The following is a 121,896-nucleotide window of genomic DNA, read 5'->3' on the forward strand; positions in this document are numbered from 1 at the left end:
TGCTCAGATCTGGTTACCTCTTTGCGGGAAAGATGTGAAGGCTTTAGAGAGAGTCCAGAAAAGATTTATGAGTTACAGGGGTGGATCAGAGAGAATGGGACAGTTTTCTTTGGAGAAGAGAAGGCTGAGGGAGATTTGATAGAAGTATATAAACTGATGAGGGGTTTGGACAGAGGCGAGAGTTGGGGGGGCTCTTCCCATTGATGGAGGGGCCAAGGACTAAAGGTCATGGGCATAAAATAAAGGGAAGAGAGATACAAAAAAAACTCTTTTACACAACACGTGGTTGGAACCTGAAGCACACTGCCTGCAGGTATGGTGGAGATAGGTTCCATTGTGACCCTCAAGAAGTAATTGGATAAATATATGGTGAGGAAGAAATTGGAAGGTGGCAGAGAAGGGGCTGGGAGTGGAACTGGTGGGTTGCTCTGGTAGGGAGCCATCATGGATACAATCAGCTAAATGGCCTTCTATGCTGTATCCATACTGTGTTTAGAACAGTTTGTAGAAGCACTTCCATAGACATACATCTGTTTTTGGTTATTTCGGCTTAAAGCCCAATAACATGTGTATTACTGAGCTTTGCCCCATTTGATACACATGGATGGATCTGCTCAAGTTCACCCAGTCTTTAGTGATGCCTCTAAGGGACCTGGTGTGTGCACCAAAGACTGTTTCAGTCATGGATCTCCCACAGTACTGAGCCCAAGACATGGGGCACTGCTGATCACCCATCGCGTATCTTTAAAACCTTTTCTGTGATTAGAAATAGTAGGACTTAGTAATGAAATATCTTCTATTAATCGAATAACCAAACTTCTATGATGTATTTGTCGGCAGAATCAAACATAGTAAGTTTTTGTGCTATGACAATGCCATAACATAATCTATTAATTGGCTTCAATTATATTGAACTGTAATCAGTCAGTCTCCAGTTCTTTTCCAGTTTAGCTATCATCATTAAAGTTGCCTCTCAGGACAAGACATTGAATAGCTGGTCCACTGGGCGGAGTTTACTGCTACCATATGGTTAATACTTGTTCTAGGGTCTGAGGTAGAAATACACTGTCAACACTTGTTGCTGCCTCAGTAAAGCAGCCAACATCATCAAAGACCCCTCCCACCCTGGACGTTCTCTCTTCTCCCCCCTCCCATCAGGCAGAGGATACAAAAGCCTGAAAGCAAGTACCACCAGGCTCAAGGACAGCTTCTACCTTCTATAGCTTCAACCATAGCACCATTGCCACTCATGTGGCCCCCTGGAGTAAAGCACCATTTCAATGTTTGATGGGCTTCCCCACCAGACTCAGCCCCTCAGTGTCCAGTGGTGGCAGGACCCTAGACTGTGGTCCTTCCCCACAGAGCCTTTGCATTGGTTGCACCAAGCTGCAGTGCATCCCTCAGCACGTACCCCTGCGCATGTTTCCGGTTGGAAAGCAATGCAGTGCTTGTGGGAGCTGGAGAATGATGGAGAACCAACAGACAGGAACAAGCGAGGGAACAACCCTGCCTACCGACCTCCAGATCTGGGAGACTGGGAGCAGCGCAGAGACGGTCGACCCCCAGCTCCGGGAGACCGGGAGCAGCACTGCATCCGATGCAACCCAGCACCAGGAGAGGAAAGATTCTGGACCACCAGTGAAAGGAACAAGGGCACAGGTGGATCCCCCCCAGCAGCACCACCAGCCTCGCCACAAGGGACTCCACACCCAGGGGGAGACCACTCCCAATATCTGAGCCCAGAATCGGTGAGGCAGTTCACCAAAGATGTGGGCATGAGGGTCCAGGACAAATGAAAATGGACTGTGTAACTGAAACTGAACTCCAGAAGAGCCATGGAGATAAAACTGGCATCTCTAAACATGCGCAGTGCGAAGAGCACCGCTCGATGTGTTAACGCCTTGCAGTTCCTCGCCAAGGTAAAGGCAGATGTGACTTTCTTACAAGAGTGCAGGCTGCCACACCTCCGCAACTATCGGAAGTGGTCACAATGGTGGTCCCACGGACTGTCGGTATGGTCAGGGGGCAATGATTGTCACGCTTCCGGCCTGGGGATTCTGAAGCAGGAATGCAATTTCTCAATCACCGGGGTCAGAGAAGTGGTAGGGAGGCGGCTCCTCGTGGCAGATGTGATGTATCGGAACACTCCACTCCGGCTAATTAATGTGTACACCTCACCTGTGCGGAGCGAGCAGCTGGCCATCCTCCAACAGCTCCCACCGCTACTGGCAACGTCCCGGCCGGTCGTTCTGGCCAGTGACTTCAACTGCATCATCAACGCGGCTGGACGATCTGGCAGTGCCGACAGCAGACTGGATGGCACCTCCAGACTCCTGATGGAAACGGTAAAGGATGCCAAGTTGCGCGACGCCTTCAGCACCCCTGCAGGCAGAGCACAGCCGCAATGCACCTGGTCGAGTTCGGACGGCTCAGCCCGGTCCCGGATCGACTTCCTGTTTGTCGGAGCCAATCACGGTCAGATCCACCGACGTCACCCCGGTGTTCTTCTCTGACCACCGTTTCCTTCGGGCCTCCTGTCACCTACAGGACGACCAGAAGGCAGGCAGGGGGACGTGGAAGTTGAGTGTCAAGCTGCTGACCCCAGAGAGCATGGAGGAACTAAAGAGGGATTACACAGGTTGGAGAACCATGACACCCCTCTTTGACTCCCCTGTGCACTGGTGGGAAGTGACAAAGGAGAACATCAAGAGGTTCTTCATCTGCAGAGGGGTCCAGAAAGCAAGACAGAGTCAGAGGGAACTGTGCCAACTCCAGACAGACTTGCAGCAACTACTCTTTCTGCAGTCGAGGGGGGTAGATGTGAGGGAGGAACTCCGAGAGACAAAGAGCCGGCAAGCCCAGCTCCACGCCTCCGAATCCTCCAAGATTATCTTCCAATCCATGGAGCAGGATGAGACATGCTCACGTTTCTTCTTCCAAAAGGTGCACAGGGGGAGCTCTGTGATCCACAGCCTTAAGGAAGAGGACGGCTCAGTAGCATCCTCGCAGACAGACATATTAAGGATCTGCAGATCCTTCTATGCCAGTCTGTATGACAAAAAGGCCACAGACAGCACTGCCTCCCAGAACTTCCTGTCCTCTATCACGGAAGTCTTAGATGACAGCAAGCGGGAGAGTCTGGACCAACCACTGACCCTGGAGGAGCAGACTGGCTCCGTCCGTTCCTTTGATTCAAATAAAACTTCTGGAAGTGACGGCTTACCGGTGGAGTTGTACCCGACTCTGTGGGACTGGATGGGCCCAGACCTGCTGGAAGTGTACAATGCTATGCTTTGGTCTGGCAGTATGTCAGATTCTATGAGGAAGGGCACCATTACCCTCATCTACAAGCAGAAGGGGGAGAGGGCGGACATCAGAAATTGGAGACCCATCTCACTGTTGAATGTGGACTATAAGATCCTGTCCAAGGCCATCGCCAACAGGGTCAAGTGTGCTCTGGGACAGGTGATCCACCAGGACCAAACCTGTGCTGTACCTGGCAGGAAGATCTTTGACAGCCTCGTGCTACTCAGGGATACCATCACCTACGTGCAGGACAGAGGGGTGAACACCTGCCTGGTCAGCTTGGACCAGGAGAAGGCCTTTGACAGGGTATCACACACGTACATGCTGGACGTGCTCTCCAAAATGGGCTTTGGGGAGGGAATCAGGAACTGGATCCAACTGCTCTACACAGACATCTGTAGCACAGTCCAAATCAATGGGTGGGAAACAGACAGCTTCCCCATCAAGTCTGGAGTCAGGCAGGGCTGCCTCTCTCCCCTGTCTTGTTCATGTGCTGTATAGAACCCTTTGCCAAAGCCATCAGGAAGGATGAGAGCATCAGAGGGGTGATGTTGCCAGGCAGTGAGGTCACCCAGGTGAAAACGTCGCCATCTTCTGCTCGGACCCAAGGTCAGTTCACAGATTGACCAGCATCTGTGACCAGTTTGAGTTGGCATCAGGGGCCAGAGTCAATCGCGCGAAGAGTGAGGCCATGCTCTTCGGCAACTGGCCCCACCGATCCATCGTCCCCTTCACCGTCAGGCCTGACTATCTGAAGGTGCTGGGGATCTGGTTCGGAGAGGCTGGGGCGTGCAACAAAAATTGGTGGGAGCGGATTGGGAAGGTGAAGCAGAAACTGGGACTGTGGGAACGGCGCTCCCTATCGATAACTGGAAAGAACTTGGTCATCAGGTGTGAGGTGCTCTCAGGGCTGCTGTACTTGGCGCAGGTGTGGCCTGTTCCTCGCTCCTCTAGCTTGGGAATCACCCGCACCATCTTCCGGTTCATCTGGGGATCCAAGATGGAGCGGGTCCGACGGGCCACCATGCACAAGTCTCTGGACAATGGGGGTAAAGGTGTCCCCAGTGTCACCCTCCTCCTGATGACCACCTTCGTCTGTGGCTGAATCAGGCTGTGCGTGGAACCCAAGTACATGGGCACCAAGTGTCACTACGTGCCGAGGTTCTACCTGTCCCTGCTGTTGCAAAGAATAGGCCTGGCCCCATGGCCACACGGCGTCCCAGTCAGCTGGACGCTGCCGCGCTACCTGTCCTTCATGAAAAAGTTCTTCCAGACCAATACCTTTGACCACAAGTCCATCAGGCAGTGGTCAGCATAGAACACCCTTCAGGTACTGCAGGAGAAGGACTCAATGGATACTGTGGGGTGGTTCACTGGTCTGGACAATGTCTCATTGCCAGAACTCACCAACAAGCACCAAGACCTCGCTTGGCTGGCGGTGAGAGGGGCCCTCCCACTCAGATCCTTCCTGTATGGTTGGAACCTCACTCCCAGCGCACGCTGCCCCCGGGAGGACTGCGCTGGGGACGAGACGGTGGCCCACCTCTTTGTGGGCTGTGGGTTTGCAAGGAGGGTGTGGCAAAAGTTGCAAGGGTCCTTGTCATGGTTCATCCCCAGCAGCAGCGTAACAGAGGATTCTCTGATCTGCAGGCTGTTCCCAGGGACACACACAGAGACGGACATCAACTGCTGCTGGAATGTTATCAACTCGGCGAAAGACGCTCTTTGGTCTGCCCGAAACTTGTTGGTCTTCCAGCACTGTGAGATGTCCATAGGGGAATGCTGCTGGCTGGCACATTCCAGGCTGCAGGAGTACGTGCTGAGGGACGCACTGAAGCTGGGTGCAGCCAACACAAAGCCTCGGTGGGGAAGGACTTCAGTTTAGGGTTCTTCTGCCACTGGAGAGGGAGGGGAGGGGTCAGGCAAGAAAGCCCCTAAATATTGTAAATACGGGACCGGGTAGCTTCCAGGGAGCCACACGTGTGGAATCGGTGCGGGTTTTTTATATATATATAAAAAGGTAACACTAATGAATGATCCGTACAAGAATGTAAAGGTTTGCACTGTTTTGTAATTGTATATAGTTTTTCTTTTATTATGAATAAAGTTTATTTTGAATAAAAAATATAAATGTTAATGTGATTTTAAATCTAGCTCTGTACAGCTCTGTAAAAGACTCTGCAGTCAATATTCAGAGCCAATATTCACTGAACTGTCTGATCATTTCATTGGTTAATTTCGGGAACAGTTAGGACAGATGTCGGCAACTGCATTCCTTCATCCCAACACTTGAGAAATATTTAATTGGCTGCAAATTGCTTTGGAACATATTGAGGTTGCAAAAGGTGCCATATAAATGCATGTTTTTGTGCATTTATTTCCGAGTTTCTTCATACTTGTTTCTCTAATGTACTTATCACTCACTACAAACTTTGCAATGATAACAAATGCCATTTCTGGCTGTGGTACCTGGTATTCCTGTGGGTGGTACAGGCTGAGAGTCAAGATATGAGGAGGTAAGTTCAGTGGGGCAAGAGCAGGCAGAAACAGTGGGCCTACCAGGGCAGGGTAAGAGATAAGCAGGAAGAACAGGGTTGGGGCACTATCTGTTTGGAGGCTGTGGAGGGGAGATCTCCTGATGTGATGAGATCTGTGACAATGCAGGAGATGGTAACCTATTGCTCACTGGTGGGGTCATGATCCAGTGGAAAGTACAAAACCTGTGGGTCTTGCTTCACTTGCAGTGTTTGTTTAAAGACACTTAAATCACACAAAGCCTTTTACTATTTCTGGCTACTTGACAAAATTCAGTTTAAAAAAATCTAAGGATCTTTTCATTCTAACGTCCTTGTTACAAACTAACTATTTAGTGCAAATGGATGTCTATTAACTGGACCTAGTTCAACTAACAGTTTTTAACGTTTTATGTAACTGCAAACAGATTTTTTTAAGTTAGTCAATCATGGGATGTGGGTGTCGTTGGCAATGACCCTGAACTTATTATGATCGGCCAATAAAAAGTCAAGCACATTGGTGGGGTCTGGAGTCACATATTTCATACTTTCATATTTCCTTACAACATAGAAGGAGGCTTTTTGGCCCATCAAGCCTATCCTGGCTCACAAGACAATCCTCGTCCCCGCTAATTTTTGCAGTGACCCATTCTCCCCACATTCCCATCAATTCCCTCCAGATTCAGCCACCTACATACACTGGAGACAAGTTACAGTGATCCATTAACCTACCAATCTACTGGAGTAGGTAAGGAGGCAGATTTCCTTCCATGAAGTTCCCCAGTGAACCAGGTGGGTTTTTATAACAATCCAGTAGTTCCACAGTTACTGTTACGGAGACCAGCCTTAACTCCAGATTTATTTAATTGCTTGAACTTAAATCCCTCAGCTACCATGGCGAGATTCGAACATGCCTTCTCTGGATCAGAACTCTGGCTGCAAGTACTGCAGCTTAACCCTGGGCTTGGTTATACAATTGTGAGGCATTTTGTTTTCAAAGTCCAGGGAGAAGTTTGGTGGAAAACAAAGTTATGACTATTGACTGGTGCGTAGTGACCTTTTTTTTAGTGAGGCAAACGTTATCTGTTGGGTCTTTCAAGCTAACAGCTGTCCTCTCTGGCACAACACACAAAATGCTGGAGGAACTCAGCGGGTCAGGCAGCATCTATGGAGGGAAATGGACAGTCGACGTTTCGGGTTGAGACCCTTCATCGGGACTGGAAGGAAAGAGGGGAGACGGCCGGTATAAAAAGGTGAGGGGAAGGGGTGGAGCAAGAGCTGGCGGGTGATAGGTGGATTCTGGTGGGAGGGGGAAGGTAGGCAGGTGGGGAAGGAGGAGATTGGGAATGATGTAAGAAACTAGGAGGTGACAAGGGCTGAAGAAGATGGAATCTGATAGGAGAGGACAGTAGACCATGGAATAAAGGGAAGGGAGGAGGGGAACCGGAGGGAGGAATGTGTGGGTGATGGGTAGATGGAGAGGTTGGGGGAGGGGAAAGAGAAGAGGTGATGGGGCTGGTGGGATAAGAGAAAACAATGGGGGGATAAAAGAGGGTGGTAACCAGAAGTTAGAGAAATCGATGTTCATGCCATCAGGCTGTAGACTACCAAAGTGGAATATGAGGTGCAGTTCTTAGTCTCGCCTCAACTTGGCAGTAGAGGAGGCCGTGGACAGACATGTCGGTGTGGGAATGGGAAGTGGAATTAAAATGGCTGGCCACTGGGAGATCCCAGCTGGTATGGCAGACGGAGCGAAGGTGCTCAACGAAGCGATTCCCCCAATCTGCGTCGGATCTCACTGATGTAATAAATGCACCGGATGCAATAAATGACAGCAATGGATTCACACGTGGAGGACTGCCTCGGGTGGAAGGACTGTTTAGGGCCCTGAATGGTGGTGAGGTTGGAGGTGTAGGGGCAGGTGTAACTTTGTTTGACTTCATCTTACTGCTGCACTGTTGTTTTGCCAGGGGTTTTCAGTCATTCAATTTAACACGGTAGCTCTAATGACTGCAACTTCCTCAATTTATTTTCTAAGTGGATGGGAACTCAAATTAAAATCCAAAGCTACATTCAGGCCAGGTTGAAGCACATGGAATTGCTGCATTGTCAGAGCTTCTCTCCCCTTCATAGGAGATTAACACTACAAAAAGAAATTATCTGATCATTCATCACAGTGCTGATTGTGAAGCTTGCAAAAAAATGCAAGGTAAATTAGCTGTACTTTATAGCATTGTGTAATGGGTATTTCAATAAGAATAAATGCTACATAGACATGTCTTTCTTTATTGAACTTTGGCTTAAGAACAATGGAGATACAAGAGACTGCAGATGCTGGAATCAGGAGCAACCAACTATCTGCTGGAGGAATAGATGCAGGTTTTCAACCTGAAACATCGACAATTCCTTTCCCCCCACAGATGCTGCTCAACCTGCTGAGTTCCTTCAGCAGATCATTTGTTGCTTTGGTTTAAGAACAGTTTGGAGTTGTTTCAGTGGATGCTCAAAATGAACACAATAGGGAAGGACAACATGTCCTGGTGAGACCACTATTTTGCAGATCTATTCATTTTGAGGTAATCTGGTTGTTTCTGAGACTAATTTGAATAAATTGGAATAAGTAAATTACTGAAAAGTCTGAAATTTGGAAGCAGCAATTTGGAATTCACCTAAAGATTATTAAACATCATTTCAATAGCGAACAATGGAATTTCCAGTTACCAGTTAGGTTCAAAATTGCCACACTATCCAAATCCATTCCCAGGTCTGGAGGTGGGGTCTTACCAAGGTGCAGTACCACTGCTTGCCACAAGATGGAAATAGCAACCAACGTTTAGTTTTAAGGGTTCAAAACTGTCACAAATGAACTCTGAAAGCTGCAGGACTATACTTAAGACCAACACAGACAGATAGATGTTTCCAGTATTACTGATTATAAAAATATTCCATACATTTCAATCTTTGGCATCAGCTGTGAAATTCCCCACTGTAAATTCAAATTCTCTTTTAAAACATGTAGCCGTTATTTAAAAGATTAGGAACTCAAACTCACCCATTTAGAAATTAGTCTTGTACATAGAATGGAACGTGCTGACATTTTATCAGATATATTAGGAAAACTTGGTTGTATTTTCGCACTGCATTAGCTTTGCACAGAGAGATTCTGCAGCTTTAAGCATTATACATAATTCATTCTAACTAATTTCTCATTGAGCATATTTTAGCATTACTACACAGCACTTCAAAGTATAAGTTACTCATTGGGAAACAACTCTGGAAATTCCCACATCAGGATGTGATTCTGTGTAAACACAGATTCGTTCACATTTTTAACCATCTTTCCCTAAGTTACTCTAATTCCGCCACAGAGTGTTTGATGTCTTCACCAAGTTTCTGGGAACAATATTTACACTAACAAAGCCACAGAGATTGTTGAGGTTACAGTGGGGAACCAAAACTTCCTCAATATTTGCTGAACTCCGGCATGGGAATGTGAAGAGAGGTGGGGGAGTTATATACCCATTGGGAAGAGAAATCTGCAGTAATAAGGCAGCAGTGAATGCCTGATCTGAAAACATTCACACCTCTGTAGATATAGAACATTGAACTGTACAACACAGGAAGAGGCCCTTCAGCCCACGATGTTGTGCCAAACTAATTAAACTAGTAATTAAATGCCGAACTAAACTAATCTTTTCTGCCAACACAATGTCCATATCCCTCCATTCTCTGCACATTCATGTGCCTGTCTAAGAACCTCCTAAAATGCCTCTATTGTATTTGCCTCCACCACCATCCTTGGCAGTGCATTCCAGGTACCCACCACCCTCCGTGTAAAAAACTTGTCCTGCACATCTCCTTTGAACTTATCCCCTTTCATCTTAAATCATGCCCTCTAGTATTAGATGTTTTGACCCTGGGAAAAAGATACCGGCTGTCAACTCTATACCCCTCATAATCTTATAAACTTCTGTCAGGTCTCCCCTCAGCCTCTGCCACACCAGAGAAAATAACTCAAGTTTGTCCAACCTCTCCTTATAGCACCTGCCCTCTAATCCAGGCAGCATTCTGATAAACCTCTTCTGCAACCTCTCCAAAGCCTCCACATCATTCTTGTAATGAGGGTCCAAAATTGAATGCAATACTCCAGTTGCAGCCTAACTAGAGTTTTATAAAGCTGCAACATAACTCCCTGACTCTTTAACTCAATGCCTCGACTAATAAAGTCAAGCATACCATACACCTTCTTTACCACCCTATCAACCTGTGCAGCCACTTTCAGGGAGCTATGGACTAGGACCCCAAGATCCTTCTGTACATCAATGATGTTAAGGGTCTTGCCATTAACTGTGTAGTGTTCCTTTACATTTGATCTCCAACATGCAACACCTCAGATTTGGCCAAATTAAACTTCAACTTTTCACTTGCTAGTTTTCAGTGGATCAAAATAGTTCTAAATATTCGGCAAAGTGTTCCTGATGAACATTTTAAGTTGTCAGCAACTGGCAAAACTGTGGACAGAGACTAGCTTTCAAGGATTTTGAAATCATGGTCAACAAGTCTGTTATTTCCCAAATGCATCTCTTGTAATTTTGACCCGCAGCCAGCAGTATGTTTTCATTATGTTTAAAACATTGTCTTGCTATTATTTTAAACTATTGTAATTGTTTCTGGGGACATCTGAATGGTCATGAACTCAAAAGCAGTCCTTACTTGTTGCAGAACTGCATTCAAAAGATAGAGAAACAAAGGACTGCAGATGCTGGAATCTAGATGAAAAACACGATGATGCTGGAGGAACTCAGCAGGCCAGGCAGCATCCGTGGAGAAAAGCAGACGATCAACGTTTTGGGTCAGGACCCTTCTTCAGGACTTCTGTCAGGGTTGGTGTGGAGGGAGTGGAGAGCAGAGCATTCAGAAGGGGTAAGGTTGGAGTGGGTGAGGGAGCATATTGGGCTTCTCCTTTTCCTATCTTCAATCGTTTGACCACCTGTTTTTCTCCACGGATGCTGCCTGGCCTGCTGAGTTCCTCCAGCATCATCGTGTTTTGCATTCAAAAGATAATTACTACATTTTCTCTTCACTATTTCTATATTTCTACATGGGTCTTATTTTAAACATGAGCTGCATGATCAGATTTTACACCTTTTAAGCCAATTATTAAATCACAAATGGGATCAGCTTAGATGGACATCTTGGTCAGTATGGAAGGGTTGGGCTGAAGGGCTTTTTTCCGTGCTGTATTACTATATGACTCTATGACATATGATAAAACTTATGGACAGTGGGACATCTAGCAGAACCACTGCCTCACATCCCAAAGACATGTGGGTTGGTAGGCCCACTGTAACTTGCCCCTAGTTTGTCGGTGAGGGGTAGAAACTGGGGAGAGTTGATGGGACTGTGGGGAGAATAAAAAGAGGTTAGTGTAAATGGGTGGTTGGTGGTTGGTGCAGACTCAATGGGCCAAAGGGCCTGTTTCCATGCTGTGTCACGCAATGACTCTGTAGTTACCTGGACAGAAATATAATATAAAAACTACTACAGGCAGTCCCCAGGTTACGACAGGGTTCTGTTCCCGAGAACTCTTCGAAATCCGAACTGGTCATAAGTCGGAAATGAACAGAACTAGTGTGTGGGAGAGGATCACAGGAACAACCGCTGTGACAGGTGAGCGAGCAGGCACGGGGAGAGCAGCCGCCAGCTGGCCTCACTGACTCAGTGAGTGAGCGAGTGAGTCCGCCCAGCGCTCCCGGCTCTGCTCGGCTCCACCCAGCCCTCCTATAGTCGTGGCTGAGGGGAGACAGAGGGTAGAGGAGAGAGAAGGCACACAGAAGACGCCCGCAACCCCTTAGCAAATCCATCCCCATCCAACCCACCAGCTTCCCAAACACTCGCTCGTATGTACAAGATATCCATAAGTTGAGTGTTCATAACCCGGGGAGGACCTGTACCTGTTTTCATTTAGAATATTAATACATGACTTTTCAATGGACTTGAAATCTGTCTCTGAATATGTTACCGAAATGTGTATCAAGGCCTCCACTTCCACCAAGACTGGCTTCTTTTGATTTCCCATTTCCCTTCCATTTGCCAGGTGCGTGTGTGCTCCTCTCTCGTCCCTTTCTAACTCCAAGATTCAACATCTCGGATGCTTGCCTGCAGAATAAATTCCCTGCAAAGCCTGTCAACACTTCCTGCTGACAAAAGGGATTACAGATGGAATCTGGAACACAAAGCAAAATGCTGAAAGAACTCAGCAGGTCAAGCAGCATCAGTGGAGGGAAAAGGTATAAGTCAGATGCAGAGAGCTGGAATGCATTGCCTGATAGGGTGGGTGGAGGCAAATTCATTGGGGGCTTTTAAGAGGGGCTTGGATGGGCACATGAATGAGAGGAAAATAGAGGGATATGGGCATTCTGTAGGTAGGAGGGATTAACTATGTCAGCACAACATTGTGGGCTGAAGGGCCTGTTCTGTGCTGTATTGTTCTATGTTCTATGTGTACTTCAGACTGTTGCCTGTGGAACTGATAGTCACACCAAGTTAACAGAGGCTCCAAGCTGCACAGGGCTTCTGATGAAGTCTGCCAGTCCAGATGAAGGGTCTCAACCCGAAACGTCAACTGTTCATTTCACTCCACAGATTCCTCCAGCATTTTGTGTGTTAGAACATAGAACGTAGAACAATTACAGCACAATTCAGGCCCTTCGGCCCACAAAGCTGTGCCGAACATGTCCCTACCCTAGAAATTACTAGGCTTACCCATAGCCCTCTATTTTACTCAGCTCCATATACCGATCTAACAGTTTCTTGAAAGACCCTATCGTATCAGCCTCCACCACCATTTCCGGCAGCCCATTCCACGCACTCACCACTCTCTGAGTAAAAAACTTACCCCTGACATCTCCTCTATATCTACTCCCCAGCACCTTAAACCTATGTCCTCTTGTGGCCACCAATTCAGCCCTGGGGAAAATCCTTTGACTATCTACCCGATCAATACCTCTCATCATCTTATACACCTCTATCAGGTCCCCCCTCATCCTCCGTCTCTCCAAGGAGAAAAGGCCGAGTTCTCTCAACCTGCTTTCATAAGGCATGCTCCGCATTCCAGGCAGCATCCTTGTAAATCTCCTCTGCACCCTCTTTATGGCTTCCACATCTTTCCTGTAGTGAGGCGACCAGAACTGAGCACAGTACTCCAAGTGGGGTCTGACCAGGGACCTATATAGCTGCAACAATACCTCTCAGCTCCTAAATTCAATTCCCCGATTGATGAAGGACAATACACCATACGCCTTCTTAACCACAGTGTCCTATGGACTCAGACCCCAAGATCCCTCTGATCCTCCACACTGCCAAGAGTCCTACCATTAAGACTATATTCCGCCAACATATTTGACCTACCAAAATGAACCACTTCACACATCTGGGTTGAACTGCATCTGCCACTTCTCAGCTCAACTCTGCATCCTATCTATATCCCTCTGTAACCTCTGACAGTCCTCTAAACTATCCACAACACCCCCAACCTTCGTGTCATCCGCAAACTTACTAACCCACCCCTCCACTTCCTCATCCAGGTCATTTATGAAAATCACAAATAGTAAGGGTGTCAGTACAGATCCCTGAGGTACACCACTGGTCACTGACCTCCACTCAGAATACGACCCCTCAATAACCACTCTTTGCCTTCTATGGCCAGCCAGTTCTGGATCCACACTGCAATGTCCCCTTGGATCCCATGTCTCCTCACCTTCTCCATAAGCCTTGTATGGGGTACCTTATCAAACGCCTTGCTGAAATCCATATACACTACATCTACTACTCTCCCTTCATCGATGTACTTAGTCACATCCTCAAAAAATTCAAACAGGCTCGTAAGGCAGGACCTGCCCTTAACAAAGCCATGCTGACTATTCCTAATCATATTATACCTCTCCAAATGTTCATAAATCCTGCCTCTCAGGATCTTCTCCATCAGTTTACCAACCACTGAGATAAGACTTACCAGTCTATAATTTCCTGGGCTATCCCTACTCCCCTTCTTGAATAAGGGAACAACATCCGCAACCCTCCAATCTTCCGGAACCTCTCGCATCTTCATGGACGACACAAAGATCATCGTCAGAGGTTCTGCAATCTCCTCCCTCGCCTCCCACAGCAACCTGGGGTACATCTCATCCAGATTTCCAGTATCTGCAGCCTCTCTTGCGTCTCAAGGATTCTGAAGACATCTAAAGTATAGAAAATAAACTCAGTGACTCTACAGTGGCATTTGCAAAATAATTCTTTTCAAAATTTGCATCAGCCTTTTCAGATTAATCTTCAGCAGATGAATACTAAATGCTATAAATAAAACTCTTCTACAATTTATTGACCATGACCAAAATGTTTTCTCTATTAAGTGTTTATGGTTTTACTAAAGCTCAGGCATCTGTTAACAATACCAGAAGGAAGCTTAGAAGTTGCCCAAACCCCATACAAGACCGTAATAGACACAAGATGAATTTCAAGGCTGTCACCCCTCACATAACCTATCCACTTCCATCCTACATTTTCATTTCTGTTGAGTGTTTATATGTTGGTAGATATCCTGTTCGGCTCCAAAGGCTTCCTCATTCTGTAACCCATAACACAACAGACTTAGGACTTTATTCCTTGGAATGTAGGAGATTAAGGGGTGACCTTATAGAGGTGTATAAAATTATGAGGGCTATAGATAGGGTCTTTTTACCAGGGAAAGGGAACTAAAAACTAGAGGGCACAGGTTTAAGGTGAGAGGGGAGAGATTTAAAAGGGACCTGAGGAGCAAATTCTTCTCACAGAGGGTTGTGCGTATATGGAACGAGCTGCCAGAGAAAGCAGTTGAGGCAGGTATAATAACAACATTTAAAAGACCTCTGGATAAGTACATGGATAGGAAAGGTTTCGAGGGACATGAGCCAAATGCGGGCAAATGGGTCTAGCTTGGTGGGCACTGTTGTCGGCATAGACGAGTTGGGCCAAAGGTCCTGTTTCCGTGCTGTATAACTATGACTCAAGGGAGATTAATGCAGTAATCATCCTCTCTATCAGAATTTTGCTTCAGTTGGGAGAATAATTGGGAATAATAATTCAGCTGGGAGAAAAACTGAAGGGCCTGTTTCCATGCTGTATTACCCTATGACTCTATTACTCTATTTCACCAACCAACCAATGTAATCCAGCTAAGGGAGAGGCCATTTAAGACTGAGATGAGGAGAAATTTCTCTGGTCAGAGGGTAGTGAACCTTTGGAATTCTCCACACTGGAAGACAGCAGAGCCACAGTTGTTGGCTGGTTTCTGGGCATTAAAGGAATCAAGGAATATTGGGATGGTGCTGGAAAATGGTACTGAGGTATTGGTATTGGAATTGGTTTATTATTGTCACATGTACCGAGATACAGTGAAAAGCTTTTGTTCGTGTGCCATCAAGCCAGATCATTCCATGAATAAGTATATCGAGGTGGTAAAAAGAAAACAATTGGGTTTGAATATAGGCATAGCTTCAAATTAAATCAAATTTTACACCATCTACATCCCTGACACCTTAGAAACTTGCAAATAAAATCTGATATGTAAACTTAACAATGTATGAAACCCATGGAATTCTTACCAACATGGATTTTTGCTAAAACGCTTCATCAATCCAGTTTGTGCAGGAGTTTGGCTGAAATTCCAAATTATCTCCTGATTTCTGTCAGATCTTGTTAGTTTTGCCTTAGGAAAGAGTGTTGGAAGTTGTTTCAGATTCCCTCTCTCGGAAAGGACATATGTGTGCCTGTCAAATCTTTTTGTTTAGACAACACCAAGGCCATTCTTTCCATGAAGGAGGCACCTTCCACAAGTTGTCCTGGTGGACATTATCAACACATCCCGTCTCAATCAGAAACATTCCACCAAATTTCTTCCTGTGCTAAGGAAAAATTATTTTCCAGAATGCCTGTATAATCTCATACTCTGCAGTTATATTCTTTTATTTTAAAAGCCCAGGAAAATTCAAGAACCTTTAAGCACCAATCACCTTTATCAATACTCATTCTTCTACTTCTCCATTTTGTTCCTATATAGATATTGATCCACGTTACAGGAAAAGTGTAGGAAATGTGGAGAAGTGTGGGGAGGGCAGCCAATTGGTGGCTAGAGGGGAAATCAAAGACATATGACCAAGCCACTTCAACAACCAATATCAATGAAGGATGCTCTCACCTGCTGTAATCATTTGTTTTCCTTTATGGGGTTTCATTCTAATGGATGGGAGATTGCTGCCTTTGCTTGTTCTGTTGTACTGCAGACTAACGCCCTCTTAAAGAGGGTTAGTTTCAAACTCTCCCTCCTCCACACTGAATAGTTGGACAGATGTAAAATTATTGACATCCCCATTCTGGTGATGCTGCCACGTTCTCGGACTCTTAACTCTACCTCTCTTGGTTATTCTACTTTAGCATTTCTTTCTGCGCTACTTCAGATTCCACTACAATCTTCTGCTGTTTTGCGCGCATCATATTTATTATTATCATGTACACTGTTTACTCCGCAAGCTCCATGCGAGCAAACAATTTCATTGCACCCTGGTGTACATGATAATAAACTAATCTAATCTAAACAAGAAGTGGAAAAAAGATGAAAACTTCCTTTTCATTCAGTGATTTGTTTCAGTTTGTGGTTTGGTGTGTGAGGGGCCGATAGATGCAAATGTAACTCTCAAAAGGGAATTCGATCTCTACACAATAAAGGGAAAAGTCTAGGAGGTGTTTTGGGAAAGGAGTGGTGAGTTGGAACAAGTAGAACAGTTCTTCCAAAGGGTTGGCAAGGTCTTGATGGGCAAAACAGTCTCCTCCCCAACTGTCTGCATTGTGGAATCGGTGGTGGAGACTGTCAACAGCTTTAAAGTTCTGGGGGTTAACGTACTGGATGACCTGTCCTGCGCCCAACACATAGATGGAATCACAAGGAAGGCGCAACAGCATCTTTACTTTCTTAGAAGGTTAAGGAGGTTCAGCTTGTCACCAAACACCCTAACAAACTTATACAGATGTACTGTTGAAAGTATCCTGACTGGTTGCATCATGGTCTGGTACGGCAATTCAAATACACAGGTATGTGAGAAGCCACAGAGAGTAGTGGATTCAGCACAATACATCACGGGCACATCCCTCACCGCCATTGGCAGTATCTACACGAGGTGCTGCCTCAAGAAGGCAACATCCATCATCAAAGATCCCCACCATCCGGGCCAAGCCATCTTCTCGCAGCTACCTACGGGCAGGAGGTACAGAAGCCTGAAGTCCCACACCACCAGGTTCAGGAACAGTTACTTTCCTTCAACCATTCAGTTCTTGAACCAACCAGCACAACCCTAATCACTGGAGTTTAGCAACACTATGACCACTTTGATCATTTTGCACTAAAATTGACTTTTTTTTTGTTTTAATTGTGTTCTTTCTTGTAAAAATTGTATATAATTCATGTTAATTTATGTTTTTCTCGTGAATGCTGCTTATCTGATGCTATGTGCCTGTGATGTTGCTACAAGTAAGTTTTTCATTGCACCTGTGCATACATGTACTTGCGCACATGACAATAAACTTGACCTTGACTTTGTTTTGTTTGTTTGTCCTGAGGATGGCCACTTACTGCTGGGGAAGCATAATTGAGAGAGTTACCTGGCAGATTCTTCTAGTGACTGAGGCATTGAAATCAGGAGGTCCCAGGGCTCTATGCCGAGCTATGTGAGGTCAGCAATTATGATAGTTGTTAGTCTCAGCACCCTGGGTTAGGAGAAGAAGTTCAACCAACATTCCCATTGCTCATTATGCTGGATCCATGTTGAATTGTCATGTGTGGGCACATCAGACATGGGCAGAATCGACACCTCGAGTTTGGATTATGTAGTGCTGTGGTTATCGACGCTGGATGATCCAAGATCGATCTCACCCGGAGAAAATCACATTGGTGATCATTACCTGGTGAAATCATGCCAATCATGATATTGGACCAGGGACTTCCTGCTGAGATCCATGTTAGCACGCCTAGCATTTTCTCAGTGCCAGACATACACCCAGTGACATCAACCAACGAGAGAAGAGCTTCTCCCTGCATCACCGTGTGGATTCCATCCATCTAGAGGCACAACCCTCCCCACTATCGAGGACATCTTCAAGAGGCAGTGCCTCAAGAAGGTGGCATCCATCATAAAGGACCCTCACTACCCAGGAAATGCCCTCTTGGAGGCACAATCTTCACTGCATATCATCTTCAGGCAAATTACACGGAGCAGCATCAACCAATATACATTGGCCTTTTTGACCTTTCAAAGGCCTTTGGCTCCATTAATTGGAAGTGAGTGTGGAGAGTCCAACTCAAATTTAGTGGCCCTTAAAAATTTCACTTTATATCTGCTGCATAGTTACCTGTGAGCCACGATCTTAGCTAATGGTTCATGAACCTTAGTGCAGACTGCTGTCAAAGCAAGTTATTAAGGTTGGAGTGACCTTGGTTCTGGAGTGGAGGTATGCAGATGGCATTGGAATACACTTGGAGGCCAAGCTCCAAGTAAATCACTGACTTGTTCACTGATGTGTACAAGAGAATGGGCCTAACATGAAGCATTTGTGAAACAGAGATCCTCTACCAACCTGCCCCAGTTGTACGACGTCTGTGTATTTGGCCCTACATAGTACATGTTCTTTGGCTGGTTATTGTGGAGGGGACACATGCTCCCATCTTCCCTCTTACAACTACATCCCCCACCCAACCACATTTATTATAAAGATGTTTGGAACTGGGGCAACAGAACTAGCACATTTATCCCAAAGTAAGAGAATGATTGCAATATTGCAAGATAAAAGGTGAATGCATAAAACCCCACCCTACTGTAAGAAGTATAGTCAAGTCAAGTTTATTGTCATGTACACAAGTATGGTAAGGTACAGTACAATGAAGAACTTGCCTGCAACAGCATCACAGACATGTAAGTACAGACAACACACAGAACATAATTATACATACATTATACCTAAAATTATATCACAGAGTGGAAACAAAAGACTATGCAAAAGCAAGACATTAGTGTAAAAAAGAAACAAAAACACAATCAGACACAAGTCCATGGTAGTGCAAGAGGTGGTCCATAGTGTTCCGTTGCTGAGGTAGGGTTAGGGTTGTGCAGGTCGGTTCAAGAACTGATGGTTATGGGAAAGTAGCTGTTCCTGAACGTGATGATGTGGGACTTCAGGCTTCTGTACCTCCTGCCTGACTGTAGCAGTGAGAAGAGAGCATGACCCAGATGGCGGGGATTCTTGATGACAGATGCCGCCTTCTTGAGCGATCTCCTCCAATAGATGCTGTTGATGGTGGGGAGGGCTGTGAATACCTTGTGAATAATAGTCTACAGTATCAATGTCATTTTGTCAGGATTACTTGGCTCCATATTCAAATAGGACCTTGATCCAAAGATGGACAAAACAGCTGGATTCCAATGTTAAGGGAAAGTGACTGCCCTTGACATTTGACCTGGTTTGACATCAGATAGCCCTGGTAAAACCAAAATCAATGAAAATTTAGGAGAAAGTCTCTCCTACAGTTAATGGGGGTTCTCAGAGCGAGGGATTCAGCGATGGTAATGCTATTGAGAGTGGGTGAAGACAAATGGTTGTGGTTGTTGGAGACCAATCAACTCAGCCCCAGAGGCAACACTGCAGGAATTCCTTGAGATTATTTCCTCGGCCCAACCATCTTCAGTTGCTTCATCCGTAATCTTCCTTCCAACATTGGGGATGTTCAATTCCATTCACAACTCAAGAAGTAACCCCTCCACAGCTGCAGGAAGACCTAGACAATATTCAGACATGAGTTGATATGTAGCAAATAATATGTATGTCACACAAGTGACAGGTAAAAAGAAGACAGTCCCCTTCAGATGAAGGGTCTCGACCTGAAACGTCGACTGTCCATTTCCCTTCATAGATGCTGCCTGACCTGCTGAGTCTATCCAGCTTTTTATGTGTGCTCCAGATTTCCAGCATCTGCTGTCTTTTGTGTATCCAAAAGGATACAGCCTAACCACCTACACTCGGTGACATTCTGATGGCCTAGTCCCCAACCATCAATATTGCAGAAGTCCCCATTAACCAGAAACTCAACTGGCCCCAGACACCACTACAGTGGTTAAAAGTGGTTGAAGGCTGGGTTTCCTATTACAAGTGATTCACTTCCTGATAACACAAAGCCTTTCCACTACCTACAAGCCAGGAAAATGTTTTGGAACAACCCTCACAAAAAGCTGGAGGAACTCAGCAGGTCAGGCAGCATCTATGTTTTGATTTGTATGTTTTGGAAAGTGTTTTGGGATACTCTCCACTTAGCGAGAGGAGTGGACTTGAAGCAAAACTAAAGAAACACCATCCAAGACAAAATAGCCCGCTTGTTTAGCACCCGAAACGTTCACGCGTCTTTCGCTTTATACATGCACTCTGGCTTGTTTAGCGAAGCCCATTAAAAGTGCGGTGCTGCATTTCTTCCCGGCTTTGAAAGCACCGATCTGAATCGTACAAAGAATAAGTTGTCTAGTCAATGTGTTTTCCGTGGAACATTTCTGACCATGCCCTTTAATTATTTCAACTGTGCTGTGTTTCTGTACAGAAGGAGCAGCGGGAGTCACTGTGAAACTGCTCGGGGCAGCGAGCCTGCTGTTTGTTACTGGTGATGTGTGTCATTTCCTCTCCGTCATACGGAATCCCCCGTGTGTGTGTGTGTGTTTTATATACCTACAGGGCTTTCCCCGGCTGTAGATTTCACTTCAACGGAAGCTTTGATGTCAGAGAACAAGATCACTTCTCTTTCGGAGCACAATAAACTGGTAACTTCAGCCACTTAAAGTGAAAAGAAAAGCTATTGGAATTCTAAAGGAAACACCTCAGCTTCACCGGTTCCTCTTTATTTGACTTAAAGCAGATTAAAAGATCCGCCTGGCCACCACTTCCAGAGGAAATAACTATTAAAGTGTTATAAACCATGCTGAAATAGATATAAGGTTAGGTAGCATCTGTGCCGACAGAAAAAGAGTTAACGTTGTAGATCGATGAGCTTCCATCAGATAATATAGAACTTTCCACAGATGCTGCCTGACCTGCTGAGTATTTCCAACAATTCACACAAAATGCTGGAGGAAATCAGCAGGTCAGGCAGCATCTGTGGAGGGAAATAATCTATGGAAGAGTGGCTCCAGATTCCAACATCTGCAGAACATCTTGTGTATCTGTATTTCCAGCATTTGCTGTTTTTTTATCCAGATTTCCTGCATCTGCAAGGGCTTTTCGCGCGCAGAAACTGTTATAATTCTCAAATATGTAATCCAGCTAGATTTTAAATCGGAATTCGACAACAGAGACTCAAGAGACTGCAGGTGCTGTAATCTAGAGCAAAGAAAAAGAAACTGCTGGGGGAACTCAACGGATCAGGCAGTATCTGTGGAGACAAATGGCCAGTCGACGTTTCGGATGGAGACCCTGCCAGTTAAAGATCGTGAAAGGGGACACAAAATGGATCTTAACTCGACAAACGGAACCGTGCCCGCGAGGGTCAGATTAGCGAACCATTAGAACCATTTTGGATGCACGGGAACTATACTTGCAGCTGTGCTAATAACTGCCACAGCGCATTATCTAATTTCCCAGAAATGAGCAATACACAACGCGCTGGAGGAACTCAGCGGGTCAGGCAGCATCTACTGGGGGGAAATGGACAGTTGACGTTTCGGGCGGAGACCCTGCATCTGGATTGAAAGATTGAGGGGAGATAGCCCATATAAAAAGGAGTGGAGCAAGAGCTGGCAGGTGATATGTGGATCCAGGTGAAGCGGGAGGCCAGTGAGGGAAGGGGAGGAGTGGGAATGATATCAAAAGCAGGGAGGTGATAGGTGGAAGTGATAAAGGGCTGGACTCCTGAGTTCCTCCAGCGCTTTGTATGTTGCTCCAGATTCCAGCATATTGTGTCAACAGAAATGAGGACCGGTCCCTGACGCGAAACCGTGACTGGCTTCTCTCTCCACAGATGCTGCTCGACTGCCTGAGTTCTTCCAGCTTTTCAGTGTTTGCTTCAGATTCCAGCAGTTGCAATTTGCTTGCCGTTGCGCAAGATATCACATTCTTTAAACATTTTTAAATAAGCACTTAGACCTGAAACACAAGAAATTCTGCGGATGCTGGAATCTGGAACAACACAGACAAACTACTGGAGGAACTCAGTAAGTCCCCGAAACGCCGACTGTTTATTTCCCTCTATAGATGCTGCCTGACCTGCTGAGTTCCTCCAGCATTTCGTGTGTGTTACTCAGACCAGAAACTTTCTTTCTACAAAACAAGTTGCAGCCGGATTCGTCACAGTAACCCCTGTGCGTATCAAAATCTTCACATATTTGAAAATAAGAACAGTTTTTTAAAAAAAAGTTGCAACTGGATTCATTACAGCAGACCCGTTGCTTTAAAACTACATCCCCCTCCCTCCCCTGTTTTGGCAACTAAACTTCTCAAGCGAGTGGAGACATGTGTCATTTCTTTTCGGGGCGGGGCACGTGGTCGGTATCAACAGTTCACTGCACAGCAAGATCCCAAGCTGGGATGAGAGATTGGACACAGACGGAGAGGGTGGGGATTAAGATTGCCTCCACAACACACACACACACATACAGAGGGGAGGTGGCTGCTTGTATCGTATGCAAATGCAGGCGTTGACGTTGAGGTCACGTGGCCGGGCGCGGGGCTGTCTCCCCGATGTTGCTACATTCCGCGCTGCGATTCATTGTAACTAGGAGAAGCGCTACAATGTATCCAGGTAGGAAACTTTGGCTGGTCGCCGGCGCGGCGCAAGAGGGGAGGGAGGGCGAGCTGGCGCCTGTACCCGCGCTCCGACCACCTCCTCCCCTTCCCGGGGCCGGGGCCACAGGCAGCGCGGGAGCCGACTGAAACATGTCTCCGGCTGGCCGCCTCGTAACATGGCGTCCGCGGCGCCCCGCTCCCGGCTCCCTCACACGCTGCCCGCCCTCGGCCCCTGTCACGCCGGCCTCTGTTTCTTCAGAAGTCCGGGCGGGGAGGGACGGGGGGGGGGGGGAAGTGTTTGTAATCTTTTGGCTGTGCCAGGGGAGAGAGGGAAGGAAGGGGGTGTGGGTGAGTGTTTGCCGTATTGTGGGGGCAGGAAATGCGCGGTCTCGCCGGGAGTCGGGGCTACTTGGGAGAGTGAGGGGGTTGGTGGGGTGTATGGGTGGGGGTGCAAAGGGGAAGGAAAGGCTGAAGGGGGAAGGTGAATGGTGGTGGGGGAAGGTGCAAGTGAGTGCTAGGGGAAAGGGTGGTGGTGGGGTCAGTAAAGGGTGATGGGAAGGGAGAGGGGTTGTGGGGGAAGTGGGTGGGAGAGGGGTTGGTGGGTGAAAGATGAATGGGTGGGGAGTAAGGGATGGTGGGTGAAGGAGCCAGATGAGTGCTTGGGAGAGAGGTCATAGGGTGGGAAAAGGTTGGTGGGGTGTGAGCAAGGGGTGGTGGTCTACGGTTGCATGCGAAATGGGGTATGGATTGTGAGTGAAAGGGGTTGGGAATGGTGGAAGTTGGATTTTTACTTCCTCTACCTAAACTTGGCCATTTAATGCCCAAACAACTTGCCTGTTAATCCATGGATGAGCCAAAGGCCACGATTGGTCAGCCCCAGTGTGTGCTGATGGGAGTAGCTGGGTTTAAGAGTGCAGGGCTTTTGTTCACTTACTATGTGAAATTTAAGTTTCCCAAAATGCCAGCTTGCTGTACCTCTGCCCTTTGCCCCAAGGGGATGGAGAAACAAACAGTTCTACCCCTTTTCCACCTTGCACACAACCTCCCAAGTGGGTCTTAACTTGCCTTGCCTTCCTGGGACTATCCCCAGCTCACAACAGTCACATTCTGTGACTGAAATTGTTCCACACTTACGGATTTGTTTGTGGACACACTGTTCCCTCCTTGCCCATCACTCCTCTGAAATTGACATCTTTGGTAATACTTCTCTTAAACTTTGAAACCATTGAATCCTGAATGTGAATAAGAGGTGGTGGATTCGTATACAATTGCTACATTTAAGAGACATTAAGACTGACACTTGAATAGGAAAGTCATAGAAGGATTCATGTAGGTGGGTTAAAAAAGTTTGCATGACATGGTGGGCCGAAGGGTCTGTTTCTGTGCTGTATGATTCTATAACTCTAAGGATGCATGTGTGTCCTTGAACACAAGAAGTTGTCATGTCTCTAACCTTGCTGTGAGGTTCTTTAAAGCCAGTCTGGTGAAAAATTGGAAACAAGGAAAGTGTTTAGTTTCAACTCTGAACTCACCAATATAGTCTCTAAAACACTGAGAGTTGTTCATAAACCTATTAGGTCTAAAGGGAGCCATTGGTTAGCCTGGTAATGTGTGAATTGTTTATCTCTGAATAAGTAAAAACTTCCAAATCATGAATATTATGTGAATGCTGTCTGACACTTAGTATGCTTTATTCCATTCACTTGATCATAGGCTGAGAGTAACTCAAGTTATGGAATAAAAACTGCACAAACAAAAAAAAAATGAGATTTAATTGTATTTATACAAATGAATAGCTTGTATCAGATCATTCTACCCTCCCCGCCTCTCAACTTCTGCAGAGCAAATCTTTACGAAACTTGTATAAACACTCCATGTTTTGACCTTGCATTGACTGCAGATATATCAATGTGAAATTTGGTGTTTTCTGGGACATTTTAAGTTGCAGTTCTGCCAAATTTAAGGGATAAGGAAAAAGTATTATGTTTTTACAGAAGAACATTTGGGGAAAAAATGTTTTTTTTTCCTTAGCTGAGTTTGCAAAGGTCTTGTCACCAGTATGGGGAGCTGCAGTTGCATATTCCCAGTCTGTGTCATTTCATCACTGGGACTGATGAAATACACTGATGTCCACAGTCTTCATTCCTGAGCATTAGTTGAAGGCAAAGGCTATTTTCAGTTGTAACAAAAGCAAAAATCAAAATGCTGGAAATGCTCAGCAGATCTGGCAACACCTGTGGAAAGAGAAATAGAGTTCATATTTTGGGTCCAAGACCCTTCATCAGATCTTTTTTCCCTTATTCAGATAAAGAGTCTTTGACCTGGAATGTTAACTGCGTTTCTTTCTCTACAGATGCTACCTGACCCACTGAGTGTTTCCAGCATTTTCTGTTTTTATTTCCAGCATCTGCAGTTTTGATTTCCATTCTACCTTCAGCAGTGTTAAACATTTAGTTTGCAATGTATCTCCTGCTGATATTGAATATCCTGCTGATGTTTTGTCTGAAATGTACTTCCGTATGTTTTATCTAGTTGATACTTTTGCAAAGAGACTGAATTGAAGTTAAAGGATATCAAAAGATTAGAAGATATTAACAACATTTAAAAGGTACATGGATAAGAAAGGCTTAGAGAGATATGGGCCAAACGCAGGCAAATGGGACATAGTTAGATGGGAATTGTGGTTAGCATGGTCCATTTGGGCTGAAGGGCTTGTTTCCGTGCTCTATGACAATTGAGCACAATTCCAACATTATGTTCCATATTTGGGTTCTTGAGTTAAAAAAGTGATTAAATCTTTGGGTGAAAAGGTTATGAGTTATACATTTAAGAATCATTTAGACAGACTCTTAAATAGGCAGAGTATTGAAGGATATGGTCCTAATGGGGCAAATGGGATTAGTATAGATGGGCAAGAAAAGTTGCATCCTACTAAAGAGGGCTGCTTGGGCTGTCATTAGGAAGGGAGAAACTCAATCCGATACAAGTTTAAATAATGTCTCGTATCTGTTTTGTAAAGCTGAATTATCATAAAATCCTAAAAAGCTGTATCACGCCACCTGTTCACAGGTGGTGTGATATAGCTGAGTATTCTCCCTTGTGTCATGGTGCAGGGTCTTGACCCAAAACGAGGACCATCTCTTTGCCTTTACGGATGCTGCACAACCCACTGAGTTCTTCCTGCAGATTTTATTGTTTACTCCAAATTCCAGTGTCTGCAGATTCCTGTCTCAATGCTCATTTATAATGTCTGGGTAGAATGCACAAAGATGTAGGAAAGTACAGTTTTAACAAATATTAAATGTTGTGCAACAATTGCTTGATTTTACTGTTCTCGTATTTTAAATGGAGTAGCTAAATGTGAACAAGTGTTATTGCGAGCAGTAATATTGCATTGCATGCAGCTTTCTGCATGTCCAAGCATGCATTCACTTCTGATTAGACTAACTGATTCTTAGTGTGCTCCCTTTTGGATATGAGGTTATAAAGTATGAGAGATGCCTAAACCTGTGTTTGCAGGGTTCTCTGTTCTCCAATTATCTCATACAGGTGGTATTGGATTACCAATTAAATTTGTGTTGGCTTTGCATTCAACTTGAGGAAAGTTCCGACTAAATAGATGTTTATCTTAGTTTTATGAACACTACCTTGAGATTTTTATAAATCGCTCCAAATGCATAGGCTAAGAATTTTGACCATGTATTTACATGAATTTGTAACTGTACGGTGTGGAGTTCTTGTGCAGGCTGTGACCGGAATAAATGTGAAGCCTTCTGCTTCAGAACAACTTGGATATATCTTCTATTTGCATATTTTGCAATCTACAGGCTCCATATTTAGTGTTTTGTATATCATTTAATATTGCACACTTCTGCTGTAGGGAAATTTTGTAGTAAGTAGTTGTCAGAACTTTAGTTAAGGTGGGGTTTACGGTGTACTGATTTGAGGGTTGTTGAGACTGCCAGATGGAATGAAGCCAGAGGACAACATGAGATTGTCAGGTATGATGGATCCAGAGGCCTGGACAGAGAGCCAGACAGAAGAGTTCGAATCCTACCATGGCAGTTAACAAATCTGGAATAAAACTACTGGATAGTTTTTTAAAAACACATTTTGTTCACTAGTAATCTTCAGGGGAGGAAATCTGCCATCCTATTAGGCCTGGTCTGTGTGCGACTCTAGACCCACCAATTAACTGCCTCCTTGGATCAACGGCAATAAAGAAGGTGGTATATTTGGCATTGCAAGTGACATTCCACATCCTGTGATGAATCAGCAAAATCTGAGTATGGTGTGCTTTTTTTTGCATTTTCCTGACCCACAGTTTGAGTTTTGAAACTGTAACTAATTACTCTTCCAAAAGTAATAAAGGTAATCATCTTTCTTACAACTGTCGTGGCTTTGAACTTTATGTGCTGTTTTGTTTCACTGGCTGGTGAATAACACTTCCTGCTATAAATATAGTGACTGCTCAGAAACGATCAGGGTTTTGATGTCATTGATTTGCAAAATGTGGAAATCCGAGTTCAAAGTCAAGTTTATGTTCATATGCACAAATACATGTATGCATAGGTGCAATGAAAAACTTATTTGCAGCAGCATAGCATCATATAAGCAGCATTCACAAGGAAAACATAAACATAAATTAACAAACTTTTACAAGAAAGAACACAATTAGAATAAAACACAAAGTCCATTTTAGTGCAAAGTGGTCATAGTGTTGCTAAACTGAAGTGTTTAGGATTGTGTCACTTAGTTCAAAAACTGAGTGGTTGAAATGAAGTAGCTGTTCTTGAACCTGGTGGTGTGGGAATTCAGGCTTCTGTACCTCCTGCCTGATGGTAGCTGTAAGAAGATGGCATGCCCTGGATGGTGGAGATCTGTAACAAAAATATTTTAAAGTTCATTCCTTGTTCTTCCCTGATTCAGCAGCAAGAGGTATTTGCAAACAAAGGAGGCACAATATAAGTGTTAAAGGTTATAGAAACTAAAAAAGCAATAAAATACAGAAAAGAAGAAGAATACTTAACAAAATACAGAAGAAAGCAAAATAATAATTATCAAACAATCAATGAATCGATCTACATCATGCTGGAGGGAACCTCAGGTGTCTGACAGCCTTTCACGCACCTTCTCTCTGTCTCTTGGCACTGGTTGTGACCCAGCCTAAAGGAAGATTCTGATTTGCACAAAGAGAAGGTGCCCCATTTATACCCTTCAAAAACTTAAAACTTTTACCCCAGTATTTTTCCATTCCCTAGTGGTACCAGCTTGTACCACCTTATCATTCACGACCTTCGGCCTAGGCACATAACTTAGAAACAGAGACAGCAGGTCTGCAAAGAAGAAAACATTCTTCACCCGTATCTAATCTCAAGGATGTGCGTCCATGCACATCTTCAAGGTATTACCACATTCCAAGCTGACACCATTTTGTCTTGCAACCACCATTTTGTTACACATTACTGCACATACTCAGGAGGAATCAGAAATGACTTTTGGCTAATTTAACTCTTTCCTTACACTCTACCCCTTGATTCCTCAGTATATCATAACAAAAAGAAAAGAATAAAGCACTACAAATACAAATAGATTATCATATAAATGTTAAACAGTGGGTTTATTATAATGCAGCTTCCATATGGGTAAAATATCAGATGATATAGGGGAGGCCTGGGTGCTGCAGTCACCTAACCTCTCGCTTAAGGTAGTAAGCTAAAATAAATTGTTGTACAAGTGCAATTAATATTACAATTACAGCAAGATGCAGCAAGATCCTAAGCCAGGGATGTATCTGGATGTTTGTCTCCCAGTTCCAAAACTTATCCCAAAAATCTGCGTTATGCAATACTTCTCTTGCCTTATCAGCATGAGTTTTAATTATTTTAGTGTGTTCAGTCCATTTTGTTTTTGCCATGAACTCCATACAGCGGTGTTCTGATGTATGGATACCTGTAACTCAAATAGCAGCCTGGGTAAATGAGGGGCCGGGGCAGGGCCTGAGCCACTGCTTCCTCGGCAGCCTTGAACACCTGATGTTGCTCTGGACCCCATTCAAAAGCTGCCTTTTTCCTAGTTACTGTGTGTGGAGGTCGTAGCAGGACAGTTAGGTGTGGTATGTGCCACTTCCAGTAGCCCAATAGCCCCACAAACCTTTGTCTCCTGCTTATTGGTGGGGGTAGCCATTTCAGCTATCTTGTTTCGTACTTTATCCAGGATTACTCGATGTCCTGAGACCTGCTGGATGCCCAGAAACTGGACTGTCTGGCTCGGCCCCTGTATTTTCTGTGGATTAACCACCCATCGTCTGTCCCTCGTGGCTTACCAGCACGTCCAGGGCTTCAGCTACCGCCCTTCGGTGGATCCTCTTAGTAAGATGTTGTCGATATAGTGGGCTACCTGTATATCAGGCGAGAGAGTACATATATTGAGGTCCCGCGCTATCAGTCCGTGACATGGTAGGACTATGTACGTACCCTGGTGAAGGTATACTGCCTGCCTTCCCACGTAAAGGCAAGTTGATCCTGTGACTGTGGTGACAGGAATGGAAAAGAATGCAGTGGACAGAGCTATTGCAATGTACCACTTCTTGTCTCCCTATGACATTCTTTCCACTAAAGTCACTTGGTCCAGGACAGCAGCAGTTAACGGAGGGGTGTGTTTATTTAGCTGGCGATAATTGACTGTCATCCTTCCAGCTGCCATCTGATTTCCTTAATGACCAAACAGGACTGTTATACTCTGAGGTTGTATGCCTGATCACACCTTGATTTAATAACATCACTATGGTGTCTGAGACCTCAGTGTCCTCCCGGTATTCAATACTGCTTCACGCAGACCACGGCACTAGGTGGCGGTATCATAAGGGGCTCCCACTTTGCTAATCCCACTAAAACTGTTGTCGTTAAAATGCCAAATGTGAATTTTCCCAATTTAGTCTGCACTGCTTGTCCCTGTAGCACGTTCATCCCAATTACGTTTTCAGGTAACACAACTATCAGGCTTCCATCGGCGGTCCCTCCCCAATAGCTAATCGAAATGTTGTTTCCTGTGCCCTTGCTATAGATCACCCCCTCAACCCCTTGATCTGCACCAAGGGCCCCCAGTGCCGGTCAGGGTTTCCACCTATAACTGAGTGTTCAGCACCCATGTCTAACAGAGTGTTAACCCTTTGCTTGTTCCCATCTCTGCACCATAAAGTGATGGTCATATAAGGTCTCTGGTCCCCCGGTGGAGAGGCTTTATTATTCTGACTGCCCGAGGACCCTGACCACACCCCTATGCACAAGTTGGGGGGGGGGTGCTGGGCCACTCTGGAACAGCCCCTGTGCTCCTGTTGTCAGCCCATCTTTCCATCACTTTCTCCACCTCAGCCCTGGTCATAAATTGTCCCTCTGCGGGAGGGGCACTGGGCTCAACTTTCTTATTGTCACAGTGATGCTTCCGCAAGGCATATGTGGTTCCTGTGGGAATACCATCAACCTTTGACTTTTCCACTCCTGCCTTCAGCAGGGCCAGAGACCTCTCTCTGTGGGTTAGTTACTGCCTGTGTTATTTTTACTGCCTCCCGTACCTCACTTTGACCGTAAAGCCCTGAGTTTCGTTTTCCCCTCATCAATCTGCCTCAGTCCCTCCATCTTTTCAAGTGCCTCCCCAAAGGGCTGTCCACTTGCAGTGCTAAGAGACCCAACAGGACCCCCTTTCATTGTGCAGGCGAATGTTGAACTAACCTGTTCACGTGACCCTGATTCAATATCTCATCATCCGGGCCATCCCACCCCAATCTATGGTAAATGGCCATATCCATAACTACAGATCGAAGTGTGATGATTCCCTCGTCTATGGTGTGCCAAGGTGCGCCCTGTTGTCCCCAGTCTACCACAGAGGGATAAACCCTCAATACTGCACGTCGGACTTGGGCAAACAAGTCCATAGGCTCATCATTCTCATTTCGCTTCTGATTATTAATACTGCTATGTATAGGTCATTGGTCTCCTCTATGGTCAGAGGCACCGTGGCAGCACCTGTATCCCACAACTGAACTAACCATGAGGCGAGATACTTTCCAGTCTTTTGTGCATATTTATCCCGCATGGCCTCCTTTTCCTCGACCTTCCACGCCCTGGTCACACTTTGCTCTTGTGTTGTCTGCCCGCCTCCTGGGGTTGTTGTAGTCTTATGACTGTGGACCATTACCAGGTGGGTCTGTACTATCAGGTTCTCGAGTGTAAAACCCTGCTCATACCTCAGTGTGAGATCCTCAGGGCCATCACCATGCTGAGTGTCGGGGTCATACCATATATTGCCATCCCATCTGTCGGGGTCCCAACCCTTGGCCATTAACGTCCTGATTCTGATGGGATCCTGATCCATCAGCCTTGCCCAGTCTTCCCGGCGTGTGTTTTGATCAGTTTACATGCTCGGGTGGTTTGCTGGACTTTGGCTTTGTCAGCCCGTTCGTGGGCTGACTTTGCCGATTCAGTTAAGGAGGCATTTTGCTGTTCTAGGGTTACCACTTTCTCAGTGGGGGTGGCCACTCGTTGGTCTGCTGTCTGTCGCGAGTCATGCTCCTTTTTCAAGGTGCACAGCAAGATCCAATAAGCTGCACCCTTCTGTTTGGGGAAACCCTAACTTATTTAACAGAGTGGCCACTATACCCAGGATGTCACCACTACTGCTTTCCATCTCTGCTCTCCAACACATGGGAGAGCAACATGCAGACAATATGTTGACCACTGCTTCAAAACCATGGGTGTCATCTATCCACCCTGGTACCCTAAACTGTCCCGCCTGCAGATACATCCTGTTGTTTGTGAAGTCCTGCTGACTACGCCAATTTTGCAACAAAAATACTTTAAAGTTCGTTCCTTGTTCTTGATTCAGCTGCAGGAGGTATTCGCAACATGGGAGGCACAATACACGTGTTGAAGGTTATAGAAACTACTTCATTGGAGCTATATAAAGAATAAAATACAGAAAGGAAGAAGAATACTTAAAATTCAGAAGGAGGCAAAATAATACTTATCAAACAATCAATGAACCAATCTATATAATGCCGGCAGGATCCTCAGGTGTTCGAAATCTTTCATGCAGCCTTCTCTCTGTCTCTGAGCACTGTCACGACCCAGCCTAAGGGAAGATTCCAATTTGCACAAAGACGTGCCCTTTTATACCTTTCAAAAACTTAACATAACTTTTACCCCAGTACTTTTCCATTCCCTAGTAGTACCAGCCTATACCACCTTATCAATCGTGACCTTTAGCCTAGGCATATAACTTAGAAACAGAGACAGCGGGTCTGCAAAGAAGAAAACATTCTTCACCCATATCTAATCTCAAGGATGTGCGTCCATGCACAACTTCAAGATATTACCACATTCCAAGCTGACACCATTTTGTCTTGCAACCACCATTTTGTGTTACACATTACTGCACGTACTAAGTAGGAATCAGAAACAACTTTTGGCTAATTTAACTCTTTCCTTAAAGGATCTCTGGTGGATGTTACCTTCTTGAGGCAGTGCCTCGTGTAGATACTACCAATGGTGGGGAGGGATGTGCTTGTGATGTATTGGGCAGAGTCTACTACTCTCTGCAACTTCTCACATACCTGCCCATTCAAATTGCCTTACCAGACCATGATGCAACCAGTCAGGATACTTTCAACAGTACATTTGTATAAGTTTGTTAGGGTGTTTGGTGACAAACCGTATCTCCTTAACCTTCTAAGAAAGTAAAGATGCTGTTGCGCCTTCCTTGTGATTGCATCTATATGTTGGGCGCAGGACAGGTCATCCAATACGTAAACACCCAGAACTTTAAAGCTGTTGACAGTCTCCACTGCTAATCCCACAATGCAGACAGTTGGGGAGGAGACCGTTCAGCCCATCAAGACCTTGCTGACACTTTGGAAGAGCTGTTCTACTTGTTCCAACTCGCCACTCCTTTCCCATAACACCACCTAGACTTTTCCCTTTTTTGAGTAGAGATTGAATTCCTTTTTGAGAGTTACATTTGCTTCTATCACCCCCCCCCCCCCCCACACACACACCAAACCACAAACTGAAACAAATCACTGAATGAAAAGGAAGTTTTTGTAGAGACTCACCGTCCGGGCAGGCGAACCGACTCGGCAGTCAGGTCGTGCGGCGTCGGAGCGACGAGGCCCAAGATGGCGGCGGGCCTTCATCTTCCCCGAGCGACAGGGAGAACCCGTGCGCGGGAAAGACTTGATGACATAGCATATACGTCATTGCCGGTTGCATTGGGCGGGAACAGTCTCCCTTAAAAGGCCCGCGCAAGGCGGGAAAATAAACCAATTCTTGTTTGGCAATCCTTCGACTAGTGTCTTGTTTCATTTCGCAGTAGCAACCGCTACATTTTCATCTTTTTTCCACTTCTTGTTTAGATTAGATTAGCTTATTGTCATGTACACCAGGGTGCAATGAAATTGTTTGCTCGCAGAGTAAACAATGTACATGGTAATATTAAATACAATGACGTGCGCAAAACAACAGAAGATTGTAATGGAATCTGAAGTAGTGCAGAAAGAAATGGGCAGAGTCCACTACTCTCTGTAGCTTCTTGCTTTTCTGCACATTTGAATTGCCGTCCAAGGCTTGGAATGGGTTTAATCTTTGTTGCTGCCCTAACCAACTCCTATGAGCCCAATCCCAGTGTTTACCTTGGGATAAAATAGGGCAAGACAAAGAGTTAATTTTCCACATAAGCTTGTTCTTTTTCTTCTCTCCAAACCTCTGAATATCCCCCTGTAGATTTGGTTTTGTTCCTCTTATTGGGAATTAGAAAGAAATGTTCTTTGCCCATCCCCCTATTTTGTAAAACTGCTTCAGAGCTGCAGACATCAATGTGCTTTTGGTCTTGAAATATTGTCTATTTCATCATACGTCGCATTGTTGTTACAAGTGCGAGAAAGAGAATGAGCAGCTGTGACAATTTGAATGTAATTTTACTGTCATTGAAGTCTAAAATATGTTAATTAGTGGAGAGGAGACATGAGACTGCAGATGTTGGGATCTGGAGCAAAAGATGAAATTGCTGGAAGAACTCAGCAATTCAGGTGGCATCTGTGGATGCAAAGGGACAGTTGATGTTTCAGGTCAAGACCCTGCACCAGGATTGAGAGAGTGGAGGGAAAATGTCCAGTATGTAGAAGTGAGAGGAGGGGGTGAGACTGAGGTTGGAAGGTGATTGGTGGAACCGGATTTTGGTGGAACCAGATAAGGGAGAGACATTTTTCTGTTAGCTATATTAATGACATTATTCATTTAAATTTTGATTAGTTCAAGGTTGAAATTTGTCGTCTTTTATGCTGGCATTTATAAAGTATTTTTATATACGACGGGACTTGAGTATAGAAATGTTTGTGATTTTTATATTAAAAAATGATGAGTTTTCAGCACTTTCATGTGTGAAAATAAGCTTTAATTGCATTCTCCCTTTAACAGTTTAGCTGTTGGTTTGACCAGGTCTACTGCATCTGAGTTGAGTTTTTTTTACATTTGGCTCAACCGATATTGGGGACAGCTAACGAGCTCTTGTTTCTCTCAAATATCTGTCACCCAACGCTAAAATTGGCAGTTTCCTCATTTAGTTTTACCTGATCAGCTCATAGGTTTCACAGCTTTTGAGTTCTCAGCCTTTCAAAAGGTTCTGTACAACCGAAAACTCAGTTCCTGTTTCAAAACTCCAACCCAAATCTTGCAAATGGTGGTTCAGGGTTAAATTTTGCAGTCAGTTTGTACCAGTCAGACTATTATTAATTCTCAAAACTGTACACTGATTGTGGGAGCATCACTGTTTATATACGTGTATTTACATCGGTCGAAGCTGTACTCCTAATTGATCTGACATCTTTCAGCTACTTAAAATATCAGCTTTTTCAGAATTGGCAAATATCCCGATAAATATTCAGGTTCGCTGCTATTAAAACTAAACATTAAGACTAATTAATTAAAAAGGTGTGTACTTGGTTGTGTGGGTTTAGTTTCAAATTACTGTTCATCTATTGTTGCCTTGACAACAGTCACACTAAAGCTTCAGTCCTGGTGCTCCTGTTTTTCTATGTTACACAAAACACTTCTCACAGTTAACCAATATCATGCTTTCTGGACAGTACTCTGGGGTTGTGTTTATAATATTGGGCCAATGGCACAAGTTGAACCCTTCCATCACTCAATAATTTGTTGCACTATAAAGGTTTTTATTGGCTTAATTCTGCTTCAGTAAAGTATCTTAAGTTGGTTTTATCTTTTTGCATTTCAAATGTTATGTTTGCAACTTCATGATGTCTGGAACTCTTCCGATATCAATCGTAGGTGGTCTATTTTTGTTTAGAAACAAGAAATGTAAAATAGATTTTTATTTTGCAGAAATAGTGTAAACACTAATCGGGTCATTTAGGGCACTTCCTATTGGTGTTTAATGGGATTGTATTCAACATTTGCTGATGATGGCTGTTTATGAGTAAGGCAATAATATGTCACCTACATATTGAACTTATTTAGTAAGTGGGTGTCTTTTATGGCTCTGGTAAGAATATATGGGTTTGAAAATTAAGCCATTTATTTTCCTCCCCTGCCACTTGGGGTAGGAATTCTATGACTTGGCCTTCGACTTAATAAGATGGCATTATCCAGCTGTAAATAGGCTTATCCGGAAGTTCATTGGATCATGAGTCCATTCGGGTAGCCCCCAGAGGTCAACCAGAGCGCAATTGTTTCTCTGCTGCATGAGGATGGTTTGCTAATCTGCAACAAAACCAGAAAATGCTGGAAATACTCAGCAGGTCAGGCAGCATCTATGGGGAGAGAAACAGAGTTAGCACTTAGTCTGAGACCTGAATTGGTATTAATAAGGGGAGGTTGGACACACTTGGGTTGTTTTCTCTGGAGCGTCGGAGGCTGAGGGGAGATCTGATAGAAGTTTATAAAAAGTATGAGGCGTAGAGTAGACGGTCATAATTATTTTCTCAGGGTAGAAATGTTAAACACTAGAGGGCATGCATTTGTGAAGGGAAGTTTCAAAGGAAATGCACAGGACAAGTTATTTTTAAAACACAGTGGTGGGTGCCTGGAATGTGTTGCTGGGGATGGTGGTGGAGGCAGATATAATAGAGGTGTTTTAGAGGCTCTTGGGTTCAACACCATATCGTGGGCTGAAGGGCCTATTCCTGTGCTGTTTTGTTCTATGTTCCAGTCTACCAGTCTGTTTTTCTCACCTCCCCCCCCCCCTTCTCCCCACCCCCCAAACCAAGGTCAGAAAGTGGAGGAAAAGTGACTGATTTCCTCTGTTGCAGGGGTGAAACAATGGATAGTTACAGTATTTTCAGATAAATTTGGGAAGCAACAATCTTCTCTGGCTTTGCATTTGTCTTTCAAAAAGAAAACTACTCTAGATGATGGAAATCTGAAATAAAACATGCTGGGAATACTCGGGACCAGCAACAACTGTGAACAGTTACGAGTTCTGCAAAAGGTCATCGACCTGCAACGTTAACTCTGTTTCTGTCTCTGCAGGTGCTGTCCAACCTGTTGTGTATTTCCAGCATTTTCTGATTTATAAATGATCTGAATAATTATGGATATAATTAATCTGATAATAGGAGCTGGCAGACTTTTGCAGGATAGCATCCACTTTGGGCTTAAAACTGTCAGTCACAATCTCCAGCAAGAGGGTACTGGTCATTTTCTTTTATTCTTCTATGGGATGAGGACACTGCTGGCAAGACCATCCTAACTGCCCTTATAATGTAACAGAGATGCATGTTATTGATCTGCTACAGTCCTTTCAGGGAGGGTGGTGTTTAGTGTTCTAGAGTTTAGACACTGATAAAGGAGCAACATTGGATTCCCAAGTCAGAATGGTATGCAACTTGGAGGGGAGTCTACAGGTCACCTATACCTGCTGCCCTTGTTCTCCTAGGTGGTAGAGGTCATGGGTATGAGAGGAGCTGTTGCAGTCCAATGCATCTTGTACCACAGCAACCACCTTCTCCCTCTATCTTTATCAACACAGTTATCGTTGGGTCCTTGAGAACCTTCCTCATGATATTTCTCACGGCTAGAGATGAGCAGCAGTGGTGTGAGATGCTGATTACCTCCTAGGTCTCATATCATCACCAGTTGTATATGTCCTGTTGCATTCAGCATTCACCAGGTGATCACCTCTTTGTGGAAAATCCAAACACATTGGGTGACTGCTTTGCACAACACCTCCATTCAATCCAAAGACGTGACCCTGAGTTTCCAGTCACCTATCAGTTTAATTCTTCGTCCCCCTCCCACTCTGACCTCCCTGTCTCTGGCCTCATTAACTGTTCTAACAAAGCCCAACATAAGCTCATCCTCCTTAGAACGTAGAACAGTACAGCATGGGAACAGACCCTTCGACCCATGATGTTAATGCTGACCACGATGCCAAATTAAACTCATCCCACCTGCCTGCATATGGTCTACATCCCTCCATTCCCTGCCTGTTTGTGTGTCTCTTAAACATTGCTGTTGTGTCTGCTTCCACCACCTCCCAAGGCAGTGCGTTCCAGGCACCTACCACTCTGTGTCTTTTTTTAAAAAAAACTTGGCCTGCACATCTCCTTTAAACTTTCGACCTCTCACCTTAAACCTATGTTCTCTATTATTTGACATTTCCATCCTGGGGGAAAAGATTCTGACTTCTACCCAATTTTATGCCTCTCATAATTTTATAAACTTCTGTCAGGTCTTCCCCTCAGCCAACGACATTCCAGGCAAAACAACCCAAGTTTGTCCAATCTCTCTTTATAGCTAATATTCTCCAATCCAGGCAACATCCTGATGAACCTCTTCTGTATCCTTTCCAAAGCCTCCGCGTCCTTCCGGTATTGAGGCAACCAGGACTGTACACAATACTCTAAATGTGGCCTAACCAAATTTTTATACAGCTGCAACATGACTTCCTGGCTTTTATACGCAATGCCCCAACCAATGAAGGCAAATATGTTGTATGCCCTCTTTACCATCCTATCCATTTGTGTTGCCCCTTTCTATGAATTACATCCTTCTGGGATTGTTATAGCCTTCAGGACTCTATGTTGAATTCAACAATTTTAAACAATTGTCTGCTCCAGCCTTGCATCTCACGTTTTCAGTACTTGTTTACTTTGATACTTTAGATTTCATTTGTCGATATCATACCTTTACCATGTCTCTCAGCTGGCACCACAAATACCATTCAATCTCTTTTGCTCTTCACCCTGTCATAGACCTCCCCTTTAGTTCTGTCCATCCCACCCATTTTCTATGTTTCAATTTTCTTTTGCCAGTTCTGATAAGTTGGCAAACTACCATTTAACTCTGTTTTTCTCTCTGCCTGACCTGATGATTATTTCCAGTATTTTCACTTCCTACTGCAGATGTTGAAAATCTAAAATATTCTGCCTTTGCCTTTCCTTCAGTCAGTGACCACCATTGCATCTCCTTGTATGAAGGAGTGCATCATCACAGTACTATATCAAATGGAAGAGAAAGCATATCGGCAACTGGGGGTTGACAGTCAAAATGTGCCCTTTGTTGCAAAGGACAAATGATTACACTAAATTGTACCAGATTGTCCAGTACAGAGAGACTAAAAATGAGCTGTTCTTATTGCATGTTGAAAATACCGTCTCTTGCACCTTGTAATGTGACATCATAAACCCTCCTTTTAAAGGAATCTGAATTAGATTCTCCATGAACTTCTGCAACAGATGTCCTTCTAAAGCAGATCATGTTATTGCATGTAAATTCCTTATCAAGATGTGGGGCATGTTGTCACTAGATGTTCATAGCAATGACTGGCGAAATAAATTTTCCATTATGAATGCATTGTAGAGGATTAATAATTTAGATGAACTGAGAAATGATGTTTGTCTAATATGTTATAAATGGTTCTGTTAAGAAGGCAGTTAACCTTTTTGTGTTACATATTAAATTAAGTATTAGTACTTTTTATTATAAATATACCTTGGGTCATCAAAAAGTAATTGGCCATTTCAATTAGATTTAACAGTTTAAAGAAATGGTTGTAATCAAGTTGTAACTAGGCTGCAGTCTATAGAGATTTGTAGAAATCCTTCCACTGAAGTTAATTTAAGAGAGAAGTTCTGACAGTGGAAAACCATTAAAATATTTAAATGAAAGAAACTTAACATGTGCAACTACCTTCACTCTGAATTGGGCAAAAAGCAATTCTCTTAATCATTTTTCAGTGTGTTTCTTCCCCCTCTTCCATTCTCTGATTTTTCCACCCCCCCCCCCAGTGACTTGGAGTCCTCTTTTGCCATGCATTCCCCATGTGATTTGAGTTCCACACTAGTCTCTGGAGCTTAGAAGATTGAGAAGTGATCCCAATGAGATCATCAACTGTATTTGTGTTTTCAGGTGAACCTGCCGTGATGAGGAAATTAATTGCACAGTGAAGGTTTAAACATTGCAAAGTTATTAATCCATCCTTTAAGAATTTTTAATTGAGAATTAAATTTGTTTTGAGGGATATTATTGTATTTATGTTTATTGACTCTTTTTAAAAATCCAGGGGAAAAGTACAATATATATCACCAGCAGGCAAAGAGTAAAGGAGCATGAAGCCATGTTTGAATTTTGTAAACAAAAATCAGAAGAAAACTTGCTGGAAATCTGAAATAATCTGTATCTCATTTCTGATGCATACAGCTGTTGGTTCGGACATTGAATCAAAACTGGCCAACTCATCACCCAGTAAGATTACCCTCTTTGACCAAGCTTTTGATCATCTATCCCTTTATTTGACTTAATATATGACTCCTCTGATTTTGGTATCAAATTCTGACCGATAGCACCCCTCTTCTACAGGTGCCAGATAAACACAAGTTGTTCTTTTGAACCTTCTTTGCAATCCCTCTAAGACGAGCATATCTTTGGGTAGGAAGACCAAAAGGGTCTGAAATATTCCAGGTGTGAACTTGATAAAATCCTGTACCACAGCAATAAGATTGACTTCATGTTCCAACCCTGTTGTAGTAAAGCCAAATGCACTATTGGCCTTCCTATTAAGTAAAATAAACATCTCCTTTCCCATTCCTTCTATCGGATTGGATAATTTTATGGCAAACAACAAAATGCCGGACGAACTCAGCAGGTCCGGCAGCTTCTGTGGAGGGAAATGGACAGTCAATGTTTCTGGCCAAGACCCTTCACCCGGACCAATCCAGTCAAGATGAAAGGTCTCGACCTGAAACATCAACAGCTAAATCTTTCCTGGACCGTCTCTAATGCTTTCATGTCCTTCACATAATGAGGCAACCAGAACTGAACACAATATTCTGGTTGTAACCAGTCCAGTGTTTCAGAAAGCATGTAAGTTTGAGATTAAGAGGACCCCAGCCAGAGGGTCTTCCTGTTGTACTATCATTTACAAAACAAGTAGGGTGGTGCAGCTAGTAGAACCACTGCCTCACAGCTCCAGCGACCTAGATTCAATCCGACCTTCACTGCTGTCTGTGTGGAGTTTGCACGTTCTCCCTGTAACTGCATGGTTTTCTTCCAGGTGCTCTGGTTTCCTCCCACATCCCAAAGACACGTGGCAGACTAGGTTAATTGGCCACTGTAAATTGCCCCTAATGTGTAGGTGAGTGGAAGAATCTGGAAGGAATTGAGCACAATGTGGGAAAATAAAACGGATTAGTGTAAAATTAGTGCAAATGGGTGTTTGATGGTCAGTACGTATTAAGTGGTGTAAAGGGCATTTATCTGTGCTGTATAACTCCATAACTGACTGACTGTTGTGTGTCTGCTACCTTGGCTTATTTAAGACACTGCTATGTTGGTGGGATACTAATCAGTAATTTAACCCAATTACATTAAATCAATGAGGAATAATTTGGTTATTTTTGAGATACTGTGGTTATTGTATACAAGAATTTTTTGCATATGACATGTTCACACATGCTGTGAATTTGTAGCTTAGGGGACTTTTACCTTGACTAAATATTTTCACTTTGCAAATACCTGTATTCTTTGTTGCATACAGTCCATCCCACTGTTACTAGCACCCAACCTATGGACACCCCTACATACAAACAAGCTCCCGTAATATTAAATTCAAAAGTCCATGCATATGTCTGTTCCTATGAACAGCAGAACTAGTTTCCCCTCTCTCTCCACCTTTAGTAATTGTTCTTATCAGTACAGTGTGCCTTTGATGCCATTCATTACAATACTGTGGAGATCTGGTTACCACATTGAGTGATTTTTGTGCATTTTCCGACTTGTGGACAAAACTGACTTATGGATGTCTGTAAAAATTGAATCCTTTCATTACCAGGGGACAGCCTTTACTGGAATTGGAGGTCCTTTGAAGCATATGGTAAATCTCTGAATGATATCATACTACTGCCAGACACTGTCTACTGACAGATCTGACAACTTTGTTGTCCTTTCCGTGGATGGGATATTTTGTTTATTATCTTCAATGTCATTTTTAAGCAGCACAAATAAAAAATAGCTGAAACACTGAGCCAAGATTTGTTACTGTTGGGCAACTGATGATTAGAAGAACCTCAATCTGTACAGTAATGAACTGTCTCTTCCTTGTGAGATGTTTAATTGGTGGCTTTATTAAAGCTGTCACGAATGAAAATAGTTACTAGGTCTACACTGATTAACAATTCATTATGCAATTTAAATTTCTCTTTCAAGCCAGTTATATTCCTGCCTGTTTTCCTTTCCTTGGGACAAAACAGGAGTTGATTATCAAGAGAAAATGTGTATCAGGAGTAGGCCACTGGCCCTTCGGTCCTGCTCTCCCATTCAGCAAAGTTAAGCTGATCTTCTACCTCAGCTGCTTTCCTGCACAATCCCCGATTTCCTGCACAATCCCCGATTTCCTGCTTACCCTTTATATTCAGCAATTTATTGACTTCCATTTTGAATGAACTCAAGGATTGAGCTTCCTCAGCCCTCCATGGTAGGGAGTTCCAAAAATTCACTGCTCTTTGCATGAAGAAATTTGTCCTTGTCTCAGTCCTAAATGGCTTGCTAATTCTGAAATTGTGAGCCCTGATTCTAGGCTCCTTGGCCATCCTCCTTGCATCTGGCCTAAGGACGCCCTGTAAGAATTGTGTAAGTTTCAAAGAGATCTCCTTTCATTCTTCTAAATTCTAGCAAATACAGGCCTTTTGAATCCCTCATGCAGCAAACCTGCCATCCCTGGAACCAGTCTAGTGAAACTCCCTCCGAAGCATGTACACTATTTTAAGGAGACCACTGAAAGTGTGCAGAATGGTCCAGATGCAGTCTCACCAAGGCCCTGTATCATAACAAGATCATTAATGTCTCATTGAATTCAGTCTGATGGGATCAGTTGATTTCCTCACAAAGCAAGACCACTCTCCTTGGTCTCCCATACAAAGACTGACCAGACCTGAATCAATTTAGCTGGGTGCTTCAGTAAGTATGATGCAAATGGTGGTCCACTGTTGTCCATCATCTACCACAATATCTCCTCAGTGTGAAATTTATTTGGTAATGTACCTGTGAATAATCTTGGAACATTTTTGCCATATTAAGGTGTTATATACATGCAAGTTGTTGTTGGTCAACATGATCCAAATTAACCCTAAAATGTTGATTAATATTTAATCTATAAAATTGCACTTTGGCCAATTGTAGTCCAAAGACAATAGTCAATCCTTCCTACACCCAACAACAGTTAGAAACATCTGAAGCAGAGTCATAAATGCAAGATTTTTACCTCTTAAAGCATTTTTAAATGTTGAAACTGTACATTCCAACCAGAATTGCTTGGAGATGCAACTGGACAATTGTTGTACTGAATTGAAAATGCTAGTCCCTATTTCTTTTTTTCCCCTTACCGACTCCCCAGACTTACCCAGCCAGACTCCTGCTTCTGATTTAGCCCCCATCCCTGCCCACCAACCCTCCAAAGTTGCCCCCTGCCTTGGGCACAAAGTGAAAATTTCCATGAAGATCTAATAACCCACTGCTGTTCCCATCTACCATGCTCATTGAGGTCTGGACGAACATGTTTTTGATTTTCTTCAGTTTGGTCACCTCTTTTGTGTTGGTTTCTTCATCTGTAATGTTTAAAATGAAGAATTAGTAAATCGTTTACAAGCTGACTTGAGTAATGGGGAGAGATACAGAAACAGACCCTTCAGCCCACTGAGTCTGTGCCAACCTTCAACCACCCATTTACACTAATCCTACATTAATCCCATTTTTTAAAATTCTCATCAACTCCCTCCAGATTCTACTCACCTGCAATTTACAGTGGCCAATTAACCTACCAATCCACATGTCTTTGTACTACAGTAGGGAACCAGAAGAAACCCACACAGTCACAAGGAGAATGTGAAAATGCCACACAGACAGTGCCTGAGGTCAGGATTGAACTTGAATCTTTGGAGCCATGGTGCCCTAAGCACACGAGAGAATGTGATATGCTTGTGATCAATATTAATCACTTTTCATTGTGCATGCTAAATGGTTCAGGTTAATCTAGATTAAATTTACTTGAAATAGAATCTTTTTAAAATGTTCTCCCTAATTTTCTCCCCCCCCCCCCCCCTTCCTTCTGAAATAACTGGGGTATAGTTAGAACACAGAACAGTACAGCACAGGAACAGGCCCTTTGGCCCACCATGTCTCTGTCGACCATGATTTGAACTAATCTCATCTGCGTGCACATGGTCCCTTTTCCTCCAGTCCCTTCCTGTCATTATGCCTGCCTAAATGCCTCTTAAATGTTGCTATCGTTTCTGTTTTCACCACTTCCCCTGGAAGCGCATTTCCAGGTACCTACCACTGTCTGTGTATTTTTTGAAAAAAACTTGCCTCATAAATCTCCCTTAAACTTCCCCCCCTCACTTTAAATTTATGGCCACTAATATTTGACATTTGCACCCTGAGGGGGAAAAAAGACTATGGCTATCTGCTTTATCTATGCCTCTCATAATTTTATGTACTTAAAGTTAGAGTTTTAAGTATAGAGTTCCTTGGGTCCAGTCAGTAGCTTGTCCATACTTGACCTCGTGCATGTGCCTGCCTTGAGTTAGGAAGCTAATCAACCAAGATTGATTTAACTTGAGGACAGGCCCTCAGTTAGCTACCCTTTTCCCTTATTCGCATGTTAAGGCTGCCTGTAAACCCTGGTGAGATCACCTATACTATGCAGGTTGGGAATTGACTACGGAACATGGAGACTTCACACTCATCAACTGTCAGAAGATGCTTTGCTTTGTCAGCACTATCTGCACCTTTAATATTGAATGCATTAGCCCATCTTATTACTATATGATGAGGCATGGCTTAGATTAAGCATGAATTCCAGAAGACTTCAGTCATGAGTTCTGCACATTAGCAGTGGTGCTACAGATAACCATTTTTCCAACACCAAATTGCTCCTACATTTTGTAACAGCCATATAGTTTACAGTCCATCCCCAGGTAATGAACAGGTTCTGATTTTACAGGCGTCCTTAATTCAATTTTGTCCATAATTATGATAACAATACCTTCACAGAATTATAATAAATGGCTTCAAAAGCATATAACAGAAGATATCTTTATTAGTCATATGTAGATCGAAACACACAGTGAAATGCATCTTTTTGCGTTGAGTTTTCTGGGGGCAGCCTGCAAGTGTTGCCATGCTTCGGGCGCCAACATAGCACGCCCACAACTTCCTAACCTGTAGGTCTTTGGAATGTGGGAGGAAACCGGAACACCTGGAGGAAATCCATGCAGACACGGGAAGAACGTACAAACTCCTTACAGACAGTGGCCGGATTTGAATCCGGGTTGCTGGCACCGTAAAGCATTACGCTAACCGCTACACTACCATGCTTGCCCAGTAAAACTGATGAGAAAGGAACAATTACTAAAAGTGGAGAGAGAGAGGAAACTAGTTCTACTGTTCGTAGGAATGAATGTATGTACTTTTGAATTTAGTAGTATTATGGGAGCTAGTTGGTACATACTGGTATCCATCTATAAGTCAGGAGTTCATAACCAAACAACAGCCCGTACCTGTGTTTTGCATAAAAGATCTTTATAATTCATTTCCACATCACACACAAAAAAATTATCAATTCATCTCTATGCCTTGAGTTGGCATAATTTAGCTGAATCTGGGAAATGTTTTATTTTCTTTGGTCTTCAACTGGTCTTTCATCCTTTTTGTAGGAGCAAGAGACAGGCAAGAACTCCTTGCAGTGCAAGCCTCACACTTTCCCTGATCATTGTCTATCCTCTGCAGGTTGTTCCCAGGTTATGGCAGGGTTCCATTCTTGTGAACCGTTCATAACCTGAACAGTTCACAAGTCAAGTGTGGCCGTCAACCAAGTTCCCACATGGCAGAAGATGCTTTCAACCTTGTGCCAGTCTCTCTCATGCTTGTTCATATGTGCGGGCTGTACATAAATCGGGAGTTTGAAAGTGGGGTAGGACCAGCAGGTGACACACAACCCACAGGGCCAGTAATCCCATCGAGCTGACTGGTATTTCAGGATCGCCATAGAAAACATAAGTGGTGCCAAAGTAAAGCGCTAAAACTAATGCCAAAGCTAGTGCAACTATTTGGCTAAGTCTTTGGTTTTGTCTGCACACTCAATTGAAGCAGAGGGCTTTAATTTTTATTTTTGTGCTTGGGAACACCAAACCCACAGATTCTTATTTCCCCCAAGCCCCGTCCCTTAGCAGAGCATGCCTGATGATGGCAAAATTATTGAGTCAAACATCTTAGTTGGATTTCTATTACCTATTTAAAAAAATTAACCAGCCAATTTGCTGCCAATGGGTAGCTATTCAGAAATTATTGGGTGTTAAGCCTTTGGAGGTAATAACATTCAAGGCTATTTACTGATTTATAGTTTTCAGAATGGTTGAATTTGGCGATTCAATTCCTAAAATATTGGTTTAAAAATCCCACAAGTTTTTGTAATAAAGACAGACCTTGGTTTATCCAGTCATCATAAAATGGAGGCTCTGCAAGTTATCAGTGTTCTTTGTTGTGTTTACATTTAACAACGTAAGAAAAATGTTGCAGTTACCCATTCTCTCTTCTGTGAACAAGCTGCACTTTTATTTGACTTTTCCCAGTCATTGACCTGAAACTTTAACTGAAACATTAATGGAGAGAGAGAGAAATGATGTTTCACTAAGCTGGTTTTTAGTTGACCTCTGCTTGCAAAAAAATATCTGTATCAGATGTGTTCCTGAACCTTGGACCTGATCCAACAGTAGGAATCTTTTATGCCTCAAGTTGGTCGCAATACAGTACAGGCAAGGCCACACTTCTTACCCAGTCTTTTTTGCCAAGGTGGTAGTGGGCTTTTTCGAATGCGGTGATGATGGTGATGCTCTCATGTTGATGATAGGTAGGGAATTATTGTCTTCTGCCAAAGCGGGAGCACCAATGGGTCTCTAAATGCGGGGAAAGTGATGGAGGTTCCACAACATTACCACTGTAGTTCTCTCTGTGTTGTGAATCATAAGGAAAGAAGATGCTGCCAATATAACTGAGTTGCAGCAGGGTGTCAAGTAGACTGTCCATTTCTAACTACAGTGTGGTGAAAGGGTGGATGTTAAGTTTAATGGCAGGGTTGCCAGTCATGAGTGCTGTTGTTCATCCTGCCTGTTGTGACTACACCCTTTCAGTCAAGTATTCTGGTCCTGAGTCTTCTGGATAGTGAAGAAGTTCTGAGGAATCAGGGAAGTGCATCAAAGACCTAGCCTCTGCCCTGAGTTCTGCCTTCTACATGGCTAGGCCAGTAGCAACCTCTGGATGTTGGATGAGGTATATACCAACAGTGGCAACGTTCAGTGCTCAAAGCAGATGGCTGGATTTGGAGTAAAGGATAATGATTAACAGATGCTTGGGTAGCAGCATGGATTTCACCATTTTTTTGGACACGTCTATGTTTTCTGGAAATGCTGCAGTCCATTATATGTTGTCAAAGCTAAAGGAGTTAAAAGTTGGAGTCATCAACCAACAACCCTGCTTCTGACCTTGCAGCAGAAGGATGGTCATTGGTGAAGCAGCTGAACCTGGTTATTCAAGGGCACAGGGTCAGAGAGAGAGCATGGAAACAGGCCCTTCGGTCCATTGAGTTTGCACTTGCCATCAACCATCCACATTAATGCCATTTTTATTTTTCCTATATCCTCTTCAAACCACCCCCCCCCCCACCCCCCAAGATTCTACCACTCACTTGCACAGTAAGGGCAATTAATGTATTAAACTGCATTGGAGGCTATTAACTTACCAACTTGTATGTCTTTGGGATATTGGTGGAAACCAGAGCACCCAGAGGAAACCCATGTCATCACAGTGAAAATGTGTAGATTCCACACAGACAGCACCCAAGGTCAGGATCAACCCTGGGTATCTGGTGCTGTGAAGCAGCAGCTCCACCAGCTGTGCCACTTTAATGTTTTCAACTTACTTGAACTTGCACACTTATCTGAATGTCTTCAACTGCACTGTCCTTGAGATGTGGTGACTGACATCCAAAACAAAATCCTAACCATCCTCCTTTGCATCAAGTATGACCCTAGGGTGATCTTACTGGCCAGTGTTACTGGGTTCCTTGGTGCTATACGTGCCCACTACTGCCTTGATTAATTAACTCCATCTAATCAAAGGTATCTACAGCCACAATAAATTACCTTTTAAAAATAATTAATGTAATAAATAGTAGCAGTGAATGAGATCACCCACTCTTAGAGGATGGTGTGTTGTAAATGTCAGGCATAATCAGCTCCCAACATTTATATATTTGCAGGGCATTAAAGATGCCAAAATTGTGTCTTTTAGATGTAGTTCTGATCCTGGTCGGCAGCACTTTCACCAAATCTAAGGCAATTGAGATCAGAATGAAAATCATAGTTATTTAAAATCATAAGGCAACCTTACTGCTCAAAATTCTGATATTTTTAAACTGCCTGGGTATTGCAATGTTTGTTCTCATTTATCTTAATTAATTTGCTGAAATGGGAAACTTGAGTTCTGGAAACTAAGTGGAAGTTTTCAAAACAAAAAGGGCAAGTTTGGACTTTTGAACGGAGCCTTTTTATAGAAACAAAAGATAGTTGCTTATTATGCATTGAAAATGAGCAGGCAGAACACTGCAGTGTGTTCAGGTCAATCTGCTCTCAGCTGTAAGCTTCAAGTTCAGACCCCTTTGACAGCTCCGTTTTAATCGCGGATGTCGACTGAGACATCAAGAGAAATGTGACTGTGGTTGTGTACCAGTGTTCTTAATCTGTTTGTTTTGAGCAGAAACTGCAGTTCTACTGCAGAAGAATTTTCAGAGTTTTGAATGTTTGCTTTTGGAAGCAATCCAAAACTGGTTTATGCTTGAGTTTTTTCTGTGAAGTATGTAGTGTGTGCATCTTGGAAACATATTTGAGGTGCTGTTTTGCTGCTTTGCCATTAAATGAAGCAAGTTCTCTGTGACTGGTTACTAAGCTATCATAGGATGGGGGAAGGAGAAACTGCCTGCCAAAGGCAATGCTTTGTATGCAATTTAAGTGAGAGGAGTAATATTTGTGGAAGGTAATCCCAGAAACGTTGGGACTATCATACTGAAGGAAAACTAGTTTTTCCAGATTTGTGAAGTTAATGTGCTAATGTGCCTCAAACTGGATTAAAATACAGAACACATGGCTGCAACACTTGGGGTAATGTTTCCACTTCTGGCATCTGTGCATGCAATTTAGTATTAAGGGCAGTCCAGTGGTTAAAGCTACTGCTCCACATCCAGCAGCCTGGATTCAATTCTGATCTCTGGTTCTGTCTGTGTGGAATTTTACATTCTCCTTGTGCCCATGTGTTTCCTCAAATGTTCCAGTTTCCTCCCACATCCCAGAGATGTGCTGATTGGCAGGTTATTTGACTACTGTAACCTGCCCCCCAGTGTAGGTGGATGGTGGGAGAATCGCAGGAGATTGATGGTCATGTGCGAGAGAATAGGTTACGGGGAGATGTGGAGGAATAGGAGTGCTCCGAGAGTTGGCATAGATTTGATGGGCTGAATGGCCTCCTAGGTCTTAAGGAAAATTAGGAGTATCCCTGTGTCTATTGCCATGGGACAACTAATCCTGTACGAGACCCATCATGACTACAGGATGAAATGGATGTAGCTTTTCCTGTCTAGTTGTTTATCCCACTGCACCATCTTACCATGACTCTTTGGAAGTTTGGTTGCACCCACTCTGGGTGTCGCTGAAGCAAATTTCAATCACCGCAGCATGTGCATTTTAAAATCTGCAGTAAAGGTGAAATGTACCACAGTGATAGGGAGTGTGGGAGGTTAACTTTTCCAAGGACTGAGTATATAAGTTGGAACATAGAACAAAGAGCATTACAGCACAGTACAGGCCCTTCAGCCCACAATGTTGTGCTGACATCTTATCCTGCTCAAAGATCTATCTAACCCTTCCCTCCGACATAGCCCTCCATTTTTCTATCATTCATATGCCTACCTAAGAGTCTCTTAAATGTCCCCAAGTTATTTGCCTCTACCGCCTCTACCACCTCTACCGGCAGTGCATTCCACACACCCATCACTGTGTTTAGAAACAAAAATCTTGCCTCTGACATTCCCCCCCCCCCCCCCACAACCCCCCTCCCATATCTTCCTCCAATCACCTTAAAATTATGCCCCCTTGTGTTGGCCATTGTCGCCCTGGGGAAAAGTCTCTGACTGTCCACTCGATCTGTTGCCTCTTATCTTGTATGCCTCTTATCTTGTTCACCTCTATCAAGTTGCCTCTCATCCTCCTTTGCTCCAAAGAGAAAAGCCCTAGCTCACTCAACCTATCCTCATAAGACATGCTCTCCAATCCAGGCAGCACCCTGGTAAATCTCCTCTGCACCCTCTCTAAAGCTTCCACATCCTTCCTATAATGAGGTGACCAGAACTGAACTCCAAGTGCGATCTAACCAGAGTTTTATAGAGCTGCAACATCACCTTGCGGCTCTTGAACTTAATACCCTGACTAATGAAGGCCAACACACCATACACCTTCTTAACAACCTGATCAACCTGCACAGCAACCTTGAGGGATCTATGGATGTGGACCCCAAGATCCCTCTTCTTCACACTGCTAAGAGTCCAGCCATTAACCTTGTATTCTGCCTTCAGATTCAATCTTCTAAAGTGTATTACTTCACACTTTTCCAGGTTGAACTCCATCTGCCACTTCTCAGACCAGCTCTGCATCCTATCAATGTCCTGTTGTAACCTACAGCAACCTTCTACACTATCCACAACACCACCAGCCTTCGTGTCATCTGCAAACTTACTAACCCACCCTTCCACATCTTCATCCAAGTCATTTATAAAAAATCACAAAGAGCAGGGGTCCCAGAACAGGTCCCTGCAGAACACCACTGGTCATCGACCTGCAGGCAGAATACTCTCCATCTACAACCACCCGCTGTCTTCTATGGACGAGCTAGTTCTTAATCCACACAGCCAAGTTTCACTGGATCCTATGGCTCCTGACTTTCTGAATGAGCCTTCCATAAGGAACCTTTTAAATGCCTTGCTAAAATCCATGTACACCACATCCACTGCTCTACCTTCACCAATGTGCTTTGTCACATCCTCAAAGAATTCAATCAGGCTCGTGAGGCACCACCTGCCCCTCACAAAGCCATGCTGACTGTTCCTAATCAGCTTATGCTTCTCCAAATGCTCATAAATCCTGTCTCTAAGAATCTTCTCCAGTAATTTGCCCACCACTGAAGCAAGACTCACTGGCCTGTAATTCCCTACTCCCTTTCTTGAACAATGTTACAATTGTACAGAACGTGAGATAGGACGCCCCTGAAGTATTGTGTGCAGTTCTGGTTATCAAACTATAGGAAGGACTTGACTTAGCTAGAGAGGGTGCAGAAAAGATGTTGCCTGGGTTGGAAGGCTTGAGTATCAGCAGCGATTGTTTAGGCCAGTTCTGTTTTCTCTGGAGCAAAGGAGCATGAGGCGTGATGCAGTAGTGGTATATAAAATTATTAGAGGTACAGATAGGGTAGGGAGAGTCTGTATGCTATGTAGGCATGTCTAAAGCTGGACGGCATAGGTAAGAGGGAGGACGTTTAAAGGTGATCTGAGGAGTACATTTTTCACACAGTAGTTGGTATCTGGGATGAGCTGCCAGTGGAGGCAAGAACAGTAACAGCATTTAAGAGACAACTGGACAGGTACTTGAATGAGCAAGGGATAGAGGGATATGGAATTAATGCAGACATGTGGGATTAGTATAAAGAGGTCTGATGGTCAGCATAGACATGGTGGGCCAAAGGTCCTGATTCTATTGCTGTACACTTCTATGACTAACCACAGCCATCTTTGAAATCACTGTATGGTGACACATCCTTAATTTTAAAGACCAGACTGCTAGGAGATGTGAGCAGTTATTACTGTGCCCCTTCGAGTGAAAGCTTGTACATTATTTATTGTTGGGGGAGGCAGAGAGCAGCAGGAAATTGACTACCAGTGTTTGTAGGCATTTGGAGTGAGTAGTGTGGAGGAGGATTGTAGTTTCTAATACAAGTCATAGGATTGCTTTTCTAAACCACGTGACTGTCTGGTACTAGCTGCTTTTCTTAAAATGTGCCATTTCTTCATTAAATTAGAACAAAAAGTTTTCTTTAATCTTCCATTGCGTCAAGTTTAGAGGTTTACAGTAGCTGTAAAACTGGGTAGTTTAAAAGGGATCAGAAAATGAAGTTCGCACATCACATCCTGTGTTAACTGTGGAAATTTTAATTGCTTCTAGCTTTTGAACATTTTTTTCTGTATTTGGGATATGGTGTTGCTGGCAAGGCCAGCCTTTGATCTTTTGAGGAGGTAATGGTGAGTTGCTCTCAATGACTGCAGTACTTCTGGTGAAGGTGTTCCCATGAAATTTTGGGGAGAGAGTTCCAGGGTTTAGACCCAGCAGTGATGAAGGAAGGGTGATATATTTCCAAGTCAGGATGCTGCATGTCGTTGGTGGTGGAGGTTGCAGGTTTAGAGAAGCTTGGGTGAGGCACTGCAATGCATCTTGGAGACAGCACCCACTGCAGTGCCAGTGGTGAAGGGAATGCATGTTTAGGGTGGCAGGTGAGGTGTCGATCAACCATGCTGCTATGTCCTTGATGGTGTTGAGTTTGAGGATCACTGGAGCTGCCCTTGTCGAGACAAATGGGAGAGTATTCCATCACACTCATTACTTGTGCTTTATAGATTGTTCTACGTTGATGTTTTAGCTGGTTAAAAATAGATACTTACAAATTGTACCCATAATTTCAGGGAAGTATGATGAATATTCGGTTACGAGAGGAATAGGTATGCAAGATATTCTGGGTAGTTTGATGTCTTGCAGTTTGGTAATTGGTTTGTTATTGTCGCATGTACCGAGATGTAATGAGAAGCTTTTGTTTGCGTGCCATCCATACAGATCATTCCATACACAAGTACATCAAGGTAGTACAAAAGGAAAACAATAACAATGCAGAATATAGTGTTACAAAGAAAGTGCAGGTAGACAGAGAAAGTGCAAGGGCCATGACAAGGTAAATTGAGAGATCAAGAGTTCATCTTTAACATGTAAGTGGTCCGTTCAAGAATCTGGTATCAATGGGATAGAAGTTGTTCTCGAGTCTGGTGATATGAGTTCTCAAGCTTTTGTATCTTTTGCCCAACAAGAGAGTGACTGGGGTGGGAGGGGTCCTTGATTACGTTGTCTGCTTTCCCCAAGGCAGCGGGAAGTGTAGACGGAGTCAATGGAGGAGAGGCTGGTTTTCGTGATGGAACTCAGCTGTTCTTAGAACTCTCTGCAATTTCTTGCGGATTTGCGCAGAGCAGTTGCTGTACCAAGCTGTGATGCATCTGGATAGGATGCTATCTGGATAGGGGTGGTACTGCTACATCGTTCCAGTGACCCGGGTTTGATCCTGACCTCGAGCACTGTCTGTGTGGAGTTTGTACGTTCTCCCTGTGGCTGCATGGGTTTTTCCCCAGGTGCTCCGGTTTCCTCCCATGTCCCAAAGACGTGCAGGTTGGTCGGATAGTTGACCACTGTGAATCTCCCTTTGTGTAGTGAGTGGCAGGGGAATGAGGGAGGGATTGATGGTCAGGAGAGCTGGGATTCACTTGATGGGCCAAAAGGCCTACTGTGTCATGATGAAAGATGAGAAGTAAGGCAGTTTTCATGATGTGACAGGCTGTAAATAGTATCTTTCCACTGTAAAACCAGAAGATACAATCCTCCTCCCCACAGCTGATAACATCCGATTTTCAAACTTTTTCGGTTTGGCAGATTTTTATGGTATGCCTCTGTTTGAAGCTTCCGGGAATGCTAAAGCAATCCAGAGTGATGCTGCCAGTGGTCATTTACTTTTTTTCCCCCAAACTTCTAACAATTGCCCAAAAGAGCACAAGTCTGAGGGGAGGGGGCACAACTGAAATCTTTTGGTTGGGGGGGTGGGGGGTGGGGGGGGTGTGGGGAAGAGGAGAGAATGCCGGAAACACTAATGTCATGCAGCATCTGGGGAGGCAGAAACAGAGCTAATGTTTCTGGTTGATCACCCTTCATCTGTTCCAACTCCGAAGCTTCAGAGTATTTCTAGCGAATTCAGTTTTTATCCCAATAAAATAATTTGCCTTTTGTTTCTTCTCCCACATCCCTATTCCCTGATTTATTTTATTCTCCCCAAATCCTTGCCTGATTGCTAGTCAGATTTGCACAGGATACAACATTATTGCCAAAATATCAAATAAAGCAGCTGGTAGGTTCTAAACAACTTTCTGCTCAACTTCCTCTTTCTTTTTAAAAAAAATCTGATGCATCAAGCTGTTCTCCCTGGCTGAATGGCCCCCAGGTCACAGGAAAATGTGGAAAAAATTTTTGTTCCAAATTTTCCTGTCACTTGGGGGCCATTCAGTCCATCGATTTTATGCCAGCTCTCTGGGCATTCTATCAGCCTTATTTGCCTGTAACTCTGAGGCAAGATGACCTCCTGACCTCACAATCTACCTCGTTATGGTATTGCATCTTATTGTCTGCCTGCACTGTACTTTCTCTTTAACTGTAGCACTATATTCTGCATTCTGCTGTTGTTTTTCCTTTATAATACCTCAATGTATCTATGTTTTGAAATGATTGGTATGGATAGCTTGTAAACCAGAGGTTTTCACTCTCTCTCTCTACATGTGGCAATAATAAAACAATTCCAATTCACTCTCTCACATGATGACACCACCCACCCCTCCATTCTCCTGCGACCCACCTTCGTTAGGGGTAATAGTATCTGATTAAGCTGCCAAGTAACACTTCCTTGGGAGGTGGGAGGAAAGTGGAGCACCCCATGAAATCACGGGGAGAACAGATGGCACCTGAGGATCAAAACTGGGTTGCTGGAGCTGTGAGGCAGCAGCACTAACTGCTGCACCACTGTCACTACCAAGTTGATACTGTGCTCTCTGCCACTACCAGTCTATTATTTTGACATCATTAATCTCTGTAAAGAGGATGAGAAAACACTTAGAGTCAATCAAGACACACGATTGATTGGATATTGGAGAATAAATGAATTTGGAATGGATTTGTTAAATAATGTAAGGCTTCCCTGCAGGAGCAAAGGGTGGATGTGGATAGTTTGCAGATGTGATGAAGCTTAAAGTGACGAGAAGGATGATGACAAACCTCAGGAGGTCACGAGTACATTGGTAAAACGGTCAAGTGTGGCAATTTAGCACCGTGGAGTGATGATTTTGATAGGAAGAATGAGGGAAGGTATTATAAACAAAACTGTTCCATCTTACAGAGGTGTGGGAAGAGAAGTTGTATGTTTAGGGGTCTTTTCTAGGTTAAAGCAGTATCCTTCAAAAGTAACGCACAAAACGCTGGAGGAACTCAGCAGGTCAGGCAGCATCTATGGAGAGAAATAGACAGTCGACCTTTCGGGTTGAGACCTTTCATCAGTCCAGATGGAGGGTCTTCACGCGAAAAGTTGACTGTCCATTTCCCGCTATAGATGCTGCTGAGTTCCTCCAACATTTTGTATGTTGCTCCAGATTCCAGCATCTGCAGTCTCTTGTGTACCCTTCAAAAGTACTTCATTGGCTATACATTGGGTCTTCCAAAAGGTGCTATAGAAAGGAAATGTTTCCTTCCATTGAAAATGACTGGACAATTTGGTAACTATTGGAAATATATGGATTGTTTTTTTTAATTAGTAAAGGAAAAGCATACAAAAAGCAGGGAAATTGTCCTTGATGTTTGTAAAACACTGGTTGGACCTCAGCTGGAGTAATTTGTTGACTTCTGGGCATTGAACTTTAGGAAGGATTTCCAGATCTGAGAGAGGGGTACAGAGAAGATCTACTGAAACAGTGCCAGATGTTAAGGGTCAGGAAACACCTGATAGTATTCTCCTTGACACAGAAAAGGATGAAGGGACTTAATAATTTTAAAAGCCTTTATCTATGGTTTGGTAGGGTAGATGAGGCAGAGCAGTTTCCAGTTGTTATACCTTTGGAGTAACATCTCCAAAGAATGTTGATCACAAATAGTAAAAAGAACTTTTGCATGGAAACTTTATTTAAAAAGGAAACTAAGTTGTTGTGATTCTACTGCCTGGGAGGTTGCTGGATGGCGATTTGTTAGGAGCTTGTAATTTTACAATTATAATTGTAAGTTTACAGGAAAGGAAAATGTTTATTGGCATATAAGAATAAAGTGAGGGAGTGGGACTGTTTAACTCTCTCTCTGCTGGAGTCTCTGAGCAGCTAGAGAACAGTTGGTAAAAGATCATCTGGAGAGAGCTAATCAGCTAGTTTACACCAACTCAATAGCACTTGACTAATCAAAGTCCTAGAACCAACACTATGGGCCTAATGGGCTGCTGTAAGATTTTATGATTCAAGAGTACAAGCCAATACAGCTTTGAATCAGCCAGTTTAATAATGACCAACAGAAGGTGGGAAGCTCTGATAACCCCTGAATGTAATGATCCCAAAAGATGGATCATTAAAACTTTTCTGTTACATTTACCACTACACTCCCCTTTCCAGTGGCACTGATTTCAAGTTAAGTAATAGTTCTGGCCATCAGATGATGCTGCTAACTGCAGTCCTTCATTTGTAGAGTTGAGATTTCCAATAATATACTATATTGTAGGCAAACTGAGTGAAGACTAACTCTGTTCGCTTGCCAGCAATTATCAGAGCCATCTTCTTCTTGTGTTCTGTTCCAGTGCTGCTACACCACCCTTGTATTACCAAAATGCAGATCAGCAGTAGGCTTGTGATGCTCGTAAGTTATCAGATCTGCATTTCAGTACAATGTTGAATGTTGAACGTTGCCCATGAAGACCCCGCCATCTTCCACCTGCAGCTTTGTCTCAATGTGGGGTGTTTTGTTTCATAAAGGACAGAATTATATTGATTTTTTTTGTTGTATCACACAGATTGGTTCACTTCATTGCTTGCTCACCACACCAATCCCTCTCTTCATTTGTAAGCTTAACCCTAACCCTTGTCCCTGGGCAGGCTAAAACAAGGAGTGTCTGCAAACTGTGCTACAGCAAGGAGCAACATAGCTAGTCGTCTTGTCTTCTGTGCCAGCATAAGGTAGTTGGCCTGAATCCTAAGTAACCCCTTAGTGTAGGTAAGTGGCACAAGGATCGAAGGAGTGTTTATGGGCCTGTAGGAGAGAATAAACTACAGAGAAACAGCAAAATAGAGTAGGTATAGGAATGATGGGATTGTGCTGCTAGGAGCTGGCATGGACCAAATAGCTTCCCATGTCATAATAAGCAAGTTAAACACCAGTTTTATAGTAAAGACAGCACCACAAGATGGTTCAAGTTTATTGTTGTCATAGGCATACATAGGGTATAGATGCTATGAAAATTAGCTTTTTGCAGCAGCAGTACATGATGAGACGAGGACAAACATGTTAACATAAATTAATATATTATACATAATTTACACCTGTGCAAAAGAAAACAAATGACACTAGTGCAAGGTTGAAGGAGAAAACATATATTGTCTGAGATAGAATTAGGGCTTTTCAGGTTGGTTCAAGAACCTGATGGCAGTGGGGAAGAAGCAGTTGTTGAACTTTAAGGTGTGGGCCCCTGTACCTCCTGCCTAATGGCAGCATCGAGAAGAGAGTATGGCCTAGATGATGGAAGTCCCTGATGATGGATGTTGCCCTCCTGAGACGACATCTCTTGTAGATGACCTCACTGGTGGGGGGAAGCTGTACCTATGATGGAACTGGCTGAGCCCACTACTCTGTAGCCTCTTGTGTTCCTATGCATTGGAGTTCCCATACCAGGCCGTGATGGAACCTGTCAGATGGTTTAATAATATCTGCAGCTTTATCTCATCTTGTTTCTTTTTATATATACCCAATTATGTTTTAACACTTAATCTGGTTCATTTCAGCCTTTAGCCTCACCTCAGCCCCCCTCATCCTTCTTAAACTACCTCTGGCAGCTATGCCATCTTTCTTCCACCTTCATGGGTTTATCTAACCTCCCTCAAGTGCTCCTACACTGGTTGCCTCCACTACCCTGTTTAAGTAGCAAGTTGCTCATTCTCCGAGTTGGGGTTCAGCAGAATTCTGGAGCTCCTGATTTTTGGGTATTTGACCCCTCATGCCTGGTCCACCATTCAATAAGATCATGGCTGATCTTTTATCGCAGCTCCTCCTGCACTGATCCTGTGTTCCTTGATTCCTTTAACGTCTAAAATTCTATCAGACTCTGAGTTGAAACACTGAGCCTCTGCAGCCTCCTTGAGTGCAGAATTCTGTGGAAGAAAATGATTAATGATTATACTTTTGACTCTCAGTTCTGGCCTCTCCCACCCCTACAACTGAAAATATCTTCATCTGCAATGTGAAAGTCTTTCATAATTTCGGAACTTTACTGGCTTGAACATCAGCACTATCTTTTCAAGTGAAAACAATCCCAACTTCCCATTGGGTTTCCCCATGCTGCCATATCCTTTCTGCTCTGACTCGCTGAATGAACCTCAGTACTTGAACACACATCCACCAGCCTTCTCTGCTTTCATTTCGTTCTTGGCTTTAACTTTTTCAATTTCCTTTCAAATGTTGAAAGCTGAGTTGCAATCGTAATACAAAATGTTCAATACTTCCAGGCAGCCTATGAATAATGAACTGGAGTACCTGTGTAGAAAAGCAGAGAAATTTTGTTTATTAACTTGAAGAGCAGGCTCTTGTAAGCTTCTAGTACCTGCTAATATTTAAGTCTTCTATGTGTATTAGTGTCAGGAAAAGAATGATAGACATTCTATTGTCCTGCCACCCACCTTCATCATGTGGTTATTTACAGCAGAGTATTAATCTGCTGACCAGCACATCTTTGGGATGTGGGAGGAAACCAGAGAAGCTGATGGAAATCCATTGGAGGGGAGAACATGCAAACTCCATGCAGGCAACACTTGACCAGTATAGAATCTGGGTCACTGGGGCTGGGAGGTAGTAATGCTTATTGCTGTCCTGCAGAATCATCCACATAGGGTTAAACGGCACGGAAACGTGCTCTTCTGTTCAACTTGTCCATGCCGACCAACGTACCTTCCTGAGCTATTCCCATTTGCCTGCGTTTGGTCCATATCCCTCTCAATCTTTCCTATCCATGAACATGTCCATCCTTGAGCTTCGTGACACATCTGAAGAGCAGCAGTCCCTAGAACATGGCAAAAGTACTATGATCCATGTTAGCCCAGACCTTTGGCCCTCAAACGAGTGTGGGCAATAAGGAATACAGATGAGTGGGGTGAGAGGAAGTCTGTGAGGCCTTACTAATATTGGGGTAACTTAGCTTGCGTAGCAAGTAAAAGCATAAGTAGCTGGTGCATTTGGATAGGTACAAGGATAGGAAAGGTTTAGACGGATATGGGCCAAACGAGGACAAATGGGACTCGCTTAGGTGGGCATCTTGGTCGGCATAGACAAGTTGGGCCAAAGGGCATGTTTCCATGATGTATTATTCCACAACTCTGCTCTATGACTCTGGGCTGATAGCAGTCTCCAGTACAGCCACCCAACTCCTTTAAAGGGAGAACCAATAATGTCATCAGCCATTCACTGCAGGGTTGGGTAGGTGACTATTTTACCAAGCATGAATAAATAGGGCTGTCACGCATTCAAAGAGTCGGGGAATCACCACCCTATACCATGTCCCCAAGTCCTGGAATGGGTTTGGACCACTCATCTTCTAACCTAAGAGTTAAACTGTATTGATTAACATATGGTACAGATTTTTTCTTTAAAAAAAACTTAATTTGGATGCATTAGTGACAAAATACACATTTTTAAAGAAGAATAGCCCAAAGAGGGCAGTTTCTAACAAGATACAAATACATGACAAAAGAAAAGAGAATTGTTTTTGTTTAAAACTTGGCAATTACTCAGAATCAGAATTAGAATCAGATTTATTATCACTGACTTGAATAATGTGAAATTTCTTGTTTTGCAGCTGCAGTACAGTGCAAAGACAAAGTTACTATAAATTACAAAAATAAGTAGTGCAAAATGAAGGAATAATGAGGTTGGGTTCATGGACTGTTCAGAAATTCAATGGTGGAGCGGAATCACTGTTTCTGAATCATTGAGTGTGGGTCTTCAGGCTCCTGTACCTCCTCCCCGATGGTAGTAACAAGAAGAGGGCATGTTCTGGATGGTGAGGGTGCTTGGTGATGGATGCTGCTTTTGTAAAGATTTCAGTCAAAAATGTACTATTGCTTTGCTCAGGTTGTGAATATTTTGACATGCCTGAAACGGCTTCACAAGAGACTGCAGAAGCTGGAACATGGAGCAAAGAACAAACTGCTGGAGGAACTTGGCGGGTCAGGCAGCATCTGTGGAGGCAAAGGATCCTATTGTTGGGTCTCAACCCAAAATACTGACTGTCCTTTTGCTTCCAAGAGATGTTGCCTGGCCCTCTGAGTTCCTCCAGCAGTTTATTGTTTTGCTCTAGAAATGGTTTCCTTGTACACAGGCAAATGTGCACTTGAGAAAATTGCCTGGATTTCAAATTGTGTGTTAATGTTCAAGCATCTAAATAGTTTTTTAAAAATGGAAAGATATGCTGTCGGGTTAGAAATGTAGCAGGTTATCCAATCAAATTTGTATTGGACTATGGACTAAATTTGTATAATACAATGGAAGTGAAGTCTCCATCCTGATGCGTTGTGGAATGGTTTTATTTCCCTGGTATTAATATATTTCATCTTTTAAAAATGTTTTCATTTTCTTCTAAACACGGTGAAAGTGTAATTAAATATATACCAAGTTTATCAACTCCGCAATGTTTAATCAAGTTAGTTGTATCAAATTGATTCAACAATTTCAAGCACTGTAAATCTAAAATATTCTCACATTCAGATAACTCATCCTACTGTTTCAGGTATAATTTGTCACAAAAAAGTATTTCCAAACTACCAAAATAGGGAAATGTCCATTTATAAAAATGTTTCAACATAGAACAGGACAGGCCCTTCTGCCCACAATGTCTGCTCTGAACATGATGAAATTAAACTAAATCTCTTCTGCCTGTACATATCCTTTCATTCCCTGCATATTCATGTGTCTATCTAAAACCCTCTTAAATGCCACTGTTGTATCTGCTTCCACCACTATATATAACACATATTAAAAAATTTGCCCTGCACATGTCCTTTAAAACTTTCACCCTCTCACCTTAAATGCATGTCCTCTAGTATTTGATATTTCTACCCCAGTCTACCTCATTATAAGAGGCATAAATAAACTTCTATCAAGTCGCCCCCTCAGCCTCTGACACTCCAGGAAAAAAAATGCAAGTTTGTCCAAGCTCTCCTTTTAGCTCGTGTCCTCTAATCCAAGCAGCATCCTGGTAAGCCTCTTCTGCACCCTTTCCAAAGCTTCCACATTCTTCCTGTAATGGGACAACCAGAATTACACAAACTTTTTTTCTTTTTCTGTTGCGTAATATAATCAATATTATTCATCCTTCATTCAGTTTATGTAATTCAATTCAAGATTTTAACAGATAAATTGCATCCCAAAAAAGAACAAATTTATTAAGACAGCAGTATGTGTTTTCTCAACTGTGTTAAGTGGGAAAGATTGACCAAAAGATATTTTAAACTGAACATTATGTTGGGATAGCTAGCAGCTTTAATGATAAAGTTTCTGGACCCGCAGTTAGAAAAGTGGAGTTCAAATTTCATTCCTAACAGGCATCCCCATGGGGAGAGAGCGAGTCTTTTGCCAGTTCACAGCAGGATAACTTAAGTGGAACTATATTATTGCAGGAAAATATTTGGTTCCTTTAGCCAGAGGTAGGAGGAGAGAAGGCTGTGGTTTCAATCAGAAAATAACACTGATAGTAATTCAGAAGTCCACTATTCAGTCCTGTTTTATCATGTGAAGAATAAGAATTGTGGCAAGAGGCAGTCGTAAAAATTTGAACTTGGGAGATGATTAATTTTTGAGCATCTTTATGTGGGTTCCACCGCAGGTCAAAAGGAGAGCTTTTATTTTGGGCTTTTGCCCAATTCATTAAGCAATGAATAAAATCTGCTTTTACCACTTGTGAGTAGATGTACAGAAATCAAATGTCGTGTTTATGGAGTCCTATATAAATTAAACTTTAGTAAAGTTAAAGGCAGATACTTTTTTGGTTAATTGGAATTTAGACAATCTGTTGCAAGCTTGGAATTGAATTATATCGTTCCTACTTCATAGTTGCTTTCATCCAAGCATAACATTTTTTGGAAAATTAATTAATCAGTTAGTAATTGTGAGGTTCCATTTCATAAGATTATATGCATCTTTATGTAAGATTATAAAAGTTTACATTCCAAGGACATAATTTACAGTTGACATACTGCAAATTGTTCTTATGTCCTTGATGTTAGAACCTTTTTATTTGCTAAATTGTCATAGTCATACAGCACAGAAACAGGCCCTTCAGCCCAACTGATCCATGCCGACCAAGATTCCCATCTGAGGTTGAATAAGGTTCTCCCTTTAAAGGAGTTGGGTGGCTGTACTGGAGACTGCTATCAGCCCAGAATCATACAGCAGAGTTGTGGAATAATACATCATGGAAACATGCCCTTTGGCCCAACTTGTCTATGCCGACCAAGATGCCCACCTAAGCGAGTCCCATTTGTCCTCATTTGGCCCATATCCGTCTAAACCTTTCCTATCCTTGTACCTATCCAAATGCACCAGCTACTTATGCTTTTACTTGCTACGCAAGCTAAGTTACCTCAATATTACTCCCATTTCCCTGCATTTGACCCATATCCCTCTAAACCTTTCCTATTCATGTACCTGTCCAAGTACCTTTTTAAATGTTGTTAATGTACTTGCCTCAACCACTTCCTCTGACAGCTCATTCCATATACTGACCACCTCTAGGTGAAAAGTTGTCTGTCAGGTTCCTATTAACTCTCTCCCCTCTCACAGTAAACCTATGCCCTCTAGTTCTTGATTACCCAACCCTAAGAAAAAGACAGGGTCAATGTGCACAATCTATGCCCCTCATGTTCTATACACTGCTATAAGATCAGCCCTCATTCAATGAGAAAAGTCCCAGCCTGCTCAACCTCCCTCCATTACTCAGTCCCTCGAGTCCAGGCAACATCCTTGTAAATTGTGCAATTATTGTTGATGTTTGCTCTCCAAGTGTAACTTCCATTGATTGTTATGTGGTTTAGGGTTTAAGTAAAACTGTAATAAAGGTTGGGTTCTTTGGAATCCATTTGAGTGGTCATACGCCGCCGCGTATCTCGGAAATGTGGCAAGGGGGCTGGGCTTCAGGCAAGGCCCCCCTCCCCAGCTTACTTCTAGCTAACGTCCAGTCTATTGAGAACAAAGTTGATGAACTAAGGGCAAGACTGACCTACCAAAGAGAACTGAGGGACTGTTGTGTACTATGTCTCACTGAAACGTGGCTTACACCCGCCTCACCTGACTCTGCTATTCAACCTGATGGCTTCTCGATTCATCGAATGGACTGTACAGAGTCCTCAGGCAAAGTTAAAGGTGGAGGGGTCTGCTTCTTAATCAATGACCTGTGGTGCTCGGATGTGACGATCCTGGTGACCTCCTGCTCACCCAGCCTGGAATATCTAACGGTGAAGTGGCGACCATTCTATCTGCCAAGGGAGTTCGCTTCAGCTATCCTGATGGCAGTCTACATCCCACCACAGACAGACATGAAGCCTGCACTCAATGAGCTATACTCCGTGGTCAACAATCTTGAGACAGTATACCCTGAGGCCCTCTTCATCATCGCGGGGGACTTCAATCAGGCCAACCTCAGGAGTGTGTTACCAAAATACTATCAGCACATCTCCTGCTCCACCGGGGCGCCAACACCCTTGACCACTGCTATACAACCATCAAAGATGCCTTCCGAGCCACCCCTCGTTCCCACTTTGGGAAATCAGACCACCAGGCTGTGCTCCTTCTCCCTGCATACAAACAGAAGCTGAAATGGGAGGATCCAGTACGGAGAGTCGTGCAGTGCTGGTCTGAGGAAGCAGATGAGCTTCTACGTGACTGCTTTGAGACAGTGGACTGGACCATGTTCAAAGACTCAGCTGCCAGCCTTGATGAGTACGCCACCACCATCACAGACTTTATCAGCAAGTGTGTGGAGGACTGTGTACCAAAGAGGACAATACAGGTGTTCCCAAACAGGAAGCCATGGATGAACAGGGAGATCCACTCCCTACTGAAGGAGAGGCCCGCTGCACACAAATCTGGTAATCCTGATCTGTACAAGAAAGCGAGGTATGACCTTCGTAAAGCTATAAGGGATGCCAAGAGGCAATACCAACTCAAAATAGAGTCCCTGACCAGCCGCCAGTTATGGTAGGGCTTACATGCCATAACAGGCTACAAGACAAAGTCAGGCTGCATAGCTAACAACAGCGCATCCCTTCCTGATGAACTTAACGCATTCTATGCACGTTTTGAACAAAAAGGAAGTGGATTGTCACCATCCACTCTGAGAGCCACCAACGCAGCTGACCCTGTAATCACAGTGGAGGACGTAAGATCAGTCTTCCGAAGAGTGAACACGAGGAAAGCACCTGGCCCAGATGGTGTCCCGGGCTGCGTGCTCAGATCCTGTGCTGATCAGCTGGCAGAAGTATTTGCGGACATATTCAACCTCCCTGCTTCAATCTCAGGTTCCCTCCTGTTTTAAGAAGACCACTATCATCCCGGTACCAAAGAAAAGCAAGGTAATATGCCTCAATGACTACCGACCAGTGGCTCTGACATCCACCATCACGAACTGCTTTGGGAGGTTGGTCATGGCACACATCAACTCCAGCCTACCAGACAACCTGGACCCATTGCAATTCGCCTATCGCCGTAACAGGTCTACAGCGGATGCCACCTCCCTGGCCCTTCACTCAGCTCTGGAGCATCTGGATAGTAAGGACACTTACGTTAGACTATTGTTTATTGACTACAGCTCTGCCTTCGATACAATAATACCAAGCAAGCTTGTCACCAAACTCCGAGACCTAGGACTCAACACCTCCCTCTGTAACTGGATCCTTGACTTTCTAACAAACAGACCGCAATCAGTGAGGATAGGCAGCAATTCCTCCGGCACGATTATTCTCAACACTGGTGCACCTCAAGGCTGCGTCCTCAGCCCTCTACTCCCTATACACTCATGACTGTGTGGCCAGATTCTGCTCTAACTCCATCTTCAAGTTTGTAGATGATACTACCGTTGTAGGCCGTATCTCAAACAGTGATGAATTGGAGTACAGGAAGGAGAGAGAGAGCTTAGTGGAATGGTGTCATGACAACAACCTTTCCCTCAATGTCAACAAAACTAAAGAGCTGGTCATTGACTTCAGGAAAGGAGGTGGTGTACGTACGCCTGTCTACATCAATGGTGCTGAGGTTGAGAGGGTTGACAGCTTCAAGTTCCTGGGAGTGAACATCACCAACAACCTGTCCTGGACAAACCATGTGGATGCCATGGCCAAGAAAGCTCACCAGCGCCTCTACTTCCTCAGGAAGCTAAAGAAATTTGATTTGTCCCCTTTGACTCTCACCAACTTTTACCGATGCACCATAGAAAGCATCCTATCAGGATGTATCACAGCTTGGTACGGCAACTGCTCTGCCCAAGACCGCAAGAAACTGCAGAGAGTTGTGGACACAGCCCAGCGCATCACGGACACCAGTCTCCCCTCCTTGGACTCTGTCTTTACCTTTCATTGTCTTGGTGAAGCAGCTAGTGTAATCAAAGACCCCACCCACCTGGGACATTCTCTCTTCTCTACTCTTCCATCGGGTAGAAGATACAGGTGCCTAAGGGCACATACCACCAGACTTAAGGACAGCTTCTATCCCACTGTGATAAGACTATTGAACAGTTCCCTTATACAATGAGATGGACTATGACCTCACGATCTACCTTGTTGTGACCTTGCACCTTATTGCACTGCACTTTCTCTGTAGCTGTGACACTTTACTCTGTACTGTTATTTTTTTTACCTGTACTACATCAATGCACTCTGTACTAACTTGATGTAACTGCTCTGTGTAATGAATTGACCTGTAAGATTGGTTTGTAAGACAAGTTTTTCACTGTACCTTGGTACAAGTGACAATAATAAACCAAGACCAATGTATCAAGTTCAAAGCTTCTGCTCCGGTCCTGATTCTAAATACACTTTGGCTGCTAGTTTTGAATCAAAGCTTTAATGCAATATTTCAGATAAAGCCAAAATGTTTGAACCAAGTTAAATTAAAACCTAATAGACTTTTGCAATGTAAGATTTGAACATTTTTTTGGTGTCATTTTAACAAAAGAGGTGTTTAATTATTATGCATTGGATGCAATGCTATTAGCACCAAATGATGACAACATAATTAAGAATAATTCTGAAAATGATAAGGTTTTCTCACTTTTCTGGTTCTGATGAAGAGTCCTTGACTTGAAACATTAACTCTGTTTCTGTTTGCACAGTTGATACCTATTCTGCTGAGTGTTTCCAGCAATTTCTGTTTTATTTAAGAATATTTCTGATGTTCTACCATCTCAGTTATTTCCCTCTCAGTCACCTCAGTCTAAAAGCTTTTCTCGTTGGCAGGTTGATGGGGAGAGCAAATAGTTGACTAAGGGACTGAGGCATTTGCACTGCCCTTTCACACTCTGCCTCCAGGCTATGAAGAGAGTGAATCTGTAAAGTTGTGGGTGGGATGAAGGTTTGGAAGTGGATCACTTGCCAATAATGGGCGCATGCGTGCAGGTCAGTTGAAGTTCATGTTGGAGGTCTCAATCCGAAACGTTGACTGTCCGTTACTGTCCATTTCCTTCCATAGATGCTGCCTGACCCGCTGAGTTCCTCCAGCATTTTGTGTGTTGCTTCACGTTGGAGGTGACTGGTTTGGCAAGGGAAGAGGTTTGCTTGTTTGGGGATGGGAGGAGGGCATTTCTTTGGAGTGGGTAGTGGGAGGAAGGAGGAGGGGGTTGGGATGTTTTGATTTGGAGAAGGTTCTTGCACCACTAATGGAGAAAGGGTGACAGTCAGAGTGAGGAGACCATTAACTTGCATCCAGTTTTGGCTGGTGCCTCTAAATCACTTTACGTGCAATAAACCTATGTGGCCACAGAGTGTTGCTCTTGCCCTATAACCTACTGTTTGTTGTGGTTTAGAGGTGGCACTGCCTCTTCCCTCTTGCATCTCTTCGTGGGGCACAGTAGAGTGGGAGCTTCAATAGATTTGTTTCCAAGCTTGCCACGTTTTACTTTTCATGGCTCTTTAAACTGCATGATCTTAATTCAACAAAAGGGCTCCCTCCAAAGTGAGGGTTGAAGAGTTGGTGAATGCAGAATTTGAAATCTATTATTGGGTGAAGCTGACTGGGGGCCAGAGGGTGTTGTTGAGCAGGGGGACCAGTAAGAGCAAAGCAGAGCTCTTAAGTGCTGACCTTGACTCTTTTGGTAACAGTGCCTGTAATTCGCAGGAATCCAGGTTGTTGCTTCCATTCGCATCTCATAAGGAGACATCCCCAATATATTCCCAAACTGTTTTACCATAAAACTACATTTTTTTAATCTTAAAGAATTCATAATGGTAATATAAAAATTGCAACTATTACAGAATTTAATCAGAAAAGTGAAGCGTTTACATAATTACTGTTATTGACTAAGATCTCCTGCTCCTGCTCCTGCAGTGTCATCTAGTCCCAGAAGGTTTAAGAACAGCTGCTTGGTCTTGCTTTTACACAAATTTAAATTTTTAGAAAATGAATCACCCTGTGAACAATCACCTTCTACTTTCATCCGATTCATGTTTGGTTAGCAGTGTCTAGACAGGTTTCGCATGACTAGTTGCTTGTTGCTATTCAGTTAAAGCTTTCTGCATACTTGCCATGTTTCTGGAGGTGATCTTTGTGAGCAAGCTATAAAATCTAGCCCATGAAGCAAACCACAACATTGTTTTCCTTTTTGTCACTGCCCTGCTGTCAAACTCTGCAAGTATTGAATGGGAAAGTTTGATAGAGTTGACATGTTTACTTTCCCCATTATTAGAAATGTAATGTAACATATTAAATTATACTTGGACCTAATCAATTTTCAACATGTTTGTGAACTGGTCAAAATTGTTTTGTAATTTCATCAAGACTGCAGTAATTCTGGATTGAAATTGATAATTGCAAGTTAAAGTTTGCATAATTCTTAAGGATGGACATGTAAGGAGACTTCTTGCATCGCAAGGGAAACTTGTCCAAAACAAATTAGAATGTATCGTGCATAATTGAATACTCGACCTGAAACATCGACTGTCCACTTCCCTCCATGGATGGTGCCTGACCCACTGAGTTCCTCCAGCATCTTGTTTTTTTTGTTCCATTACAACGCAGTAACTTCTGTGCTTGGTCTCTTTCCTAATTACTGGTTGGTACCATCAAATGTAGAGTACATAAGAAATAGGAGCAGGAGTAAGCCATCTGGCCTATCGAGCCTGCTCTGCCATTCAACAAGATCTTGGCTGATCTGGCCATGGGCTCAGCTCCACCTACCTGCCTTTTCCCCATAACCCTCAATTCCCCTACAATGCAAAAATCTATCTAACTGTGTCTTAAATATATTTAATGAGGTAGCCTCTACTGCTTCCCTGGACAAAGAATTCCACAGATTCACTACTCTTGGAAAAGCAGTTCCTCCTCATCTCCGTCCTAAATCTACTCCCCTGAAATTTTAGTGTCACCTACAAGTAGAAACAACTTTCCTGCCTCTATCTTAACTGTCCCTTTCATAATTTTGTGTTTCTGTAAGATTCTCCCTGATTCTTCTGAATTCCAGCGAGTATAGTCCCAAGTGACTCAATCTCTCTTCATAGGCTTAACCCCCTCATCTCCAGAATCAACCTGGTGAACCACCTCTGAACTACCTCCAAAGCCAGTGTATCTTTTCTCAAGTAAGGAGACCAGAACATCACACAGTACTCCAGGTGTGGCCTTACCAGTACCCTGTACAGTTGCAGCATTACTTCCCTGCTCTTCAATTCACTCCCTCCAGCAATGAAGACCAACATTCCATTTGCCGCCTTGATAACCTATTGCACCTGCAAACCAACTTTTTGCGATTCATGCACAAGCACTCCCAAGTCCCTCTGACAACAGCATGTGGCAATCTTTCACTATTTAAATAATCTGATCTTCTGTTTCTCTTTCCAAAGTGGATGACCTCTCATTTACGAAGATTGTACTCCATCTGCCAGACGCTTGCCCACTCACTTAACCTATCTATATCTCTCTAAGACTCTCCGTATCTTCTGTACAATCTGCTTTTCCATTCAATGTAGTGTCATCAGTAAGCTTAGATACACTGTACTCAGTCCCCTCTTCTAAATCATTAATGTATATCATGAACAGTTGTGGGCCCGGCACCGACCCCTGCTCACCATTGATTGCCAACCAAGAAATACCCATTTATCCCAACTCTCTTTCTATTGGTTAACCAATCCTCGATCCATGCCAATACATCACCCCCAACTCCATACTTCCTTATCGTACAGATAATTCTTTTATGCGGCACTTTATCTAATACCTGCTGGAAATCCAAGTATACAACATCCACCTGTTCCCCTCTACCCACTGTACTCATTGTATCCTCAAAGAACTCCAGTAAGTTTGTCAAACAGGACCTCCCCTTCCTGAATCCATGTTGTGTCTGCCTGATGGAATCACTTCTATCCAGATATCTCACTATTTCTTCCTTAATGAAAGCTTCAAACATTTTCCCGACTCCAGATGTCAACCTAACTGGCCTAGAGTTACCTGCCTTCTGCCTACATCCTTTTTTAAGCAGTGGCATGATATTCACTGTCTTCCAATCCGCTGGGACCTGCCCAGAGTCCAGAGAACACCAAAGGTTAAAAGCAGGAAATATTTTGCATGTAGATTTGATGGCCAGCAAGCTCCCCTTAATCAAACGTACAATTTGATGTAACACACGAAGCGCTGGAGGAACTCAGTGGATCAGGCAGCATCTATGGAGGGAAGTGGACAGTTGACGTTTTGGGTCAACGGGTCTCAACATGAAAGGTCCACTGTTCATTTTCTTCCACAGATGTTGCCTGGCCCACTGAGTTCTTCAAGTGCCTTGTGTTGCTTCAGATTTCCAGCATCTGTAATCTCTGGTGTCACCATACAATTTAATGTGATGCTATTTAAACTGCTATTATAGTTTTTAACAGCAAGGTACAGGAGAACACTTATTATAACATGTTGACCAGGCTATGTAAAGCAGATAGAAACTTATAAAAGGGTTTGATGGACTAGATACATGGAGGATGTTTTCCCTGACTGAGGAACCTAGAACCAGAGTTAGCAGTTTCAGAATAACCATTTAGGATGGAGATGAGGAAATGCATCTTCATGCGGAGGGTAGTGAACATTGGGATTCTCTACCCCAGAGGGTTATGGAAGCTCTGCCATTGAGTTCATTCAAAACAGAACAATAGATCCCTGGATGTTAAAGTGATTGGGAAGACATGGGGATAGGACAGGAAAATGCCACTGAGGCAAAACATCAGCCAATCTTGATGAATGGAAGAGCAGGATCAAGGCTTCTGATTTCCTGCTCCTACTTTAATTCTTGAGAAGGATGGCAAGTGCAGTTTACTGTGGGTAAACATGATTAATATTTTATTTGGTAAAGGTGTAAGAAATGGGAAATATTCACTTCCTGAAGAAGACATTGAAGGATATGGATGAAACATGAGACCTCGGGATTAATTACACAATTCCGAGTGCAGACAGTGATAAAACTTTCTTTGAAAAAAGCTAACAGAATCTTCTTTCATAAGTAGATGCTTGGAGTATAAAAATAATGATGAATTTGTATAAGAGGTACGTAGGCCAGGGTTGGAGAAGTTCTGCGTATCCATTGGAGATAGTGTGAAGATCATTGATATTTGGTGTAGAAAGGTAGTTATGAGGAGGGATTTAAGGTGCCGGGATTATTTACACTAGTGTAGGAAAAATGCAGAAAATTCATTTGAGCCGTTTAAAATTAGGAAGAGCTTAAACACTAAGGGAAAGTACTATTTCCTCTGCTGTGAGAGACATAAATGGGGGAATAGAGACGTGGTCATCAGTTTAAATTTATCGCTAAATCTGGAGGGAGACTGGGGGACATTTCAAGTGCAAGGAATTGGATAGGATGGAATTCAGTGTTGCAGTCCACCAGGCTTGTATAATCTACTCCAAGAGCAAGTGGACTTGATATCACTGAAGACTTGTAACTGAAGGTAATGAAGCCATGCAGCAAAATGGAACCAGAACTGTCTTGGATCTGACCCACAATCCAGATGCTCTTCCAAGGTCATCACCCACCCAGAGTTGTCTTCCGTGGATGCAGAGGGCCATACAAGTCTGAGAGTATGGCAGGAGCCTCGTTAAAACTATTTGAGTAGATTAAATTAATTAAAAGCACATTAGCACGCAACTAGTGGAAAAAATACATTGAAGAGGAAAACTTGGCACTTGCTTTTTCCACCGAGTCAGTGAACCCATTTTAAATGAATGAGGTTGCCATTTGTACACCAGCCCTCTCTAATATGACTCTGAAAGCTGATGTACACCATGTCTGGAGCCCTCTCATGTCTGGAGTCACTGCTTTGCCATGGCGAGTCCAGCGCTGGCATCTGACCTTCAGGGCATCTCGTACTTTGGTTGCAACTACGCAGGGATCTGAGACTTCCTGAGATGACTGCTCACTTTGCCTATCAGTCAGCATCAGGTTACCATTGTCCTTGTTGGTTTGCTCCCAAGCTATCGCTGAATTTTTGCTCCTGTGTAAGCTGGCTGTAGATCTTGGTAGGAACAAAACGGTGATGCAGTTTTTAAACAAGGTTTAAAACATGAAGCTTTGGGTGGGAAGGCGGGGAGTTGTACTTGCATGAATCTTTGAAAGTGGCAGAACACATGAACATTACAGTTAATAAAATGCATGTTTCATTGACTTTGTAAACAGAGGCAGGGTGCATGGGAACCAGTAAATTAAGCTAAACCTTTTGTAGGACACAAGCCCAGATGCAAATGGAACACTGCCCTTCAACTCTGGGGTCCAAAATGTAGGAAGGCTTTCAAGAGGATACAAGTGAGAATTTACTGCAATGATTCCTGGGTGAGGCATTACAGTTACAGGGATGGGTTAGAGAAGCTGAGGTTGGTCATCTGGAGGGAACAACGGATGGTATAATGGAGATGTTTAAAGTAATAATCAGAATCAGGTTTATTATCACTAGCATATGTCATGAAGTTCATTGTTTTGTGGCAGCAGTACAGTGCAAGACATAAAAATTACTATGAGCTACAAAAATAGGGCATTTGATTGAAGAAATTAATGTATTTGAGAAAGATTAAACGAGAAACTATTTCCAATGTTGATGATCAGAAAACCCAAATTTGAAGTGACTGGTGAAAGAACCAGAAAGTCAAAGTCGAGTTTATTGTCATATGCCCAAGTACACGTATGCACAGGTGCAATGATACACTTACTTGCAGCAACATCACAGACACATAGCATCATAGAAGCAGCATTCACAAGAAAAAACATAAACATTTTTACAAAGAACATAATTAGAACAAAAAAAAAGTCCATTTTATTGCAAAGTGATCAAAGTGGTCATGGTGTTGCTAAACTGTAGTGATTAGGGTTATGCCAGTTGGTTCAAGAATCAAATGGTTGAAGAGAAGTAGCTGTTCTTGAACCTGGTGGTGTGGGACATCAGGCTCCTACACCTCCTGCCCAATAGTAGCTGCGAAAAGATGGCATGGCCTGGATGATGGGAATCTTTCGATGTTGCCGCCTTGAGGTAGTGCCTCCTGATGGTTGGGAGGGATGTGCCTGTGATGTATGGGGCGGAATTCACTACTCTGCAGCTTTTTACATTCCTGTGCATTTGAAACAGTGATCCACAGATGCTGCCTGACCTGAGTTTTTCCAGCATTTTCTGCTTTTTCCCAGCATTTTCTGCTTTTTCAACACAATCTTGATCATTTTGATGCAGTGGGAGATTGGAATTTGGATTGCAGTGTCTGATAGGGCAGGGGATGTTGGTGCAGTTGTAGCTTTCAAAAAGGAGTTGGATATATGCCAAGGAAAAAGCAATTGCAGCAGAACATAGGAAGGAGTGGGACTTGGTAAGAACCAGCAGAGAGTCAGTGGGCCAAATGGCAATCACTTATCCACACTTCAAATATAATTTTAAAAAGTGAGTATCTGTAACTGAAACCACAAATCTACTGGATTATCGTAAATACTCATCAGGCTCATTTAAGGTCCCTCAAGCAAGGCAGTCTGTTATCCAGACCCTGTCTGGCCTTAATGCGACACCAGACCTGTGGTTGACTTATTAATGCCTCTTCAGTCCAAGTATAATTATCAAGTCCCTGTGCCTTGAACTAATAATTTTTTTAAAAAATTGTACAGCTTTTTATGTTATAAACTGTAAGGGGTTAGACAATTTTTTATATGCTTGTGCTGCTTTTCTAAATTTGAGACTTGTCGATGTTGAGTTTAGGTTGCTGATTCATTTTAAACCATGCAAATTAATTTTGCAAATTTATTCAAGTGTCTGAACACTGAAACTTAATGCATTGTTAATTTTGTTTCAAAGTGGTGATGTAAAGAACTGATGTGCATGATTTAATAGTGTATGATTCTTAGACCTTTTTGTTCAGTAACATTTATAGGCAGCTTGCACTATGCTGCTTTATGCATCTGAAATAACGGCTTGGTTAAAATTTCAGTGCAAACTTTATCCAGCAGTTATCAGGCATTAAGATTTCAAGATACCACTGTTTGTGAAACCCTTTGTAGCATCTTACTTAAATTTCCCTCTCTCTGAGGGGGGGGGGTAAAAAACATTTTTAATAATGAACATTTTTGTCCTTGTTAACTTCTCTGACTGTTCCCTCTGTATTCACTGGAATGATCTTTTTTTTAAATTCACTTGATGCCAATGGTATTAATGAACCTTTTTCCTCCTCTGCACACACTCTCACACTTGCACTTAAATATATCTGTTTGTGGTTTTGTGAAGAATGAGATGTCTATTATTGGTACATGAAGCCCAATTGTTCTTTTCCTTGTGTTGTACTTTGCTTTCCTTTACCTTGAGGACTGCTCATGACCAAGTCTTGCTTTTGAGTGCTTTCCATTTCTCAGGCTTTGAGATTCTAGCTGAGCTCATCCTGTTTATGGTATACTCCAGTGATGAGTCACTGTCTGACGAGGAGTAGCCGTATGCTGTGCTTTTCCTTTTGTTTTAACTGTAGCTCAACTATCTCATATCTATGACCTTCAAAAAAAAGAGCAAATTTCTATTACCCTTTGTACGAGCAAGATGTGTCGATCCTGCCTTGATATTCTTTCAGCCGTTCGAGCTAAGCACTGATGAATTTGTCAAGAGTTTGTAAAGCTTGTTTGTTATTTGTTTCTTGAAGTGCGTGGCTGTTGGATTTTTTTTGCTGACTTGTCTTGTACATGTGGCCCTGGTTTTGGAATTCATGTTGGTCGCTTCTCTCTGGTACCTGTACCTATGGTAAGTTTGTCAATACTTTGCAGCACATATCTCATGTTTTTTAAAAAAAAGTTTAAAAGAAAAGAGAAACCACTATATGTTGATAAAAGAAAATCAAAGTAAAACTGCAGAGACTGGAAATCTGAAATAAAAACAGAAAATGCTGGAAAATCTCAACAGATTAGGCAACATTGATGGCAAGAGAAATAGAGCTGATCCTCTCAAATCAAAAACAAAGGTTCTTCAATCTGCAACACTGTTTCTCTTTCCACAGATGCTGACCAACCTGTTGAGTATTTCCAGCACTTTTTGTTGGATAAAAGGGTTTATCCAAGTTGATAAAGGAAGGGTGAGATTTATTGGAGGCTAGCCCAGATGCATTCACTCCAATGATGAATGTGCATGATTCTAGTAATGACTTTAGAGCAAGAGGAAAAGGAAGAATAAGAAAGACTAATCAATGGCAAAGAACGAGACAGCTGCTGGAAAGGAGAACTATTATTTCAGAACTTATGTTTCTCGTAAGAAGTGAAATAGTTTGCAAGCTTTGCATATTTACCAATGGGACTGCAGCTAAGCGAATATAGATCTTGAAAATTTATATTCACTCAAATCTCTTATCCACAGATTACAGAGTAAGTTTAAGAAAAACTGTTCCTGAAGTGAAACAAACATGGAAAATGCTGGAAACACTGTTTTTCTCTCTCCACAGATGCTGCCTGACCGGCTGAGTGTTTCTAGCATTTGCTGTTTTTATTTCAGAATTCCAGCATCTGTAGTTTTGTTTTATTTTCATTCTTTATATAAACAGGTGGAAGGTAAGGTAATTGTTGATCACTTCGAGGATGAGATGGGGGAACTGGAAAAAAGGTCTTAAGCTAGATTCACGGTTGACTTTCTTCTGTGGATTGTGAATCTTTGGAACTCTCTACTCTGGAGAGCTGTGGCGGCTTGAATGTATTCAAGGCGAGGGATTTTTGGATAATAGGGTTATGGGAAACAGGCAAGAAAGTGGAGTTGATGCCAGCGTCAGGTAAACCATGATCTAATGTAAAGGCAGCGCAGGCTCAAAAGGCTGTGGCCCACTGCTTTTCTGGCCTCCAGTTCATGAGTAAATCAATTTGAAGGTTTTTAAGTAACTTTACAAAATATGAATGCTATTTCCATTCTTTCAGAGTTGTTTTATCTTTCATGCGTTACAGACTGAAGAATTATAGCATGATTTGAAATCTACCTTTTACACGTTAAGTCTAAGTGCATTATAGCAACAAACACTAAGTCATTAAAATATAAGGAACCGGGCTGTGTCAAAGAACAGATTCAGAGAGGTTGGCAAAGGAATGGTGGTAAAATCATCAGGTGGTTAAGATTTGGTAGTCACTGCCTGGTAGAGATGTAGTTACAGTTTTAAGAGTAGTTTTAAGCAGGAGTTGTTTAAATCTTTGAAGGAGTAGATAATCTAAAGAGGTGGGTGAGATAGATATTTAACAAGTTGCTGTTAGAAAGAGGCAGCAGAAATAATGGGCTTGTGAATGGCTTCCTCCTCCCCTGCTGTATTCTGTGATCAAGATCCAGCAATAATAAAGAAGTGATGTGTGTTGAAGTGAGGATGGTGTGTGACTGTGTGGGTGGTTGCAGTTGGCACACTGGTTGCACAGAGCTTGAATTACTGCCCTAGTATTGTAGTGGCTTGGACTAACACTTCCCACTGTGGAAATCTACCATCCTTGCTCATTCTGATCTATATGTGACTCCGTACCAATTTGGTTGATTCTGAAATGGTCTGGCTAGCAACATGGACAGGCAATAAATGCTGGTCTTGCCACTATTGCACATGTCTGGAAAAAAAATGGTATTCCTGCGGTCTTTCTGTTTTTGTCCTCTGTGGTGATTGGAGTTGATGGCTAAGTGACTTGCTACTGTCAATCCTTCTGCATACAGCTGCCATTGGTTACAGAGTCTAGGCAGCAGGGTGTATGTTATTCATTATCCTTCAGTGTTGCAACTGCAGGCAACCTAGTGGGTGCTGCGTGTTTGATTACACTTCTGATGAGCGCAATAAATGGAGATGGTCGTTATAATATAGTCCTAATAATAATATATAGTCCTCATTGAGGGGTCAGCGGTGGAAAGGGGAGCAGCTTCAAGTTCCTCAGTGTCAACATCTCGGAGGATCTATCCTGGGCCCAACACATTGATGCGATCACAAAGGAAGCACACCAGCAGCTCTACTTCATTAGGAATTTGAGGAGATTCAGTACATCAAAGACTCTTACAAATGTCTGCAGATATATGGTGGAGAACATTCTAACTTGTTGCATCATAGCCTGATATGGAGGCTCCAATGCACAGGATCACAAGAGGCTGCAGAGGGTTGTAGACTCAGCCAACACCATCGTGGGCACAACCCTCTCCACCATCAAGGATATCTTCAAGAGGTGGTGTCTTAAGTAGGTGGCATCCATCACTAAGGACCCTCACCGTCTGAGACATTCCCTCTTCCTGTTACTAGATCGGGGAGAAAACACGGGAGCCTGAAGACTCTCAATGATTCAGAAGCAACTTCTTCCCCTCCGCCATCAGATTTCTGAACAGTCCATGAACGCTAGCTCATTATTCCTTTTTTATTGCACTATTTATTTATTTTTGTAATTTATAGTAATTTTATATCTTTGCACTGTACTACTGCCGCAAAACAACAAATTTCACGTCATATAAGTCAGTGATAATTCTGATTCTGAAGTTAAAAGCACTCAGTGGGTCAGGCATCTTTTGTGGTGAAGGGACCACAATTCAGGTGGTTGACCCTGAGCTATTTGTGTTCTGGCAAAAAAAAAATGAATATCTAAAATATGAAGTTTTTGTTCTTCCATAGATGCTGCCTGACCTGAGTATTTCCAACAATTTTTTAATTTCATATTTCCAGCCTTGACTTTTGTTCAGTGTAGACCCCTGCCTCTGCCTCTTGAGGTTGCAATGTTGGTATAAGAAGGTCAGATAAGGCTGTGGTCGGAATGTTGAGCACGTGGGCCTTGGTGATAGAGGCATTAATGGTCCATGGGACAGACAAGCTGTTGAACCTTCTTCTAGATAGTTGTGAGGTAAAACAAAAACAGAGCGTCTGTGAAAAGGTAAATGGGGTTAATGGTTCAGGCCTATGGTCCTTCAGTTCTATTGAAGGGTCTTTGACCTGAAATGTTAACTCTTGTCTCCACTGGAGATTCAATCTAGACGATAATAAATCAAATCTAGATTGAATTTAAGGTTTGGTTATTTAAGGTTCCATCAAAGGGTCTTTGATCTGAAATGTTTTCTATCAAAGGGTCTTTGACCTGGTTCTCTGCCTGACCTGAATGTTTTACTGTTTTTGTTTCAGATTTCCAGCATCTGCAGTTTTTGTTTTACTTATTTGGGAGATGAGATTTGTTCTGCCAATGACTCCATTCTGGCTGTTATCTAGACCTGCTGTAAGTTGGCAATGCCATCTTAATTAGCCATATTGATAGGCATTACAGAATTTTCACTAAACGGCTCCCTTCCTAAACACTTTGCAGGTGACTTATTGAATCGGTTGCAGATGTTTGGTGTGAGGCTATAGTCTTAGTCATGTAGCACAGAAACAGGCTCTTTGGCACACCACATCCACACCGACCTTTTGAGTGCACATCTATATTAATCACATTTTATAGCACTTGGCCTTCTATGCATGCCATTTCAAGTGCTTGTTCAGTTAAATTGGTAATTTGTTTTATTATTGTCACATATACTGAGGTACAGTGAAGAACTTTGTTTTGCATGCCATCCATACAGATTTCACCACATCAGTACATCGAGGTAGTACAAGGGAAAAGCAATAACAGAATGCAGAATATAGTGTTACAGTTACAGAGAATGTGCAGTGCAGGCAGACTATAAGGTGCAAGACCATAATGAGGTAGATTGTGAGGTCAAGAGTTCATCTTATCATACAAGAGGTGCATTCAATAGTCTTATAACAACAAGATAGAAGCTGTCCTTGAGCCTGTAGTACATATTTTCAGGCTTTTGTATCTTCTGCCTGATGGGAGGGGGGAGAAGAGAGAGTGTCCGGTGTGGGTGATGTCTTTGATTATGTTGGCTGCTTTACTGAGGCAGCAAGAAGTGCAGTCAGAGTCCATGGAGGGTAATCTGACTCCACCAACCTTTCGGGCAGTGTGTTCCAAGATATTGCGTAAAGTTTAAGAGCAGGGACTTTACGCTGGAGTTTTATGCAATGTCAATTAGAATACTACTTGAATACCACGTACCAAAGATGTATTTGCACTGAAGAGCGTGTAGAGGAAATTTCTGAAAATGTTGCCAAACTAGAAAAATGTCGCTGGTTAGAAAGATTGGGTAAGATAAAACATGAGACGTTGAGGGGAGACTCAGTGTCATAGAGACAGCGGGAAAATAGGCCCTTCGGCCCATCAAGTCTGAACTGACCACCAACGGTCCATTAACACTAATCCTTATCATTCTCCCCACATTCTCATCAACTTCCCTCAGATTCTACCCGCTTACGGACACACCAGGGGCAACTTGCAGCAGCCGATTATCCAACCAACCTGCGCATCTTTGGGAGGTGGGAGGAAACCAGAACACCCGGGGGAAACCCACGTGGTCACAGGGAGAACGTGCAAACTCCACACAGGCAGCGCTCGAGGTCTGGGTTAAAATGGGTCTCTGGCCCTGCGAGGCAGCGGCTCTACTAGCAACGCCACTGTGTGGCCATGGATTGAGGTGTATAAAATTCTGAGGGGCCTAGACAGATAAATGGAAAGGACTATATTCCTTATTAATGAGAACTAAAAGCAGCAGGCATAGATTTAAAGTAATTAGTAAATGATCAGCGGGAAGCTGAGGTAGTGTTTTCACTAAGAGGGTGGCAGAGGTCTGGAACTCTGAACTGGAGATGTGAGAGCTAGAAGCTCCCCCCCCCCCACATTTCAACAGTACTTGCAATCAAAAAGCAAAAATAACTGTAGATGAATCTGAGAATTAAACAGAATGATGTAAATACTCAGCAGGTCAGAGAAACTGAGTTAACATTTCAGGTTGATCACCAGATAGGATGCTGACCTGAAACATTAACTCTCTCGGACACTGGGGTTTGTACTTGAAGAACCATGACCTGCACAATTACAGACCAAGTGCTAGAAGATGGGATTAGACGAGGACTTTCTATCCCACTGGCTAGAAGTAATGAGTCAAATCATCTCCTGTGGTATAGATTTCCTGTTACAGATCGTCGCCAGGATAGGGCAGGGTTCTGTTCCTGTGGGTCCAGATGAAGGGTCTCGACCCCGAAATGTTGACTGTCCAATTCCCTCCATAGATGCTGCCTGACCCATGGAATTCCTCTAGCGTTTTGTGTGTTGTTTCAGATTCCAACATCTGCAGTCTCTTGTGTTTCCGTTCCTGTGAACTGTTCATAGCCTGGGGTTCCCACCTGGCAGAAGATGCCTACAGCCCCACAGCAGCTGGCAAATCCATCCCACCGGTCTCCCAAATGCTCATTCATGTGTATGGGCTGTATATATGTCAGGGGTTCATAAGCTTTGGGGTGAGGGGGGAAGGGGGAACACCTGTATTTCCCTTACACCTCCCCATGCATCACATCCTGTCCATCGTAAAGATCTTGTTCTGTATTTTCTTTACATTCTCCCATCAGAGGGAGTTCCCTGAATGCTACTTGGTTCAGTAATAAAGTTGTGGACAAAGAGAAGCCATGTTCGACGACAGCATCCTGTGCTGGTTAGTTGTGATGTTGAAAAGCTTGAGATCTTGCATTTGTTCTGCAAGCCTCGAGACTCGCAATCCCTCATGGAGAGAGGAGGAAACCTCCCCTGATGTGAACTGGCATGACATTTAAAAACAAAAGGGTGCTTTTGCCCACTGGTGCTGAGAGAGCTGGGGGCTTTATTTTTTTCCCCAGCACAATGGCTGAACACGTCTTGATAATCATTTGCTATGTTGAGAAGGTTTGGACTTGCCTTTGACAAGCTTGGGCCTTGAATGGATGTGTAAAATCATCACCACAGTCCATATAGTTTAAAAATAATTGCCACTAGTGTCTGTCGCCTTTTACCTGCTGAGATTCCTGTGATTGGGGAAAGCCAGCAGTGTGCAAGTTTAAAGGGAAGATTTCAAATGAACAGAATCATATTGGTATCTTGAGTATTTACAGACTACCCAGCTTTCTGAGAGTGGATTGGTCACCTCGTCCACCCACCTCCACTAAAATCAAGGTCGGTGGTCTAAGTTGCATCTTAGAATTTAAAAATATTTTTCATCACACCTCACTCCTTTTACCAAATGGTTCCAGCTTAGATGGGCATCTTGGTCGGCATGGACTAGTTGGGCTGAAGGGTCTGTTTCCATGCTCTAGGGCTCTATGTCCAGTTCACCCATCATTAGTGGTTAAAACTCCTTGCCCTCTACGCTCCAAGTCTTGCAACTATTCCAAGTGGACCTGTATAGAACATAGAATAGTACAGCACAGGAACAGGTCCTTCAGCCCATGATATCGTGCCCTAGTAATTAAATGCCTATCCACACTAATCACTTTGGTCTACACGATGTCCATTTTCTCCATTCTCTGCACATTCATGTGCCTGAGAGTCTTTTGAAAGCCTCTATCATATTTGCCTGCACCACCACCCCTGGCATTCCAGGAACCCACCACTCTTGTGCTTTTTTAAAAAAAACTTGCCCTGCACATCTCCTTTGAACTTGCCCCTCTCAGCTTAAGTGAATGTCCTCTAGTATTGGACATTTCGACCCTGGGAGAAACATACCAGCTGTCTACTCTACCTATACCTCTCAGAATCTTATAAACCTCAATCAGATTTCCCTTGTGTGCAAAGGTACATTTAAAATTTCTAACAGCGTACAGAGCTAGCCTACAAATTTTCATTTACCTGACATTTGTTTCCAGAATTTACTGTCTTTAGCCCAACATTTGAAATTCTTTTGTGATCTTCGAGAAAGTCCTCAAGCAAAGTGTCAAGTTTTACAAATCAAATGTAATCACTGTTCTGAAGGGATGCAATAATTAAAATTCAATATCACTTGAAGTGAGATTTTAATGTCAGATTAAGTGTGAAATAATTCAAGTTTGGGAAAAATTCAGTCACTTTGTGCTGTTATTTCAGCGGTGTACATCTGAAAATTAATTTCTCTTGCTCCCAAACTGGAATCTAATTGCATCCATTTCTAGTTCAGTCTCACCACTCCAGAAATTCAACTGCGTGCTGCCAATTGAGATTTGCCCTTATGTGATGCGATTTCCAAATTGGACAAGGACCAGATGACCAAGGGGAAATTGACGTACATTGTTTTGGAAGTGATTTGTCATTGGTTGCTCCCAATCTAGTCAGATTTTATGAATGCTATTCCAGGTTGGGACCCCACTGAGATGCTCTGGAAACTCCTTTCTCCTCTCTCTTCAATGTTACCCCATTTTTTTTTAAAGTGGTGATAGTTAAGCCTGCTGTTTTATAAACTACACCCTCCATTTATGATGAAGCACAAAATGTAAATGTTTGTGCCCAGAGAGTTTTCCACACCTCTCTCCTTTTTTATCATCTCCCTTCTGCCTTTTAATGGAATACATCATCTCATTAGTCACACATCATTTACCACAAGTGAATACATTTTGCATCCAGCTGTAGTAACATGGAAATGAGACAATTTTCATGGGATTAGTGTGAATCATTGTGAAATGTATCATGTAATCATTCTTAATGCAGTTACTATCACAGAAGGCAAACACAAGGGATTACATTATTGAACAAGTTAATTTTGTGGCGTTTCCTGAAGTTGTTGACTTTTGCAGGGCTCTCCAATATTTTGTCCGGTCCTACCCATGTGGAGTTTGCATGTTCTCCCTGTGACCGCATGTGTTCCCCCAAGTGCTCCAGTTTCCTCCCATGTCCCAAAGGTATGCTGGTAGATTAATTGGCAACTATAAGTTAATCACAGAGAGATACAACATTGGAAATGGTCCCTTCGGCCCACCAAGTCTGTGCCAACCATCAACCACTCATTTACACTCGTCCTACACTGATCCCATTTTATTTTCCCCACATTCCCATCAATTCCTCCCAAATTCTACTGCTCACCTACACACTCAGGGCAATTTACAGCAGCGAATTAAACTACCAACCTGCATGTTTTTGGGGTGTGGGAAGAAACTGGAGCACCTGGAGGAAACCCAAACAGTCACGGGGCACATGCAAACTCCACTCGCAGAGCATCGGAGGTCAGGATTGAACCCGGATTGCTGGCACTACAAGGCAGCAGCTCTACTAGCTTTACCACCCAACAATTCAGTAGGTCGGGCGGCATCTGACCCTTGTGTAGATGGGTGACGGCAATACTGGGGTGGGGGGGGGGGTGGCGGTGGGTGTTGATGGGCATGTGGGAGAGAATGGCACTGGATTGGGACTGATGGGAATGCTCTTGGAGCCAAATGGTGATCTTCTATGTTTCAAAATATTATGAGGGAAAACATGTTGTTTAATCCTTTTGAAGATAGAAAATTGAAGACTGGGGTAAACATATGGGATTAATGATAAAGATGAAATATCAGAAGCTCTTTGAAATATTTTGCATTCTTTTCAGGGTCATCTAATTTTTAAATTGGAGCAGGAGTAGTCCATTCAGCCCATTCAGTTTGCTCTGCCATTCAATAAGATCGCAGCTGCTCTCACCTTTCTGCATGGTCCTTGAAACCCTCAATTCCTCCAGTCTCCAGTCCTGTCTATCTCACCCTTGTGTGTGTTCATTATTTGGCCTCCACAGCTCTCTGTGGTAGAGGATTCCAAAGATTCCCAACTTGGCTGAGAGAAGAAATTCTTCCTCTTAAATGGGCACATTCTGAAACTGGACACCTTTAGGGTTCAGAGACTTAGTTTGGCAGTATCTGGGTACTGGGATGCTGTTTTAAAAACTTAGTTACACACCATTCATCAAGGTTTGAAATTTTCATTGGTTGAGGGTGGAGTGTCCAAAGGTGAAATTCATAAAACTGATTCCGTGTTGATGGCACTTGCCAAGTGTGCAAGACCTCATCCTGTGGATGAGGTTGGGGTTTGTGGCAGAAATGTGCAGAGTTCCATGTTTAACTCCACATCCATGAACAGCAGGGAATAGTGTAGTGATGGGCGAGTGCAAAATTTCACTCGCCATTACTACCCAATTCTGGTATTTGGTGTTGGTTTATTATTGTCATAAGTACCAAGATACAGTGAAAAGCTTTTGTTTTGCGTGCCAATCAGACAGATCATTGCATACATAAGTACATTGAGGTAGTAAAAAGAAAATAGAATGCAGAATATAGTGTTGCAGTTACAGAGAGGGTGCAGTACAGGTAGAAAAATAAAATACAAGGGCCATGACGAGCTAGATTAGGAGATCAAGAGTTCATCTTTATTGTCCACCTCGGCGCCATTGATACAGACAGGGCATGTACTCTACCCTGCTTCAAGTCAGTGACCAACTTCTTCATTTTGCTGACATTGAGGGAAATGTTGTTGTCTTGACACCATTCCACTAGACTCTCCATCTCCTTCCTCTACGTTATATTGTCATTGTTTGAGATCCAGCCCACTATGCTGGAATCATCTGCAAAATTGGAGTTGGAGCAGAATCTGGCCACAGTCATGAGTATATAGGGAGGTGCAGTAAGGGGCTGAGGATGCAGTCTTGTGGGGCACTGATGTTGAGGGTAATCTTGGAAGTGGTGATGTTGTCTATCTTTACCGATTGCAGTCTGTTGATCCAAAAGTCAAGGGTCCATTTGCAGAGCAGGGTGCAGAGTCACAAGTCTAGGAGTTTGAAGAAGTTTTGAATTATGGTGTTCAACGTAAACGTGGGTCATTTATGTTGTGTGTATCTTGGGAGACACTGCTTTTTGATATTTTGTAAAGAAAAGGATTGCTTGTACAGTCCAGTCCTGATGGTCATTTTTGTGCTAAAAGTTAAATTATTTGTTAAATTAAGCAAATAATTGGCTTAGAGCCAAAAGATTGCACACAATTTCAACAAAACTGCTTTGAATGAACAAAATAGAATATATTTGTTTTGGATCCAGTTTGAAGATATTCATAAAGCACAATAAATATAATTTAGTCGCTGCATTGCATACTTCCCTCAAATTTGACAGATTTATGAATATGAAATTAAGAGTTCCAGATAGGGATACAATCTACTCTTCACCATTAGGGGTCACAGTCTCAGGATACAGGGGATGATGTTTAGGATTCTGAGGAGAAATTTCTTCACTCAGCAGGTGGTGAACTTGCAGAATTCTTTGGCACTGAAGGCCAAGTCACTGAATATATTTGAGGAGATAAATAGACCTCTAGACTCGTACAGTAACCCCTATGTTATGGAGGGGATGTGTTCCTAGAAAACTATCTGTATCGCAATTTTAAGTTGTGCAAACCCTTGACAAGAATTGACAAAATTTGTTTCTTTTGCATTTTGTTTGATTTTTTTTCCTCACTTATTCCACAAGAGTGAATTTTTATTCCATATCTCAAGTTTTTGGAGAGTGATTTGTGAATTCCATAGGGGTGAATTACCATTACCCAAACTGGCATTGCGTGAGGTTACACTGTATTGAGGTAGAGAACCAACCATGATTGGATTGAATGTTGCAGGAGCCTCAAAGGGCTGAATGGCCTGCTCCCACTCCCATTTTCTATATTTAGTTTCATCCAGCAAACATGACTTACAGGACAAATAGAAGCATAGAACAATACAGCACAGTACAGGCCCTTCGGCCCATGATGTTGTGCTGACCTATATTAAAAACCTCCTCCCTGATCAATCTAACCTTTCCCTCCTACACAGCCCATAACCCTCCATTTTTCATACATCCATGTACCTAGATGTTGCTTTGTTCAACAATTCCCCAATGCCTTGTTGCCACCTCTTGCTTGAAGGGACAGGTTTACAGGAACCTATAGTTTTCCCATTTTGAGATGATAACAACGTCAATGCATTTCAGATGGGTGGCTAGGGCTGTGCAAGTTTGCTATCTTTAATGCCCACCACGCCCCCCCATTCCCACCCACCCACAGACACTCTATCTCCAGTTAACCCCCTCCATCTTTCCTATGCAGGGCAGCCCTCTTCATCTCCTTCAGCCTGATCCTCTGCCCTCCATCCTCCTACTTACACTGTCTCCCTCACTACCACTTCCTCTCCTTCATCCCCACCAAAGTTGGGGCACGTGGCTTAGCGCTGGGTAGAGTGATGAACCTACATAGGGACAGCTGACATGGGAGGTGGAAAAGGGCCACCCCCTCGCCCTCCTTTCCCTCCTGGTTCCCCATCTCACTTCCCCTGGTCTTCCCTCTCCCCCACTTTGAGACGTTGGCTGCTCAGGTCACAACCCAATCCTGGCCCCCAGAACTTCTCTCAGCAAAATCAGGGTAAATTACCCACCTCGCACTGCCTGATGTCGACAGAGCACAATCTCCTGGTACGTAGACCAACCATTCATTGGTGGCTAGTTCATTTGCCTCCATGGCCACCTGTAGCCCACAGAGGACCCCTCTCTCCCCCACGCTGTTCCAAGGATACATCCGTTCTTTGCATTTCTTTGAATGAAAAAAATATCTTCACAGCAATAACTTATCCATGAAATAATTTTGAAATCTTGTGTACTTCTGCTCAGTGTGTTTGCTACTTTGCGAGAAGGATGTATTTCAGTGTGGAAGTTAATCTTGTGAATTGACTTTGCATTAGTGAAATTTGATTGGTACTCATGAATGAATTTCCCGTGACTGAAGCAGTCAATGCATCATATGATTTTGGCAAGGTATTTGTGGGCATGAGGTGTTGCGTGATTGAGAACCTTTGAACATTTAATCTCTTAAAAGTGAACCCCAAGGAGTATTAGACTTTAGGGAAAAGTTCCACCCAACTGCCTGGAGATTGGATTGCAAATAATCTTGAAGTTCAGTTGGTGTCATAAAATTATCTGATTTGAGATGTAAATGCTTGTATGAGCATTGTATGTTTTCTAAAAGTGTGATTCTGATTTTTTTTTGTTTAAATTCCCCATTCAAAGATGGCGCAATGGTGCAGCTAGCAGAGCCATTGTCTCACCTGGATTCTATCCTGACCTCGAGCTGTGTGGAGTTTGCATGTTCTCCTTGTGACTGTGTGGGTTTCCTCCCACATCCCAAAGAAGTTCAGGTTGGTAGGTTAATTGGCTGCTGTAAATTGCCCCTAGTGTAGGTAAATGGAGTCTGGGGTGGTGGGGGGAGCTGCTTAGAAAGTGGGGATAATTTAAAAACAAATGTGGGATTAATATGAATGGGTAGTTAATGATCGGCATGGACTCAGTGGGCCGAAGGGCCTTTTTTCCTGCTGTATCTCTCTATATGACTAAGACGTGATCCTACAAACGTCTGTGGGCTTTGTCAGGGGTTGGATGAACTGGGCAAACATCCATTGGCAGGAGAGTCATTAACTTGGTCCAGATTTAAACTAATTTCACTGAAGTTAGGAGAAGTGATGCAATTTTTTTACAAGATGATTGTGATCTGGAGCATGTTGTCTAAAAAGACAGTGGAAGTGGACTCGATGGGAACTTCAAAAAGAAATTCCCAAATAAGTTGGGGAGGAAGGGAGAGATCATGGGAGAATGCCTCAATTAGAGGACTCTTTCATAGAAACAGTATGGAATTGAAGGGCCAAATGGCCTCCTTTGCTAGATAGGTCCACATTAATAGCACAGCATGTATTCTTGCAGCTCCCAGAATGTCAAATATTACTATTAGCTTAAAGGGCCTTGGTGAGACCACACCTGCAGTATTGTGTGCAGTTTTGGTCTCCTTGGCTAAGAAAGGATGTACTTGCTATAAAGGGGATGCTGCAAAGGTTCACCAAACTGGTTCCTGGGATGGTGGGACCTTTTCTATAAGGAAAGGCTATGTTGACTAGACCTGTATTCACTACAGTTTAGAAGAATGAGAGGAGGTCTCATTTTAACATCCAAAATTTTGACAGGTTGAATGAATAGAGGATATTTCCCTTGTGCTGTCAAGAACCAAGGGACATGGTTTCACAGTACAGACCAGGACTGAGATGAGAACTTTCTTCCCTTGATTGATGAAGCTGTGAATTTTGAGGAGCCAATGCACTGAATGCATTTAAGAAGAAGATTTCTAGAGGGAAAAGCATCATGGGCAGGAATATGGTATAGAGATACAGGATGAGCTATGATCATATTGAAGAGTGGAGTAGGTTTGATGGGTCAAGTGGCCTCCTACTCCTGTGTCTTCTAACACCATGCTAATGTTGTGAGGACCCTCTCAAAGGCAAGTAAAGCAACACTTTGGAATAACAGGACTTTCTTCCCTGGGATGTAGGTGACCTAATAGAGGTATACAAGATCATGAGGGGCAGACGGAGTGAAAGCACACAGTCTTTTGCCCAGGGAGAGGGTGCTAAAAACGAGAGGGCATAGGTTTAAGATCAGAGGTGAGAGATTTAAAAGGGGCATCAGGGGCAGCAACTTCACAGAATGAGTGGTGCGTATTTGGAATGAGCTGCCAGAAATAGTGGTTGAAGCGCGCACATTAGCAACATTTAAAAGCCATCTAGGTAAGTGCATGGACAGGAGAGGTTCAGAGAGCTATGGGCCAAATGCGGGCAGATGGGACTAACTCGCCGGACAACACAGTCGCCGTGGGCGAGTTGGGCCAAAGGGCCTGTTCTGTGCTGTATGACTGACTCCAATAAACAATCTGCTGGAGGAACTCAGCGGGTTGAGCAGTATCTGTGGGAGGAAAGGAATTGTCGACGTTCCCAATCGAGACCCTGCATCTGCAGTCATTTGTGTTTCCAGGACATTCTGGAACGTTTTACTGTACAAGGTTCTGCTCTGGTGGCCCCGGCAGTGTGAAGTAATGCCCACCTCTAATTGTTCTCATTCATGATGTCATTGGGTTGAGGGCTTAACGACGAGCAAAGTTCTCCTCAAAATGTCTGCCTCCAAAGAGCAGGTGCAAAGCAACAGATGGGGGGGGCAGAAAGCACTAGCATGTGAATCTCCATAGTTCTACAACTTTTAGAATTGTACAGTAAACTTTAGATCAACTTGTATATACTCGCCCTTTTGAATATGATGTGGTATAAGAACACAACTGAACTCTGGAAGTTAAGTTAGAATTCATGGATATAAAATTGCATCTTCGGTGCAAGTTCCACCTTAAGCCCCATCAAATTAATTGGGATCCTTTCTCTTGGCTCCATCATTCCCATCACTCCTCGTTGATATCAGTGAAGTACTTCCTTGGAGAGGACAGCAGATTAAAGGCCATAAATGTGTAAGTTTGTTTTGAACAATTTTTAACAACAATGAGACTGACAGTAAAAATTTTCTAGGGTGCAGAATACAGATCTACTTGGGTACCAAATTCCTTAACTGTCCTGCCCCACAGACATTCATAGTGTCCTGCAAAGTTGGGACAGGCTTGATATTCACGCTCCTGTCACCTGGACTGGACCCTCCTCCATCTCGGGTGTCACTACCTGAGTACAGCACTGGGGAAAATCTAAAGCTAATACCCAAGGAAAGATCCTCCTAATCCTGGGCCATATTTCCACTCGAGCCATTGGTAGATTGGTCTTTAATGCATCAGGACTGACATCCAAAAGTTGGGAAGTTCACTGAGATTGTACAGGGCTTTGGTGAGACCACACCTGGAGTATGTTGCCTGGTTTTGATAGTCGTGTCCAAGGAAGTTTAGAAGTTTATTCTTGACTTGGAATTGATGCAGCATGGATTCCAAGGATGAGAGAGTTGTCCAATAGGGACTGGATGAGCTTGGCCTGTACTTGTGGGAGTTTGGAAGAATTAGTGATCTCATTGAAATACTAGATTCTGAATGGGATCGACTGGGACTGTGGAGGAAAATTTCTTTACTCAGGGAATTAATGGGCAGTCAGCATGGACTGTGGGCTGAATGGCCTGTTTCCATGCTATATCTAGGATTGCTGAATTCCCTTTCCAAAAGAGCTTTCCATGCCAAGCTGTTGAGCATATTCAATACTTGAGGCACAAAGGGAATAAAAGGGTGTTTGGGTCGGGCAGGAAGGTACAGAATTGACCATGATCACATTGAATGGTGGAACAGACTCTAGTGGCTGCATGGAGACGCAACAAACAAGATGCTGGAGGAATTCAGAGGGTCAGGCAATATCTGTGGAGGGAAATGGACAGTTGATGTTTCGGGTCAAGAATGTTCATCTGGAATGTTCAGAATCCAGTTTATAATCACTGACTTGTGTGATATGAAATTTGTTGTTTTTGTGGCAGCAGTACAGTGCAAAGACATAAAAATTACTATCAATTTTTAAAAAATTAATAGTGCAAAAAAAAGGAATAATGAGGTAGTGTTCATGGGTTCATAGATCGTTCAGAAATCTGGCGGAGGGGAAGAAGCTGTTCCTGAAACGTTGAGTGTGAGTCTTCGGGCTCCTGTACCACCTCCCCGATGGTAGTAAGGAGAAGAGGGCATGTCCTGGATGGTGAGGGTCCTTAGTGATGGATGCCACCTTCTTGAGGCACTGCCTCTTAAAGATATCCTCGATGGTGAAGAGGGTTGTGCCCATGATGGAGCTGGCTAAGTCTACAATCCTCTGCAGCCTCTTGCGATCCTGCGCATTGGAGGCTCCGTACCAGGCAGTGATGCAACCAGTCAGAATGCTCTCCACCGTACATCTATAGAAATTTGTAAGAGTCTTTCAAGAATCTCTTCAAACTCCAGACGAATTTGTTGCATCCTCCTGTGTAAGTTACCATAGAACAGTACAGCACAATACAGGCCCTTCGGCCCACCATGTTGTGCTGACCTTTAAACCACGCCTAAAACTATCTAACCCCTTCCTCCCACATATCCTACTATTTTAAATTCCTCCATATGCGTATCTAACAATCTCTTGAATTTGACCAATGTACCTGCCTCCACCACCACCCCAGGCAGCACGTTCCATGCCCCAACCACTCTCTGGGTAAAAAAAAACCTCCCTTTGATATCTCCCTTGAACTTCCCACCCATTACTTTAAAGCCATGCCCTCTTGTATTGAGCATTGGTGCCCTGGGAAAGAGGCTCTGGCTGTCTATCTATTCCTCTTAATATTTTGTACACTTTTATCATGTTTTCCCTCATCCTCCTCTCCAAAGAATAAAGCCCTAGCTCCCTTAGTCTCTCCTCATAATCCATACTCTCCAAACCAGGCAGCATGCTGGTAAATCTCCTCTGCACCCTTTCCAACGCCTCCACATCCTTCCTATAATGAGGCGACCAGAACTGGACACAGTACTCCAAGTGTGGTCTAACCGGAGTTTTGTAGAGCTGCACCATTACCTCGTGGCTCTTAAACTTGATCCCATGACTTATGAAAGCTAACATCCCATAAGCTTTCTTAACTACCCTATCCACCTGTGAGGCAACTTTCAGTGATCTGTGGATATGAACCACCAGATCCCTCTGCTCCTTCACACTACCCAGAATCCTGCCATTAACCTTGTAGTCCGCCTTGGAGTTTGTCCTTCCAAAGTGTACCACCTCACACTTCTCCGGATTGAACTCCATCTGCCACTTCTCAGCCCAGCTCTGCATCCTATCAATATCCCTCTGCAATCTTCAACAGTCCTCCACACTATCCACAACACCACCGACCTTTGTGTCGTCTGCAAATTTGCTAACCCACCCTTCTACCCCCTCATCCAAGTCATTAATAAATATCATGAAAAGTAGAGGTCCCAGAACCGACCCTTGTGGGACACCGCTAGTCACAGCCCTCCAATCTGAATGCACTCCCTCCACCACAACCCTCTGCTTTCTACAGGCAAGCCAATTTTGAATCCACACAGCCAAGCCTCCCTGGATCCTCTGACCTGAAGAAGAAGGCTACCACGTGGAACCTTGTCAAACGCCTTAATAAAATCCATGTAGACCACATCTACTGTACTACTCTCATCAATCTGCCTGGTCACCACCTCAAAGAATCCTATCAGGCTTGTGAGACATGATCTTCCCTTCACAAAGCCATGCTGGTTGTCCCTAATCAGTCCATGATTCTCTAAATGCTCATAGATCCTTTCTCTAAGAATCCTTTCCAACAGCTTGCCCACCACAGACGTAAGGTTCTGATGAATCATTTGTTACTAACCCCTTGTGTAAGAAAATATCATGCAACCACTGAACATAAAGCTCTGGCATTCAGCTGTTTGTATTTTCAAAGATCTGTGTGTCGTATGAACTGGTGAGAAATCTTGGGATAAATGTGGGAGCTGCAGTAATCTCAGGATAGTTTCTTTGCTTAAGATTCAAAGCACGTTTTCAAAAGCCAAACCAGCGGACAGGGCCAATAAATGTATTCTTGAATCATACAGCACTACAGCACTTAAACGTGGAAGTGATAAATCCAAAGTAAAGTTCCAAATTCCAGCAAAAAAAATGTGAAGGAGAAGGCGATGTAGGGTACAGCATTAAGTATAGAAAAATGCTGAGTTGAGTTAAATGCATCTCAAATGATCCTATTTGATTTTAATTAAAACTTTTCTTCAATCTGCTGCAGTTGTGTTAGAAACAAAAGCCATAATTACATTTTTGTCAGGAGGTCCAGTGCTGAAGACGAAATTAGCAGAGAGCCTATCTGTCCCCTGGCCTGTTGTGTTTGGCACAGAGATTTTCGTCTTTTACATCTGGTCTTGAGTTCTGATGGCTGAGGTCAATTGAGGTCACCCAGAACAAAGGGAACACAACTTCACTTCTGCCTTTTAAAAAGAATTGAGTGTAGCTGCATCGAACAACAAACTTAATTTATATTGGAACCTTGGTAAGAGAATATTTGTCAAACAAACTTTGAAAGCTAACCAGAAGAAAGAAGCAGGTTTTTAAGACAAATCTTTTAAAAGTGATAACAGGATGGAGAGCTTAAGGGAGGGAATATCAGGACTTGGGGCTCCGGCAGCTGAAGGCAAAGGCTGCCAAGAGTGGGCCGATTAAAATCAATGATGTACAGGAGGTTGGAATTGGAGGAGCACATAGATCTCTTGGGACCGTAGGGCTGCATGTGTTTGCAGAGTTGGGGGAAAGTGTGGTTGTGTATTAGAGAAAGATGAGAATTGTAGCATTTAAGACGTTGCTGGCTCAGGAGCAACTATGGTTCGGCAAGCATGCGAATGTTGAATTTATTTCTGTAAGTGTTTTGCGGATTAGAGGGGAAAAAATGGTTTGATCGGTTTCAACGTCCTGTCATTTAATCAAAGCCAGATACAAGCCATTTAAATTGTGTTATGAAAGGTAAATTCTGTGCCCAAAAGCCAGTCTCTTCATAAAACCTAACCATCCATATCCTTCAAAAGCACCAAATCCCTTGATGGAGAAGGGAAAGGCTGCTTACCCCAGTTAAGGTTATCCATCAGGGGAAAGACCCATATTTTAGCCTCTACCAGTTGTTCTTTAGATCCATTATTTTTCCTCAAAAAGGGCTGCTGATGTGGCAGTCCAAAGTTGCCTTTGGCCTGTCTAAACTTGTGATTCCATGTCCTCTTACTGAAGTTCCAGCCTCTGTCAGTAGCTGATGTGTGTTTAAGTCACAGTCTGATAGACAATCCAGAGTGACTGTCCAGTGTAGTACTGAGGGTTTGTCATTCTCTCCACATATCTCCAAGTCTTGGGATTTGATCTGGAGCTTTTGGTAAACTACAAAGATCTCTGGGGAATTCAGTGATAATTTACCACTTCTCCCTACAGTTTTCCCTCCGTGTCCTACCATCTCCACCAAGGTCTAGCTGCAGGGTCTCGACCCAAAATGTTGACAATTCCTTTCCTCCCACAGGTACTCCTCAACCTGCTGAGTTCCTCCAGCAGATCGTTTGTTGTTATAATTCAGTTACCAGTAACTTGGAGCTTTAAAGAAAGAAAGAAACTTGGATTGTCCACATTAAATTTTTTTTCTTACCTCCTCATCATGAGATGTGCAAGTCACCAGCGATGCCAGCATTTATTGTCCATCCCTAATTGCCCCTGAACCAAAATATGGCACCAGAGAGAGGTGACATTTTGCTGGCAGCTAGCAGCAACATAGTTTCATATTCTGAACTGAGCAGTTCAGTGAAGAGTCGACCACATTGGTGGGTCTGGAGTCACAAATAAATGGGATAAAGACAGTGGAGTTCCTCCTTAAAGGACATTGGTAAACTAGGTGTTTTTATACATACATACATACACTTTTTTCTGTAACTGACTAGCTTTTTTGCAAAACTAAAATTCCAAATTTAATTATTTGAATTCCCCAGTTGATATGGTGAGAACTAAAACTCTGGCTGCTAATCCAGTGCTACCATCCCCAATAAATTTGCATACCCCTTGGTCCATATTATTACAAACCTTTCTCCCCACCTTCAAGACTTTTTCTCTATTAGGATTGATCTGTAGAACATTTTACTGAACACGTCCATGTATTCGGACAACATTTGGTTGCTTTCACCGGTGGTCTTGTTTTGCTTGGTGAATATTTATTTTTTGTGACGTGCTCAGTGAAAATGAAGATGTGAAGTGGCAGTCTCCTCAACGTGTGTGAGTCGTGATTCTTCACAATTTAGCACAAGCAGTCTTTGTCTGGTATGTGACTTGACTGCTGGCTTCAGGGCAGTGTTGTTTCCCAGCTGATCTACTGTGGACTCGAGACCTTCCCCCACCTTGAAAGTAAAACCCCTCTTTTTTTCTTCTTGGAAAATAATGTAACCTAGCAGAGGAGTATAAAGTCCAAGTTGGCTCCAAGAAAAATCACTTACTGAAAACTGCACAAACCCTGCATTGGTTACAGATGATTCATTCTCCAGGTAAACAAATCTTTTGCTCTCAGTTAGGACACAGAACAGAACAGTACAGCACAGGAACAGACCCTTGGACCCACAATGTTGTGCCAAACTAATTAAACTAATAATTAAATGCCTAACTAAACTAATCCCTTCTGCCTACACAATGTCCATATCCCTCCATTTTCTGCATATTCATGTGCCTATCTAAGAGCCTCTTAAACACCTCTATTGTATTTGCCTCCACTACCACCCCGGCAACGCATTCCAGGCACCCACCGCACTTTTTTAAAAAAAATAAACTTGTCCCGCACATCTCCTTTGAACTTCCCCCTGACCTCAATAGCATGCCCTCTAGTATTAGACACTTCAACCCTGGGGAAAGAAGATCCGGGTTATCTACTCTATCTATGCCTCTCAATCTTTAAGCTTTTATCAGGTCTCCCCTTAGCCTCCACTGCTCCAGAGAAAACAACTCAAGTTTGTCCAACCTCTGCTCACTGCGCATGCCCTCTAATCCAGACAGCATCCCGATAAATGGAGGATGAGGGGGGACCTGATAGAGGTATATAAGATAATGAGAGGCATTGATCGGGTAGATAGATGCTTTTACCCAGGGCTGAAATGGTGGCCACAAGAGGACATAGGTTTAAGGTGCTGGGGGGTAGGTATAGAGGAGATGTCAGGGGTAAGTTTTTTTCTCCGTGGTGAGTGTGTGGAATGGGCTGCCGGCAATGGTGGTGGAAGCGGATACGATGGGGTCTTTTAAGAGACTTTTGGATAGGTGCATGGAGCTTAGCAAAATAGAGGGCTATGGGTAAGCCTAGTAATTTCTAAGATGGAGACGTGTTCGGCACAGCTTTGTGGGCCAAGGGTGCTGAATTGTGCTGTAGGTTTTCTGTTTCTATGTTTCTAAACCTCTTCTGAACCCTCTCCAAAGCTTCCTCATCCTTTCTACAACAGGATGACCAGAATTAAATGCAATACACCAGATAAGGGCTAACCTGGGTTTTATAAAGCTGCAAATTAACTTCCTGACTCTTGAACTCAGTGGTTGAACTAATAAAAGCAAGCATGCCATATGCCACTTTTACCACCCTATCAATATGTGTGACCATTTTTAGGGAGCTGTGGACTTGGACCCCAAGATCCCTCTGTACATCAACACTGTTAAGGGTCCTGACATTAACTGTGTGCTATCCAAGTGATGTGTCGAAATATTTGACTACTTGAAAGTAAAGATCCCTTACTATTTGTTCAAAGGTTACAGGTCTAACAAGTGTTAATGTTTAGAAACTGGCTTGTTTTTTCCAAGATAATTAAGCATGAAGCAACAGAGTGAAGTCTGCATAAACCACCTTGCAGTTAAGCTTGGAGGATGTTTGTTCAATGCCACAATGCACCCTAGAAAGTTTAGAGTGCTTAGCTTCTGCCACACAGAAGCATTGTTGTGCCTTCACAGTTTGCTTAATGGATTCTTTCAATGTTCATGAATTACAGCAATGGCCAGTGGTGGCTGAAGAATGGGAGAACTTTTTCTTAAATCAAAACATGATGTGTTGTGGATAAATTTTCTATTTACCATCTCAAACTTCTAAAAAGATCTGCAAATCTGTCAAACTTAAATTTAGTCCAGTTAGTTAGCAGTGGGGTATTGATCCTAATCAAATCTGTATCCACATTGGATCTCTCTAAAGTTATAAGGTGGAGATTTTACACTAGTACTGGTGAGATGGTCACTGTTCGTGAACAGTTAATCAAGCAGCAGTTTCTAATATCCATCCCCAGGAAGTTTCTCTGTGGGTTTCCCTGTTCCACCAGGATCTTGCGCCATGTCAGGGATCAATGTGCCTTTTGTAGAATTCCAGTATTTAGAAACCCACTTATCATGCCAGGAAAATGTTGGCACTTGTCCATTCAATTGTAAGTCAGTTGTTAATGGTATAGTAAGTTTAATTACTTCCAGCAATAATTAGTAGAGACTTTATAAATATGAAATCTCATTTCTAAAGATCATAATTATTGTTGATATAAAAAGCTTTTTTTTCTTGCACTCAATCCCATTGTCTTGTCTTCTGTATATTATTTGGATAATAAATTAAATATTCCACCCAACAATCCAGAAACAATTTCTCCCCCTCTGCCATGAGATATCTGAATAGTCCATGCACCCATGAGCACTACCTCGTTATTCCCTTTTTTGCATTCTTTATTTACCTTGTAATTTATAGTAATTTTTATGTCTTTGCATTGTACTGCTGCCACAAAAAAACCCATTTTATGTCATACAAGTCAGTGATAACAAATCTGATTCTGATTTCTAGCTTAGACTGCAGGCCTTGGTAAAGATTATTCACTGTAATTGGTTGCAGACATACCTTTCTGCTTTTCCCACTCAAAAACCTAGATCTAGTGTACAGGAAGTCCCCGGGTTACTAACGAGTTCTGTTTTTGAGACTGTGTTCGTAACCCGATTTTGTATGTAACTCGGAACAGTGTCTGCGCATGTGCACTTGGCTCGGGGATCGCGGCTGCACATGGCCCCAGCCGCACATACGCACTTGGCCCGGGGTTGGGCCAAAGAAGGTATACCTCCGCTGTGGTAGGATTGGGGGCCGGGCCCGCTTACGAACCGACCACGAAGGTCGGTTCGTAAGTACAGGCGTTTGTAAGTCGGGGACTTCCTGTATACTTTTGACCGATTAATTGACACAAGTTGCCATGCATAAGCCCACAAAATATGTGGGAACCTGTAAATTTATACAAGTCAATCCCATACATCTGCCACTGACTGGATGAAAGGGCAGAACCTTTGTTGGTGAGCTATGAAGTGTAGTTACCACAATCTGATCTTATGGTGATCTACCATAGAATGCACAGCTATTTCACAGGCTGTCATTGAATAGAATCAGGTTTATTATCACTGACATATGTCGTGAAATTTGTGGTTTTGCAGCAGTAGTACAGTGCAAAACAAAGACATAAAAATTACTATAACTTACAAAAATAAATAGTGCGAAAGAGGAATAATGAGAGTGTTCAGAAATCTGATGGCAGAGGGGAAGAAGCTGTTCCTGAAACATTGAGTGTGGGTCTTCAGGCTCCTGTACCTCTTCCCTGATGATAGTAACATGAAGAGGGCATGTCCCGGGTGGCGAGGGTCCTTAATGACGGATGCCACCTTCTTGAGACACAACCACTTGAAGGTGTCCTCGATGGCGGAGAGGGTTGTGCCCATTATGGAGCTGACTGAGTCTACAGCCCTCTGCAGCCTCTTTCAATCCTGCACATTGGAGCCACCATACCAGGCGGTGATGCAACCAGTCAGAATGCTCTCTACCGTACATCTGTAGAAATTTGCAAGAGTCTTTGGTGACGTATCAAATCTCCTCAAACTCCTAATGAAGTAGAGCCGCTGGTGTGCCGCCTTCATGATTGCATCAATGTGTTGGGCCCAAGATAGATCCTCTGAGATGTTGACACCCATGAGCTTGAAGCTGCTCACCCTTTGCACCATTGACCCCTCATTGAAGACTAGTGTGTGTTCTCCCGACTTTCCCTTCCTGAAGTCCACAATCAACTCCTTGGTCTTGCTGACGTTGAGTGTGAGGTTGTTGTTGTAACACCACTCAACCAGCCGATCTATTTCAGTCCTGTACGCTGCCTCATCACCATCTGAGATTCTGCCAATAACAGTGGTGTCATTGGCAAATTTATGGATGACGTTTGAGCTGTGCCTAGCCACACAGTCATGAGTGTAGAGTAGAGCAGAGTAGTGGGCTAAGCACATATCCTTGAGGTACGCCTGTGTTGATTGTCAGCAAGGAGGAAATGTTACTACTGATCTGCACTGACTATGGTTTCCCGATACGGAAGTCAAGAATCCAGTGCAGAGGGAGGTACAGAGGCCAAGGTTTTGAAGCTTCTTGATTAGTACTGAGGGGATGACTGTGTTGAATGCTGAGCTGTAATCAATAAACCGCAGCCTGCTGTATGATCTGGAAAGGGCCAAAAAATGTTGAGTTTTTTGTCATATGCACAAGTACATGTAAGCACAAGTGCAATGTAAAACTTGCAGCAGCATCACAGGTACACAACATTAGAGATACAACATTCACAAGAAAATATAAACAAATTAAACATTATTCAAAATTGTACGAGAAAGAACATAATTAAAACAAAGAAAAACAAAGTGCATTGTAGTACAAAGTGGTCATAGTGTTGCTATACTGAGGTAATGGTTAGGGTTGTGCCAAATGGTTCAAGAACCAAATCGTTGGAGGGAAGTAACTGTTCTTGAACCCGGTGATGTGGGCCTTCAGGCTTCTGTACCTCTTGCCTGATAGCCGCAAGGTGGCATGGCCTGGATGGTGGGGATCTTTGATAGAAATTGCCTTCTTGAGGCAGTGCCTCATATAGGGTCTCTCAGTTTGGCTAGCCTTATTCCCCTGGTCACCACAAACTCAGTAACAAGGATACAGCCAAGTTTATGTTAGGAATTGAGCCACTCACACCCCATTATTTCTTTGCAATGCCAAATCATTCTCAATCTTCCTTGCCTTTTCCCCCACATCCTCTATTGCAGTGAAGCACTTATGGAGAACCTTTAACATCCTGGATAAGTGTCAGAAGTATCATGGAGGAGTTGAGGAGCCAATGAGAGAGAACAAGTTGCAGGGTCAAAGGAAATAAGAGTTTGAATGGGACTAATGGGATTGCTCTGCTGGGAGTCAGCATAAACCTGATGGGGTGAATTGCCCACTTTAGTGTCACAGTACAAGTAGAGCCATATAATTGTACAGTGTGGAAACAGGCTCTTTGACCTAAATTGTCCATGCCGACCAGGTTGCCTACCGATCTTAAGTTTATATATCCTTGATGTCCAAAATTAATGCTGTGACAGTTGGCATACCTGAGGAATTTAAATGTAGGTGATTGTCCAGCAGAGCGACCAAGTGTAATTGTAAATCCTGGTGCGTGTGTGTGTGTGTGTGTGCGCAAGGTCACAGGTCTTATGAACAACCAGTGGAATATTTCCATAGGTTTGAGGACTGTATATAAACGTGTATAGACTTGCTGTGGATAAATGGCCAAGTATGATGCTGCTAGCTCGCGCAATGAGCACCAGTTACAATTGACTCCTGATGTTTCAGAATATTCTAGATTTAAAAATATCAGCAATACAGCTGAAGCTGTGAATTTGGAACAATTAATCCACAGCTAATATTCAGTTTGGACTGCTGGTTGCATTGCTGCTATCACCTCAGTGTATAAAGCATTGCACTGAGTTTACAATATCTGCTCTATCTCACCCTGTTGCCACATCCTCCTATACTTTCATGTGTTTGTATGTCTCCTCCTTAAGTGCATTCTGCATTCTCTTTGGGACCCTCCTAGGAGCAAGTTCCTATTATTATTCTCAATAAGGGAGTTTCTCTACTATTGGATTCAATCACGACTAATTCACCACCCCCCACACCACCCCACTGGATTTCCCTGATGAGTTGAAACATTTCTATGACCCTACTGAAAATCTTCACAACCTATCATTTGCAAAGTCTCTATCAACGTATCGGCTATAGTTTCAAAGGATGTAAATTATTTACAATTGAAAATATGCAGTTTTTCCTCGTGTGATAATGTATTTAGCTGATTTCAACTTTCTGACTATCAATTTTGGTGGAGAAAGGTGGCTATTTTTGAAAGTAATGTTGGAGCTCCTTATTTGAGGATACTTATCCCTATACCTAGACCCACTTAGCATAACCTTTGACTACTTAATGCAGTAATTTGCAGTAAGTTTTCCATTTCTTAGCATTGTTTTCTTAATGAAAACAAATTCACCACAACTCATAAGAACCCAATCAATGTTGGTGTCATAACCTCCAATGATGCCAAGGAACTTCAAGTGATGTTCTGAATCCTTTATTCACTGGACTTGGTGTCACTAAGTAGCTTCTCAATTCTGTTTTTCACTATTGTGCATTTTACAGATTTTTAATGTAGAAGCCTAACGCTGCTGTTCTGTATTGCAGGTAAAATTTTCCTGTGATGCAGCCAACAAAGGTCCTCATTAGAGCTGTTGGCAATCAGTAAAGGCAGAGCTACCACCACTTGAAGTAGTGCTGGACGTGCTTCCTTCAAGAGACCATTGGTCTTCGGGAAGACCCTCGACCAACCGCCCTCTATTTTCCAGCCACTGATGGCTAGCAAACGGAAGTCAACAACGCCGTGCATGGTTCGTGCTGCAGACGTGACGGAGCAGGACCCAGACTTGGAGATAGTTGGGCAGGCTGGTGGGTCTCCGCACCAGTTGTCTGACGAGAGCTGCCCGGCAGATAATGGAATGAGTGATGGGGATCAGGGTTTGGAGAAAGCTGCCTTAGACACTCGACAAACCAGGAAGCTGGAAGGAGGCTATGAATGTAAATACTGCACCTTTGAATCACAGGACTTGAATGAATTTACAGAACATGTTGATACTATACATCCAAATGTTATCCTCAATCCGTTTTACGTCTGTGCAGTTTGTAACTTTACAACAAAAAGGTATGATACTTTTACTGATCACAATAGTAGGCATCATCCAGGAGAGAGCAACTTCAAGTTGAAGTTGATAAAGCGCAGTAACCAGACCATTCTTGAACAAACTGTCGAAGATCCCACTAACGGCGGGAATGCAGATAAAGAGGAGATCCCTCCTGCTGGAATCTCCATCAGCAAGACTCCCATCATGAAGATCAAAAACAAAGCTGACGGCAAAAGGATAAATGTGTTGCCACGAGTGAAAGATGAATTTGGCACCACGCAGGAGAGCAAGGCAGAAGAGAGTGCCAATGGTCCTCTCCATGGTGGTTTGGTTGTTCCAGAGACCGTGATCAAGGATGGAGTGGCTCATGTGATGCCTTCTATACAGCCACCACCAAACATCAATCTAATACCCAAAGTCATGATTCCCATGCATGGCTCCAAGTATAATGCTGCCATGGACATCAACAAAAACCTGATAGGCTCCTTTAACAAATTCCCCTACCCTACCCAAGCAGAGCTGTCTTGGCTGACAGCGGTGTCAAAGCATCCAGAAGAACAAATTAAAATGTGGTTCTCAACGCAACGCCTTAAACATGGCATCAGCTGGGCTCCCGAGGAAGTAGAAGAGGCCAGGAAGATGATGTTTAATGGTACTATCCAGACGCCAACAATCACCGTTGTGCCAGCACAAGTACCAGCCACTACCAAAGGCAACACGCAGCAGGTTATCCAGACCGGAGTGCCGTGCCAGTTAGTTGGTCAGACAGGTATTGTATTAACTCAAGTCGCAAACGGGGCGACGGTGTCGTGCTCCCCTATCGCCTTGACCATGGCCGGCAGCTCAAGTCAAGCCCAATCTCAGAAGCGGGGCTTGCTGTCCTCCCAAGCAGGAGCAGATTCGAAGCGGGCGAACGTCGTCCAGGTCTGCCAGCTCTCATCACAAGGTGGCTCGGTCTTGTTCTCCCCGGGCAGCACGGACGTCAGCACAAGCCGCAAGAAGACCAAGGAGCAGATGGCAAAACTCAAAGCCAGCTTTGCCATCAGTCAGTTCCCCAACGATGATGAGGTTTTCCGGCTGATGCATGTCACCAAGCTCTCCAGGTCAGAGATTAAGAAGTGGTTCAGCGACAACCGTTACCGAACACAGAAGGGGCACTCGAGTCACGCCTCCGCTGAAACCACAATCACCATTCCTCATGAACCTACTGGTGGCCATGGAGCTCGGAAGTCCGGATGGAACACGTTCTCTGACTTTGGGCCCCAGAAGTTCAAAGAGAAGAGTGCAGAGCAGCTGAAAGTGCTGGAGGAGAGCTTCCAGTACAGCTCCTTCCCGACGGACGAGGAAAAGGATAGACTGCGGGTGGAGTCCAAGCTGACCAGGAGGGAAATAGATGCCTGGTTTTCTGAGCGGAGAAAGCTGCGTGACTCTTTAGAAGGAGGGATTCTAGACATGAGGAGAGCGGAGCTGAAGCAAGAAAATATAAAATCGGAAATAGCTGAAAACGTCCACATAAAAACCTCGCACTCTGCTCCACATTACCTGTCCAAGTCTGGGACTCCCCCTCCAAGCGGAGCACTGCAGCATATTAAAACCACCAGTCCAATTGACAAGACTCATAAAAAGAGCCAGGAACAGTTACATATCCTGAAGAGTGCATTTGCACGCACACAGTGGCCAACTGTGGAGCAGTATGACTCTTTAGTAGTGCAGAGCGGTCTGCCACGAAACGACATAGTGCGTTGGTTTGGTGACAACAGATACGCAATTAAAAATGGCAATTTGAAATGGCTTGACCAGTACCAAAGAGCAAATTCAGATGGTCATAACGGGCAGAGTAACCTCAATGGCAGCGGGACACGAGGTAGCAGAGGACACAAAACAGCCGGTGTTTGGAGCGGAGCAGCGCATTCGACACAGAGCCGGGCTGGTAAGTCAGTCCTGTTGCAGTATTACCTGCAGCACAGGCAGCTGAAGGAAGAAGACCTGGATGAGTTGGTGTCAAAGTCCAACATGAGCTACGAGCAGGTGAGGGACTGGTTTGCGGAAAAGCAAACAGAAGACGCCATGGACACATCTGAGAGCAACAGCAGAGATGGGCAATGCAGCGAGGAGGATGAGAATGAAGACTGGAGTGCGGTGGATGATGTAAATGAGAGAGATGACTATGTCCTGTCTGAGTTCACTGGCAACTGGGCTCATGCATCACAGTGCAGCTCAACTGGGTTTAATGAACTGGATTCAGAAAGCATGTCTGCAGAAAATTCGAACATATAGCTAAGGTAAGGACTTTGTGACCTAATTTGTCCAACGGGACTCAAATGCGTTTGGTCTCTTGAACAGGCAAATAGATCAGTTGGCCTGCTGTAAGGGGGAGAAGCTAGTTGGCTTGCCCCACTTTGGGGTGGGTGGGGGGAGAGGTGTTGTTGACTGGTTGGTTATGGGGATAGGGTTTTGTCTCTGTCACGAGTACTGAAGGGGAATTGCATGGCACCCCTCCCCATAGTTCTCTCAGTTACACAACAGCTAACGAAAGCGAATCTCGGGAACTGCATACAACTGGCAGCCAATAGTGTTGCGCCTGTTTGGCCCTGGTACCCAAAATTTAAGTGTGCACAACAGATGCCATTCACAGGCCATCCCTGGGTAACAAAGTGGTGCGGTTTTTATAGACGTCCAAGAGTCGATTCTGTTCATATGTCGGAAAATACACAAAAAGCACTGTGGTAATCATACCTTCACTGTATTGTAAAGAATAGCATCAAAAACACACAAGACTGATGAGAAAGAACAATTACTAAAAGTAGAGAGAGAGGAAACTAGTTCTGCCATTTGTAAGAACGAATGTACGTACGTACCTCGGACGTTTGAATTTAGTAATATAATGGGAGGTGGTTCTTATGTAGGGGTGTCAGTAAGTCAGGTGTTTGTAACCTGGGGACGGCCTGGACAGTATCGCTGATTCCATTTGTTGCAAAGCACCTTTTGGTGGCGTAAGGAAGGGTCCCATCATACTCTTCACTGGGTTTCTCAGAGCTGTGGTACAGAGGTACAGACCAGAGTCTGGCTTCAGCCCACAGGATGCTTCTGTACGGTCACTGGTCAGAACGTTGTCTGTGCTTGTTGCTCCCCTACCCCTGTGCATCAGTGGTCCCCACAACCAGATCCTGCTGGGCAGGCTATGCACAGCACAGGGCTTTCTTGCCAAAAATAGTGCACAGAAATATTTTGGGGATGCAAGAGACTGCAGAGGCTGGAATCTGGAGCAACACACAAAGCGCTGGAGGAGCTCACTGGGTCAGGCAGCATCTATGGAGGGAATGGACAGTAGATGTTTTGGGTCAAGACACATCGGCTGTCTATTTCCATGTACAGATGCTGCCTGACCTGCTGAGTTCCTCCAGTGCCTTTGTGTGTTGCCACGGAAATATTTTGACAGCTGGCTAAGGCTCGCACCCAAGTGTAGGTGCTGTGTCAGGAATTGAATGTCTATGACGATCACGAACATTCAGAAGTAATCAAAATCTTAAAGCAAAATTAATCTCCTGTGTAGAAAAAATAATTAAGTTTGAGTTAATTTAAATACTTAATGCATTTAATTATTTTTATTATTAACAATTAATTTCATAATTGATCGGATACAAATCAGCCGAAACTTGCCTCTCCACCTTGCAGCTGTTTTTTTTCCATTTGAAATACTGGTAAACTGGAGGAAGTTGTTGTTCTGTCTCTAGACTCCATGAGATGTATTGGATCTTAGTCAGAGTGATAGAACAGGGAGGACTAAAATCACTTGGTTTCCACACTGCTTTGAATGAGTGTCTCTCATTTTATGACTGAGGCCCTTCCTGCGAGTTGTACATAACTGCCTTGATGTAATCCCAGTTAAAACTGGCAACTGAATGCCAGTCTGCAGCCATTGTGAATAGCAGGTCACCACAAAGAACTTTTGAAGCAAATCTGTTTTTTTTTGACCCTTTGGTATGGCATTTTCCATTTACCAATTTACCATAGTGGTTTGTTGTTCAGATTTTGGAGTCTGGGTTCACTGATAGGGCTAACGTTTACTGCCCATCAACTGAGTGGTGAGCTGGGCCATTTTGGAGCCAACCATTCTAGTGTGTCTGCAGTCACATGGGCCAGACCAGGTAAGGAGAGGAGATTCCCTCCTCAAAGGATAGTAGTGTTTATCTCACTATCTGGTAGTTTTGCGGTCACCATCACTAATGACAATGTTTTAAACATTCCTGTCTTTTACCCAAGTTCAACTTCCACAGCTGCCAGGGAGGGATTTGAACTCTTGTCTCTGGATTCTTGGACCTTGCTTTCCGGATTACTCCAACAGTAACTTGACCACCACTGTTGTTGGAGCCTATGCTTTACAGTTTGCTATTGCACTGGCTGTATTCCGCTTTATCTGTGTGCACTCATGTGCCCCTTTATTAGCATCCAGTCTGAATTGTTGAAGAATAACTTCTCATTTCACACCACGGCTCAGCTGTGGGCCATAGCTCAGTGTGTGGCATTTCTACAGCAGGTCATGAGTTCAAGTCCCGCAGCAGAGATCTCGACATAAAAATCAATGCTGACTCGTATGCACGATGGAAGACATCTATTTTGTTCATGGCAGTGTGGAAAGCCTGAGTGATTTTAGTCCTCACTGTTAAACAAAGACCTCATCTTTTCTTTCAGATTCCAAGGCATTATTTCAAGGATGACCAGGGAAGTTTTCCCTGGTGTCCCAACCTATACTGATCCCTCAATCAATGTCAGGAAAAAAAAAACAAGGATGATCTAGCCATTATTATTTTGTAGGATCCTTCCATGCACAGGTTGGTTGTCATGTTTGCTTCAGTTGTAAAGCACTTTGGATCTCCCAAGGAGCCACTAAAATGTTATTTTGCTTTGGTACCTATTTCTCTCCCTGTGTTGATTCTCCACCTACTCCCCTTTCTTGGGTAGGACCTTGTCTGAAATATAAGTGGCTTTCTTAAAAATAGTAATAAGGATAGAAATTGAGGGTGAAAAATGATTTCTTGATATTTTTGCTCACTAGAATGAGCTTCCTGGGAACTTTTCTAGTCTGCTAACCCTGAGGGCTTACAAGGCACCATGGACAGCTTTGGTGCTGGGTGAACACAGCAGCTGGAATCTGCAGCCTGCAAGGCCCAAGTGTGGCAGCACAAATGCAGCACCGGAACTTGCCATCAACTCCTTGCAGACTATTTCCTTAAATAGTTCTCGTAGCAGCACTATCAGCCAATGAATTGGAGAAGTTCACAGCATGAAGTTTTTTTTTAAACAGCAAACTAAGTCCATTTACTTAGATCCCAGATTCAATCAGAATCAGATATATTATCACTGACTTATATTGACATGAAATTTGTTGTTTTGCAGCAGCAGTATAGTGCAAAGACATAAAATTACTATAAATTACAAAAATAAATGAATAGTGCAAAAAAAAAAGGAATAATGAGGTAGTGTTCATGGACCATTCAGAAATCTGATAGTGGAGGGGAAGAAGCCATTTCTGAATCATTGAGTGTGGGTCTTCAGGCTCCTGTACCACCTCCCAATGGTAGTAATGAGAAGAGGGCATTGTCCCAGATGGTGAGTATCCTTAGTGATGGATGCTGCTGCCTTGAGGCACCACCTCTTGAAGATGTCCTCAATGATGGGGAGGGTTGTGCCTGTGATGTTGCTGGCCGAGTCTACAACCCTCTGCAGCCTCTTGCGACCCTGTGCATTGGAGACTCCATACCAGGCTGTGATGCAACATGTTAGAGTGCTCTCCACCGTACATCTATAGAAATTTGTAAGAGTCTTTGGTGACATACCAAATCTGCTCGAACTCCTAACGAAGTAGAGCAGCTGGCATGGCTTCTTCATGACTGCATCAATGTGTTGGGCCCAGGATAGATCCTCTGAGACGTTGATGCCCAGGAACTTAAAGCTGCTCACCCTTTTCACTGCTGACCCCTCAATGAAGACTGGTGTGTGTTCTCCCAACTTCCTGAAAGAACAGAGGAAACAAACTACAGCATCTTCTTCCAGTAAAAAAAAGGGTTATTTCTCCAAAAAAATGCAGCAAGTTTCCCTTTCCCATTCTTATTCAAACAATCTGCTGGAGGAACTTGGCAGGTTAAGCAGCATCTGTGGGGGTGAGGGGAAGAAAGGAGTTGTTGATGTCTTGGGCCAAAATTCTGTATCAGGACACCTGATGCAGGGTTTCGACCCAAAACGTCAACGATTCTTTTCACCCCACACGGATGCTTCTTAACCCGCTGAGTTCCTCCAGTATATTGTTTGTTGCTCCAGATTCCAGCATTTGTAGTCTCTTGTCTCTGTGTTCCTATTCTCACTGTCTTGCATCCAGTTCTGGGCACTACATTTCAGGGAAGATGTGAAGGCCTCAGAGGGTGCAAAGGAGATTTACTAAAATGTTGCCAGGTAGGAGGGACTTTAGTTATCCGGATAGACTTGAGAAATTGGGATTGTTCTTCTTGCAACAGAGGAGGCTGCAAGGGGATCTCAAAACTATTATTGACGATCATAGACCATAGGTGGAGAGAAACCATTCCCACTGGAGGAAGGGTCAAGAACCAGGAATCGTAGAATGAAAGTGTTTGGCAAAAGCACAAGATGAAACAATGTGTTTTAACAGCGTTTGGGGTCATGAATGCACTCGTGTGATTAGTGGAGGCAGGTTCATTTGTAATGTTCAAAAGGGAGCTAGATAGTTATCTGACAGGAAGATCCTCTATGGGCAGATGGAGGCTTGGGACTAGCTGGGGTGCTTTTGCACAGAGCCACATGTATCAGTGGCCCGTGTGACCTCTCTGTGCTGTAAGCTCTCTGATTCCCAGTGGAGGATAGTTGTTTATAAATGACATGCATAAAATCTGCCTCCAACACTTGCAGCAGTGTGGCAAGGCAACAAGCTTGATTGACAGGTGACTTACCCAATTATCTCCATGCGGTTGGCTATCCAACCAGATAACCCAATTATCTGGTTGGCAAAAGTGTCACCAACTACAACTTTGTATAAAGTACCAGAGACTCTAGATCAAACCTGGTTTCCAGGAATGACAGTTTAAGTTGTAATAGTTTTCCAAGCAAAGGAGGGTAGGGGTAAAAGTGATTTTTTTTTTGTTTGACGCAGTGATCACCTTTGACATCAAAGGCGCAATAATAGGGTCAATGAATGGCAGCTTTTTATTTTTTGTAATATGCAGTATTAAAGAAACATCAAGTACTAAAATCAATTTAGGATTTCAGAGCCCTGCAGCACAGAAACGGGCCCTTCAGCCCATCAAGTCCATGCACACCATCAAGCACCCATTTACAGTCATCTCATTTCAAACTCCCCTCAACTCCTCTTTCCCCTGTCCCAGATAGCAGTTTACTGTGGCTGATTAACTGACCAGACCCTGCTCTTTGGGATGTGGGAGGAAACTGGAACACCCAGGAGAAACCCACACAGTCACAGGGAGAATGTCCAAACTCCACACAGAGGTCACTGGAGCAGTGAGGCAGCGATTATACCAACAGTGAACATTACAGCACAGTACAGGCCCTTTGGCCCACGATGTTGTGCCAACAATTTATCTTGCTCTAAGATCTATCTAACCCTCCCCTCCCATATAGCCCTCCATTTTTCTATCATTCATGTGGCTATCTAAGAGTCTCTTAAATGTCCCTAATGTATCTTTAAAAAAAATAAAATTTGTCTCTGACATCCCCCAGTTACCTTAAAATTATGCCCCCTCGTGTTAGCCATTTTTGCCCTGGGAAAAAGTCTCTGACTGTCCACTCGATCTATGCTTATCATCTTGTACACCTCTATCAAGTCACCTCTCCTCTTCCTCCTCTCCAAAGAGAAAAGCCCTAGCTCACTCAACCTATCCTCATAAGACTGTGCCACCCTAATTTTCTGTTTATATGCCCATATATTAGGTAAATAAAATTTAGGGTAGATATTTTTAGTGGAAAGGTTACTTGTACCCTTTGTAGAATGCCCTTTTGGGTCAATAATTATCAATAACTTTGACCAACCTGCTCCATGCTAAGTTGTTGCTCTACATCCTCCTACCAGTCCTCCTCCACCTCATGCTTTTATCCTGTCTTTCCTTTCCATTGTGTTTCCTTCACCCTTGTGTTTTTATCTAATTTTCCCTTGAATGCATCAATGACCTTCAGGCTGCTGGATTTTCCTGGAGATGTGGAATTGGCCCCTGTAATGTACAATCTACAGACGTAAGCACGCCCCACACACACATACACACACACTCTCTATCTTAAAGGGACTTTCACTGAGTCCGTAACACCTCCCACCTAAAAAAAAAATTTTCCCAAGAAAATTTTAACCGCGCATAAGAACACACAGTTCTGGAAATTCTCAGCCAGCATCTGTGGAGGAAAAACTCTTAATCTTTCAGGTCAAAGACCCTTCATTAGATGTTCTGACCACCAAAGGCAGGAGACTTGTTTTTACCCTGTACTACCTCAATGCACTGTGTAATGAATTGATCTGTACAAATGGTATGCAAGACAAGTTTTTCACTGTACCTCGGTACAAGTGACAATAACATACCAATATCACACCTGCTAAGTGTTTCCAGAATCTTCTGTTTTTATCTCACTTTCAGCACCTGCCTTTTAGAGTCATTAAGTCATAGAGTTGTACAGCACAGAAACAGGCCCTTTGGCCCATGGTATCTACCTGAACCAGTCCCATTTGCCTTTGTTTAGCCCATATCCCTCTAAACATTTCCTATCCATATACATCTCTAAATTCCTTTTTAAATGCAGTAATTGTACATGCATCTTCCACTTCCTCTGGCAGCTCAATCCATATACCCACTGCCCTCTCTGTGAAAAGGTTTCCCCTCAGGTCCCCTTTAAATTTTTCCTCTCTCCCCTTAAACCTATGCCCTCTAGTTTTAGACTCCCCTACCCTGAGGAAAAAGCCTGTGACCATGTGCATCTCCATAAGGTCACTCCTCAGCTTCCTACACTCCAGAGTCCCAGCCTATCCAGTCTCTCCTTATAACTCAAGCCCTCCAGTCCTGGTAACATCCTTGTGAATCTTTTCTGCACCCTCTCCAGCTTAATCTCATCCTTCTTGTAGCATAGCTAATACAGGGAAATTTGTGCTTCGTAACACTGATGATCTTCCAACCTAGACACATTTTAGCTTGCTTTTTGATGTCTAGTTATGCTAGAACTGCATATAACCCTAGTCAGATTACAGCATGAGTACTGGTTGTGCAGTTCTGGTCATGTTACTGCTGACGGTCAAGGAGATTTACAAGGATGTTGCCAGGACTGGACAATGAGGAAAGGGCAGGGTTGTTTTCTTAGGAATGATAAGAATTAATTTACAAATTAGGAATAGGAGTAGATCAGAAGACCTTGTCATTCAGTGCTATCATAGCTCTGATTGTAACCTGAACTCCACTTTCCTGTCTACCCCCTTATCAAAAATCTGAGGAAGAGTTCAAGAACTTTTACTTGAAGGACAAAAGTTTGCCTCACTTTTGTCTTATTTTTAAACAGTGACCCCCTCCTGGTTCTAGGTTCTCCCACATGGAAAAATATCCACTTCACATTCACCCGGACAAGATCCCTCTGCTTCTTGCATGTTTCAACCAAATCACCTTTTGCTCTTCTAAGCTTGAGTGGATATTAGCCTAAACTGTGTGAATGTTCCTCATTAGATAACCTACCTATCTGGGCATTAGTTTAGTAAACCTTCTCTGAGTTACTTCAAACTCCTTCCTTAAATATGGAGACCAGTACTTACTTGAATTGGGTCCTTCATAATTTTTATCCTTAACCATCTAGCACTTGCTGTGGATTTGGAACCAGGCAATTTGTGCAAGGCATATGAAGATTAATGTTACCCGGAGGACCAAGCCCCTTCACGAGGATCTTTAAAAGAAATGAAGAAAATTGAGCAAAGTGGCAATCTAAGACAAAACCAAAACAGAAAATGCTGGTGATCCTTAGCAGGTCAGGTAGCATCTGTGGCAAGAGAAACAGTGAATGTTTCATGGTCAAGATGAGATTAAGGAGCACAGTTGGTGGAAGGGGTGAAAACTTGATCCAAGAAAACCCCAACACAAGTGATTTGCAACTCAGTGGCGAGATTATTTTTGGGAGGGTTTGTCTTTTGTTAAATTGTGTAACATTTCTTTTGTTTTCCCTTTGCAGGAAACCAAATGAGAAAATAACTGACGCACATTGCAACATGTGTCTAAAGAAAACTACAATTTCTATTCTCTACGACACAAAGAAAGTAACTGAGGCTTTGTCTCACGCTCTGTATTGTGTAAAACAACAAACAGAGATGGAATGAAGGACTGACTTACTGTACAAGTATCTTTCCAAAAGTGAGAGATTCAATTCTATCCACAGTGCCAAAGTTTTACTACTGCAATTGAAAGGGTCTTTGTAAATATTTTTTTCTGTTTTTGAACAGATTTGTACAATTTAGGAATTTTATTACATTTATAACTGGTGAGAGTTAACTTTGCCCTTAGCGTCCCTCTTGTTTTTTTTTAGATTTAGTAACCACTATCAGGCTCTTGTTTTGGCATCTTTTACAATCACTACTTCACGACTAGAGGGAAATAAAAAAAAAGTTTGGACCTCCAGATCAAGGAGGACTGAGATACTGAATCATGTTTTGTGTCCAGTAACATCTTTAGATCTCTGATGTACAAAATGGCAGGAAGAAAACATTTAACAAGCACATTATTGTTAGAAGCTTTTTATTGTAAGAGGCTACATTTATAATGGAATGCAAACTCCTCTAGCCAGCCTTCACTCAGCTAGAGATGTGCAATATTGACTTATTTATGTCAGTATAATATCATCATTAAAGTTGCAGTAACTTGTTTCCTATCTTTTGCAAGATTGCATATTCAGAAAATAAACTGTGTTGTCCCCAGTTTGCATTTTGTTATCATTTTAGTCGCTACCAAAGTTTGGAGATTTATTGGCAGTGTGGGTACTGAGTTGGATTTTGGAGTTGGGCTGATGCGTCTGTGCTGTTAGCAGCTGACGAATGGCATAAATGTCTGATTCTGTGAACTCGTACAAGACCTCAACTTGCATCTCAATCATGAATTCATATTCCATCCTGATAACTGTCTGGGAACACTGCAAGATAAGGAGCTGCACATTCAAAACAGATGCATAGAAATTTCTTTTCACAGAGGGTGGTGAATCTCTGGAATTCTTTGCCCCAGAGGCTTGTGGAGGCCAGATCATGGAGATATTTAAGGTGGAGGTAGATAAATTTTTGAAAGATAAAGGAACTGGCACAGAAGAGGAGTTGGGAACAGTGTTAATCAACCATCATCATATTGAATGGTGGGGCAGGCTTGAGAGGTTTACTACTGCTCCTGTTCTCTTATGTGTGTTCTATAATTCTGTGAACTCATACAAGACCTCAAGCGTGAATTCAAACTCCATCCTCATTAATTGTCTGAGATTTTCCCAGTTCTTGATTAAATACAAGTGGTAGCATTGCAAAGGGAAAGTTATTGCAGTTGGAATCCACTTTCCCTTGCAAGAAGTGGCTGTTCCAGGTCAAAGGGACTGGTTTTGTTTAATTGGAATTTGGGATTAATTGCAAAAAAAAAAGGAAAAGCATTGTGGTATGTGTTTTAAAAACTGGGTTAATGAGAGGTAAAAATTATACTGGAATAAAGGTGCTGCTGCTTTTTAAAATTTACTAGGTTGTAGTTGAAGACAAATGTGAACTCAATATATCCTAATATATTAAGGAGCAATGTATTTGATTACATTGTGACTTACTAACAAACTCAATCAGATTTATTATCACCGACATACTGTATGTAGTGAAATTTGTTGTTTTGCGGCAGCAATACAGTGCAAGACATAAAAATTACTAAGTTACAAAAAGAAATATTGGTTTATTGGTTTATTATTGTCACTTGTACCGAGGTACAGTGGAAAAACTTGTCTTACAAACCGATCATGCAGGTCAATTCATTACACAGTGCAGTTACATTGAGTTAGTACAGAGTGCATTGATGTAGTACAGGTAAAAACAATAACAGTACAGAGTAAAGTGACACAGCTACAGAGAAAATGCAGTGCAATAAGGTGCAAGGTCACAACAAGGTAGATCGTGAGGTCATAGTCCATCTCAACGTATAAGGGAACTGTTCAATAGTCTTAAGCTGTCCTTAAGTCTGGTGGTACGTGCCCTCAGGCTCCTGTATCTTCTACCTGATGGAAGAGGAGAGAAGAGAGAATGTCCCAGGTGGGTGGGATCTTTGACTATGCTGGCTGCTACACCAAGACAACGAGAGGTAAAGACAGAGTCCAAGGAGGGGAGGCTGGTGTCCGTGATGCGCTGGGCTGTGTCCACAACTCTCTGCAGCTTTTTGCGGTCCTGGGCAGAGCAGTTGCCATACCAAGCTGTGATACATCCAGATAGGATGCTTTCTATGGTGCATTGGTAAAAGTTGGTGAGAGTCAAAGGGGACAAACCAAATTTCTTTAGCCTCCTGAGGAAGTAGAGACACTGGTGAGCTTTCTTGGCCGTGGCATCTATGTGATTTGACCAGGACAGGCTGTTGGTGATGTTCACTCCCAGGAACTTGAAGCTCTCAATAAGTAGTGCAAAAGAGAAATAATGAGGAACTCTGCTGGTGGTTCCAAAAAACAGTTCTATGTAATAGAATCTGTCACTTAATTTGCTGGATTATTATTTATTATGCACATTAAATCTGCACGTGTTTTACTAACAACCAACCCAACTGACTGACTGCAGCTGCTATTAGTTTTCACTTGATTTATCATGTTTGTTGTGAGGGCCATCTAAATTTTTTCAGTTCTACTCTTTTAAACTGCTTTATTTTGCTTGTACCCAATGATGTGGTTTTGTACAAAAATGTGTTTTAGTTTTCAGTATAAAATCTAGTTATATTGTGAACTTGCAAGACTTCAACCAGCGCTCCCAAGCTTAATAATCACCCCTTCACTGCCTCCAGGAGTCTGAGAAATTATCACCAAAGTTTTTCTTTAAATAATGGTGGACAATCCTCTAGGGATGCTTATAACTGGAGAACATTGCCCTTAAAACACTTTTCTATAAAATGGAATTGCTGCAAGAAAAGTTTAATGATTCATGGTAAATAAAACAAGCTGGATCCATTGCATTTAACAAGTTCAAGGATTTATGAATTGAGTAGAGGAAGGATGGAAAGCTGGTAGTGATGGAAATGAGAAATGGCTGCATTAACTCCAATAAAAAGGTAAGAAAAGAATATGCTGCCTTATTACCTTAATGACTGCTTTGTAATGCTTTGATTTTTATTTCTATTTGGCTAATGTTTACTAAAGTCAGCATTAACATAACTATGCCACTGTATCCTGTGTGATAATATTGTAGTTCTGTGTTTACAAAATCACTTTCATTTCCACACAAGTTGGTATTCAAGTTTTATTCACCATTCCTAATTGCACCCAAGAAGGTGGTGAATCACAATCTTGAACTGATGCTGTCCATGTGTTGAAGGTGTCCCGGCAATTTATATTTCAGAAAATTTCCAGGGTGAGACGACATTGTACCTTAGTGTTAGTGTTCCCCATATGGCCACCCACTACATCTTGGACAATAAAGGTCACAATTATTTTAAGGTTATGGCAAAGGACTTTTGGCGAGTTGGTGAATGATACCTTGCATTTTCAGAGCCAGACATTGAAACCACGCTTCGCTATCAACATCACTTAATTACCTAACTATACTTTGTTGGATCATAAGTAAACTTTACAAGGAACCTTTTCAGGTGTATAAGGTTGATAGTGTTTTACTCTGTTGCTACCCGTGCCATTCCGACTATGAATGCTTGCAGCTGATTCTGGTGGAAAAAGTGTTATAATTCATAATCCTGCATTTTTTGTCTTAATTAGCACAAAATCTCAGACTAAAAGTAGATAAGTGGTATTGTTAAAATGAATTGTAACCACCCATATACTTCAAAGTAGGAGAAATTAGTCTTTTTCCTAAGTTTTTGATTTGCTCAGTACATAGAACTGACAAGGATCAATGGGCCAGGAAATTTATCACTTGAGTAACCTTCCGGTATACAGTAAGTGGTTTAATTCATTTGTGAAGTAAACTGTCTAACCTTTTGTCATCGATGCTTATATATTCAACTTGCTTTAGCCATGCTTTTATTGCATTTCTGCAAGCATACTTAACACTGCTGGATGCAATTTTCTTGTTCAAATGTACCGATCCTTTTATTGATCCACACTGATACTTTGCACATCCATTTTGATATCCGATTTCTTTGGAATTCATCTTATTGGAATTAATTTTGACACCTAAAGTTATAAGGAGAGATTGAATTGGTTGAGTTCATTCTCACTGGAATGTAGGAGGCTGAGGGGTAACATAGAAGTGTATAAAATTGAGAGGCATAGATAGGGTAGATAGTCTTTTTCCTTGGGGGAAGTCTTGAAACTAGAGGGCATAGGTTTAAGGTGAGAGGAAAGAAATTTAAAGGAGATTTATCACACAGACGGTGAAAGAGGAAGCTGTAGAGGTGGGTACAATTACAATGTTTAAAAAAGATTTGGACAGGTACTTGGATTGGAAAAAAGTAGAGGGATACAGGCCTAATGCAGGCAAATGGGATTAAGGTAGATACTCTTCATGGTAAGCATGGACGAGTTGGGCTGAAGGGCCTGTTTCTGTGCTGTACAACTCTAACTATAAAATGTTAAGGTTGGTTTTGTGATTTTCCCCAAATATTGTTGCTGGAAATGCACACTTTCTTTTACATATCCTACCTGATCCACCAACTAGCAGGGAGAACATAAACTGAACTTTTATTCATCAACTCAAATGTTTTATCATTTATATTTCTGAATATTTTCTTTTTCACACTTACTGTCTTTAATAATTTGTGAATAAAGCAGTAAATTATAAAACTCCTTGTTCCATCTAGTCCTGCCGTCTTCTGACATTTCCGTAAATACACTGGCTGACATCAATGGTTAAAGATTTGTGACACTTGGAAAATGCACAACATACTTTTTTTAAGAACTAAATTGCAATTTGTGTATATTTCTCACTGTATAAAGACCCAAAGTGATGGTGTTTTCCTCGAGTGTTTTGTTTCAACTTAAAGCTTGGTTGCAATTGTATCAAAGTGTCTAACATATTTTCTAGCTTTGTGTACAGTGCTCTCACTTTTGCAAGTTAACTTTAAAGGTGGGTAGCAGAGAGGTGACCTGGGTTCGATCCTAACCTCGGGTGCTGTCTGTGTGTAGTCAGACCATGGACCACAAGATGTTGGAACAGAATTAAGCCATTCGGCCCATCGAGTCTGCTGATTTTGTTTTTCAACCCCATTCTTCTGCCTTCTCCCCATAACCCTTAACCCCCTTACTAATCAAGAACCTATCAGTCTCTGCCTTAAATACACCCAATGACTTGGCCTTCACAGCCCTCAGTGGCAACAAATTCCACAGATTCACCACCATCTGGCTGAAGAAATTCCTCCTCATCTCAGTTTTAGAGGGACGTCCCTTTATTCTGAGGCTGTGTCCTTGGATCCTAGATGCCTACTAATGGAAACATTCTCTCCACGTTCACTCTATCCAGGCCTTTCGGTGTTCCATAAGTTTCAATCATATTTCCCCCTCATCATCCTTCTGAGCTCAAGTACAGGCCCAGAGACATCAAACACACCTTGTATGTAAAGCCTTTCATTCTCGGGATCAATCTTGTGAACCACCTCTGACCCTCTCCAGGGTCAGCACATCTTTCCTTAGATACATAGCTCAAAGATACTCTCAATCTTCCAAATGCGGTCTGACCAATGCCTTATAGAGCCTCAGCAGTACATTTATATTTATATAAATGTATTACATTTATATATTTGTATATAAATGTAATACATGTATATATAAATGTAATATTTGTATATATATTACATTTATATTACAAATATAAATACATTACATTTATATTTATTCTAGTCCTCTGGAACATAAGGAAGTTTGAACAATCCCCTTGTAATAGTGTGGATATCCCCCCAGGTGCTCTAGTTTCTTCCCACATCCTAAAGGCAAGCAGGTTTGTAGGAGAATTGGGGGAGTTGATGGACACGTGAGAGAAAATAAGTTACACAGGATGGGAATGATCTGAAAGCCAGCACAAACTCAATAGAGGAATGGCTCCTTCTATGTCCTAGGGTGATATAAGAAATTAGTTACATGTGCAAATTAAATAAAGTTGCACATCTGTTGGCAAAGAAACATTTGGGTTCCAAAGCATCTAGAATTTAAATTTACAGCAATTAGTAGAAATTTATCAGCTTTTATAATCTGGCATTGTTTGGCAGTGAGAGAGGAAAGAAGGGTGGATTTCTGGTACATCTCTGTATGTATTGGCACAGTAGTACAGTGGTTAAGTTGCTAGACTAGCACCCAGAAACCTGGACCATTGTTCCAGAAATGGGTTTGAATTTCACTGTGTCTTAGTTTCCAATAGAGTAGCAGCCACCTGGGGGATAAAGCGAGTGTGGAAACTGCTTAAAATGTTAAAAACAGAACCCTGCTGTAACCCAAGGAGGACCTGTACCCTTAAGTGTGCAATGCTCAAAATGCTGAATAAATTCACAGTTTGAAGGAAGTTGTAATTGCCAGGTCCTTTCCTAGAATTTGAGTGTCCATTCTATCAGTGGCTTTTCACAACAGTACATGACTCTAATGAATGAGTCTGTAATATATTGGCTTTGTTAAATTGTTCATTGTAGCCAAGGGGGAATTGTAACGCCAAATTATCGAAAGCATTTTACTACTTCATTATGAATTCATGAAACCTTAACTGACAGGAAAGAAAATTATTTTGCAATTAATTACTAAAGCAGTTTTTTCTGCAATAAAAATGTAAATCCTGTGACATCCACCACATTTATTTTACTATTCCTGTACACACTTTATTTGGATCCAGCAAACGAGAAGATACATTTTGGCAAAGAAGTCTTTTTGAGGTGATTTGCTTTAAGTGTTTGGAATAAATTACATCCATTAAATGTTCCCAAGAGCCATGTTATATTGTCTTTGAATTAAATTAATGCTTTGTTGCTCAGAGGTAAATTAGTTGGCACTCGTGTGATGCTGAGGTTCTGCAAAAGCTGTGAATGTGTCATCTTTCCCTGAAAGGGAAAATGATGGATAAGGCCTTGTAATGGTCTGTCTTTAAGTGGTTGTGTAAAGAACTGTGCCAAAGGGATGACAAAGGTAATTCAGACACGAGAGACTGCAGATGCTGGAAATCTGGAGCAACACACAAAAAGCTGGAGGAACTCAGCAGGTCAGGCAGCATCTGTGAAAGGAAATGGACAGTCAACATTTCAGGTTGATACCCTTCATCAGGACTGGAAATGGAGGGGAGATGGCTGGTATAAAAATGTGGGGGGTGGTGTGGGGGGGAGGGATGGAGCCAGAGCTGCCAGATGATGGGTAGATCCTAGTTTGGGGGGGGGGTGTGATACGCAAATGAGGGAGAGTGGGAATGATGTAAGAAGCTGGGAGGTGATAGGTGGAAGTGTCAAAAGGCTGAAGAAGATTGAATCTGATAAGAGAGGACAGTGGACATTGGAATAAAGGGAGGGAGGTAAGGAGGGAAGCCGAAGGGAGGAATGTGTGGGTGATGGGCAGATTGAGAGGGGAGGGGACGAGATGGGGTGGTGGGATAAGGGGATGGGAAAGACAAAGGTAATTTATTTATTTTCTTTTACAACGGATGATGACCTGGGTATGCTGTGTGGTGTTTGCATGTTCTCCCTGTGACCTTGTCGGTTTCCCTTGCATGCTTCAGCTTCCTACCACATGCCAAAGATGTGCAGGTTGGTAGGTTAATTGGCTGCTGTAAATTACCCCTAGTATCAGAGGTAATTGGTGGGCGTGTGAGTGTATAGATTGCAGGAAAGCAAATGCAGGAATGGGACTGATGGGAATGCTCTGAGAGCTAGCACAAACTCGATGGACTGAATGGTCATTTTCTATGTTGTGATTTAAATATTGGAGAAATATGCAGTTGCTTATTTTAAATTGGTGCACCACTTTCTGGGAAAGTGGATGGGGTAATCCAAATCTCTCCTGAACCCACTGTAAGAATATTGATGCCTCAGACTTCCTGAGAGCTGCTCCTCATCTATGTCTTTCCAGCTTTATTCTGAAGCTGGGTTCCTCTTGGAACTGGTGTGCAGTATGAACTTCCAACCCTTTCCACAGAGTCGTGCTTAAGAAACAAGGGGAATTGAACCTGTACCACGTTTGAGTCCGAGAGTTGGGTAGCACGGTAATGAGCCCTTTAGTACATGACTGTTTTGTCATCTACACTAAACCCATTTGCCTGCATAAGATCTGTATCCTTCTATGCCTTGTCTATTTAAGTGTCTGCCTAAATGTATCTTAAAATAGTGACTGTATCCAATTCCTCCTCCACCTCCATTGACAGTGAATTCAGATATCAACCACTCTGTGTATAAACAAAACCCTTTCCCCTCCGATCCCCTTTACAGGTGCAGCAACTGTATTCATTTCGGTGGAGAGGAGCAGCTCTGAGGGAGAGAGGGAAGTTTCAGGTTATAGTTTTATTGAATTATCTCTTGAAACAATTTAATACAGTCAAGTGCTTTTTAATTATTTTACAAATGTAATTATGTTATAAAGGTATGTTTTTAGTTTTTGATTACTTTTGAATGTTTTGTAAATTTCAGTCATTCAAAGCCTTTTTAACAGCTTTGACAGCCTAAGTGTCGGGTCTGGACAGGGCAGAGTGTGGCCTCTGATCAACAGCTAGTAGAGGGCCAGGTTGTCACAGTGGTTGAATGTGGGCAGGGCGGCAGTGAGTGTGGATAGTGAGCCATTTACAGAGGTGGGCTGGGCAAAACTGGTTTGAAGATATCTATTAATACATAACAATCAGTACCTTGGATATTTGTTAATCTGTGTAAATCTGGACTTTAATGTTCTTTAATGTTATTTTTGTATAATATTTCTGTTCTTTGCACCTTATAGGTCATTTCTAATAGTAACCGTCATTTGTATTCAAGTGTGACTGTTACTGGAAATCAGTTTCCATATGTAGGCTTCAGATAATGTGCCAGGGCAGGTTGGAGGCAGAGTTCCTTCCCACTTTTGGCCAAGGTGGTGCAGTTTTAAATTGTATTTTAAATATAAAGACTATTTTTAAATTATAGTCTTAATTGAACTCTTGGTCTCCCAATCTACCTTGTTATGTCCCTTGCACTTTATTTGTCCACCTACACTGCACTAACTGCAACACTATATTCTGCATGCTGTCTTTCTTTTTACTACTTCAATATAATTATGTATGGAATGGTCTGTCTGGGTGGCATGCAAACAGAAGCGTTTCATTGTATCCCGGTACACATAACAATAATAAACCAATTCCAATTCTGGTCCTTGCATGTGAATTGTTACAGAGTGCCACTAGCAAGTTAGCCGCTATGCATGTTATAGATTTCTTTATCTTCTGATTACATCAGGCCTAATAACAAAATAGTGTGCAGTCATTACATAGGTACACTTGTATTAGCAATGGTAAAATAGTGATATAAATAATTTATTTCGCAACTTAATGGCTAATGTCAAATTTATTGAATTCAGTCTTAAAAGGGGCTATTATGTAGGGTTACCCTGTGCCTTGAGCCCTATGCTGGCTATGTCCTAAGCAAAAAGTCCTCTTAGTAGTGTTGACGTATCTGACTCTATACTGTAATGTGTATGATTAACGCCCAGTCTGAAAATGAAAATCCAAGATGGTTATCACCTTTACATAAATAGCATACTGCTCTGGCTGACTTACGTTCAGTTTGCAAGAACAGATTTCACCTGTTATGAGATTTTGCATTGATTTGTAAATGCCTTATTTAAAGTAAGAGTAATTGAAAACTGGGGCTATTTCGTTTGAAAAAGAATTGTAACCTGGAAATTATATTGAGTGATCTAGAAAGGAAAAAGTTCTGATTTGTGTGCAGATTTTTTTCTGCTAGCATTTAATTCTAACCTGAATGATAATGCATTGTTGTAACATTTACCCCTTGTGTTTTCCTCTTGTGTTGCTAATATTTTATATAATCTGGTTCTTTAGACATTTTGAAACAAAATATTTTTATCTCCACATCTGTTTTGCTGAAAATGACCAAATGTGCTTCTACAATATTCGGAGTTTCTGTGTTAACATTGCTTCAACCCAACATTCCTTGGACAATTAAAGCATGTAAGTACTTGGTAAAAATGTGTTGCTTGATTTTATTAAAACGTGTGACCCTCTTGTTAGGTTTCTTCGTAGAGCCTCAGGATCATGTCCTGATTGTGAAAAGTCATACCACTATAAGACAGCACCTCGGGGTTTCCCTGTGCTGTCAATTTTGTCTTGCTTTGTTCCACGTGATGTCACATTCAATTCTGCTTCACCCATTGTCTGCAACAGAATGCTTCAATAGATTTATTTGGACATCAGTGGTGTAGCGGTTAAGTTACAGGATCAGCAGCCAGAGATCTGGACCACTGATCCTTAAATGAGTTCAAATCCCACTGTAGCAGCTGGGGAATTTAAATTCAATAAAGTAAGTCTGAAATTTTACAAAAAGTAAAGCCACTCAAAAAATGACCGTAGAATTTTTAGATTGTTGTTTAAAACCCACCTAGTTCACTTAATGTACTTAAGGGAAAGGAACCTGCTGTCCTTGAGGATGATCGATGTTGGAGTGACCTTTGTCCTGGAGTGGAGGTGATGTAGGTTGAACAACTTCCCATTTGTCCTGTGGACCAGCTCTACTTCAGCAGGAAGTTCGTTGGGTGGAACATCAACGAGAAAGATTGAGAAAAGTGTTACCAGAGCCCAGTCAGCACTGAGGTTGGTTCCATTGTGGACCTGTTGGTTAGGACCGTGGCCTGCATGCTCATCATAGATGTTAAATGGAGGATGCTCCACTGCATGCTTCAATGAATACAATCTTCACTACCCATACATTCCAAATGAAATGCAGTGAGTAGCATCAACTTTACCTAGTCTTTCTCTGATCTCCTGTTAATCTATCAATCAAATAACTTCAGCAGTTGATCTCTGCAGCAACTCTGGTCTCACCCTACCAGAGATATTTCCTTTGTCCTATCCATCCTTCCTCCACTATCTCTACAACTTAAAACTAACTTGTTTTTTTTCTTTTTCCCAGTTTGGATGAAAGGTCCACCTGAAACCTTCACTCTGCTTTTCTTCCTCCACAGATGCTGCCTGACCTGCTGAGTCTTTCCAGCATTTTATCTGCAGTTTTTTTGATTTTTTACAAAGCTGTATCCATTTCTCTCTGCACAAATGCAACCTGATTGCTTATGTGTTTCCAGCATTCTCCATTTGTGTTCCAGGAAGCACAGTATTTTGTCTTTGTTAAAATGTTACCTCTAGGAGGAATTTGTGTGTTTAACCTGCACCCTGAATCTGGCTTTCATGTGGGGCCCAGTCGCCCTCTTAATTATGGCTCAGATCAGGACAGCACACAAAATCGCTTGTACAGCAGTGGAGAGTTTCTTGAACAAGTCAGTTTATTCAAGCCTGTTGCAGTGTACACTGGGGAGCACTTTGAGAGCTCAAAGA

General features: G+C 42.9%; 1 protein-coding gene across 3 annotated transcripts; it reads left to right on the forward strand.

Annotated features, from left to right (window-relative positions):
* The first annotated feature begins 22,492 nt into the window (after positions 1 to 22,492).
* Positions 22,493 to 111,508, forward strand: LOC127574654 (zinc fingers and homeoboxes protein 2-like). Of its 3 annotated transcripts, XR_007956946.1 has the most exons (4): positions 22,549 to 22,677; positions 99,718 to 102,493; positions 104,904 to 105,043; positions 110,427 to 111,508. XR_007956946.1 is itself a non-coding variant. In XM_052023863.1 (3 exons), the coding sequence occupies exon 2, from the start codon at positions 99,885 to 99,887 to the stop codon at positions 102,486 to 102,488; it is 2,604 nt and encodes an 867-aa protein (XP_051879823.1). In that variant the 5' UTR covers positions 22,493 to 22,677; positions 99,718 to 99,884; the 3' UTR covers positions 102,489 to 102,493; positions 110,427 to 111,506. The 3 variants fall into 3 exon arrangements, 2 of the variants coding, with proteins under 2 accessions (XP_051879823.1, XP_051879824.1); XM_052023863.1 differs by lacking the exon at positions 104,904 to 105,043 and having other exon boundaries at positions 22,493 to 22,677; positions 110,427 to 111,506; XM_052023864.1 differs by lacking the exons at positions 22,549 to 22,677; positions 104,904 to 105,043 and adding an exon at positions 66,134 to 66,164 and having other exon boundaries at positions 110,427 to 111,506.
* Positions 111,509 to 121,896: the final 10,388 nt, after the last annotated feature.

The sequence above is a fragment of the Pristis pectinata genome, chromosome 9 (genome assembly GCF_009764475.1).
Source record: "Pristis pectinata isolate sPriPec2 chromosome 9, sPriPec2.1.pri, whole genome shotgun sequence".
Taxonomy (NCBI): Eukaryota; Metazoa; Chordata; class Chondrichthyes; order Rhinopristiformes; family Pristidae; genus Pristis; species Pristis pectinata.

Coding starts and splice junctions, on each gene's coding strand:
- LOC127574654 (XM_052023863.1), top strand. CDS start 99,885: ATGGCTAGCAAACGGAAGTCAACAACGCCGTGCATGGTTCGTGCTGCA.